Source organism: Pagrus pagrus, assembly GCF_965226575.1.
Source record: "Pagrus pagrus genome assembly, chromosome: 22".
NCBI lineage: Eukaryota > Metazoa > Chordata > Actinopteri > Spariformes > Sparidae > Pagrus > Pagrus pagrus.
The window spans coordinates 21,509,022-21,620,077 of NC_140204.1; the positions used below are offsets into that span (position 1 = coordinate 21,509,022).

At 42.1% G+C, this 111,056-nt stretch overlaps 6 protein-coding genes and 2 pseudogenes across 10 annotated transcripts; 6 read left to right on the forward strand and 2 right to left on the reverse strand.

Annotated features, from left to right (window-relative positions):
• Positions 1 to 7,044: 7,044 nt before the first annotated feature.
• On the forward strand, positions 7,045 to 38,522 carry LOC311251318 (THAP domain-containing protein 6-like; the record flags this gene model as incomplete). The annotated part of the gene is made up of 7 exons (XM_084343698.1): positions 7,045 to 7,073; positions 7,821 to 7,844; positions 7,993 to 8,071; positions 26,692 to 26,805; positions 27,048 to 27,149; positions 27,509 to 27,719; positions 38,467 to 38,522. 7 exons carry the CDS (start codon positions 7,045 to 7,047, stop codon positions 38,520 to 38,522), a joined length of 615 nt encoding a protein of 204 aa, XP_084199824.1.
• Positions 38,523 to 44,706: 6,184 nt separating this feature from the next.
• LOC311251348 (uncharacterized protein) lies at positions 44,707 to 46,354 on the forward strand. Its single transcript, XM_084343726.1, has 5 exons — positions 44,707 to 45,023; positions 45,173 to 45,271; positions 45,466 to 45,529; positions 45,722 to 45,825; positions 45,917 to 46,354. The coding sequence occupies exons 1-5, from the start codon at positions 44,931 to 44,933 to the stop codon at positions 46,217 to 46,219; spliced, it is 663 nt and encodes a 220-aa protein (XP_084199852.1). The 5' UTR covers positions 44,707 to 44,930; the 3' UTR covers positions 46,220 to 46,354.
• Positions 46,355 to 46,458: 104 nt separating this feature from the next.
• LOC311251319 (uncharacterized protein) lies at positions 46,459 to 58,419 on the forward strand. Its single transcript, XM_084343699.1, has 13 exons — positions 46,459 to 46,660; positions 46,785 to 46,852; positions 46,984 to 47,205; positions 47,338 to 47,376; positions 47,491 to 47,619; positions 47,713 to 47,790; positions 47,908 to 48,030; positions 48,122 to 48,199; positions 48,286 to 48,369; positions 48,571 to 48,708; positions 49,377 to 50,659; positions 51,206 to 57,066; positions 57,146 to 58,419. The coding sequence occupies exons 1-12, from the start codon at positions 46,657 to 46,659 to the stop codon at positions 56,493 to 56,495; spliced, it is 7,536 nt and encodes a 2,511-aa protein (XP_084199825.1). The 5' UTR covers positions 46,459 to 46,656; the 3' UTR covers positions 56,496 to 57,066; positions 57,146 to 58,419.
• Positions 58,420 to 71,588: 13,169 nt separating this feature from the next.
• LOC311251320 (cilia- and flagella-associated protein 20-like) lies at positions 71,589 to 78,642 on the reverse strand (annotated as a pseudogene). Its single transcript has 7 exons — positions 78,559 to 78,642; positions 78,351 to 78,429; positions 78,161 to 78,272; positions 77,878 to 78,064; positions 77,758 to 77,786; positions 71,946 to 72,052; positions 71,589 to 71,596 (listed from the first exon to the last, which is right to left on the reverse strand). The product of its transcript is annotated as a cilia- and flagella-associated protein 20-like (transcript).
• LOC311251454 (uncharacterized protein) lies at positions 72,887 to 77,049 on the forward strand. 3 transcript variants are annotated; one of them, XM_084343867.1, is made up of 8 exons: positions 72,891 to 72,902; positions 73,811 to 73,882; positions 74,376 to 74,638; positions 74,809 to 74,947; positions 75,048 to 75,184; positions 75,280 to 75,482; positions 75,903 to 76,446; positions 76,678 to 77,049. In XM_084343867.1, exons 3-8 carry the CDS (start codon positions 74,633 to 74,635, stop codon positions 76,846 to 76,848), a joined length of 1,200 nt encoding a protein of 399 aa, XP_084199993.1. In that variant the 5' UTR covers positions 72,891 to 72,902; positions 73,811 to 73,882; positions 74,376 to 74,632; the 3' UTR covers positions 76,849 to 77,049. The 3 variants fall into 3 exon arrangements, with proteins under 3 accessions (XP_084199992.1, XP_084199993.1, XP_084199991.1); XM_084343866.1 differs by having other exon boundaries at positions 72,887 to 72,902; positions 73,811 to 74,638; XM_084343865.1 differs by lacking the exon at positions 72,891 to 72,902 and having other exon boundaries at positions 73,489 to 74,638.
• A 6,964-nt stretch (positions 78,643 to 85,606) lies between the features above and the next one.
• LOC311251321 (cilia- and flagella-associated protein 20-like) lies at positions 85,607 to 87,862 on the reverse strand (annotated as a pseudogene). Its single transcript, XR_014624939.1, has 6 exons — positions 87,683 to 87,862; positions 86,781 to 86,849; positions 86,401 to 86,479; positions 86,210 to 86,321; positions 85,916 to 86,113; positions 85,607 to 85,828 (listed from the first exon to the last, which is right to left on the reverse strand). The product of XR_014624939.1 is annotated as a cilia- and flagella-associated protein 20-like (transcript).
• A 48-nt stretch (positions 87,863 to 87,910) lies between these two features.
• LOC311251322 (FRAS1-related extracellular matrix protein 1-like) lies at positions 87,911 to 92,047 on the forward strand (the record flags this gene model as incomplete). Its single annotated transcript, XM_084343700.1, has 8 exons — positions 87,911 to 87,958; positions 88,063 to 88,254; positions 88,353 to 88,425; positions 89,572 to 89,741; positions 90,614 to 90,661; positions 90,777 to 90,962; positions 91,164 to 91,295; positions 91,998 to 92,047. 8 exons carry the CDS (start codon positions 87,911 to 87,913, stop codon positions 92,001 to 92,003), a joined length of 855 nt encoding a protein of 284 aa, XP_084199826.1. The 3' UTR covers positions 92,004 to 92,047.
• A 2,156-nt stretch (positions 92,048 to 94,203) lies between these two features.
• Positions 94,204 to 100,835, forward strand: LOC311251323 (uncharacterized protein). The gene is made up of 5 exons (XM_084343701.1): positions 94,204 to 94,680; positions 97,802 to 98,096; positions 98,178 to 98,477; positions 98,567 to 98,644; positions 100,496 to 100,835. Exons 2-5 carry the CDS (start codon positions 97,891 to 97,893, stop codon positions 100,683 to 100,685), a joined length of 774 nt encoding a protein of 257 aa, XP_084199827.1. The 5' UTR covers positions 94,204 to 94,680; positions 97,802 to 97,890; the 3' UTR covers positions 100,686 to 100,835.
• Positions 100,836 to 111,056: the final 10,221 nt, after the last annotated feature.

Here is a 111,056-nt window from a genome sequence, read left to right on the forward strand (position 1 = left end):
AGCTGGTCTGCACAGGACTTGAGGAGCCTGGAGCTGATCCCGTCTGGACCCGTGGACTTCTTCACCTTCATCTTCCTCAGTTGATTCCTCACCTGGATAGTGGAGAGGGACAGATTGGAGCAGGGGGGCTGAGTGTCGGGTGGGGGAGGTGGGTGAATGTCAGGGGGGGCAGTGGAGGGTGTCTGCGACATGAAAGCAGTGGAGAGGGAGGTAGAGGTGAGAATGGGGCAGGAAACAGGGGGGGTGGAAGAGGTGGTGGGGGGCAGCAGAGATGAATGGGCCGGGGGAGGGGTGGGTGTCTGATCAAACCTATTGAAAAATAGGTTCAGGTCGTTCACCCACGTCTGATCCCCGGCAGCCTGGGAGTCTGGTTTCCTCAGTCCTGAGATGGTTTTAAGGCTTTTCCAGACTCCACTGATGTTACTCTGCTGCAGCTGGACCTCCATCTTCCTCCTGTAGCTGTTCTTCCCCTCTCGGATCTTCTTCCTCAGCTCCCTCTGCACAGCCTTCAGCTCCTCCTTGTTTCCTGACCTAAAGGCCCTCTTTTTCTCCTTAAGGAGAGCCTTAATGTCAGGATTAATCCAGGGTTTGCTATTTGAAAAACACCGTACAGTCCTGGTGGGTACAGTGTTTTCAACACAGAAGTTGATGTAGTCCGTTATGCATCCTGTTAAGCTGTCGATGTCCTCCCCATGAGAAACACACAGTTCTTCCCACACAGTCGAGTCAAAGCAGTCCCTCAGAGCCTCTTCAGACTCCTCAGTCCATGCTTTAACTGTGCGGGTCTCCACTGGTTGCCTGTTTACAAGGGGCTTGTACACAGGCAGGAGATGAACCAGGTTGTGGTCAGATCTTCCCAGGGGAGGGAGGGGGGATGAGTTGTATGCCTCCTTGCTGTTGGCATAAAATAAGTCCAGTGTTTTATTGTCTCTGGTGTGGCAGGTGACATACTGTGTGAATGTGGGCAGGGTGGAGGACAGAGAGGCATGATTGAAGTCTCCAGAGATGAGGAAGAGGGCCTGTGGGTGCTGTGTCTGCAGTGAGCTTGTGACTGAGTGGAGAGCGTCACAAGCTGCATCAGCGTTAGCAGAGGGGGGGATATACACTGCGATCATGATCACCTGTGTAAACTCCCTCGGGAGGTAGTACGGCCTCATGCTAACCGCTAAAAGTTCAATGTCTTTACTGCAGACCTGCTCTTTAACAGTGATGTGCCCAGAGTTACACCATCTGTCATTAACAAACACAGCCAGCCCTCCTCCTTTCCTCTTACCGCTCTCTGCCGTCCTGTCCGCCCGCCGCATTTGAAATCCGTCCAGGTTAGCGTCCGTGTCCGGGGTCTGCGCCGTTAGCCACGTCTCAGTAAACACCATGATGCTGCTCTCACGGTAGTCCCTCTGATGCCGGGTCAGCGCCGTTAGCTCGTCCATCTTGTTGGGGAGAGATCTTACATTCCCCATGATGACGGACGGGAGGATGGGTCGGTAGCGTCTCCTCCTGCTACGGCGAGCAGCTCCGGCACACCCCCTGCGTCTCCTCCTCTTCAACTCCCGCGGGACATCGGGCCGCTCGAGCGGCGGCACCGCAGCGCTACTGAGGGCCAACAGCTGATCCCTACTGTAAACAATAGGGCCGCGTACAGGCTCCCCGGGCACGGCGGAAAACAGCGAAAAAAGCAGAATTAAGACCAGAGCGATAAAAACAACTCTGGTCTCCATACTGCCCGGAGAAAGAGCTCCAAAGTCAAGTAAATAAAAAAAGTTAAAAAGTACTAAAAGTTATAAAAAAGAAGAAAAAGCTCAAAGGTGAGCGAGAGCTGCTGTAACAGGCTGCCACTCACGCGGCGCCCCTCCTCCTCCGCTAGAGAAGTGCCTACTTCTTACTGCTCTAGGGCAGGGGTTTTTCAACCAGTGGTCCCTAGCCAGTTTTCAGACCCCTCTAGCGACTCTTTTTCAAAGAAGCGACTAGCGACAAATCTAGCGACTTTTTCTGGTGTATTTGGAGACTTGTGGAGACTCTGACGTGAAAGCACGTCTCGTTTCAAAGGTATCAGAAACAGAATGGGCACCCAAAAGTTAGTAGGAAATGACACCTTAAGTGTTTTTCTACTGTGTTTGGTTCCAACGTGAGACATTTTTGAATGTTATTGGCGGCCATCTTGGATTTGACCTCTCCCGGGCCTCAGAGGTCAAATCTGACTTCCCTCCAGATCTGAAAATAAACCTCATGGTATAACCTAACTATGGTAGAAGTTTCATGTTTCTTTCAAAAAGTGCACAATTCCCCTTGATTCCGCTGCACTAGTAGGGCTTTGTAGTGGTAGGAGCCGGGCCTCTCTCTCTCTCTCTATCTCTATCCCTCCTCTCTCTGTCTCTCTCTCTCTCTCTCTCTCAATTCAATTCAATTTCAAATTCACTTTATTGGCATGAATGTTGCAAGAACTATGTTGCCAAAGCATCAAGAGTCAATGAAAAACAAAACAAATACAATTCACAGAATCAAATGTATACAAATTAAATAAAATTAAATTTAAAAAAAATATATATACATTTATACTGTATACCCTATGTGTGTGTGTGTATGTGTGTGTGTGTGTGTGGTTGGTTGGTTGGTTTACTTTATTAATCCCTTTGAAGGGAAATTGATTGTCACTCTGTACGTACAACATCCAACACACAATACTACAACATGACAAGCATTGCTAACTCAGGCAGTACAATAAGTGCAATGCAATCAACAACAATTTTCATTAAAAAACTTCACTGTACCAGGTACAAAAGACCTCCTGAATCTATCTGAGGAACATCTTGGCATCACCAGTCTGTTGCTAAAAGAACTCTTCAGTTCATGGAAAAAAACATAGAGTGGGTGGTCCTTATTGTGCAGAATGCACCAGAGTTTCCTACCCACCCTCTTCTCCATGACCACCTCTAAGAAGTCAGGAGGCAAACCAATGATAGAACCTGCCTTTTTTATCACTTTGTTAATCCTGTGTCTGTCCTCAGACTTCAACCCCCACCCCCAGCAGACAACAGCATAAAAAAGCACACTAGCTAAAATACTATGAAAAAACACATTCAAGAGTGGCCTACTAACATCAAGTGATCTTAGCTTCCTGAGGAAAAACAGCCTGGACTGGGCCTTTGTGAAAATAGCACGGGTGTTCTCTTTCCAGTCCAGCCTATTATCCACAAGGATGCCGAGGTATCTGTAGTGGGGGACAACCTTGATAGCCACATCCTTGATAACTAGCGGAGTGACTGGTGTCTTTTTCCTTCTAAAATCAATGACAAGTTCTTTTGTCTTGTTTAAGTTTAAAATAAGGTGGTTATCGTCACACCATTTGACGAAGCCAATTTGGCTTCTAGACAGAATATTATGTTCAGTGAGGTAAGTGATTAATCTCGAGTTGAGGATGCTACAGAAGAGTTTACTCAGGTTGCTGTTAACACAGATGCCCCTGTAATTGCTGGGGTTATACCTGTCTCCATTTTTAAATACAGGAGAGATGAGACCTTTATTCCAAACACTGGGGTAATATCCAGTGGCCAACACCAGGTTCAAGTGTTTTTGCACGGCAAGTTGGAGTTTTAATTTGCTGTGTTTCAGCATCTCTGAGTTAATGCTGTCTATACTGCAAGCTTTTCCATTTTTAAGGGTTTTGATTGTGTGCTGTATTTCTTTAATGGTGACGGGGTAGTCAAGGGCACTTTGGTTGTCCTTCACTGTCCTTTCTAGTTCTTTCAGTCCGTCTATTGTTAAAATTTGGTTATGATTCAGACCGTGACACTCTGGATTTTTATAGAGGTCATCAAAGTAATCTTTCCAGATTTTGCCATTTTGAATTGGGTTGGTCTCTGTACAAAAAAGCTGTCAGTGAAGCAGCTTATCTGCCAACGCGCATGCGCAAAACTTACTTGTTTGAATTGTTCAGCGGGAAACTGAAGTGGAACTCATACGCCCCGACCCCCCCTCCCGTCAAACGATCCAGTCTGACAGTGACATATTGCCTGTTCATTCATGAAAACCATCTCGAAACACTCTCTGTCAAACAAGGTGGGGAATGAGAAATCTGCGGCGCTACTAGCCTAGTTCGCTCATTTTAAAAACACACCGGCAGCAGCGCCTACTGATCTGAGACGTGTCACGTGAGTTACTGTAAATGCTGTGTGGAAAACCAGCTGTGGTCTGTGATTGAGGTGCAGACTGGTGAGTTTGGAGCTGACGAGAGGATCGCGCTGACCACTGTAGTAGTTAAAAACCATATTATATTTTTTATTAATAAATAAATACCCCCCTTACGGGCGCGCATGGTATTGACACTTCAGCATGACCACAGTAAAAGGTCACCGCTCGCCACTGATATATATATATATGTATATATATATATATATATATTGCACATAGATAGACATCTCTGTTGTTTTCTAGAATATTTGAGTGAATTTTAATCCAAATGTGATTTGTACCTTTTTTAACTGGTGAGATGTAATCTTTATATTCTCCCTGTACCATATGAGTAAACCACCTGAATCTCTGCCATTCTTAATGCGTTTGTGTTTTACAGAGGGTATAATAAGTTCTATATAATCGTTCGGACAGTTAGATTGATTTTGGTTTTGATTCCAAGTTTCATTCAATATTATTATCTACATTTCTAATATTTTTCAGAAAGTCATGGTTTGTTGATTTCAAACCAAAAACTGAAGAGCATATATCCTGAATGTTCCAGCTACCTATTGAAAAAGATGCTATTTTCTTTACCTTAACAGAATCGTGTACTACTTAATATCCGATTTACAAGCGTAAAACAAACGTAGTGTGATTAAAAATAAATAAATAAATAAATAAATAAAAAATAGAATAAAATAAAAAGTTAAGTATATGTCAAATGTTAAGTGATTATGAATTATTTAGTGTTGTTCTACTTTCTATTAGCTCAGTAATTTAGTATAGAGTAGTGTTGCAATGTCTCTTATCTGTTTTAGACTCAGTTCAGTGGGCGAGGTGTTGAGGCTGCTAGGCTGCAGCATCGTAGTTGTCTCTGAGCTGGAGACTGGATCTGAGTCTGGGCTGGCTGCTGCTGTTGCTGCTGCCAACTGGCATAGTGTGGTGCAGTTGGGTTGTGGTCCTGAGGGGGTGGGGCTGAGGTGTACAGCAGTGGGGTGGCGCTGGGTCCATGAAGAGGTGGATGAATCATCTTGGATCTTCTGCCTGGGAAGAGACGTTTCATACCGATGTACTTTCCATTGGAATCCTGTTTTGTGAAGCAGGTTCTGGTCTCCTTCCCTGGGACCCCTGGTCTGCGGTGCCCAGAGGGAAGAGGGGAGGAGACATTTGGGGGCGAGAGGCTGAAGATGTTGAAGATGTCTGTGTGGCAAATCTAGTCTCCTGGTGTAGGGGCTGCTGGATCTCCTGGTGCAGGGGCTGCTGGATCTCCTGATCCAGGGGCTGCTGGATCTCCTGGTCCAGGGGCTGCTGGGTCTCCTGGTGCAGGGGCTGCTGGATCTCCTGATCCGGGGGCTGCTGGGTCTCCTGATCCAGCCTTGTTGGGCTGGAGTGGTGGGTCAATGCTATCTCCTCTATTACTCCTTTGAGTGTTTCTGTCAGTGAACGGTTGTCTTCTTGCAGTTCTCGAACAGATTGCTGGAGTTCATCAATCGGGTGTCTCTGTTGTTGAACTGTGGAGTACATCTCCTACACTCCTAAATGGTTGTCGTCAGACCTCTGAAGGCTGCTCAGTGTCTTCTCTCTGAATTCTATGAACTCTCTCTCGAGTATTGAGATACCTTCCTTCAGGACCCTGAGATTGCTGGAGAGTTTGGGTGATTCAGATTATGGTGTAGGTGGATGTCTACTGGAGATGGGCGACCTGGTCTGGAGCTCTTGTGGAGGAGGAGGAGGAGGAGGAGGAGAAGGAGGAGAGATTTTTGATGCCGCCACAGTTTTCAGTGTTTGGAAGCTGTTCTCAAAGTTGTCTAAACTGTTCTCAGATCCCTGGATCATTGCTGTTCCATTGTGGTATATGTTCATAGTTAAAATGGGACTTGAGCGGTCTGCATCTTCATAGGCAGTAATCTGTAGGGGTGTGCATTGGCACTGCCCTCACAATTCGATTCGATTACGATTCACCAGGTAACGATTCGATTCAATTCGATTCTACGATGCATTGTGATGCATCAAAATTCTACTGCACACAACAAGGCAAACTTTTCATCAGTCATGAGGCAATACAAGCAGTCAGATATTGAACAACAGATTTTATTGGCTGCTATGTGTGTATTATCACTCTCCTGTATCTTTGACATAAATGTCATTAAATAAAATTGAATGGTACAGGGTATTGGATATGGCATTTTCAAACCTGAAAAAGAAAACATAAATCACTGCTTTCAGTGCTTTGAATGAGAAATGTTTCTCTTCTCTCTGCTTTAGAACCATTTGAAATTAAAAAGAGCAATAACAGCCAACTTTTTCCAGCAGTGACCATAGGTGTTTTTTTACACATAGTAAAATAGCAGCTCTAAGACAGGGCACTTCCTGAACTCCTGTGCAAACATTAATCAGTCACACTATTGTAACAACAACCACCCAGGCCCCCAGCAATAAAAATATTCAGTGCAACACAGAGTAACCACTTATTACTGTGAAACTTTTTTTCAAGTAGTAAAGTCAAGTGCAACTATTCTCAACAAAACAGCAGCTTAGCAGCTTTAAGACAATGACAGTTATATACCTGAGATGAGAATCCTATCTGGCAATCACATCAGGTGCATTCAACAAAATATCAAGATGTGAAAAACATTGTAATGTAAACCAAAAATAAAGTGTGTAGGCTTAGCCTACTACCAAATTTGTGCAAACAACTTCTTCCGTCTGAGTTCAACATCACCATCATCAACAATCCGTTTCAGAGTGAGGAAATATATAGTTTGACCCAAGCCTACATCATAACTTCTCACTGTTTAGCATTTGGGAATTTCAAGGTTCTTGTGTAAGAACACAAGCTGATCGACCAGAAAATAAATAGTGACATAATCGATTATGGCACGTTGCCGCATCGATGCTGAATCGTGCATGCCCCGCATTGCGATGCATCGCCGAATCGATTATTGTTGACACCACTAGTAATCTGTCTGCCTTTACTTATCCCATTCTTCTTAATGTGAGTAAACTGCTCACATATTACTGTGTGCCAATTTTCAGGATGGTGAGTGAAGAACAGTACTGTAGGTTGCATTTTACCTTGTGGTTGTTCTTCTTGCTGAAGTCTGCTACCAGTGTTTCTGGATTGGCACGTAGCACATTCATTTTGAAGTCTTTCTTCTGCTGTGCTGTAATGACTTTTGCGGGGTATTGTATTTCACAGCCAGTGATCTGTCCCGGTTGTCTCTGTGTTGCTACAGTTGATGTATCTGTAGATATGTTCATCAGTTGCTGCTGCTCAGCTGTTGCTTCACAGTGTTCCATTATCATGGTGGGTTTCAACCGACAACTTTTCTTCAGACCTTTGTTGATGTTGTTGCTAGCCAACTGTCAGATGCACAGTAGCAGTAGAGCAACTTCTTTTGGTAAAAAAAAAATGATGTAAAAATCATAGAAAAGTCTGGTTTTCTTCTTTAAGTGGTTGAGTGTGCCTTCCAACCATTTGATGTTTATAAATTTGGGTTGTAAATCAGATATTTCAAAGTGAAAACACGATAAAAGTTAAAAGTTTCAGGAGCTCATATCTTCCGCTTGCTCATCCCTCTCTCTCTCTCTCTCTCTCTCTCTCTCTCTCTCTCTTTTCAATTCAATAACCGGCATAGTATTGACACCAGATCGCGTGGGATTACCTTTCACAAGTAAGATTGAACAATAATTTTGGTTATTTTACCATTTATAACATTTTGTCATCGTCACTAACATCACTGACGTTTAACGTTATTACATCAGGAACTGGTACTCTCTCTCATTGTCTCTTGCTGTTTTGTTTTTCATCACATTTTGAAGGTTTCCCAGTGATACAGGCTTGAGGAGGCAATGGGAAGTTGCTATAAAACGGGAGGATTTTGTTGCAACCGAGTCATCTGTCTTGTCCCTACTTTACTTCTGAATTAAGCAGAGGTTGCAGAATTCAATCTGAATAATATGGACCACACATAGACATGTCTGTCTCTTGCTGAGTGCGAATTTAATGTAAACCAAACTCCTCTGCCCTACCCATAATACCTTTCCACATTCTTACAGGGCGTGTTACTCATGGACATGACATCCCCCCTTTTCTTAGAATTAAACTCTTCTTAGTTACAGAAAATATAACTCAGGATTATACTTCACATTATGCTTCACATTTCAGGAATTCTCTTTTTAACCTCCTTCTGAGCGGCCAGATTTGTAACATAACTTCACCACACAGGAACATGTACCTCGCTTATCAAAATCACTTTAGTATTTAGTACTAGTCAGAACTCATTACTTAGTGAATGTATTGCTTGCCTTTAAGAAACCATCAATCACAACAATTCTTCCAAATCATGAACTGTAATAATTTCTTCTATTGCTAGAAATCAAACACATTGTGTATACCCACAGGTTTTAACTCATGAACAATGTGACAATTCTCTTCTTTTCTTTAAATCATTTGAGAACATAGTCAGACAGTCTATTGGGTGTTCGCTTGACCCTTTGCGGCCTGGATGGCATGTTTGCTTCTGTCTGTGTGTCAATGTCATTTCTGGTTTGTGGACTCTGAGTGTCAGTGGTGTGTGTGTGTTCTTCTGTCGCCTCGCCGATTCCTGTGTCGTCCTCAGCTTCCTGTGTTTCCCCCTTGTCTGAGAATGTCCCTTGTTTCAGTCTCTTCCCTTCGTATTTCTTGACAAAAGTGGTGCTTCTTGCATATCGAGCTCCTGTTCGCGATTCCACTACGACCTTGCTTCCTGTCCTGTTGATGATCTTGTGTGGTGTTGCATTGAATGGGGTGGAGAATTTGTCAGTTTTGTCTTGTCTCAAGAGCACAGTGTCACCAACACTGACCTCTGATAGCTGTGCTCCTCTGCGGGTGTCTGCATACAACTTGCTCTTTGCCTTTTGCTCTGTGTCACGATCACACACTTCTTGATCAGTGTGCACTTCAATCAGTTCAGGCAGCTTTCCTCTTCAGCAGGGCTTTTACCTGTTGTTGGATGGATGATGCTCCTGTAGACCGTCACATACTTTCTCAGTTCTTTTTTCCAATCAAGTCCATCTGATTGAGCAATTCTGATCCTTTTCATAAGTGATGCGTTCTGACGCTCAACCTCTCCGTTGGCCTGAGCGTATTTTGGTGTGGTTTTGATGTGTGTGATGCCATTTTCCTCACAGAACAGTCTGAATTGTTCTGATCTGAACTGAGGACCATTGTCAGACTTGCACGTGACTGGCAATCCATGTCTGCTGAAGATTGACTCCAGACTGTCTATGAGCTTCTCTGCTGTGGTGGTGGTCATGACTAGAGTTCTCAACGGGTCGGGTCGGCCCGACAAACCCGACGGGACCCGGGTTTCGGGCCAGGTTCGGGTCGAAAATATAAGCAAGTGACTCAGGTCAGGTCGGACCTCAGGCTTAATTTTTTCCGCTCAGTGAAAAAAAAAAAAAAAAACATTTATTAATCATCGCTGCTGTTCACCGTAAAAAAAGTCTGGCTGCTGTTTGCAACGTGCATCATGGAGAGGGGCGGGGGCAGTTTGTATTGTTAAAAGGCGTGAACATTAAAGATTGATTTGAATTCCCATCTGGGTGGGGGGCGGCGGCGGGCCGCAGGCCAGGTTCGGGCAGATAATTCATGTTGATGTGTCAGGTTACATTGGGTCCGGGCTTTAAAAGCCACGGGCCGGGTCGGGTTGGGTTGTAATTTTCAGGCCCATTGAGAACTCTAGTCATAACATCATATTCATGATATCAGCTGAAATAATCTACTACCACTTAAATGGAGTGATTGGACGGGAGAGGTCCCAGTAGGTCAACTGCAACGTCCCGCCAGGGTCCATCAGGTAGCGGTGTGGGTCTCAGCGGTTCAGGTGGGTCAGGTCTAGCAACTATTTGGCATCCGTGACAGGCTTTGCAATGTCTCTCGGCTGCTCTATCCATGCCAGGCCAACACACTTTAGTCCTGAGATGTTGTTTTGTTCCCACTATACCCAAATGTCCCTCATGGGCTAGTGCAAGTGCTTGTGTTCGCAGGGCCTGGGGCAGCACTAAACGTGTGCCTCTTAGAACAAGATATCCTATTGTGCATAGCTCGTTTGCAATGACAGCATACTGTTTGCACTTCTCAAAATGTCCAGTTGCTATGGCTTTGCGTACCTCATGGAGCTCTTGGTCACTGGCAGATGCTTCCTCCACTTCTCGAGTGGTGAGTGCCTTTGGAGTTGCGTTCACTGCCACAAATCTCACATACTCATCAGCTTCGTGCCCATGTTCTGCCTGTTTCACCGTGTTTGGCAGGAGTCTTGATAGTGAGTCAGCAATGTTGTTCTTCCCTGCTATGTGTACTACCTTGAACTGGTACGGTTGCCGGCGAAGAACCCACCGCTCTATCCATGCACATGGTTTGGAGCCATATATTACTTCCAGTGGCTTATGGTCTGTGACTAGTAGGCATGGGCTGGTTACCGGTTTCAAGGTATACCACGGTATGAAAAAGTCAAGGTTTCAAAACCACTAAAATTTTCCGTCATACCGTTCCTGCGGTATGAGCGTTTTTTTTTTTTATGTGACGTCTCGTCAGAGAGAAAGTAGAGGTCCCTCACGCCACGTGCAGCTGCAGCGTAAAGTGCCCTCCCCCCACACACCTGCGGTTGCTGTGAGTGACAAACAGCATGATGGCTGAAGGAGGCGAGCACCCCGAACTTTTCCCCCATCTAAAAGGACCAAGTCGGCTGTATGGGAATACTTCGGTTACCGTAAAAAGCCAGACAGCCACGGCTCGGAGGAAGAAGGGCGCCGGTGCAAAACGTGCTCGCGGACAGTGGCAGCCCGAGGAGGCAATACATTGAATATGATAGCGCATCTACGGGAGCACCACCCGTCGCTGTATGCTAAATTCAAGGTAAAGTTAATGTTGTCTTGAAATGATCGAGGGTATTAGCGTCTGACATTAGTGAAATGAGCTTGTTACTGAGGCAGATGGTGGTTACTCTATCTTATCTTTTCTATATCTCTGATAGTAACTTTTTTTTTTTTTTGCTGAGGCAGATATGCTAACTAGCATGCTAAGATAGAGCCATCTTAGCTAGTTACCACATCTGCCTCAGTAAAAGCTATCCATAACTTTTTTTTCTTTCATCAATCTTTATTGCTAAGATGGATAACACCAGCTAGTTTCTCTAACATGAGGTGAAGAAGAGAAGCACATGTGTAATGTTTTTTCCTTTTTTTGTTTTTAAATACAGACATTGAAAATACACATTTTAGAGCTGTCATAATACCATGAAACCGTGAAACCGTATTATTTTTGCCTAAGGTTATCATACCGTCAGAACCTCATACCGGCCCATGCCTAGTGACTAGGTCAAACTGTCGCCCTTACAGGTATGGATGTAGTCTCTCGCAGGCCCACACCAGACCTAGCGCCTCTCTCTCTGTCTGAGAGTATCTCCGTTCACAATCAGTTAGGCTACGGCTCACATAGCACACAGGGACTTTAATTCCTTTCTGGTTTTGCACTAGGACAGCACCTAACCCCACAGGACTCGCATCCGCTATTACCTGGGTTGGTGCCTCTTTGTCAAAGTAAGCAAGGGTGGTTGCTTTAGCGAGTGCTGTTTTAAGAGCACTGAATGCTTGCTTTTGCTCCGGCCCTAAGTTGAAAAGCGTGTCTTTCCTTGTCAGGCGCCTCAGTAGCTCTGATAGAGTTGCAAACTGCGGGATAAATCTGCTGCCAATGCCCTTCTCCGATAGCAGAATGCCCATGAAAATCAATCTGTCCATGTTGAACTGGCATTTTTGTGGATTCAGTGTTAATCCAGTGTCTCTGAGTCTTTCCATGACTGCATGTAGTTGTCTGTTGTGCATCTCTTGGTCAGATGCATGAATGATCACATCATCAGATATGTTCTCCACTCCTTCAATACCAGCTAATGCGTTGGCTATCTCGTGCTGATATTGTTCGCTGGCAGAGGACACACCAAACAATAGTCTTTTGTACCTGTACACTCCGTTGTGCACAGCAAATGTGGTGCTGTCACGTTATTCAGGAGTCAGTTCAAGTTGGTGGTAGCCCCATTTTAAATCTTACTTGCTGAATATGGTTGAGCCGTTCATGCCTTGGAGTAGCTCATCCACTGTGAGAATCGGAAAGCGTTCCCTCACTATGGCCTCATTGGCCCGTCTCATATCCAGGTAAAGTCGGACATCATTTCCAGGTTTTGGGACAATCACAACCGGGTTCACCCACGGGGTGGGTCCGTTCACCGGCTCGATGATGTTCAATTCCACCAATTCTTTAATTCTGGACTCTACTGCCCCCCGAAGGTTGAATGGAATGCGCCTGAGTGGCTGGGCTACATGTTTCATCTCAGGGTTCATGTGTAGACTGACCTGTCTTGTTTTCAGTTTTCCGACTCCACTGAACACTTCAGGATACTGCTGCTTGAGCGTTTGCTTAATGTCCGTGATGGCAGCAATGTTGGCACCTATTTTCAGGACCCCCAGTCGCATTGCTGTCTCTTTTCCAAGCAGCGGTTCACCACTTCCTCTGATTACGATGAACTCAGCACGTTCAGTCTTTTTTCCTATAGACACCTCACATATGAATGCCCCCTTGACTGTTAATGGCTGACTAGAAGAATATGAGTAAAGTTTTCTCTCTGTCTTAGGGACATAGGAGTGGCACTTAATGCTTTCTGCTTTCAATTTTTCCCATGCATTTTCTCCCATAACATTTGCTTGTTGCACCAGAGTCAATCAGCATTTTTACACTTACTCCCCCAACACAGAAGTTAATGCCAGGTTCAGACAGGACGCCGAAGCGCTCCGAAGCGCCATGCTCGGAAATTCTCGCGCAAGCCACAGACCTTCTGTTCACACTAGACACGAATTTCTTTGCGCCGGTCGGCAAACGGCTCTGCTCGTCAGCTGTTCTGTAGTCACACTCGGAGTTGTTTTTTCACCATAGGAAAGTAAATAACCGCATAAAATCACAACGCCATGTTTTATGTCCACTTCATAGTAATGTATTGTATTGTATTGTATTTTATTTTCACGGTGTCATACACCAAAGAGGTGCCCAGCCCTCATGGGCTTACAAGACACACCATAAGAAATAAAGAACAATAAACAAAAGAACATCACCACATACATTAATCAGGGATCAACAGTCATCAGAAAGCAAAATCCACAATCAAACATAAAGCGCACCCATGCCCTGTTGGTAAGCATTCAACACATATTGAGCTAAATAAAACACTTTTTCACTAAACAGGTATGTTAGTCTACAGTCATCAGACACAGAAAACAAATCAGGACATTCCGCGGTCATTTTAAGAAAGAGCTTATGTCTACATTTATGGTAGAAAGGACAGTAAAACAAAAAATGCATTTCATTTTCCACCTCTCTCAGGTCACACAGGTGACACTTTCTATTCTCCTCTGGGATTGAATGGAAACGTCCCGTTTCAACTGCCAGAGGCAAGATACCACATCTCAACTGGGCACAGACAGACCTCTGCGCTCTGGTTAGGTTAAGGGTGACATAAGGCTCCGGTTGGTAAACAGACTTTATCAAGCTATACACTCTTAGTTTAGATTTGTGCAGAATTTCTTCTGCCCAATTTTGTTTATATTTTTCAAATAATATTATCTTAATTTGTCTAACATTACAAGATAGTTTATTTCTATATATATATTGAAGACCTGCTTCATCAAATATTTTAATAAGTTCCCTTGTCCAACAACAGTTTTTTGAAAGGTTCCACAAAAAAAATTGTTTGACAAGTCTGTTGTCGGGCATATTAATGAGTCTGTCCCATAGTCGCACCATGTCACCCTTAATCCGCACTTCGCATGGTTCCCATCCCATATCGCCACATACTGCGAGTTTGGGGGCCATTTTGTGTACGCCAAGAAAGCAACGCATAGCTCTGTTTTGAACTGTATTACATTTTGTTAAATTACAATAGCCCCAAATCCCTGCACTATAGTCTAAGACTGGACAGACACAAGAATTATACAACTGTGTATAAGTTTTATATCCAAGATCCCTACATAGCTTGACCTTGTTAAGGACAGCTCCCAGTGCTCTGCCTGCACAGTCTGATAGAACTTTTATTCCTTTTTCAAAGGTAAGATGGGCATCTAAAGTGAGTCCTAGGTATTTATAGTACTCGATATATGACAAGAGTATTGAGCCAAAACAAAACTTAAACTTAGTCTGCAGTTCACCCTTCTTCCTGAAGTGCATAATCTGAGTTTTATCTTCAGTTATCTTTAGTCTCCATTTATAGCACCAATCATGAACTATATTCAGCTGTCTTTGAAGGTCGTCTTCAGTCTCTGCCAGGAGGACTAAATCATCCGCATAGACAAGAGTGCCGACTGTAAAATCACCCAGTCTTACACCAAGCGCTGCTTGCTTAATTTCCATTATCAAATCATTAATATAAATCGCAAACAGCGTTGGCGACAGCACATCCCCCTGCTTAACACCTGACTTAGTTAAGAACCAGCCTGTTCTATGGTCATTGATCTGCACACATGCAACTGGTGTTTGGTAAATAGATTTCAAGGCGTTATAAAATTTGCCATCTATACCAGTTGTTAATAATTTGAAACTAAGAAGTTCATGATTAATGCAATCAAATGCTTTCTGAAAATCTATAAAACAAGTGAAAGTAGGTTTCCTCTCCTGTATTCTAGCTTGAACTATAGTAGACAGAGAAAATATATGGTCAATACAGGCTCTATTCTTTCGAAAACCGTTCTGTTCATCAGCCAGCAAATCAAATGTTTCCAGATAGCTATATAATCGTCTATTAAGAATACTGGAGTAGAGCTTGTAGACACAACTTAAAAGACTTATCCCTCTATAGTTCAAAGGAACTCTAGGATCTTTACTTGGGGATTTTGGAATTGGTTTAATGATGGATTTATACCATTCAGAAGGGACCACGCTATACTCAAAACAAATAGAAAAAAGATTACCCAGAATTGGAAATAAACAGGGTACTTTAAGTAAATCATTAGACAAATTATCAATACCTGTAGCTTTTCTTAGTTTCAGTGTGTCAATTGCCCTTTTAACTTCCTCTTGAGTAATACTAGCATTTAGGTAGGGATTAGAGGAGTAAGATTCTTGCTGCATATTGGTCTCCATAACATTTTTTTCCTCAATTCTCCTTGCAAAAAAACAGTTATCCCACTCTGATTGGCGGTTACTTCCAGAAAATAAAGAACAAAAGTCTTTTTCCCATTTTTTCAAAACACCATCAACAGAAAAAAGAGAGGATCCATTTTCCAACACCACTTCCATTGGGATGGGTTTAACTCTTTTCGGGCCCAAATTATTTATCAAGTTCCACAACAACTGAGGATTATTTGATTGCAAATGCTCTATTTTTAATGCCTGCCCCCTCTCATGTTTTCTTTTACAGGCTCTGTTTCCTGTCAAAATTCTGTTGTTTAACCTTAAATTCATTCCTTAATTGTTGCTTCCTCACGTCATTACTATCACACTTTAAAAATATTTTCTCGGCCCTCCTCATTTCCTTCCACATTTCTTTCAACTGTTCATTCCAGTAAGGTTTACGTCTCCTAACGAATCCACCTGACTTAATGGTGCATGGATTTCTGCAAACATTATTACCATTACAAATATATTCACAGAATTCACCGTACCATTTATCAACATCTTTTTTTTTTGTTTTTTGTTATCAAGATTTTATTTCATTACTCAAAAATTTTGAAAAAAACATAGTGAATAATACAGGGCACAAGGGAGTGTAATAGATAGACCATGGACAATACTCACAAACAGGACAATAAGGGGAAACATAATGTAAAAAGATGCTCTGATACCACACAGCAATAACAAATAAAACACAGACAAGACTCACATACACAAAAACGAAGACAACCACAGACAAAACAAACAGGACAGACAGGGCCTGTAGGGTTAGACAACCCTAGAATTTAGAGAGAAAAAAAGAAAAGATAAAAAAATAAATAGATAAATCAATAATAATTATCATAGAAGCTATGACGCGTTCATTTCCTGAATATGCTCGATGGCCTTAGACCAGGTCAGAAGGGAGTCGAATTTAGCACCATTGATTCTGGCGGTAGATCTTTCCAATAAACAAATATCAAAAAATAAATTAATCCAAAGAGATAGCGGGTTCAAACCAGTTTTTAATAATAGACTTTTTAGTTGCAGTTGAGGCTGCCATTAAGATTCGCTTCTCCTGAAAAGAGACATACACATTGGGGTTGTACCCCAGTAAGTAAAGAGCAGGACAGGTAGGAAGAGATTTACCGATAATTTTACTAACAATAGTGTTTACATATTCCCAAAAAGAATTGATCAAGGGACAGTGCCAGAACATATGAAGGTAATCCCCTTTTACTGAATTCGAACAGTTGGGGCAAGCATCATTATCTGTCAAATTCAATTTGAATCTGCGCTCAGGGGTAAAGTAAAATTTATGAATGAACTTGAAATGAATTAGCTGATGGGCTAAATTCTTTGATGATGAAAATAAATTAATCCATATTGTATGCCAGTCACAAACCAGATCAAGAGATTGTAAAAAAATTTCCCAGCCATATAGAACAGGAAGAAGTTTAAAACCAGTTGAAGCAAGCTTGGTATAGATCTGAGAAACTAGTTTGGACTTTGAGGAGAGCAGTGCTATTATTGGATGAAAGCCAGGAGAGACATCCCAAGGAACCCCGTAAGTTTTTAAGGCCGTATGGAGTTGAAGGTAAAAGAACCATGAGGAACCTGGGATGGAAAAATAATTTTTAAGGTCTTGAAAGGATCGGAGGCCTTGGTCATCAAAGATGTCACCTAATACCTTGATCCCCTGTTTAGACCACTTGTGACAAGTAAAGGGCATTGACCCGGTTAATAAAGCATTATTGTGCCAGATGGGAGAAGAGGAGTGAAATTTGCACGCAATAGATAAGTGCTTTTCAATGCAGTACCAGATGGATAATGTGTTAGATACGATAGAACCCATATGTGATTTAGCAGTTTTAAGTTTAACAAACGAAAAAGGTAAGTCCTGAATTCTGATTGGATATGTCAGAGCGTTTTCTATGGCACGCCAGGGTACTTCTGAAGTAGGATCCAACCAGACTTTGAGGGCTCTAAGTTGAAAAGACCAAAAGTAATGTTTAAAGTTTGGTAAAGCAAGACCGCCAAGTACTTTGGGAGGGGAAAGAGTAGAAAAACTTATCCTAGCTCGTTTCCCCTTCCAAATGAAGTTTCTACATAAAGACTCCAGGTCTTTAAAAAAGGTGGCTGGTGGAGGAAGAGGGAGCATGGAAAATAGAAAAGTAATTCTAGGCAGAATATTCATTTTTATGGTAGAGATACGGCCAAACAGGCCACACTTCAGGGAAGACCAGGTATCAAAGTCTCTCTTTACTTTTATTAAAGCAGAGTTAAAATTGTCTTTTATTATTTGAGAGATTGTTGGCCTTATAGTGATACCAAGATATGTAAAACCCTGAGGTTGTATAGATACTGGAAAATTTGGCAGATTGAGATTTGTGGGTGTGAGGTGGAGGGGCATAAGAATAGACTTTGACCAATTGATTTTATAGCCAGAAAAGGAGCCAAAAGTTTGGAAGAGGTTGAGAACGTTGGGTATGGTATCAGTTAGATACAAAAGAATGTCATCTGCATACAAAGAAATGTAATGAGATGTATTCATAATTTGGACAGGTGTGATGACATTATTTTGTCTCAATGCTAGGGCTAATGGTTCCAGTGAGAGAGCAAATAGAGCAGGAGATAGTGGGCAGCCCTGTCTGGTCCCTCTTGTCAAAAAGAAGTCGCAAGCACCAGGGTGACCAGTCTGGACATGTGCAGATGGGTCTGTGTATAGTGTTTGGACCATATGAATATATGAGGGGCCGAAGCCAAAGCGTTTCAACACTGCCAATAAAAAACTCCACTCCACACGGTCATAAACCTTCTCGGCATCTAATGACAAAATTGCTGAAGGATGTTTCTCAGAGGCTGTATCTATTACATGTAATAAACGACGAATATTATCTGAGGCCATCCGACCCTTCACAAAGCCAGTTTGGTCAGGATGGAGCAAAAAAGAAACAACAGAGTCTAACCTTCGTGATAAAACCTTGGCAAACAGTTTGAGGTCCGCATTCAAGATAGATAGGGGGCGGTAGCTAGAACATTCGGCTGGGTCCTTACCTTTTTTCAGCAGTAGCGAGATGAGTGCATTCTTTTGGTCTCTGTGGAAAGAGCCAACATCTAAAGAGAAATTAAACGAGTCAAAAACAATGGGGCCGATCAACTGCCACAAGGCTGAGAGTAATTCGGGAGGTATTCCATCTAAGCCTGGAGACTTTCCTTTTGGCATTGAGACCAGGGCATCTTCAACCTCTTTTAAAGTAATTGGGGCTTCTAATAGAGAGAAGTGTGAATCGGAGAGAATAGGAAAATTTAAAGAGTCTAAAAAAGACTCAATTTCTTGATGATCTTCTGGAGCTTCTGATGTATATAATTTAGAGTAGTAGCATGTAAAAACACGATTAATATCAGAGGGAAGTGTACACAATTCACCAGCGTCATTTTTAATACAATTAATAGAGGCTGTATGTTCTGATTGTTTTAGTTTCAATGCCAGGAGCTTGCTAGGCCTTTCAGAATATTCATAATATTTTTGTCTGGTTTTCAAATGAAGGAACTCAGCATGTGCAGTGGTAAGACATCTATATTCCGACCTAGCTGAAGTTAGGAGCCTTTGAGTGGCTTCTGTAAAGTTGATTTTCTGTTGGGCTTCAAGTGATGATATCTGTTTTTCAAGATTTTCGAGGGTCTCCCTGCGTTTTTTGCTCAGGTGGGACGAAAAAGAAGTACAAACCCCCCTGATATGGGATTTAGTTACTTCCCAGAGTATATGTGGGTTGACCGAAGATTGTCCATTGAAATGGAGAAACTCTTTTAAACTTTGGGTAATATAAATTAAAAAATCTTTATTTTGAAGAAGTGTAGTATTGAAACGCCATCTCTTACATCTGATAGGTTCTGAAAATTTTTTAAGAGAGAAACTAATTGGGGAATGGTCAGAAAGGAGCATAGGCAGTATAGTAACCTGGGCATTATATTTCAAAAGCACCGAAGGAATAAAAAAGAAATCAATATGGGAATAAGAAGAGTGGCGAGCAGAAAAATAGGTGTAATCCTTAGTGGAAGGGTTTAACTGACGCCATGCATCAATGATGTTTAGTTCTTTTAGGAAAGCTGTAATGTATGAGGATGCTGGTTTCCGAAAGGATGAGTCATGTTTGGTGGTGTCTAATACCGGATCAATTATCAAATTAAAATCTCCAGCCAGAATCAAAATGGAGTCAGAAAAATTCAACAATGTTGACTTTATGCTGTTAAAGAAATTGGTATTGAAAGTATTTGGAGCATAGATAGAGGCTAAACAGAACTTAGAACCTTTTAAAGTAACAACCGCATAGCAAAATCTACCATCATTGTCAGAGCCCACAGTCCTCAGAGTGAGCTCTAATCTCCTTCTGACCACAATCAAGGTACCTTTGGTTTTATTTGAAGCTGAAGAGGAAGAAAGTACTTTGAAATTTTTATTCTGAAATCTATTAACATCAGAGGATTTTAGATGAGTCTCCTGTATGAAGGCAATATCCACATTTTTTCGTTTTAAATAAATCCAAACACTTGATCCTTTTAACTGGTGAGTTTAAGCCACGAGCATTCAGCGTCAAAAAATTAAGGGAGGTCATCTTTGATAATGCCAAAAGGGGTTGCAATGCTATGATTAGTAACACAGGCCATGTGTCTGAATAGACAATACTGAAAAGGGAGAACGAGACATAAGATGACAACGACAATGACAACCACAACAACCACAACGACAACAACAGCAACAAAAACAACATCAACAACAATGACCACACTGATGGCAGCAACAAAAACAGATGCTGAGAAAATAACAAAAAAAGGCAGCCCATGTGCCCATGTATATGTCACTACATGACAAATTACATAGAAAACATAAAAGAGCCAGTATGCCAGGGGAGAAGCCAATAGCACCCCTGTAAAAGGACTGGCAAAAGGAAACATAGTGAGGGACCTCGAGTAACTGACACAAGGTGGGAAAGCTCGGTCCAAGCTCGCATTATATATGCATAAGTGTTCCCAAAGAATAACCAAGGCAATAAGAAAAGATTTCAAGCAGAAATGTTACATTACAAAGGAAAAGGAAAATCAGGAAAATAGAATTTAAAAAATGAGAAGGAAAAATTCAGAACATCTATCGTCTGTCCTTTAGTGAAACAGAAAACCTCGAATAGGAGGGTTAAGTAGCCAAATATAAAGCAATACTTCATAAACATGATTTAAATAATAAAAATTCCAGAAGGCTGACCATATTACCATTTTTTTTTTTTTTTAAGTTTTAAGTTTTAAGTTCTTACCCCCAACCCCCCCACCCTCCCCACATTGAGATAAGCACCACTCCTCCCCGCCTTACTTGAGAAGAAGAAAAAAAAAAATAAAAAAAAATAAATAAATAAATAAAAATGGTGGCCACTAGGCCTTGGAATAAGAAGAATAAGGAAAATTTACAGATACTATCTGTTCCCAAAAAAAGAGGAAAAAAATAAATAAATAAATAAAAAAAAAAGGGGAGAAGGGGGAAAGCAAATTAATAGTGATAGATAATAATAATAATAATAATAATAAATAAGTAAATAAAAGAAATAAAATAAAATAAAAATATAATACATAATATGTATCTCATTTTTTCCCCTTCTTTTTAAGGAATGGGGAGAGAGAGAGAGAGAGAGAAAGAAAGAGAGAGGGGGGAAGAAGAGAAGGAGAGAGGGAAAGAGAGAATGTCAGTGTACGTGTGCGCGTGAATTTGTGTTGTGTAGTGTGTGTGTGTGTGTGTGTGTGTGTGTGTGTGTGTGTGTGTGTATTCCGTTTGGCAGAGATCCTGACAGAGAGTCAGGATGCGCTATTTAATTATCCTCCAGAAACTTTTGCGCTTCCTCAGGGATGTCGAACATGTAATCCTCGTTATTCAGAGTGACTTTAAGTCTGGCGGGGTACAGCAGGAAGTTTTTGATGCCCTTCTTGCGCAGTCCTTTCATGACCTCGGAGAAGGCCTGTCTGTGGTTAGAGGTGTAGGGAGAGTAATCCGCAAACAGGAGCAGCTTGTGACCCCCGTGGGAGAGCGAAGATCCTGCCTCTCGATATGCGTCCAGAATGGCCTTTCTGTCGGGATATCGGAGCAGCCTGAAGATCACAGGTCTGGGGCCGCCCCTGTCTTTAGCCGACTTGGAATAAACTCTGTGTGCGCGTTCGATTTCCATGGGACCCCTCGAAGCCAGCTTAGGGAGCCAAATAGGGAGTTTGCGCTGAATGAAACCAAGACAGTCATCTCCCTCCTCTCCCTCAGGTAAGAAGGCAAGCCTCAGATTGGATCTGCGGTTGTAATCCTCCTGTGCCGCTAGTTGACCCTCCAGAGTTTTTATTTTTTTGTCGTTTAGGTTGCTCTGTTCGCGCTGAGTGCGCACTTCTGTCTGGATAATGTCAGTTCTGTCTGATAACAACTTAAGAGAGCCAGAGAGAGTAATAAAATCATTTTCCATCCGAGACACAGTAGTTTTGAGGCTGTTAATGTCTGATTGGATCTGAGTGACAGTCAGCTGCGTGATTCTCACATCGGAACGGACTGAGTTTGTAGCGTCTTTTAAATCAGTGATCCCACTCCCTAGAGCAATCAGGTGCTCCAATATTGTTGCGCTTTCTTCAGCGTTTTGCTTACCAGGAGCAGCGTTCGGTGGATGAATGAGTCGGGTGAAGTTTGGCGTTTCAGCAACAGCTGTGTCAGACTCGTGCATCAAGCCGCCGGCGTTGTCAACCTCAGACAGTTTATATTTTTTATCATCCTGAGATGATGTTGGAGAAGGTGTAGCGGGATCCATCTTCTGGTTATGTCTCTTGGTATTAGGTGTTCCAAACGGCATTTAAACAGAGATGAGTAACACCGTTAAATAGTTAAATATAGATTTCAAGCGAGCGAGCTATCCACTTAAGCAGCCATCCAGCTCAGTGACCCGGAAGTGAGTAAGTAAGTAATCAACATCTTTTTGACATTGAACTTGAGTAAGCTTATCTAAGAATTCAGCAAACATAGCTTGACACTCACTAGTGGAAAGAACATGAGGAGAGACTGTTCTAACATTTTTCTGAGGGTAATGACTGGGTTGAACATTATCTAGCCCCGAATAATCAACAGCAGAGCCCCCTCCTGCTTGAAAACTTAGGACTAACAGTGAGTGATCAGGTACTTTGCATCTGTCACCAAGCATGTTGAGACAACTGACACTCCCATTCTCAATTAACTCAATAGGACTGTAAATGTTTAGCTCCGTGCAAGTGCTTAAACACTCATGAGGAGTGATTATATAATCAACAACAGCCCTCCCTTTTATAGATATTGAGGTAAAGTTATCTTTACCAGGTATCTGTCCGTTTAAAATACAGCATTTGGAGTCCTTCAGAAATTCTATCAACATATCAGCTGTAGCTCAGGAGGTAGAGCGGGTCATCTAGTAATCGGAAGGTCACTGGTTCGAATCCTGGCTCCCCCCAGTTACATGTCGAAGTATCCTTGAGCAAGATACTGAACCCCAAATTGCTCCTGATGAGCAGCTGGCGCCTTGCATGGCTGCCTCCGGCATCAGTGTATGAATGTGTGTGTGAATGGGTGAATGTGGCATGTGTTGTAAAGCGCTTTGAGCTGTCCGAGAGGACTGAAAAAGCGCTATATAAATGCAGACCATTTACCATTTACCATTTACCATATCACCCTGTTTATTTACAGCATTATCCAAACTGACTCTGGATGGGACAGGCATATCAATCTCACTAATAAAGTCTTCCAAATGCCCTATTCGACTGTTCAAATCCCCACAGACATACACAGCATCAGTGTCTACCAGATTATACATCTGGACCAACAGGTGATTATACAGTCCATGTGCATCAGCCCATACTGAACCCTCTGGAGGAAAATAACAAGAAAAGATTATAAAACAGTACTTTGACACCAGATGTTTAACCTGTAAACCAATTATACCATCTATTGATTTATCCATTACACTAACGTTGTAAGAACTGAAGACATCATTTTTAACCAAAATACCCACAACCCCCGACCCTTTAGGGGCTTTAATGTGAGTTTTCCTGTTATAACCAAACCAAGTATATCCATCTATATTAATCACATTTAGTCCGGTTAAGTGCGTTTCGTTAAGGGAAATAAAGTCCGGCTTAAAGTTCAGTAGCATCAGGAGTCTGGGTTTATAGTTCATATCCGTCCAGCCATTTATGTTCCAGTGCACAAGGACGAATTGGTCATAACTTACGGGCTGAGGGGATGATCCTCAATTATCAGCCCTCCGTTTCTCCTCCACGCTTCAGTTGTCATCCACACCTGCAGCTGCAGGGCGTCTTCTCACTCTCCCGTTCCCGGTGATGTAAAACTGTCGGCCGGAGGGTATTTCATCCAATAAAGTTCTGAAGTTCAGTTCCACCAGTCTTTCGGAGTGAGCCTTGGCTGATCGAATGAAAACTCTCCTGAATGTGTCAATACTTTTCAGCCTCTGTTTCTTGCGCAGCACATCCACTTTATCCTGCACACCGGGCCGTCCTCCTCTTTCTCTCAGCCTTTCGACTGCCACCACGCCGCGGGGGCTCTCCCACTCCAGCCCCTGGGTGAGCAGCTCCTTCACAACAGCCATAACGTTTTCCCCTTCCACAAACTGTACACCCGAGATGATCACCGAAACATCAGGGTCAAAGCGAGTGTTCGCTTTGTCTTTCGCCCCATCAAACTTGGCTTCCAGCTGTTCAATTCTCGCCACTACATGGCCGAGCTCCAGATCCAAATTGTTTTGAATTTCTTTGGTTTTCAGAGCAAGTTCGGCTTTCAGACAGTCTCTGTTTTCTGTAATCAGCTTTTCCATCGATTTACGCAGACTGTCCATCTTGGAGTTTAATTGTTTCTCAAACATGTCTTTCATCCCGTCCATTTTATTGTTCAGCGTCTTCAGCTCCTGCAGCACAGTGTCTGACAATCCAGAGTCACCTGCGGCGGCGTCTTTCTTATCTTTCTGCCTCGTAACTGGCCCGTCATTCGACATTTTGGGCACACTTGTTTTCCACACTTTTCCACACTTTCAATGTGCAACTTCACTTGTTTTTACTTACGAAGCGCGGCTCATTTAGTTATAATCATCAAATAGTTAGGACGCCGAAAAGCCACAGGCCACCACCATAGTTAGGTCGGGGAGTAATGAGTAGTTTTCTGTCAATCGGGGTGTTTAATTATCGAAAATAGTTTTATTTTGAAATGTGTTTCATTCTGAAAACCACAGGATTTCTCGTTGTTGCTTTGTTTGACTTCCTGCCCGGCTTGACACATTCGGCCGCGGCACGCGAAAAAATTAGACCAGACGCCAAAACGATTGCTGCACGGCGCGCGCCGGCAGCGGAGCAAAGCGCCACGGCGCTTGCTATGTGAACGACATCATCGGTTAACATGGGCGCCGAAATGAAAATGACTCCGCTACTCGGCGCTTCGCAGCCGATCGGGGCGCTTCCGCGTCCTGTCTGAACCTGGCGTAAGTCTCTCTGGCATGTGGTTATCATCAATAGCAAATGCAAAGTCCCCACTTTCATGTTTATCAACATTATTTACGTTTTGTTTCGGTTTGCCACCTTTAGTGCGGCATATTTTTGCAAAGTGATCTTTTCCCTGCGTATTTTCTTCCCTGGCACATTTGTCCTCATGCGGGGCATTTTGGATCACGGCCAATGTGATCAGTATTCCCACATCTGTAGCACTTAACATCATTTTTATTGTCTCTGTTCGGTCTACCTTTTGTATTCCCGTTTCCACGGTTTCCCTTTTTTCCTTTCAGTGCAATCCGGCTAACAGTGGTTGCGTCCGAAATTCCATACTATACACTACATACTCAATATGTGTACTATCGTTCAACATACTTTTAAGTGAATAACAGTAGTATGCATCTTTTCCGACGCACTACTTAGCGTGGAAGTGACGCACTTCTCTTCCTCTTGCCAGTTGGATTGGAGATGCGTAACCGTGGTAACCCGTGCCAACCTCATCTCTACCGGCAATTTGCAATAATACTCTTTCAATACATCTTATAATAAAAACCTAATAATACATCCTTGATTTGCATCCAATAAATAGCCATACAATAATAAATGTGAACCGCAGGCAAACTCGTTCTGTAACTCGCAGGCATCTTCGTCGCCAGATAATCATTACATTTCTGGAAAAGGTAATAATGCAATAATATAATATAATGTTAATATAATGCAGTTCAGTACAACAACATCACTAACTATGACCTCAATTAGATGTTACACCAGAGCTGCATTGGTCGCTGTCCGCCATTGTCTGTTGTGTTGTTGTTGTCGTCACCGCTGCATTGCATTGTGGGATATTTATGCCGGGGTAATGTCCAGTGCTTGCTTACTGTAATATTTACCGGAAATAGTATGCACCTCACGTACTATTGGGTTCATACTAAGGTTTTGGACATACTAAAAAATCTCACATACTGTTTTAGCATACTCAATTGCATGTTAGTATGGAATTTCGGACGCAGCCAGTGTCTGTGGAGGGTTTAGCCAACGCGCATGACGTCATGTCCGCCAGTGGCTCATCGATGCTCTCACAACGGGCAGCTATTTCCAGTGTAGACGCTAGCGTCAATCCGCGACCCTCTTCTAAAAGTTTTCTTCTTACATATTCTGACATTCCTTTGCTTAATATTGCATCCCTTATCTTGTCTTGTCTCTCACAGCTTGTCTCAGGCGTGTAGCAAACTGCTGCACTGTCTCCCCTGGCTTCTGGTGCAATTTTTGAAATGCGTGCCTTGCCAGCGTTGTGTTGACCTGGGGTACCAAGTATGCATTCAAAGCCTCCACTGCCTTGTTGTAGTCCGTTGCCTCACCAGTGTCACGTAGAGTTGAGAAAATGTCCTGTGCGTCTGGTCCAGCTAGATGAAGTAGCAGTGCACGTCCCCTTTGCTTTGTAGCAGCAGGTGAATCATCGGTTATGATGAGCACTTTCCCGTCAGCAGACAGCTCGAACGACGTGAGCCATCGCCCCCATCGTGAGCCTAGCGTAGCTGGCTCGGTGTAGCATGCAAAGTTTTGAATCCCGGATTTCTCCATGCTAGCTAACTAAACTTGTTGTTTCTAACTAGCTAATGAAAATCAAACCTCGTCGCCAATGTCTTGTCTCTACTTTACTTCTGAATAAAGCAGAGGTTGCAGAATTCAATCTGAATAATATGGACCACACGTAGACATGTCTGTGCGAATTTAATGTAAACTAAACTCCTCCGCCCTACCCATAATACCTTTCCACATTCTTACAGGGCGTGTTACTCATGGACATGACATCGTCAAAGCTCTGTAGTGAGCACTTCAAGCCTGATGATTTTGACAGGACGGGTCAGATTGTCAGGCTTAGAGATGGTGCGACCCCATCTGTCTTCAACTTCCCATCTCATCTTCTCAGAGTAGGTGTATTTTTACTCTACATGCTAACAGAGATGTCTATGAATCATATGTAAAACAAAAGTTAATATCACACTTTGCTAAACATGTTTTTTTTTTTTTTTTTTACCGTTAGTTCTTTCTGCATGTTTAGGAATTAGTGATGTATTGTGTATTACAATACACTGTGGGATACTAAAACCTTTTCAAGTGTTTTTGATGAAGTTGTTTAAAAAAGTATTACGTTTCTTATACAGTATTTTAGTCTGTAGTGACAAGGAACACAAAAACCTCAAGGAAAGCTGAAGAGAGCCTACCAGTGGATCTTTCTCAGCATTTCCCTGAAAGTGAACCTCAGCCCAATGATGTGAGTATTTATGGGCTATTTGATATGTCTCATACAGCTGTGAGCATCATGGCTCTGGTCATATCAAAATCTCTCCCTTGCTTTCTGCAACTCTTCTCAGACATACTCGCATACCACACTATTTATATGTTATAAATAAATAAATAAATACATACGTGAACCCCCTCTCACTGACACTCTCTCTCTCACACACACACACACACCCTTTCTCTGTTTCTCATACTCATGGTGCTGGCAGTGATATTACTGGTATGAAATTAAGAATGTGTGCCTGCACATATGTAGTGCCATGCACCAAACACCTGTGAGTGGTATGATATAAACATCACTGAAAATATTTTCATCCTTCTTTCTACTAGGACCACTCCTATGCATTGCCCAATTCTCCTACTCGTCTAAAGGCCAGACTCGGTGAAGCTTTGGCAAGAATGGAGAGTCTAGAGCGGGAGAAGCAAAATGCAAAGGCCCGAGAACGGAGAGCAAAGAAAACCGTAAAGAGTCTTCGGGAAGATCAGAAGAAACAGACCCTTATAAATGAGGATTTGAAAGAAAGGCTGGACTTCCACTCAGGTAAAAATAAATTGATAACACAACCTTGAATGTTATGTTGTTTATACTCTTTGTCAGACTTTATAAAGGTATTATTTCATGGAAACGTACTAACTAGTTTGTATTAACTTCGAACAATCTTAGAAAAAAAAAAGAAAAGTGCCCAAAATAGGGATCCAATGGTTAAAGCACTTAAATAGCTTTTTATTTTATTTTTGTAAAGGTGCATGCAATCAGTTGATGCCAAGCCTGGGCTCAACACAATGATGATGGACATGTTGCTGAGAAGACGTGAAGAAGACCCTGCTTTGTCACCCATTTCGTTCGGGCAGAGATTGGTTCAGAGGATGTGTTCTTACTCAGGGAGCACATTGCAGAAACCCAATTTGGAATTGGAATGCCTTGGATTCCTCAAACCTCTAAAACAGAGACTCTTAGTTTGTGTTGTAGCCTTGATGAACAGAAACTGTGACAAAGACTCACAGTCACTATGGTCTAGACTAGTGTGGTGAAATCAATGTGTGTGTGTGTGTGTGTGTGTGTGTGTGTGTGTGTGTGTGTGAGAGAGAGAGCCAAGATGGCCAACGCAATCTCTTGGAGGATGACGTCACGGATTGATCGAAAATATGTGTGTATGTGTACGTGTGGGTTATATCATATTAAATTATATTATATTGTGTAATAGTCTCGTATTTTAACTGCTCTACTTTTTTATGTTTTAAATTCAAATTAGTTTACGTTCCACTTCCACTATTTATGTAGTATTTCAGCTAAAAAGAAAGGATTGTATCATTTTATTCGTTGGGCATATGGCAGTAAAAAAACATTTAACAATATTGTTGTCACTTTACCTTACCTTCCCCATAATTTTAATTTTAAGTCTAGCCTTAACCCTACAACAATCACCATGTTCAGATATTGTTGAAAGAAAGAATATAACATTTGTGCCATTAATGTGAACACATGGCTTGCAGACATTTCTGCACTCTGAACAATTCTTGGACGGATCAGTTATTGTGTAAAGAGGAGTTATTGCATGTGAATGTAGTGCAGGTGGCTTGACAAGGACTGAGTCACTGCATATGCCCTCATCCCACCCACCATCAATTAGAACTTGTTTACTCTGCAGGGCTATCTGTCCGTGGTCCGGGCCCGCATGTTTGGATAGTCTCTAATGGGGCTGTGGGTCCTCATATAAACTCACTAGTAAAAGAAAGGAACTCTGTGTCTTTATGAGACAAACACAGTCTTTTTATTGGTTCAAGCTGATGGACTCGAGGTGCTTGCAATAAATACACATGCTGAAAGCCATTGCTCCACTTCCTCTTTCCTCCAAAGAGGTTTTTACTTGAAAGAAACTAAGGATTTGTTCATCACGATGACAGCCTGGTGTAACCATCTGTCTCATGGCTGTAGATGGACACACACTTACACACAAGGACACGGTCATATATACAACAGTAACATCCTGAATGTGTGTCAGCGTGTGTATACAATATGTTCAGATTTGGTTTGTGTGAGAGTGGGCTTGCATGTAAAAGAGACATGTCATTTGAAGAGGTCCAGCTGTTGCACACAGAGTGCCAGAGAACATGAGGCACCGGGTCGAGCCAGCTGAGCGCTGCACGCACATCACTGCAGCCGCTCAGCTCCACGTGGGAAAAATGCAGCACCTACAGGACAGGAATGTGCTGCAAACACCTAATTACACTGTGCAAGGACAGCTTTTAATCATATTCTTTGTGTTGATATATATTTAGAAATGTTACGGGCACACTTTCTTAGACTATGGAGGACTGAAGGAGTGTTTTGCACGTCACAATGTGAGAGCTGAGTCAAATATGCACATGAAGCAAATATCTGACACTGCTGGACCAGCTGACAAGTCTGCATTTATTTAGTGTATTGGAGTATTCCAATGTAGCTTGTAAATTCATCACAAATTGTCATCTACTGGGTTTTATGCACATGGATACTAATTTTAATTAGTGTATTTATGAACAGCGTAGCAGTTGAAGGAAGGTGGATGGGCTGGATGGTGTCCAGGACTGCAAAACCAGAATCCTGTCTGTGGTTAGGTTTTAAGCACTTTGATTAAGGTTTAGGGAAAGACATTTTCAGTTTGTGTAACAGTCAAAATAATGTAATCTTTTTGTTACTTTTTGTAAGTTAGGGAAAAACTGTGATTTCAGCAACTTTATTTAGTCATCAGGATTTGTGTACACAGGTCCAGTTTTCTCTTTTAAATTTGTGTGGACTGTCTCAAAATAAATGGACAATTTCTGCCCATGTACACGTCATACTGTAGATCCCCTATTCTCAAACTGTGGTGGGAGTAGAACTGGTGGTATGCAAACTCCCCTTAGAGGAATCCCACATATTTTTTTTTTTATTAAAAGATGAGTTAATTTAAAAGCATACAGTGTAATACTATCAATTTCTAAACATCATTTGAAATAACTTCTTATTCTGCTAATTCTTTAATACTTTTTTACAGTCTGCTAAGTAGTCACGTTCATACACGTTGCTTTTGTCATCCATGATTAGTTACAAGTTAACCTCATACTGTGATGGCAAGACAGCAAGCAGAGGTAAAAATTAACTGTTCAGAAGCACTACAAACATGGTTCCACTGACTGGTGAAACTGAAGCACCAAGCATCTATGCCAGTGGCTACTGAAACAGCGTATTTTCTTTTCACAAGCTGATAATGGTGCTACTTGGAAAGTCTAGTATTTTCTGAGTTGGTACACGGTGTAAAAAAACCTGAGAAAACACCGCTGTAGATAACATTTCTTCATTATTTCACAAACTGTTCTGATAACGAGTTGAATATTATGAGAGGCACTTCTTGTCACTCAAAACAAGTACCCTCCTCCTTTACAGATTGTTTGATTTCATCACTAATAGCTCTCTGAGTGTCCTCTTATGATGTGTTCAGTGTAAACGCGAGACCATTTGTGTTTATTTGTGTAAAAGTTTATTCGCCCCAATCACCCTAATTACTTTACTGTACATTAGCTGTAAGCTCGCGAGCAACAGCATGCACCAAGGGGTGTGTCTGTGCTTGAATTCAGTTGAGCCTTTCAGTAAACTCAGTACTCACCAGTGCTCTCTCTTCTTTTTCCAATTTCCTCTGTACCCTCACAAAGTAAAGTACATTTCCCCTCCAGCTCCAGTCAGCAGTCAACATTACAGAACATAAACACCCAACAATGGAGGTCACCTTCACTGATCACTGCCAAACAGGAGTGTTTGTGTGAAAAAATTTGCTTTGCTCTCTGTCTTAATACACCGTTAGTATCCAGCCGTCCCTGGTGTGATGTGCACTGTACATTGTACAATTTCACATAATGCTCACATAAACTTAATCTCTTTCATAGATGCAACTGCTGAGATGGCAAATGACCAAATTTTTTAAAAACAAATAATTACTTATCCTTTACTGTATTACACTGCTATGTTTGCTTTTCTTGTTTCATTGTATTTGATAGCAGAAATTAGAGATTAACCATAGCTATAATCATATAAATGGAAATCTATGCATTGTCCTATGTAATCAAATCCACATATTTGCAATTGGATGGATTTAGTTATGATTATCATTTCATTTGCTAATGACTCTTTGTACATATATTGTACATATATATGTATCATAAATATGTCCCTGATGGACTAATTAATGGGCAGAGTCATGGAGTCGTTTAGGGAGTTGTCATATTCCAGACATCATCAGCTTGTTATCTGTCTGCGTGGCTATCATTGACATTGCCAGTTGGGACTAGAAATGTTCATTCCCCTGGAGAGCACTTCAAACGTGGCGTGCCGCGGTCAATGCAAACAGATAAATCCACTTAAAAATCACCCCGATCGTTAATTACTCATTTACCAAAATAGATTTTCATAGCTGTGGTTAGGGAGCAACCAGCAGCCTATCAGAGGTTTACAACTGACTGGCCTATCAGCCTTTTTCTAAAGTTTGATGAAAGGCCGATGTCTGTCTCCTAAATTCCTCACTTCTCCAACGGGGCTGAATAGCTAGACTTGAGGTTTATCCCTGAATAACAAAATACTCAACAAATCATTTATAAGCACAGCCAGAGGAGCATATATTACTTTCATGAAGCCAGACAGATAGAGGGGCTATTCTTTAAGCTGGCTTGATGCCAGTAGCCACAGTCTCTGTTATGAAGAATGGCTCTGGTGTTGATGTCTTTCTATATAAAACCATAGAGCTGTTAGTTTAGACCAGCAGAGACTTGTTGAAGTGACACCAGTTGGGTTTCACATCGGGACTGGAGTCAGTGATGCAACACTTGGCTCCAGAAGCTGTAGGCTGACCACAGACCAGCCAAGTGATCACAGTTTACATGACTTTCTCAATTTATTAGACTACAGTTTGTACGTTTATAAATATATTGGCTGTATTTGTGGCTAAATATTACAATCCAAGCATGTGTCAAAGCAGATCTATAGAAATAACATTAACTGTGAGATAGTGCTGCCAAAGTATACAAGCACCTGTCACATTCTGTCTCCCTGTACCTCCTCCCCAGACACATACGTTTCTCTATGGCCTCTCACTGCAATTCCCCCCTCATCCACCAGATGCCCTCAGACCAGGGCCGTAGCCACCATTGAGGAATGCAACTTAGTGGTAAGAGGCTGCATCAATCATTTGATATCATTCAGTTATCATTTGTTGCAGCAAGAAAGGCAGAGGATGATCAGGCAAAGAGGAGGAAAGGTGAGAATTGTAATAAGCTAAGAGAGTGAGAAAAATAGTGAACGAGCCTACAGATACAACAGATGGCCAATAGGGATGCTAAACTGTAACCTACTGTAAATGTAGCCTAGGCTGGAAAATGAAAGGACATGCAATGAATCAGAATGTTATAAGGCCATGTTCAGTCACACTATGAATTATCCATCAATAATATTATTTGGATGTTTGGATGGATAAGTAATAATGTGACTAAACATGGCATTAAAATATTAGGTCAAATCATAGTTATCATGACTCAGTAGTATACTTAGACTTTTCATTTTAAAAATTCAACAGAGGATGAGACAGGAGAGAGATGAAGAGGCTGAAGGGACAGAGACAGGAGGAGGAGAGAGAGAGAGCAGGAGAAGGAACCAGTGAGATGCATGTGGAGTCAGGTCCAGGAGATGCAAGCCCATTATCAGCCCATGACCCAGCTACCAGCTCTCTCTCTCTCTGTCTCTCTCTCTTTCTCTCTCTCTCTCACTCAATCACCATAGCCTATACCAAACACTTAATGTATACAGTTACAGATCATCTTAGTTGTAGTTTTTTGTGAGGCAGCAACACCACACACACACACACACACACACACACACACACTCAAATACTTCAGTTATAGTTTTATATATATTTATCTTACGATTACAGCAACACACTCATACAAAGACACACACTAAACAGTTTTGCCTAAAATAAATGTTTCATCAGCAACATGGTACTAACCATGTTGCTAACCAAGGAAATCTGTTTTTAAGACAAATGAGAGCTCCTTTCCTCTGCAGCGTCACGTGAAGCAACGTCCGGCCCTGATGATGGCCGTCAGCTGGCTTCAACATCTGTTGAGACGCTGGATGAATTTGTGCCAAAAATGCCATTATATATGTATATACTGTATATATATATATATATATATATATACAGTACAGACCAAAAGTTTGGACACACCTTCTCATTCAAAGAGTTTTCTTTATTTTCATGACTATGAAAATTGTAGATTCACACTGAAGGCATCAAAACTATGAATTAACACATGTGGAATTATATACTTAACAAAAAAGTGTGAAACAACTGGAAATATGTCTTATATTCTAGGTTCTTCAAAGTAGCCACCTTTTGCTTTGATTACTGCTTCGCACACTCTTGGCATTCTCTTGATGAGCTTCAAGAGGTAGTCACCTGAAATGGTCTTCCAACAGTCTTGAAGGAGTTCCCAGAGATGCTTAGCACTTGTTGGCCCTTTTGCCTTCACTCTGCGGTCCATCTCACCCCAAACCATCTCGATTGGGTTCAGGTCCGGTGACTGTGGAGGCCAGGTCATCTGGCGCAGCACCCCATCACTCTCCTTCTTGGTCAAATAGCCCTTACACAGCCTGGAGGTGTGTTTGGGGTCATTGTCCTGTTGAAAAATAAATGATGGTCCAACTAAACGCAAACCGGATGGAATAGCATGCCGCTGCAAGATGCTGTGGTAGCCACGCTGGTTCAGTATGCCTTCAATTTTGAATAAATCCCCAACAGTGTCACCAGCAAAGCACCCCCACATCATCACACCTCCTCCTCCATGCTTCACGGTGGGAACCAGGCATGTAGAGTCCATCCGTTCACCTTTTCTGCGTCGCACAAAGACACGGTGGTTGAAACCAAAGATCTCAAATTTGGACTCATCAGACCAAAGCACAGATTTCCACTGGTCTAATGTCCATTCCTTGTGTTCTTTAGCCCAAACAAGTCTCTTCTGCTTGTTGCCTGTCCTTAGCAGTGGTTTCCTAGCAGCTATTCTACCATGAAGGCCTGATTCACACAGTCTCCTCTTAACAGTTGTTCTAGCGATGTGTCTGCTGCTAGAACTCTGTGTGGCATTGACCTGGTCTCTAATCTGAGCTGCTGTTAACCTGCGATTTCTGAGGCTGGTGACTCGGATGAACTTATCCTCCACAGCAGCGGTGACTCTTGGTCTTCCTTTCCTGGGGCGGTCCTCATGTGAGCCAGTTTCTTTGTAGCGCTTGATGGTTTTTGCGACTGCACTTGGGGACACTTTCAAAGTTTTCCCAATTTTTCGGACTGACTGACCTTCATTTCTTAAAGTAATGATGGCCACTCGTTTTTCTTTACTTAGCTGCTTTTTTCTTGCCATAATACAAATTCTAACAGTCTATTCAGTAGGACTATCAGCTGTGTATCCACCTGACTTCTGCACAACACAACTGATGGTCCCAACCCCATTTTGGGGGCAAGAAATCCCACTTATTAAACCTGACAGGGCACACCTGTGAAGTGAAAACCATTTCAGGTGACTACCTCTTGAAGCTCATCAAGAGAATGCAGAGTGTGTGCAAAGCAGTAATCAGAGCAAAAGGTGGCTACTTTGAAGAAACTAGAATATAAGGCGTATTTTCAGTTGTTTTACACTTTTTTGTTAAGTACATATTTCCACATGTGTTAATTCATAGTTTTGATGCCTTCAGTGTGAATCTACAATGTCAATAGTCATGAAAAGAAAGGAAACTCATTGAATGAGAAGGTGTGTCCAAACTTTTGGTCTGTACTGTATATATGTATATATATATATATATATTCATGATAAACACAGAACTAATAATTGTCGACAGATTTAAATAATCAATAAACTGATGTGCTGCGTGCGTAATCGCGCACAGCTGTGTTAACGGAGAGACGCACTTGTATCGTTTCTTGGCTCTAGAAGTGTCATGTTTTCCTCATTAATGACATGTATTATTTCACCCACCAGCTGCCCATCTGATATTAATCACAATGCTTAGTTTTTATGACCTGGACCGCCCAACACAGATTTCCGGCAGTGTCCATGGATGAACCTGTGTCCCCCACATCACTACCATGGTAAAAGCAAACGTGTCTGCAGTTTATAATCAGTTCAGACATTTACATGATTAAAGTTACAGGGAATATAGTTTAGGCATACATTTGGAAATTGGAATACGATTAACTTGATTCACAGATGGCTTAAAAATAAAGATATTATTTATTTAGCAGTTATCCTCATGACTCTGAAAGGCTGATGCTGGAGGAACTCTAACAGCTGGATCCCCTGCTGTTGTGATGTCTGGTTTTGTGGTTTGAGTTCAGTTCCTTTTTCATTCTCTCATTGGACATGTTGGGATGTGATGCTCCTGCTGATATCCTGAGTATTCATTTTCGTGCAAACAAAGCTTCTGTTATACACATAACATACATTTCTTCTGGGTTTTTTGTGAACCGACTTGTGTACCTGCCTGACTACTTATCTTCACATAAGCTTTCTTTAATAAATCATGAGAGCCATCCTGCTGCTTCACCTGTCTTCTGCATTTGGGTTCTAACCCCTGCTGCTAAACACACCAGCCCTGACAGAGTGAACTGGCCAGCCATGGACCCATGCAGCAGAGATTTACTTCCCTGTGTTTCAGCTTCTCACCCGTCCTCAAGATTCTGATGGTGAGTCTATTGTCAGGTTTTTATGATCCATCCATGAGGAGGATCCAGCCCCGGCCACAAAGATGGACATTTTTACTGGGGTGGCCGAGATGGGACACAAAGCTAGTGTGGGGTGGCCATGGCATAGTGAGGTTTAATACCACATACGCAGCTGACCGCTGTTTAAATCCCGGCTGGACGTCCTTTGCTGCGTGTCACATCCCCTCTCTCTCCCATGATTTCCTGTCTCGTAACTGTCAAATAAAGGTGTCTATGCTGGTAAAAATATCTTTTTAAAAAGTCATTTTTTAAATTCCATTTAGGTAATTTAGGTAGCAAAATTCAACTGCTCTTAACTCATCCTATAGAATAACATTAATCAGTCATCAGCTCATCATCTGTGTCACCTGTATTGTTACCTGTGTTTGCTTTATTAACTGAGGCGCCATCTTGTGGTTACATAAAAACAGAGCAACCCAGGCAACAGAACACACCAAAAACTTCAAATCAAAGCTTAATACTTAAAGACAGACCTTATTAAAAAGTTTATCTGTAAGCAAAAGATAAACTAGCTTGTAAGGAAAAAACAGAAATATGTGTTGTTCTTTACATGCTTAGTTTATGTTATTATTTAGCTTAGATATCATTTGTTGGAGATACTGGAATTTAATTTTTTTGGTTTGTTCTTTGCCAGGTGTTTTTTATTTAACCACAAGATGGCGCCTAAATTAGTAAAGCACACAGGTAACAATACAGGTGACACAGATGATGGCCTGATGACTGAATAATGTCATTCTATAGGATGCCTTGTGATGTATGAAAATGTGCAAAAAGTGGTTTTCAACCCAGACAGTGTCCATGTCCAGACATCAATAGGCTGGAGGTTCTGCTACACACACACACATGTATATATATATATATATATATATATATACATACATATATACAAAATATAATTTTTTACACCCACACAATCATACATACATACGTGTGTATATCCCTGGGGGGAAATGTAAATCAATCAGTTAGTCAATTCACTTTGAAGTAACAAACGTCAAGCAGGATCATTGTCTGTATCTACAAAGGTTTATTTTTACATAACTACCGACATCTTCGATCACTTAATAACAATATTATAATAATATAATAACAATATTATATAATAATAACACAATTAACACGTATTGCATCTCAGGCATTTGTGGCATTTGAATGAAATTTGCTCTGCCTCTGCCTATTTAACGTCTAAAACATGTGAACTGTGAAGATGAGCTGATCAATAAAAAACAAAAAGTGCTTTATCTCCAAGAGAAAAAAGTCTTTAAACAGCCCTTAAATCACAGAGCACATAAATTAATCACAGCTTGTTCTTGTGTTATAGCTACTTAAATCTAGACTGTCACACTATATTTCACACACTGGTTGGTCAAAAATATAACATTAGCTCTATTGAACACACACATCTGCAAAAAACACCCTCAGCCTTCAGTCCAGAAAACAGCATTTCATATTTCATCAAAATAACAATAATAAAAAACAAAACGCTAACATTAAATGCTTAACTTGGTTTGCAGGCTGCTTACAAACTAGTTCGTCTTCTAGCTGCTACTTAGTGCTAGATAAAGTTTTCCTACACATTCAGAGGGAACTACGACATAACTAAACATTAAATTACCATACCTCTCAATCGACAGATTTCAGTGTTTTTATCCATCAGTTGACGTTGTCACTGTGACATCCTCCTGTTTCATTAACGACCGGACCAGCAGCAGCAGCAGCAGATGCAGCGTGCCGTGCTCATCTCTCATGGCTCACCTATCAGACCTGCATGGCCAAACGTCCGCTGAGCAGAAATCAGCTCTCACAGTACGACCATTACTGTGTTAGTTAAAAATGTAAAACTGGCCCTAAATCAGCTGATCAGCTGTCAACATTGATTCACAGCATTTCTCTTTTTTCTTGTGTTGACAAACTTGACCAACCACCTATCAGATCTGGGGTGGCCAATGAGTTTTCAGGGGTGGCCACCCCTCAGATTCGCCATTGCAAATCACAGTGAAGTGTTGCTGGGGGTCCATGAACGATGAGATGGTGGCTAGCTGGAGTGTGGGATGGAGATGAGGAGGAAGAGGGCCAGGCGGGGGCTTGGCAGAGCTTACAATGGATGAGATCAGGTTGGCGGGCTTGACAAGATGGGCAGGCGTGAGGTTAATCCTGGAGACCGAGAGAACAGAAGCAAGTGTTACTGACTGGCTAAAATACTGTAGCTTCGGAGCTAGAAGCCTGGCATGGTAACAAACCTTTAGTGGTCCTAAAACCTGGCGATGAAGTGCGGCCAGAGCAGAGTGGGGAACCAAGAAGGAAGCCACCCCCACACCACATACACGCACTGAAGACAAGGAGAAAGCACAATGACTGTGGCTGTAACATCCAGCCTATAGCTGTTGAGTGTTACAGAAAACTTAAACATTTAAATAGTTTCACATTATAACTATCTATGATAATTATAAATATTCAAAATGTGCCTAATTTTGAACTGTGACGTTTAACTTGCATGTTTTGTTTCAGCTCAAGATGACTGCATGGCGACATCTCCAATTTCACCTCTAGTCAATGCCTTGTGAAAGTCAGTGAAAAAAGTTACATACATGTAGTTGTCATGCAGATGAGGTGCAAAAGGTGCTTGCAACTTTCCAAAGTATGCAGCTGTATTTACATACCCAGCGCAGATCCAGTCCAGATTTTTACAGGGCAGAGTAGCTGTGTTCTCTCCTTCTTACTTACATGTATTTCTAATTTGTGAAAAACAGTGAGTGTTGCTAAAGCCATCCCTATTTGTCACAACTGATGAGAAAATACCATGACAGTTTGAATATACCTCTTTAAACGGAAACGTGACAGACAGCAGGATCTTGAAACGTCTTGTCTCTGTTGGTTTAACCAGTGCCGGCCCTGACCAATTTGGTGCCCTAGGCCAGATTATGGCTGGCGCCCCCTCGCATCGCAGTCAATTTCACAATCAATTTTCATACACTCACACAGAAACTACATGTATGTATTCAAGATTTTATTTCTTTTAAGTCAAAAATATCACACCAAATAAAAACTGAAGAAAGAAACAAGTGATAAATTAAAAATACAATATAAATAAGGTATTGCACAAACATATTACAGAATATTCTATTTACATACAAAATAAAAACAGTCTGTATTTTTTGGGAGGAAACCTTTTGCAGCAGAAGCAGTGCAAGCTATCATTAGTGTGAATGCTGACACAGCATTCACACTATTGTTCTTCCGGAATTTATTAGTGGGCTGTGCTCGCAAGCCCACTAGAGACACCTCTATAGCAAAGCTATAGAGGTGTCTCTAGTGGGCTGTGCTCGCAAGCCCACTATTGTTATTCACCGCGCCTCTTTTTATTATTATTCACCCTCCCGGTTTAACATTGTTTTCCCCTTTGGGCTTCGGCGGTTAACTTGCCCCGCAGCTTTGAGCGCACACAAACAAAAAATATATCAAAACGTGCGGCTCGATCGGACGATTATTGCTATCATTCAGATTTCCAGAATATTAATTTTTCGCGTCGTAAGACGCGAAAAACTGCGAAAAATTTCCCATAAGAATGAATGGGACGAGGAAAAAAAAAATCGCAAAACTCAAACATATCCTGCTCTGGCGTACGTTGACCTAGAAACACCATTCAAACTTTAAAACATTGGCACTAGTCTTGTCTAACTGAGTTGTATTTGAACTTTTTTCGTACGATGTTTTGTTTTTGACCTCTGACCCTTTAACGACAGTGAGTGATTTTGGAAAAATTCAGGATTTATAATGGGTGTGTATTGCGGAATGTTCGTGCAGAGCCAACTGCCAGAGTGGGGGGAGAGTCAGAAAAACTCTCACAACTTTTCTCTTTCTCTGACGACCCCAGCCACAAATTACACAGTAGAAGAGTGATTTTTTCACCAAGTTGTAGCCACACTTGTCCTCTTTCTCCCAATGTGTCCACTTTATTGGTAGGATTTACGGTTTTTGATTTATCTGCCTCCAACCGACAAGAGTAGCTCTCAACTGCTCCATTTACTCCAATGTTAATCAGGAGGAGGATTTTCCAGGATTTTCCAAACTGCCCCTGTTTTTAACTCGCTCCTATGACCACATTTCAGAAGCTAGGACCACAAAAAATAATGGCTGTGTTCTTTAAGGCCTCCCTGGCTTGATGGTGAAGAAATTTTTCCGATATCATGTTTGGTTTTGAAGATATAGCACTAGTTTGAGGTCATAAATGTGAGGCAGAAGTCACTCTCAAATCAGCTGTCCCAGGTGGTTGCTAGGGCTTAACGACAACCATCACCGCGGCAACCAAGCTCAACAGGGCCAGCAGAGACACACACACACACACACAGAGACAGACAGACAGACACAGACACGCACATACACACAGACAGACATACAGATAGACAGACACACAGACACACACATGCACACGTACACATAGACAGATGACAGACAGACAAACAGACACACACAGACACACACACACAGACAGACAGACAGACACACACCTCGCGTCGTAAGACGCGAAAAACTTCCCATAATTTACACACACACACACACACACACACACACACACACACACACACACACACACACACACACAGACAGACACACACATCGCGTCGCAAGACGTGAAAAACTGTGAAAAACTTCCCATAATTTACACACACACACACACACACACACACAGAGAGACACAGACAGACACAAACACACACACACACACACACACACACACACACACACACACACACACACACACAGAGAGACAGATTGACAGACAGACACACACACACCCACACAGACAGACAGACAGACACACACATAGACACACACATCGCGTCGTAAGACGCGAAAAACTGTGAAAAACTTCCCATAATTTACACACACACACACACACGGAGACACACAGACACACACACAGAGAGAGACAGACAGACAGACACACACACACACACACACACACACACACACACAGACACACACAGAGAGACAGACAGACAGACACACACACACAGACAGACAGACAGATAGAGAGACACACACATGCACACACACAGAGAGACTGATAGACAGACAGACAGACACACACACACGCACACACACACACACGCACACACACACGCACACACACACACACACACACACACACAGACACACACAGAGACACACAGACACACACACAGTATATTTCCCAACATTTCAACTATATTTAATGATTATCTTTTCATTCATTCAAACCAGGAAATCCATTCCTGGGATGCCCTCTTGACCCAGTGCAGGTGGTGGGAGAGAGCAGGATGATGGTCAAGCTGTCATCGCTGCTGGTGAAGGAGTCCCACCCCCTGCAGGTCACTATCACCACACTGGTCAGATTCTTCAGCGACAGACTGATACACCCCAAGTGTGTGAAGGAGAGGTATCGCAGGTCCTTCCTTCCTGCTGCTGTCAGTCTACAATCAGCACTGCTCCCAGTAGACCTCACATGTACACTGTGCAATACAAAACTCTACACATATCCACACACTTTTTGGTTTGCACTAGTTGGACAATTTTTAATACTCATATTTGTTATTTATTGTTTGTAAATACAAAATAGCAAACTGTTCATACTTACACTGTTCATATTATAAATACTATGTTATATTGTAAATACTAAGTTCATATTGTAAATACTATGTATATATGAGTTGATTCTATTTCTTATCTTCTTATTATATTGTTTATTTTTTTACTTTGTATTATTGTTTAGTGTGACACTGTCCTTTGGCTGCTGTGACTAAGAAATTTCCCCATTTGCTGGGCAAATAAAGGAATTCTGATTCTGATTCAAATATTTAAATGTTTCCAATCATCAATATATTGAGATTTATTGAATTTCTCAGTCTGATTCAGAGTATTTGACTCATTCTCACTGTAATATCTCTTCATACTCCATCAGCTGATATAATATACATTGTTTTATGTTCTGTATTTAATGATATATAATATAATAATTCAATATTAATCAATCAATATTACTATTAAATAAGTTTTCTAATTAACATTGATGTTTTTTTAATGTATTACATTCATAAAAATAAATATTAATCATGAACTGTAGCAGAGTCTGGAGTCTGTCTCAAGTGCTCAGATATCAGCCATCTCATTTGACAAATCACCTCGGATACAGATGACAGATAACACAGGAGGACTCTGTGACTAAGACATTTCCCCATTTGCTGGACAAATAAAGGAATTCTGATTCTGATTCAAATATTTAAATGTTTCCAATCATCAATATATTGAGATTTATTGAATTTCTCAGTCTGATTCAGAGTATTTGACTCATTCTCACTGTAATATCTCTTCATACTCCATCAGCTGATATAATATACATTGTTTTATGTTCTGTATTTAATGATATATAATATAATAATTCAATATTAATCAATCAATATTACTATTAATTAAGTTTTCTAATTAACATTGATGTTTTTTTAATGTATAACATTCATAAAAATAAATATTAATCATGAACTGCAGCAGAGTCTGGAGTCTGTCTCAAGTGCACAGATATCAGCCATCTCATTTGACAAATCACCTCGGATACAGATGACAGATAACACGGGAGGACTCTGATTGGACAGTTGTGTGGCGTGATTTTGGCCTTGATATAACCCTGGTCCGGCTCCGCTCGTCCCCTTTGACCTACTTGTAGGTAAGTACCAGTCATGTTTGACATGAGCACACTGAAATCGTTCATAAAAGTGGATTTTATTGAAGACTTTAGACATTACTATCTCTCCTATGATCACGATAACTCATGATTTCGGAAAAATGAATGTAATTGTTTATGGTCTGTCTGTTTCATCAATATTAATCCGCTGTTGGCCCGGAGCTACTGGGCTCCGACTAGCCAAGCTAACGTGCGGTCTGTTATAACAATAACGCTAGCGGAGCGCTATCTTCGAGCGGCCGAGCTCTCGGCTAGTCGGAGCCCAGTAGCTCCGGGCCAACAGCGGTTAGCAAAGCCACAGGGGTCCATAAGTACAGAATGTGTCTGTGTAGCTAACAGTAATGGGCCTCCGTCAGTCTGTTTCAACACAACACTATTAAGACGAGCTAACGGCGCTACTAGGCTCTGGTGCATAAACCAGTAGGCCGCAGTCGAAGCCAACCGCGGTGACTTTGCTTTTTCTATGGTGAAACGCTAACCGGAGCGAAAAGCTAACTGTGTGAATGTGTCTGTGTAGCTAACAGTAATGGGCCTCCGTCAGTCTGTTTCAATACAACACTATGAAGACGAGCTAACTGCGCTACTAGGCTCTGGTACATAAACCAGTAGGCCGCAGTCGAAGCCAACAGCGGTGATTTGCTTTTTCTATGAAGAAAAGCTAACTGTGTGAATGTGTCTGTGTAGCTAACAGTAATGGGCCTCCGTCAGTCTGTTTCAATACAACACTATGAAGACGAGCTAACTGCGCTACTAGGCTCTGGTACATAAACCAGTAGGCCGCAGTCGAAGCCAACAGCGGTGATTTGCTTTTTCTATGAAGAAAAGCTAACCGGAGCGAAAAGCTAACTGTGCTAACATCCGTACATGTTCAACGAAAGGGAGCTTATTGAAGCTATACATTACTGTCTCGTGATTTTGGTTAGACTGATGTTTATGGCCGACCTGTTTCTATATAAGAACACTGAGCTAAAAGCTAAAACATAAGGCCGAGCTAGATGCTAACAGCGTGAACTATGGCCTTTGGTCTCTGGTGGCGCGAGCGGCCGATCTCTGTCGGTGTGAACTGTACTGTCTCATGCATAGACCCTTAACACAGGTCAGATTTTTTAATAGATGTTACTCATAACATCTGTACATGTTTAACAAAAGTGAGCTTATTGAAGCTAGACATTACTGTCTCGTGATTTTGGTTAGACTGATGTTTATGGCCGACTTGTTTCTATATAAGAACACTGAGCAAAAAGCTAAAACATAAGGCCGAGCTAGATGCTAAGGGCGTGAACTCTGGCCTTTGTTCTCTGGTGGCGCGAACGGCCATCTTCTCTTCCGGTGTGAACTGGACTGTCATGCATAGATCATTAGCACAGGTCAGATTTTTAATATGAGATATTACACATGATTTTGGGATTTTAAAAAAAGGGTTTTATTTAGGTATTCTGTTTTTATACAAGAACATTAATACAAGCTGAAAGCTGTAGTTATTTATTTATTTATTTATTTTAATCTATCTACTTGTTTAGTTTGACTAGTATTTAATACTCCCTTCTGTCCACCAAAAAACACATTTCTCTTTTTCTGTTTGATTGACTGTGATGAAATGTGATGAAATGTTTTTTGATTTAGTTAGAAAAGTATCATACTTAAATGTATTATACACTTTTACAACCTGCCTTGATTAAATGGAATAGGAAGCATTTTCATACGTGACTATTTTTGCTTTTGGGAATAAATGTGCATTCAGATGTTGATAAAATCTTGTACAGTTGATGAAGTTAATGTTGTTTTTACTTGTGTAGTATATTCATTGTCTCATAGTAATTCTTTGTTTTGAGAATACTGTGTAGTATAAAATCATTTATATCATTGATAGTTATTATAATATAGAATTATTTAAAAAAATACTGTGCCCAAAAACACACATTATGACAAGTACAGATGTACGTGTGTCTGTTGTGCTATTAGCTTGTTGCTAATACTGACTCGTAACATTTGAGAGAGACTTATCTTTTTATTGCACTTTCTCTTTTAGATTAAAGGGTTCCTGTGCTGCAGCTGAGAGTGACCATCCACTGAGATTAATCGCCCTCAACCGTCAGAGCAGAGCATCAACCTTGAGCATCACCACATCACCCACACACCCACAATCACCACATTCATTTTGCATACAAGATATTATATAACGTTGTCTTCTATTACATATTCTAACATTTGAGAAGCATTTCTCGTGTTTTCTTTGTTTTTGACTTTCAGCAGGATGCCCAGGAAGTCGAGGCGGTCTGCGGCGCTGAAGCAGCGCTGGACTAGGCTCAACCTGGAGGAGCCGAGTTCTCCCCCTCCCCCCCCGAAGGTACTTACACAGTAGATAAGCTTCTGTGTCGCAGTGACAACTGTCTGCATGAAAATGGCTGTAGAAATGTTACACCTATTGCTTTGTCCTTTTTTAATGCTGAGTTCTGTGTGTCTGCCATATCTTTGATGTTAATGTTTCTTCTTCAGACGGTGTCCCCTCCGGCCGGAGAGGAGCCTTCTAGAGGGTCAAGGACCAAGCGGACCAGGGAGACCCACCCCCTCTGCTCCCGCGCTCCAGTTGGCAACGTATGCTCTCTCTCACTCACACACACAAACACACACACACACGTGCAAAGACATTGTCTGAGGTTAAATGTGTTTGTAATGTTTGTATTGCTTTAAATGTTTTATTATATTTTGTTTTAACTTGTTTGTCTTTATCTTGTGCTTGTTGTTGTTATGATTTATTATTTTATGTTTATTTTTTTATCTGTCATCAGGTGGTTGGCTCTTCACCCCCAGCCAAGCCCTTCTGGAGCCCCGGTCGTGCCGAGGTTCGTGCACGTAAGTATCCACCTGTTTTATCCCTAAATGAACAATAAATTAATGAATCATCAATATTACACTTTTTAAACTGGTTTTCATGTACTTTTTTTACTGGTATAAACAAGTGATTGTTGATGTTTCCTGGTAGGCTTTCCTTCATTAGTTTTACACTTTTTAAAAAAAAAATCTGTTTTGTCGTTTACTAAACAGGCCGCGGCACTGGTTACCGCCATCGGGTGCGGAGGTGGCCAACTTCCAAGCTCACTGGACGGAGCCACAAGTTGGTCATCCCACTGGAGTCTCCTGACAAGAAGGTGCTATTATTGTCCAGTTTATGAAGGAAGTAATTGATCTAGTGAGGGATTAATGATTTTCATGCTAAAGAAATTGTTTTTGTTGTTGCAGTTTGTTCTGATTGTCGGGGACTCCCATCTCCGGGCCATCGTGGACGGCTTCGTCGTCATGCCAGAAGGGAAGTACTCTTTTGGTTTCATGTCGACCCCTGGGGCCCATGCCGCTCAGCTGCGGACTGAGGTCGTTCATGCTGTTGTCCCTCGGACCCCTGATGCTGTCTGTGTTCTTGCCCCTAGTAACAACCTGACAGCGAGCAGGACCGTGGACGAGGCAGCCGCGGACTACGCCCAACTCCTCGCTGCTGTGAGGGACCGCTGGCCGGAGGTAAGCATTTATGCATTTTTTTTGGCATAGACACCTTTTTTTTTTTATTTAGACAAACTGCATTTTGAAATGGGAAAGAGAGGGGGGGTGACATGCAGCAAAGGGATTTGAACCAGAGTCTGCTGCGTATGTGGCATGAGCTCTAACCACTCGACTACCTCCGCGCCCATGGTAAGCTTTTATTTCATATCCCCCTTGTCCTGCATTCTTAGTAGTTTAACAACAATAGAAGTAGATTGACTACTCCAATAAGACTAATTGTATGAGCTTTTAAATAATAATGTGTACTTAATGTGGTGTGTGTGTGTGTGTGTGTGTGTGTGTGATTTTTGAATGAAACTGTCAATTGGTGTTTTCTAAAATTTTGTTCTCTACAGGTCTTCGTGCTGGACTTTCCCCCCCGCCTGACCGAGGATGAGGAGCACCAGCGGGCCCTCCGCCAAGAGTTCCACCGCGTGGCAGCTCGTATGGGTATGTAAAACGATACCTTGTCAAGAAAAAGAAATGTACTTAAAAATGTCTGTGATGAACATAGTCATGATGCTACATGTGTGGATGTTGTAATGACTCTCTTTTTTTCTTTTTTACATTTTAGGTGTGAGGTACTTCTCTGCCGAGGAGTACTTCCCCCGTACGCGCCTGGAGCTGTGGAGCAGAGACGGCGTAAGTAGAATATCTGTGATAGAAAAAGTCTAATTGTCTATAATTTCTTGTGTGTTAATATGAAACAGTCAACACGAGCTACGTTTTTTAGAGTTGAACTTTGTCTGTAAATGGATTTGTCATGTCTGCAGGTTCACCTGAGCGACCGTGAGGGGATGGGCATCCTCGCCGAGCTGCTGTGGACCTCCACGGAGCAGTTCCTGGAGACACCACCTCCTCCTCCTCCCCCGGTGTCTCCTACCCCTTCACAGCCGCTTAGGAAGGTTTCTCCTAAGCTGGTTGTGAAGGGCGAGGTACGTGCCCCTCTGTCTCCTGACCCCTTCCAATGGAAGGTCGTTGGTCAGAGCCCCAAGGTTAGTACGCTTTTTTATTATAACTATATTATCATTTGTGTTTACTTGTGTTTATGTACATTATGGTGAACAGGTTCACAGTCGTCACTTAAAAAGCACCTATTTAATCAAATATGTGTTGTGCTTTCCCAGTCGCAGGTTCCCGGTCAGGCCAGCGCGGCTCAGCAGCAGGTGACTAATTTTTCTCTTTTTTTCACAACAACTTAACTGGTTAGTATTTAAACTTTGTGTATTTGACCAGACAAATATTCATATGTCTTTTTTTTTTCTTTTTGTCTTTCACAGGAGAAGGAGTCCTTCCTCCCACTGAACCCAATTTGGTTCAGTAGCACGTCCCTTCGTGCTATGGAGCAAGTGTCTCCTTCTCGGCTGTCTGACGTGGCGGACGTCCCGTCTCCTCCAGCGCGCAAGAAGGTAAATGATCTGACATATTCTTCTCAGCTGTATTATAAAGTTTCTCCTGGTTCCCTACAGTTACTGGTGCTATGTTTTTATTTAACGGTGCAGGTGGCCTCCCCAGCGGCAGCCAGGCGTCGTAGGACCACGGAGAGACGCCCCCCTCGCAGCCAGTCTCCTGTGAACAACGTACGCTACACAACTGACACACAGTCGGTGTTTACACTTGAAACGGTGTCTTCGTGGAGACATAACTACATTGTCCACTGTCTGAATTTTAATATATTTGTTCTCATGTGTCAACAGCTGGTTGGATCCCCTCCAGCCAGGCTGTCCCGGAGACTGGAGGACGACGCCCCCTCCAGCCCGGTTCCTCGGTCCAGGACCACGGATGGACCACCCCCCCGCACCCAAACTTCAGTGACCAACGTATGTTACTCTGACACAACAGACACAATCTCACACAGAACATACACTGAGATGTGTGAAGTTCAACATGTTTGTTCTCATGTGTCAATAGCTGGTTGGATCCCCTCCAGTCAGGTTGTCCTGTAGTTTGGGTGATCCGGTGACCCCCTGCTCTTCACCGGCTGCCAAGGTAAATATTATTCCTATTGAATAAAGTTCATAATGTCATTAAAGTCTTCATTTTACTGAATTATTGTTGTTGTTGTTTGTTCTCAGGTGGCCAGGATGAAGACCCCTTCACCGGCTGGACCGTCAGAGACCCTTAAAGCTGCGGCCCGTCCCTCTCCTCGCCCAGCGAAGGTATTTACTCGGCAACTGACACACACGTTTACTGTAAAATCAGCTGTAACTACATTACACTGGTTCATTTAACATCTCTGACACCATTATCTTTCTCTGCAGTTGACAAATGTCAGTGAGTATTTGAAATGGATTTGGAAAACTTGCTGCCTTGTGTTGCCTCATGTCTAAATATTAACTGGTGTTTGTGACTTGTCACAGACCGTCCCGTCACCCTCATCGACCTGCTGGCCCTGGATCATTGATGACGGACTCTCCACCGCCCATTCCCCTTCCAAAGAGGTAAGGACATTTACATTCGGGTTTATCGTGGGCTCAAAGTGTTTGTTTGAGCGTAAAGTGTGGTTTTCTTTCAACTGAAATGCCAAAAAACTATTAAGGAAACGAAGGAGAGAATTAATTAATATATTTATACAATTATTGTTAACAATAATTAATGTAATAATAAAATTACGCACAAAATAACTGAACTAGTTTGACACGATTTTATCAATTGTTTAAAGATGAACACTAGTAACAGAACAGAGGTTTTCTCAAAATTATTATCTTGGTCAGTTAACATCTTGAAGTGTCAATGTGGTGAGTTTAAAATTTCAGTCATGTTTTTTAACCCTTTTTTAATGGTAAAAAACCCAACCCAAAACCAACCTTTTTGTGCCATTACTCCCATGTAAGCGATATGTTTTAATACACTGCCATAGTAGTATAAATTTAAATATTTATCAATGTTTTCATGTGTAATAGGTGTGGCACTATATATAGATGGATAGATAAATAGTTTATTCAATTTATCCGGAGAATTTGGTGGAAATGATAATGGATAGTTATTAGTTTTATCAAAGCTGCAGAAGGTAAAATGATTTTAGTAACATTTCCTTAAACTGTCACTATGCTATGACTAGTATATGAAACGGTTAATTACTACAAATATTAATGTTAACTAGGCTTATGATTATGCTAGTAAGTAATCCTTTATGATAATGATTATAATTTATCTTATATTTCAGGTACCGGTTATTGCGACTATTAGGGCTAGTCATAGTCAGAGTGACATGAGGTACAGGAAGTTTTCCAGGAACCACCAGTGTACCTGCATGTCCCTGACTTTTCTGGCTTATCAAAACGAGGGCTGTCAGTTCAACACTGCTGCCCTCGATAGAGTGCTGGCAAAGGGAGATTCGCTTTACGTAGGTGTAAAACGACAGCTGATCCGCAAAAAAACATTCCACAGTGACCATCTCACTGTGGAAGAACTGCCAAAAGAAGTCCTGACTGACACAAAAGTGTGTAATGTCCACATGCCTGAAATCAGGTGTGGACTTTTGAAAGTTAGTGAAGGCCAGGCTTGGTATCTGCCCCTAGCCACACAGTTACAGTGTCTGTCAGGTGAAGTTAATCTGGCTTTGATCATAGTTAGTCCGGAGTGCATTGCAGTTTTCCGTGACCAATCAGGCAGGTATGGTGTGTTTGATTCGCACTCAAGAAACGCGGTAGGCTTACCTTACCCCCACGGAACTGCAATTATGAGGACCTTCTCTAAAATCAGTGACTTGGCTGACCACCTGCACAAACTCTTTGCAAATCGCAGACCTTCTGCCAGTTACGAGTTTGTGCCGGTGTCTTTCGAAGCCATTGGTTCCAGAGAACGCCCTCAGGCATCTCCTGCGGACAATGTATCCAGGACAGCTCTCCCACCAGCAGCAGAGCGTGTCCGTAAGACGGCTCCTGCACGACCAGCAGCAGAGCGTGTCCGTAAGACGGCTCCTGCACGACCAGCAGCAGAGCGTGTCCGTAAGACGGCTCCTGCACGACCAGCAGCAGAGCCTGTCCTCAAGACGGCGCCTGCACGACCAGCAGCAGAGCCTGTCCTCAAGACGGCGCCTGCACGACCAGCAGCAGAGCCTGTCCTCAAGACGGCGCCTGCACGACCAGCAGCTCCTCCACCACCAGCGAAACAAAATTTCGCGAAGTTGCCAAAAGAACAGCGACGAAAGGCTATGCGGAAAGCCAAAAAACGCATATTACTGTCTGAAGAAAAAAGGAAGTACAACAGCAAACTCGAAGGACAAAGAAGAAGATATGCTGAAGACGTTCTCGCTCAGAAACGGCGATCCTTCCAATCTTACCGTGCAAACGCAGAAGTTCAAGCCAAGAGGAAGGAAGACATCATCAGAAGATACAGGGAAGATGCTACTTTCAGGAGACGACAGAAGACGTGCATCACAAAGAAATACAAAGAAGATGCCACGTTCCACGCCAGACAGAAGAAGTCCATGACTGACAGATACAGGTCAGATACAGCGTTTCGGAGCAGACACAAATTTGGCATGTCTCAGAGATACAACACAGATCAAAGCTATAGCCACAGGCAAAAGCAAAATTTCCATATTCGATATCACAATGATCCGGAATTTCGACGTCGTTGTAATCAACGTTGCGAGCAGCATAGAAAAACCAAATTTGCCACAAATGCTGCCTTTAATATATTTTACAAGATGCAGAGAGCGCTTAAAATTAAGAGAAAATACAGGAAAAATTTGCACCACCGCCCCCAGCCCCTGATTGATCCGGTGATGGCAGTAGCCATAGCTGTCTTTCGTGAGTCCATTAGCCATGGACCCACATACATTTGTACTGTGTGTCACAGAGCAATGTTTCCTAATCAGGTCAAACACTGCAAAAGACAAAAATATAGTGAGCACGCAAAAGTGGCGGCAGCATGCTTGACGAGAAAGTATGTTCACTTTTGCGACCGCGAGTGCTCGACCCCTTGCTCTGTGCCACAAGAGAGACTGCATGAGTGGATATGCGACACCTGTGACGGCCACCTTGGCAGAGGACGCATACCACCCATGGCAGTCGCAAACAATTTAGAGTTGGCGCCCATCCCCACAGAATTGGCTACACTTAATATGCTTGAGAGGCAGCTGATTTCAAAAATCCTTCCCTTTGCCAAAATTGTTGCTCTGCCAAAAGGCCAACAGAGAGCAGTCCACGGAGCTGTTGTGTGCGTTCCAGCAGAGGTGCAATCGATCGTCAACAGTCTCCCAAGGCCCAGAGCAGAAGCGCAGCTGCTTCAAGTCAAATTGAAAAGGCATATTAAATACAAAGGTTACCAGCACTTCTACACCGTTAATATGAAGAATGTGCTAGCTGCCCTTGTAAAATTGAGAGAAACGCATTCAGAATATAAAAACGTGTTTATCGACGAGACTGCCACTTTTGACTGTCTGCTCGAAGAAGAGGAGTCCCGACAAGAAGAGGAGCCCAGCATCCCAGAGGAAGATAGGGATGTCGATTTGGAGGACTTTTTTAACAGTCAGAATGAACCGGGACAGTTCAAGGCAGCTGAAGAAGAAGGAGAGGAGGAGCTGAGACTGCAGCCCAGCTCAGAAGAGAAGCTCAGACCGGAAGAGGAGCCGAGCATCCCAGAGGACGATAGGGATGTAGATTTGGATGATTTTTTTCATAGCCAAAATGAACCGGGACAGTTGGAGGAGCTGAGACCAGAGCCCATCGGAGAAGAGTATCCCAGCATCCCAGAGGACGATATGGATGTAGATTTAGAGGAGTTCTTCAAAAGCGAAAATGAACCGGGACAGTCAGAAGCCGCTGAGGAAGAAGAGGAGGAGCTGAGACCAGGCCTCTCCCTGGACACTTGCATGCAGCCCCCCGACATTGCACAGGAAATCCTTTCATATGGCGACGGCGTATTTAGTGTTGCCCCCGCGCAAGGCAACACACCGGTTGGTTTTTTCAGCGTACCCAAGTTAGAGGCCATGGCTTTTCCTGTGCAATTTCCGACAGGAGAGAACACGTTAGACGAAGATAGAAGCGTCTCCCTGTCCCCGAGCCTTTACTTTAATTGTAGGCTCTTTGCTGCAGATACGCGTTTTGCAAGTGACCAGAGTTATCTTTTCTTTGCGCAGTTTGTTACGGAGACTCACCTCGCGACCAATAGCATGTCTATACAAATGCGCAAAGGAAAGTCCAAAACCAGAGACGGCCGTAGGATCAACAACGTCATGCTCCAGGATAAGGACGAGGTAGAGCGGCTCATTATGAACCAAGACGCGACTAGGTTCATGCAACCTCTTAGAGGCACTCCAGCCTATTGGAACAAAACCCTCAAAGACGTGCACGCGATGGTTCGTCAAATTGGAAAACCGACATTTTTTGCGACGTTCTCTGCTGCGGAGATGAGATGGCCTGAGTTCATAGAGGCCATCAAAGCTCAGCAGGGTGAACAACAACAACCGTTTTCAGATTTGGATTGGAAAACAAAATGCGACATTCTGAGAAGTAACCCCGTCACAGTAATGCGCATGTTTGAAAAGAGAGTCGAAGCTCTCATGACAAACCTCATCCTCTCTCCCGCACAACCGCTCGGGGAAGTAGATGATTATTTTTATCGCGTCGAGTTCCAAGCCAGGGGAAGCCCGCACATCCACATGCTAATTTGGATAAAAGATTCACCTAAATTCGAAGACGCCTCCGATAGAGAAATCAGGGAATTTATAGATCGTTACATTAGTTGCAAAATGCCCGACCCTGACGCAGATCCGGAACTCCACAAAACAGTGTCAGAGGTTCAGGTGCACAGCAGGAAACATTCAAAGTCCTGTAAGAAGGGTAATGTAGCCTGCAGGTTCGGCTTTCCAAAACTACCAATGGATAAAACGTTCATCACCAGGCCCCCCACTATTAATTGCCACCAAAAAGAAGATCAAGACGATGCAGACTTCGAAGCGCAAATAGCGGAGCAGAAAAAGGCCCTCGCCGACGAGCAAAAATTGGCTAAACAAACGCTCCAACCACTTAGAGATCTGCTTATGGATCCGGGCGCTTCGTTCAGCAGTTTGACAGACTTGCTTTGCCGGTGCAACTTGACTCACGAAGAATACGTCAACGCCGCAGAGTGCCTGGCAAACAGTCACGTCGTGATGCTGAGGCGCCATCCAAATGATTGTTGGGTTAATGCCTACAATCCCGATTTGCTTAGGGCGTGGAACGCAAATATGGACATCCAGTACGTCATAGACGATTATAGCTGCATCATGTACATGATGTCGTACGTAACAAAACCGGAACACGAGATGACGGAATTCCTTAAGAACGTCATCAAAGACGTCAAGCAATCCGACGTTAACGAGCGCGACGAAATGAAACAAATTATGCAGGCCTACTCTAAACACAGAGAGGTCAGCGCTCAAGAGGCCGTAGCCCGTACTTGCAGCCTACGCCTCAAGAAGTGCTCCCGATCGGTGGCCTTCATTCGGACCGACGAGGACGGCGTTAGAATGAGTCACCCCATGGGTAGACTGGAGAAAATGGACCCGGAATCGGAGGACGTATGGATGTCGGGGTTGCCTGAGAAATACATCAACAGACCTCGCGATCGAGAGTTTGAAGGCATGTGCCTGGCCGAGTTTGTGTCGGAGTACAGGGTACTCTACGGCCATCAAAAGGAAAGCCCGAACGCCATTTCATTGTTAAACGATCAGGGATATATCCAAAAGAGAACCGTGGGAAAACCGGCGATCATTAGATTCACGCGCTTCTCTGAGGAAAAAAATCCAGAAAAGTTTTACAGACGACTGCTGAAACTTTATCTGCCACATCGATCCGACGCCGATCTGACAGATAACGCGTACCCCACTTACGAACAGTTTTACAAGTGTGGCGAGAAGTGGGGTATGACAGTAGAGCAAATTGTGGGGCGCAACAAAAAACGCTACGAGGGCCAGGGAAAAAGCATGGACGCTGCGTTTGAACAGCTTGAGGTGTGCGGTCCTCTCGTGAATGCGTGGAACTCTTTTGCGCCCGAAGTCGAAGTAGACAGGCTGGAGTGCATGGCGGAACTTGAACCTCGCGATCAGGACGAAAACGGCGAAGACGTCCCGGAATTTGGCACTAGAAAGGATAAGGGGAGCTCTATGCCTAGAATAGATGCTCCAGAGTTGAGTCCAGACTTTGTTAGGAAAATGTACCAAAGTCTGAACGAAACTCAGGCTTCCGTTTTCTACAGAGTTCGACAGTGGTGCTTTGACCTAGTCTGGGGCCACAATCCAGAACCGTTTTATTACTTCCTATCGGGAGGGGCTGGATGTGGCAAATCGCATGTGATCAAGTGCATTCACCACGAGGCAACGAGAGTTCTGCGTGAGCTCCCGAGATTTCGGGACGACGCAGACATGTCCCAACCGGCAGTGCTGCTGACCGCATTCACGGGTACAGCGGCATTTAACATATCAGGCAACACGTTGCACTCGATTCTCAAATTGCCGAGGTCCTTGAAGCCACCTTATCAAGGTCTTGGAAATGCACTGGACGAGGTCAGAGCAACGCTGGCGAACGCTGAGATTCTCATCATCGACGAGATATCCATGGTCTCTAAAGAGCTATTTGCCTACGTGCATTGGCGATTTCAGCAGATCAGGGGTAATCGGAAGCCGTTCGGAGGCATGTCTGTCCTGGCCGTAGGTGACTTTTATCAACTGCCGCCCCTTGGTAAAGCCAAGCCGCTGTGTGTGTACGAGGAGACCGAGTTTGATCTCTGGAAGGATCACTTCAAAATGGTCACCCTGACAGAGATCATGCGACAGAAAGACGATCGAGCTTTTGCTGAACTCTTGAACCGTCTCAGGGTGAAGCAAAAGCAAGATCCTTTGTTAGATGAAGACAGGCTCTTGCTTACACAGGCGGTGGCTGATAGTCAGCATTGCACGGCACAGGGTCTACACATCTACGCCACAAACAAAGAAGTAGACCGTCACAACGCCGACATCGTAAACGCCTCCTACGAGAACGCGACTGCCATTGCAGCTCGTGATTTTCGAAAAGACCCCAGAACTGGCTGCATGACGTTTGTGTCTGGGCAAATTAAAGGACACAGGCGAGACTTGCCCGACAACATAATGGCTGCTCAAGGAGTACGCGTTATGTTGATCCGAAATTTAGATGTGGAGGACGGCCTCGTGAACGGTACATTTGGAACCATTTCGAACATTGTATTCGAAGAACCACAAGGCGTGAAGATGATTGGACTCCTGCTGGACAATCCTACAGCAGGACAGAGATTCCGCAAAAAAATGTTAGGTCCCTCAGATAACTCGGTGTACATAGAAAGATCTGAGGAGCACCTAAGTAATAGAAAGGGGGTTGTTCGTCGCCAGTTCCCCCTCAAATTAGCTTTCGCGTGTACGACCCACAAAGTTCAAGGAATGACCATGCCGGCGGCGGTTGTGTGTCTGAAGCGCGTTTTTGAGCCTGGTATGGCATACGTCGCGCTCAGCCGCACAACCTCGCTGCAAGGTCTCACCATCCTTGACTTTAATGAGAAAAAAATTTACGCTGACCCCAAGATCAAGACAGCTCTGGAAAGCATGCCTCAAGCATCTTTCCAAAGCTGTCGACCATTGTTGACGCTGTACAAATCTGTAAAACAAACTCCAAAGGTTTTGACAATTGTCCACCACAACACGCAGGGTCTGCCATGTCACATGGTGGACCTGAAATCGCATCACGAGCTCCGACAAGCAGATGTGCTTTGCCTAACAGAGACACACTTGTCGGGCTCCTCTGTCGCTGAAATTTTTCATTTGGAGGGGCACGCCATGTTCACACGTAGCAGACAGCTGTCTTACAACAGCTGTGTGAACATGGCCAAAAAAGAGGGAGGTGGAGTTGCAATGTACTGTAGAGACACTGTTCAAGCAGAGCCTCGCAGGTACATGCAAAACGTCACTGATTTGGAGTTTGTTGTCGTCAAAATTGAGGCTCCAGTCAAAGCGCTAATAGCGACTGTGTACAAACCGCCAAGTTTTCAACTGGGAATCTTTCTCCAAAACTTGAAAAACCTCTTGGACTCATTGGACATGTCAAATCAACATCCCATCATTGTTTGTGGCGATTTTAATGAGGACCTCCTTTCAAAAGGGAAAAAAAGTATCAAAGATTTGTTTCAGTCCAGAGGTTACACTCAATTAGTAACAAATTCGACAACCGAAAAGAACACACTGATTGACCACATTTATATTTCACATCCCGATAAATGTCTTCAATCAGGTGTTCTCCAAACGTATTACAGTTACCACAGTCCAGTTTATTGTGTTTTGACTGACTAATAGCCTCTCCAGCTGTTCTGTCCAAGACCTGTTGTGCCACGTTTTACGGTGTAAAAATCTGTCTGTGCTCACCAGTGATTTATTGAGCTAATTATCATTGTTAAATCATGCTGTAATTTAGTCTTGTTCAGTCTTTCTTTTGTCTCATGTAATTGTTTTTCATATGTATGTTGTTACAGTGGCATGTCTTGGCTGGAAATAGTTAATCTTATTGTGTAAATGTATTTATATCTATTTATATATTTGTGTATTTATTCGTTTTAGAATGGGGTCAGCAAATTCTTCTCATGAGGTCACAAAAGTTATCATGTAATTATGTATTTTTAATCATGCATTTATCATGTAATGTAATTGTATTTTTAATCATGCATCATGTAATGTAATTTTATTTTTAATCATGCATGTATCATGTAATTGTGTTTTTATTGTATTTTCTTTTACTGTATTTTCTTTTTTTCTTTTTTTTTCTTTTTCTGCTGGGTTGTTGTCACTATTCATCGTTGCAGGGAGGAAGCCGAACATCCACCTGAGATGCAGACCAAGCTGCATGTCAAACCAGGTCCATCACAAGGTAAGCGTGTCTTTTTTTTTTTGAGTGATTCACTTGCATTGAGTGATTTAACTCAATGATGATGTCATTGTCTTTCTAGGATGATCCAGTGAGAAAGACCCCCAGAGGACTTCAGCAGATCTCTCTCCAGCGACGACAACAACCCAGGAGAAAATAAGGGAAGTAAGATTTAGTTTTATTCTCATCTTTCACTTCAGTCTTTGAAATTTGTAACCAATTTATGTCTTTTAAATCTGACAACATTTATACAGACAGCAGGAAGAAGACCTTCAGAAGACTGCAGCACCAATAAGGGAAGTAAGATTTCGTTAAATTCTCAACTTTCACTTCACTCTTTTGAAATCTGTAAGTAATTTGTCTTTTAAATCTGACATTTACAGACAGCAGGAAGAAGACCTCCAGAGGACTACAGCAACAATAAGGGAAGTAAAATTTCGTTAAATTCTCAACTTTCACTTCAGTCTTTGAAACCTGTAACCAATTTGTGTTTTAAATCTGACATTTACAGACAGCAGGAAGAAGACCGCCAGAGGACTGCAGCAACAATAAGGGAAGTAAAATTTCGTTAAATTCTCAACTTTCACTTCAGTCTTTGAAACCTGTAACCAATTTGTCTTTGAAATCTGACATTTACAGACAGCAGGAAGAAGACCTCCAGAGGACTGCAGCAACAATAAGGGAAGTAAAATTTCGTTAAATTCTCAACTTTCACTTCAGTCTTTGAAATCTGTAACCAATTTGTGTTTTAAATCTGACATTTACAGACAGCAGGAAGAAGACCGCCAGAGGACTGCAGCAACAATAAGGGAAGTAAAATTTCATTAAATTCTCAACTTTCACTTCAGTCTTTGAAATCTGTAACTAATTTATGTCTTTTAAATCTGGCAACATTTATACAGACGGTGGGAAGAAGACCTCCAGAGGACTGCAGCAACAATAAAGGAAGTAAGAGTTTTTCAACTTTGACTTTTTTTCACTCCAGGAAGAAAGCCGCCTGCTTTTTATTTATTTTTTTTTTTTTTTAAGAAAAATAAACGTTATCTCTGTTACAAAATGATGGTGTATGCCTGTTGAATTATTAATTATGTTCCATGTTTAGCTTTAGTTTGTAACAAACACCATAGATGAAGATGCTGAGAATGAATGGTAGGTGGTGAAATGAATACATTGTAGCATTGCATTGTAGTGTAGTATAGTATCATAGCATTGTCAATCCTCATTTCTCATTGACAATGAAAAAAATGAAACCGTTTTTCAAAAATCGACATCTCTGGCATAGTTTGACCTAGACACACTATTCAAACTTAAAAGGTAGATCTAAAAGTTCTCAACGTACGTGGGGTGCGAATTTGCACAGAGCACAGCCCACTCTCGCGATTTCCCAACGGGAAATTGTCTAGTTAGTGTGAATGCTGACACAGCATTCACACTATTGTTCTTCTGGAATTTATTAAAGTTATTATAATTATTATTATTCCTGATTCCGTACGTTTTTTGGCTCGTTTCTCCTCCTACAAATTTTGAGCTACACAAACCATTCAACTATCAAAATGTGCAGCTCGTTAAGGACATGATGGCGTGTATTTTTCTTTTCTCTATATTTTATACTTTTGGAAATATTCAGCTTTTTCTGCAAAATTCTCCCCATTCATCCTTATGGGGAATTTCTCAAATTTCGCTCTGCTACTACTTCAGCATACTTTCAGCTATAGAAACCGTTCAACTATCAAAATGTTCAGCTATTTATGCTCTTTCAGCCTTGTGCTTTTCAGCTTTTTAGCTTTTCAACTTTTTCAAATATTCAGCTTTTTCAAAACTAAAACCAAATTTTTTTCCCATTCATCCTTATGGGGATTTTTTCAAATTTCATTCTGCTACTACTTCAGCATACGTTCAGCTATAGAAACCGTTCAACTATCAAAATGTTCAGCTTTTTAAGCTCTTTCAGCCTTGTACTTTTCAGCTTTTTAGCTTTTCAACTTTTTCAAATATTCAGCTTTTTCAAAAAAAAATTTAATATGGAAGCAAATGGGAAAATCTTCAAATCCTCTTCAAAACTCATCCACTTTCAACCTCTTCTTCTCCCTCATACTTTGAGCTAGAGACACCATTCCAACTTTAAAATAGTCACAAGACCTTGAACTATTGAACTTGTTTTTCAAAATTTTAAAATCTTTTATGGTTTTGAAATTATCACAGTTTTAGTTTGAAGGATTTTTAGCTCGTCTTCTGGGTTTATAATGGGTGTGTATTGCGTGAGCTAGAGTGGGTGACATCATCGCTAGAGTGGAGAGCAGCTGCAAAAACTTTAGAAAAAACTCTCTTCAGCTTGATTTGGGTCCCACAGCTTTTACTTCACATAGACAATATATACATAGAAATGTAGGAAATCTTGTTGGCTTTCATATGATGGTCTTATTTCAGATGTGCGACTTAAACTTTTGGCTGTAGAAGCCCTCGAGTGACAAGAACTCCAGCAACTCCGCCATAAGCCGCAGTGTTAACTTTGAGCCTAAATTTCTGGAGTGGAGCAGACGGTACCGGTTTTGTCTCTCGCTCTTGTGCCCTCATTTTTCACTCTACTGAAATGAAAAATACATCACATGGTTCAGCAATGTCTCCTGTTACTCACTGTATACATATTTTGGCCATAACCATTACACTTTTTTCTAAACCTGCAGGTGTTTGGGAGGTGTTTTCCCATTCATTCTTATGGGGACATTTTCAACTTTGGTTCTGCTACTGCTCCAGCATATGTGCAGCTACAGAAACTGGCTGTCAAACTGTTCAGCTTTTCAACCTTTTCATCCTTTTCAAATATTCAGCTTTCTGCCTTTTCAGCTTTTTCAAGTATTCAGCTTCATGTTCAGCTAGAGAAACTGTTCAGCTATCAAACTGTTCAGCTTTTCTGCCTTTTCAGCTTTTGAAAAAATCAGCTTTTCCTGCAAATTCTTGACTATTCATTCTCATAGTTTTATGCATGTTTTGTGGATTAGGCAAGTGTTTTCCAGCACATTCAGCAGATTTTGCAAAATCACTTCAGCAATCAGCATTCACACTGTATTTTCGCAGGAAATACAATTTTTCTAGTTAAAGTTATTATTATTATTCCTGATTCCGTACGTTTTTTGGCTCGCTACTTCTCCTACAAATTTTGAGCTATAGAAACCATTCAACTATCAAAATGTGCAGCTCGTTAAGGACATGATGGCGTGTATTTTTCTTTTCTCTATCTTTTATACTTTTGGAAATATTCAGCTTTTTCTGCAAAATTTTCCCCATTCATCCTTATGGGGATTTTTTCAAATTTCATTCTGCTACTACTTCAGCATACGTTCAGCTATAGAAACCGTTCGACTATCAAAATGTTCAGCTATTTATGCTCTTTCAGCCTTGTACTTTTCAGATTTTTAGCTTTTCAACTTTTTCAAATATTCAGCTTTTTCAAAACTAAAACCAAAATTTTTTCCCATTCATCCTTATGGGGATTTTCTCACATTTCATTCTGCTACTGCTTCAGCATATGTTCAGCTATAGAAACCGTTCAACTATCAAAATGTTCAGCTTTTTAAGCTCTTTCAGCCTTGTACTTTTCAGCTTTTTAACTTTTCAACCTTTTCAAATATTCAGCTTTTTCAAAAAAAAATTTAATATGGAAGCAAATGGGAAAATCTTCAAATCCTCCTCAAAACTCATCCACTTTGAACCTCTTCTGCTCCCTCATACTTTGAGCTAGAGACACCATTCCAACTTTCTTCAAGTCACAAAGCCTTGATCTATGTAACCTGTATTTCAAAATTTTAAAATCTTTTATGGTTTTGAAATTATCACAGTTTTAGTTTGAAGGATTTTTAGCTCGTCTTCTGGGTTTATAATGGGTGTGTATTGCGTGAGCTAGAGTGGGTGACATCATCGCTAGAGTGGAGAGCAGCTGCAAAAACTTTAGAAAAAACTCTCTTCAGCTTGATTTGGGTCCCACAGCTTTTACTTCACATAGACAATATATACATAGAAATGTAGGAAATCTTGTTGGCTTTCATATGATGGTCTTATTTCAGATGTGCGACTTAAACTTTTGGCTGTAGAAGCCCTCGAGTGACAAGAACTCCAGCAACTCCGCCATAAGCCGCAGTGTTAACTTTGAGCCTAAATTTCTGGAGTGGAGCAGACGGTACCGGTTTTGTCTCTCGCTCTTGTGCCCTCATTTTTCACTCTACTGAAATAAAAAATACATCACATGGTTCAGCAATGTCTCCTGTTACTCACTGTATACATATTTTGGCCATAACCATTACACTTTTTTCTAAACCTGCAGGTGTTTGGGAGGTGTTTTCCCATTCATTCTTATGGGGACATTTTCAAATTTCATTCTGCTACTGCTCCAGCATATGTGCAGCTACAGAAACTGTTTGTCTGTCAAACTGTTCAGCTTTTTAAGCTCTTTCAACCTATTACTTTCAGCTTTTCAACCTTTTCATCCTTTTCAAATATTCAGCTTTATGTTCAGCCATAGAAACCATTCAACTATCAAAATCTTAAGCTTTTTAAGCTCTTTAAACCTTGTACTTTTCAGCTTTTCAACTTTTTAAGCTCTCAAATATTCAGTTTTCTGCCTCTACAGCTTTTTCAAGTATTCAGCTTCATGTTCAGCTATAGAAACCGTTCAACTATCAAACTGTTCAGCTTTTTAAGCTCTTTCAACCTGTTACTTTTCAGCCTTTCTTCCTTTTCAGCTTTTGAAAAAATCAGCTTTTTCTGCAAATTCTTGATCATTCTCATAGTTTTATGCATTTTTTTATGCATTAGGCAAGTGTTTTCCAGCACATTCAGCAGATTTTGCAAAATCACTTCAGCCGTCAGCATTCACACTGTATTTTCGCAGGAAATGCAATTTTTCTAGTTCTTTTTTGAGTACATCAGCCAGCTTCTTTTGATTTTTTCCCCACTGACTAAGACTCTGGTGTCCATCTTTCTCCCATCTTTGTTTTTGGGAAATGTGTAACTGTTTTTTATTTGAAATGGTCCTCTGTGAACTAACTCCTTTCTTACTTTGTCAGTTAGAAGAGATGGCCAGTCAGCAGGTCTATTGGTGCAGCCTTTAGTCCTGATGCTGTGTCACTGTGTTGTGCTGAGGTAGAGGACAGGAGCACCTGATGCTGTGTCACTGGGGGTGGTGGTGAAATATTTTAAAAGTGCATCTGAAGTATATGTGACCACAGGATGTTACTGTACATTTTAATAAAAAACAGATGCTTGGTGTGTGCTACACATAAGACTGATATAGACTAATAATGAAAATACGATGAGATTCATTCATTCAGTAAAGTGCAGTGAAATGTATATATATATATATATATAATATGGGAAATGAATGAATGAATAAATGAATGATATGGGAAAGCTAAGGTATGGACTATTAACAGTTATACACTTTAACTGCACTTTAACACTGATGTAAACTTTAACAAACATAAACTGTGACACAATAAACCAAAGGCTTACAGCTGCCCTATAACTTATAAAGGGGATGGAAAACTAAGAGCATTATAACTGACATACAAGCAGGAAAACACAGCCAACAGGTGAAAATAACACCTGAACAGGCCTGAGGTTAACTTTCCAAATGTCCCTGATGAATTTAAGGTGGCGTAACATTAACTTACGTCGACTCTTACGTCAAAATGTTTCTGTTGCGTTTCAACATGTTGTAGCCTTCCAAGTGGAGACTTTCTGAAACAAAGGATCCTCGTGGGTGACTTTCTGTTAGACATAAGATGTCGGCAAGATGCAGTTCATGGTGACTTTGATATCAGCGATATGGGCTGGCAGTCCTTCTGGGTTATGATGGATGATGGTTAAAGTGTCTGGCCTGTTTAATGTTGCTGTAACATGAAGCAGAGGCATGACATGTTCTAATGAAGCTTCCATCATTTCAGAGAGCTACGTTAACTTCGGGATTGGCATGTATCTTTTGTTCATCCATATCCAGAATGTGTAGTCCGCTGAGAGAGGTTACTCTACTGTCAGCTACACAGGCCATGCCGTGTTCAAAGATGCACTTTAGTGACACTGCTGCTGCAGAAGTTGTCGTTCCTTGAACCTTGTGGATTGTGCATGCACACGCAAGCTTGATGGAAAACTGTCTTCGCACCACTCCCTTTTGCCTCAGATTCTCCTCCTCTCTGTCGATGTACACAATGTTATCAGCTGTACTGTTTGACACGCTGTCATTGACAAGTTCAATACCGAGTCTCGTGACATGTGGATCTCTTTCATTGGTCACTATTTTTGCAACTTTTCCAAAAGTGCCATTGCACAGACCTCTTTGCACATTAATGTTTCTGGTAGGGCCGGGACTTTAACGCGTTAATTAAGATTAATTAATTGCACAAAAATGAACGCGTTAAAAAAATTAACGCATTTTAATCGCACTTATTTTTGCACCGCGGAACGTTTCTCACTGGATGAGTTTCAGGCGTACCGATTATACTGGAGCACAATATCAACATAAGCAAGACAGCACCGCTGTCCAGTCGTCAGATCATGTCTGTGACTGGACACATGAGAGCAGCTAGGGATGGCGCTCTGATCCGCCCTGGCAACATATAGCAACATAAGCAAGTTAGCTGGACTTTCAACGCGTTACACCAAACACAGCACCGCTGTCCAGCTCCTCTCTCAGGCCGGCCTTGAAAGTGAAAGTGAAAGTTAAAACTTTACCAAGCAATCCTTGTTGCTGCTGAATCCCTAGTCTGTTGGTCTTGGTTAAAGGATAACTACCGTTTTTTACAACCTGGACCTTATTTCTGGCAAAATATATGGTCATTTACTCACCCAGATAACTTTGGTGTCATTCGGCGTCGTTCGGACGAAATTAGATCCAGTGTAGCGGCGATATATCCATATAATGGGAGAGACGGGGCAGCGACACACAGCCTCTATATAACGCATTATCTGCCACGAAACTAGTTAATTTCATCAATATTTTGTTATGAAATGCTAGCGCTATTAGCCTCTGAGTCCGGGCCCGTCTATTGTCAACATCCGGGGTCTGTAGGCTGACCTACTACCTCTGACCTGGAAGATGTCGTCTCTGAGCTGCACGCGCACCCGCGACAGCGCGGCTTGTTTACCTGTAGCTGCTACTGCTAGTTTGACCCCGGATGTTGATAACGGACGAGCCCGGACTCAGAGGGGAATAGCGCTAGCATTTCATAACAAAATATTGATGAAATTAACTAGTTTCGTGGCAGATAATGCGTTATATAGAGGCTGTGTGTCGCTGCCCCGTCTCTCCCATTATATGGATATATCGCCGCTACACTGGATCTAATTTCGTCCGAACGACGCCGAATGACACCAAAGTTATCTGGGTGAGTAAATGATCATATATTTTGCCAGAAATAAGGTCCAGGTTGTAAAAAACGGTAGTTATCCTTTAAGTACCACCTTGAAAAAAACAACAACAATGTTTTCTTGCTTAAGCTTGTGTATTCAGTCATTATTCATTGGTATACTAAAACCCATATGAAAAAAAGTGCTTCTCACTGTTCTCAGGTCAAATATTTATATGCGATTAAAAATTAATTAATTTCGATTAATTAATTACAAAGCCTCTAATTAATTAGATTAATTTTTTTAATCGAGTCCCGGCCCTAGTTTCTGGTAAGCATGACACGAGCACCTATCGCAACTTTTATTGAGTCAGGTGAAACTCGGCTAACATTGCAGAGTTGTGTGCATCGACCTGTTTATTTGTAGCATAAGCATGCTTTACAGTGATATATAGAGTATATCAAAGTATATTTAACTATCATCTTTTCATTCATTCAAACCAGAATCTCCATCTAAATATTTAAATGTTCCCAATCACTGATGCATTGACATTTATTTAACTTTTCAGTCCCATTCAGAGTATTTGATTCATTCTCACTGTAACATCTCTTCATACTCCATCAGCTGCTTTTTGATAATAACTAGAAAAATTGCATTTCCTGTGAAAATACAGTGTGAATGCTGACGGCTGAAGTGATTTCGGAAATCTGCTGAATGTACTGGAAAACACTTGCTGGAAATGCATAAAACTATAAGAATGAATGGTCAAGAATTTGCAGAAAAAGCTGAAAAGTAATAGGCTGAATGGGCTAAAAAAGCTGAATATGTTGATAGTAGAACAGTTTCTCTAGCTGAACATGAAGCTGAATATGTTGATAGTTGAACAGTTTCTCTAGCTGAACATGAAGCCGAATATGTTGACAGTTGAACAGTTTCTCTAGCTGAACATGAAGCTGAACACATTTGAAAATGCTGAAAAGGCAGAAAGCTGAATATTTGAAAAAGCTGAAAAGGTTGAAAAGCTGACAGTAATAGGCTGAAAGAGCTTAAAAAGCTGAACAGTTTGACAGCCAAACAGTTTCTGTAGCTGCACATATGCTGGAGCAGTAGCAGAACCAAAGCTGAAAATGTCCTAATAAGAATGAATGGGAAAACACCTCACAAACTCCTGCAGGTCTAGAAAAAAGTGTAATGATTATGGCCAAAATATGTATACAGTGAGTAACAGGAGACATTGTTGAACGCTGTGATGTGTTTTTTATTTCTGTAGAGTGAAAAATGAGGGAGCTAGAGCGAGAGACAAAACCGGTACCGTCTGCTCCACTCCAGAGATTTAGGCTCAAAGTTAACACTGCGGCTTATGGGGGAGTTGCTGGAGTGCTTGTCGCTCGAGGGCTTCTACAGCCAAAAGTAGAAGTCCTACATCTGAGATAAGACCATCATCTGAAAGCCAACAAGATTTCCTACATTTCTATGTATATATTGTCTATGTGAAGCAAAAGCTGTGGGACCCAAATCAAGCTGAAGAGAGTTTTTTCTAAAGTTTTTGCAGCTGCTCTCCACTCTAGCGATGATGTCACCCACTCTAGCTCACGCAATACACACCCATTATAAACCCAGAAGAGGAGCTAAAACTCCTTCAAACTAAAACTGTGATAATTTCAAAACCGTAAAAGATTTTCCCCATAAGGATGAATGGGGAAAATGTTGCAGAAAAGGCTGAATATTTCCAAAAGTAAAATAGATGGAAAAGCCAAAAATAACAAGCCATCATGTCCTTAATGAGCTGAACATTTTGATAGTTGAATGGTTTCTGTAGCTCAAAATTTGTAGGAGAAGAGGCAAACTGAAACACGTACAGAAGAATAATACATTCCAGAAGGTCAATAGTGTGAATGCTGTTAGAGAAAGGCAAGAAGCTGACGCCAAATGTGCATTGCTGGCTGTGAACTTTGAATAATGTCCAGAATATCTAAAAACTGTGAAAAAATGTTGGGTTTGTTGAAAAGCTAAGGCCAAACTGAATTGGTGCCCCCTCCCCGAGTGCCCCTCCCCTGTCCCAAAGCACTCACAGGAGGCCCAGTCCTCGCGCGCATCCTGGCTTACAAGGCCATATATGAGACCATCAACTGTGGGGAGAAACCCTTACAGATAACCAGGGTGTGTGCCACACGTTGGCTCTCCACTGAACCCGCGGTTTCACGCATTTTGGACCAGTGGGAGGAGCTTAGGCTGCATTTCGCAGTCACCAGGTCCAGTGAACACTGCTGCATGGCTGAGGTTTTATACTCCATGTACAGTGATCCTCAAAACAGATTGTATCTGACTTTTCTGAAGTCAGTGCTGGGTGAGGTTCAGTTGGCCATCAAGGCTTTTGAGGGAGTGCAGGTAGATCCTCGTAAGCTACTTGACAGCTTGGTTAGCCTGATCAAGTCTGTGAGCAGCAGGGTGCTGAATCCAATGGCAAAGGTTGATGTACTCAAAGGGCCAATAGATGGATACCTCAGTCCCAAACCATACCTTGGTTACCTTTTTGAGTCAGAAAAGTGGATGCGTTTGCCTGCCTCCGGATATTTATCCTCTCAGTTTAATGGGACTTGCGGCTAGATTCCACCAGATACGTGTCCGGTCCGGCTCCGCTCCGTCACGGCAGCGGAGCTGATAGGTTTCACTCCAGTCTATGTATTTATTTCCACTGGCTCCGCTGCATTGCGTATTTCAGCTTTTCAAAATAAAAATTGCAATAGAGGTGAATAGGAAAATCTTCAAATCCTCTTCAAACCCAGCTGACTTTCAACCTCCTTTCCTCCTTCATAGTTTGACCTACAGACATCATTCGTCACATACGTTGGGGAACAGCTTCACTACAGTTCTGCTCCGTGCTCCCTCGTCTGTCAACCCCCACCGGCTGCGTTTTGAGTGCAGCACGTCGCAGCACTGCCGGACAGCTGGAGTTGCGAGACCGAGGAGTTCCCACGATAATTACAGAAACACGCGCGACTGCAGCTATACGTATGTGTGATAAACACAACAACAAGTGTTCCCGACCCAAGGATTAGAAGAAGTGCTGTGTTTTATTATGAAAATCAGTTGATGTCATGTTGTTGTTTCGGTGTCTGCAACGCAGACTTACCTTATTTTGTGTTCTGTGATTATTTTGTTGTCCTCATAATATACGCAGCGAATAAAAGCAACAAGACAGCTGAAAAGTACAAAGCTGAAAGAGCTTAAAGAGCTGAACATTTTGATAGTTGAACAGTTTCTCTAGCTGAACGTATGCTGAAGAAGTAGCAGAACGAAATCTGAAAAATTCCCCATAAGAATGAACGGGAAAGATTTTGCTGAAAAAGCTGAATATTTCCAGAAGTATAATAGATAGAAACGCCACAGCAGTAATGTCCTTAAAAAGCTGAACATTTTGATAGTTGAATGGTTTCTTTAGCTCATAATTTGTAGGAGGAGAAGCGAGCCGAAAAATGTACGAAAGAAGAATAACAGTGTGAATGCTTGGAGCACTAAGAAAGAATTCTGTGCGTAGAAAATCTTATGTTGTGAATGCCTCCTGCATTCACAACCAGTGAGAAGCATTTTTCAGGAGGCGAATGAAATGACCGGTTTCATGCTTTAATATGCTTTCCAAATATATGTTGACAGTTGACTAAAAACGTTAAATCGGAGCCGTTGCAGGTTTTTTTCTTTTAATATATGTCCTCTTTTCTTTCCCCATGCCTGACCACATTTTAGGCATAACGCTGTTGTTAAATCATAACACCAGTTCTCAAAAAGACTGACGACCCTTACTGAAATTTATACGTGCCTGCTGGGAAAGATATGCTTACTCTCAACACGTACAAACATTTTATGCTAATCATTTATAACACTTACTGCCCTTACGTCAAACTCTTGTCCAAATGTAACCCTATAGCAGTAAGACCTTTTTCAAGTGTTCATTTTTAAATCAGTTGTTGTTAATGAGAGCCATATGTAAATCTTATCACATTATTGGTATTTCAGCGCACAGATGGCAGCTTTATACATCCATTAATCCGACCTGACTTTTATCAACACGTCACCCAGTTTAAAACCTGTGTTGCAGTAGTCTTTTGTTTTATAAAGAGTGAACATCTGAGGATTATTGCTGAAGCAGCAGATGTAGCAACATTGCCTTGAGTACCATATTTGCAACTCCTGTATCTCAATGCCAAAATGCACATTTGTGCAGTGGAAAGACTTGACCACTAAAAGATTAAAAGTACTCAAGTCAGTCTGTGACAGAAAATGCTGGCAGAGACATTTAATGCTAATTTGAACTCATACTTAAATGGTGCAATTCATTCTTTCTTGTTTTCATTTGCGTGACTCTCCAGTGTGTCAATGTGTTCACGCAGTTCAGTCGTTTACATTTTATTAGACCTGGCTTTGTTTTGCTTTTCTGATATTGCGAGAAGGAAAATATGAAGTCACAGTGTTTCTGCTTAAGACAGGGGTATCAAAACTCTTCCCAGCTCGTTTTTCATGTTATCTTGTTCTCCTGAAACCCTTGCACTTGCTGCATTTGGAAAATGAGTTGAAGATGCAGCTTTATGTCATTTAAGTTCATTTTGTTCGTGGATGATTGTTTGATGCAACATTCAGTGAAATGAATGTATTGCTGATCTGTTCATACTGTATGCAGAAATCCAAAGTGAATCAAAGATTATATGTTTTGGGAATGCAAATCATTTTCATAGCCTTTCACTTGAGATTATTTGTGTTGTTTGATAAAGATTATTTATATTTGCTGAATGGTCATGTTTTCATGGTATTTTTTTTTAAAAAACACTTCAAAAGTTCCCAGATCCCAAAGTGCCATCTTTTGTCCAACCAGCAGTCCAAAACTCAAAAACATTTACTATCAGAGATGAAGAAAATCAGCAAATCCTCACATTTAACCTCCTGAGATCCGAGCTTTTGTCTGGTGTGCATTTTTTATTTCTCTTTGCTATTTGGGATAAGTAGGACCTAATAAGTATAATAACTAAACTTTGTTTTTGTACAGGAAGTAGTTTTTGCAAAAAATGATGTCCTCGTATGAGGACATCATTTTTTACAAAAAAAATAAAACTACAAAAATAAAACTACAAAGTACTGTGTAAACGGTTTATTTAAAGCCCTAAACATGGCTAAACAAAACAACAGTGCAAATAATGCCAAATATTACCAAATATTATGTGTTCTTTGTTTTTTGGTAACAGTCCAAAAAACAGTAGAATTCATTTTAATGCCTGAACACATCTTCAAAAAAACAGAATAAATAGCTTTTTTCTAACTAGCCTCTATCTTTCCAGAAAGCAGTCTGTCTGCCTGTCTAGAACAGCCCTACTGGCCATTATGAAATGCTGCAAAGTAGGGCTGGGCGATATGGCCTCAAATCAATATCACGATATATTGAGCAACTCACCTCGATAACGATAAATGAACGATAAGTAAAAATCCCCCCCCCCCCCCGACGCCAAAACAAAAAAAAAAAGGTACTGTTATGAACAAGAATGTCAATAAAACACTGAAAAAACTATTGCAAATGACACTGCCATGAGACAACTTTAAACTCTTTTAAACAAATACGTTAAATAATGCAATGTGCAAAATTTCAATAAAAACTGAAGGAGCAGCAGACTTGGTATCCTGACCTGTTTACTCAGACTAGTGTTGTAGATGTGAATCTGACTCATGGCTGCATGTGATCACTCTACTCTACACACTAGTGTTTACTCCAGGTTCTGCTAAGAAACACTAGCATGTTTACCATTTCAGGCTTCAGGCAGGATCTGAGGCATGTAACAATGTTTCCTCCAGAACTGAAAAAGACACTTCTAAGATTCACCGCATTGAGAACATCGTTTGTGTACACAAAGTTTGCTAAAAAGAAGGTTTTTGAACAACTCACGTTAGCTTAGCCGTCCTGCCGACGCATCTCGACTGGCAGGACGGCTAAGCTAACGCGAGTGTTCAAAAACCTTCTTTTTAGCAAACTTTGTGTACACAAACGATGTTCTCAATGCTCGTGTCCATGTGTAGAGACCCTGGCAAAGTTTCATGTTGTGTCGAGTCTCCTTAGTGTTTTAAAAATAGTGATTTTGATACTACAGAAAAGTTGCCCGTGCACCTCCATTGTAAATGAGTTTGATCTGGAAACGAAACTACAGTGAATCTTAAAAGTGGCTTTTTCATCGTAATTATGCTTTTCCACAAAGGTTTGACTCGTTTTCATTCACAAAATAAGCCGAGGTTGCATTTTGGCAACAGTTACACATGAACATACCGGTAGCCTACCTACACACACAGCCAAACAAGACAAAAACAACTTTTTTTTTTTTTTTTTGGTTATCGTCGTAAATTTCGGTATCGGTAAATTTTCGGTTTATCACCCAGGCCTACTGCAAAGCAGTTGCCTCCACTTTGCAAGCAGAGGTGCACATTGCATGTCATGCATCGCACACGGGATTTCCCAGTGCAAGCCTAACCCTAACCCTAACCCTGTAATGATAACATGACAAAATAAACTCCAAATCAAAATCTATACCAGAGACAGATGGCTAAAATATGATGTAGGCTAAGCTAGCTAGTACTCTAGCTAGCTTGCTAGATAGTTATCTTGCTAGCTTGCTAGCTAGTTATCTAGCTAGCTTGCTACCTACATTATTCTAAGGTTAAAATGAAAGGTTAAAGGTGTAAAGTGTTTACACCGGTAAAATAACTATTTACAACTGTAAACTCATCTAAATATTACCAAGTTTAGCTAACCACATGGTACAATCAATAAGGTAACATAGTCCCAATGTCCTCAAACGAGTACTTGACATTTACTGATGTTCTACTTTGCTACTATTACTAAAATTTGCTAAATTTTAATGTCATATGAAGCTAGAGACATTAATGTACATAAATACACTGGTTTCATTCATAAAATTTGGATATAAATATAACGTTGGTCTTTTTTCTTTCGGGAGCTGCTGTAGAAGACTTTCGCTGATATTCCCGCCATTTTGTTTTCGCTGAAATTGGTGTATGGTGTGATATCACCACAAGATGGCGCGGGCGGTGTCCCTAAATGTGGCTAATAGGTCAAAGTTTTAAAAAATGGAGTATCATGGTGCTAAGAGGCAAAAATATAATGTCCTCATATGAGGACCCAGGGTCTCAGGAGGTTAAGATGCTGGAACCAGACAATGTTTGACAATTTTAACTTGAACATGACTGAAATTATAAATAGATTTCTGCTTTTGATCGACTGCTCGTTACAAGATACTTGACTGATGTCAGTGCAACATCCTGTGCACTCTGAAGCAAACACAGGACAACGAATAATTTTATTTTTTTATTAGCACAATTAAAAACTTAACAGGAATGTGCAGAACTAAACCAACCAGTCCAATATTGCTTCAGAACATGAAACGGTCAGAAAATTCAGAACACATTCGTGTACGGCTTTTTTTTTTTTCTTTCAGACAGGGGGTAAGACAAGTTATATGTGGTGTTATAAGTAAATGCAGCAATGTGTGTGCGTGGATGTGTGTGTTTCATCTTGGCTTTCTGGCTCTGGACAGGCAGGCGGAGTGTAGACTCTACTGGGAGCTCATCCTCGGAGTACAGTCTGTCTGAGAAATACAGGCTGTGTCCAAATTCAGGGGCTGCATCCTTCAAAGGGCACATTTGAAGGCCAATTACGTCACAATGCTGCACGAAGGTTGTCCCAATTTGAAGGCTCCTTCAAATGCACTCCACAAATGCAGCCGTCTTTTCCCTCTTTTCGGAGGACGCACCGCTACTATCATTCGCGCCCTCCCATATCGCAAGATTCTTTGCGCGCCGCAGCTCAAATCCAAAAAAGAAAAGGTAAAGCAAGAAAAATGGCGACATCAAGTGACGCTGACTTGACATTTGAATGTAAGTATTGGGTTTATACTCGGTTTTTACTCATTTGAACATCCAACGCCAGATATGTTAAACTTCAGGGGACTTGGAAAACCTCCAAATTTTAACTTTCAGTTAAAATAGGTGACGCTGGTAATGCATTAGCATACGGCATAAATTAGCGTTATGCCGTTGGAAGTAAAAGCCTTCACTTTCGAAATGCTAGACCATAAAAAACATTCAGTCAACTCTCTTTCACGGTCCTGGGCGGCAGAAATCGTCATGGATGCAAACAGCACGCCGAAAAGCGAAACTTGCTTTTTTCATGGCCAAATAGGTCACTTGTGTGAATCGTTCAGATCCGAAGAGTTTTTTTTTTTTTGGGGGGGGGGGTTGAGTGAACTGCGCTGAGCAAAACCAATGAAGTACAACTGGGGGGGGAACAAAAAAAACTGTCAGCCAGTCCCGAGGGCACACCAGTGTGCTGCTGATCTATGATTGGCCATTTACCGCATCAATCGAGTCACGCGAAGACGCCGCTGAAAGTTGTGATGATTGAAGACGGAGTGGAGACGGATTCGGAGCTGAGAGACTTGGAAACATCTAAGGTAAGTTAATATTAGCTAAAAACATTAGCTTTTTTCGTTGGCTGGCTATGCTTTGGGCATATTTAGCTTGGTTATGAACTGTCTTTTAGTCAATGAACGTTAGCCTTATAAGCCTGTAAGGGCATAGCCCTCGTGTATTATGATATATTTTGAGCTAACATTACATGTTGTTAGCTAGCTATAGTAAAGTGGAACTAATATGCAAGTCTGGTCGCTTTTCTTCTGTTTTGGTAGTGCTCCTCTCCTCCATGTGCATTTGTTTACAACAAAGCCGGCTAAAAATCAATACATGGAGCGGTTGATAACGTTATATAACATATACGAAGTTACACATGTGTATTTGTGTAGTCTTAACCGTCATAAACAAAAGTTTGCCGGTTAAGGCGCGCGTTTGTGTCGCGGTGCGCGGAGAGGAGAGCTGGGACACCGGGGCGGCGACCGAGTAACATTCGTCTCCGTCCACATAGCGCTCTTTCTCCGTTATTGGCGTTCACACACACACACACACACACACACAGAAGCGAGCAGTGCGCGGTAAAAGCTAAACTCATACGGTCCAATCGCGCCGCCGCCCTCCATCCGCCGCTGTCGGACGATCCGACCACTCGCCACAGTGTCCTTACAAACCTGTGGGGAAACACTGTACACTGATGTTTCAAGGTTGGTTTTCAGCCATGAGACGCTAGGTGGAAGGCAGAGAGCTTCCATTCTCACTCGTAACAACTCTTAAATCATGTAGTTAACTATCACAATTATCACAAGTAGTGTGGAGCTTTTTAATTAAGGTAAAAATGTAGCATAGCCACGGGAGAAATCCTGCTTAGTTCCTCTTTACCTAGCTATAACTTTCATCATGCTGCTGTTAAACATTATTTTAGCTAACTTGATCAACTCTGCATTGATTTCAGAATGAGGGAGTTTGAGGAGAAGGATGCCCTGATAGTCCGTAAACTGGACACGGGTTGTAAGAGCAGTTGAAGGTGGGCTTGGTTAAAGGTGGAAACTTCAATTGAGGTGAAGCAAGTGAAACATACATTTCCATTGTCAGATGTTTTCACAAAAATTGATAAAAGGGGATGCGCTAAGTGCAAACTATGCGCCAAAGAAATAAATTATGCAAGCAGGGGTGTGCATGCTATTGGCACATTGCCAGACGGGGGTACACACACAGAGATTCATTAATATCATAACAACACAAAGTGTAGCCCAGCTCCTCAGAAGAGACGAGGACTCAGCATTGGCATCAACAAACGCAGCAGAGAAAATCAGGGAGAGTGCTATGCCTAAACTACCAGTAGCTATGTGTGAACGCATATCCAATGCAGAGGTGGGTGTACATGTTTGTGTGTGTGGAGTAGGGTGTATTTATAGAGTAGGGGGCAGTGCAGGGTGTATTTGTAGAGTAGGGTGAGTTTTGTGCTGCTGTCAACAAAGTCATCATATGAATAATTATATACACTATCTTTTATCTAGGCAATGGTCCTTGGTGTTCTGGCAGAACATTCCCTGCCTCTCACAATGGCACCTGTCTTGGTGGATCTATCTCAACAACTGGCTGCAGACAAGCCTGCACTAAGCCAGATGAAACTCTCACGAACTGCTGCCTCCTACAAAATGTTGCATGGACTGGGCCACACATTCTCTGAACGAACATTTCCAACTTAAGGAGATATCCTTTTTCTCTCAACATTGATGAGAGCACATGCAGCAGCAACAAAAAAGTGCTTGCCATGCTTGTTAGTTACTATAATGAAGAATGCAACAATGTTCAAATTTTTCTCATCGTCTTTCAGATCGTAGACCATGGCTTTAATACCCCGGTCAAACTCTGGCTAGAACAAGTAGTTGATTTGAACATTCAATATAGTATAGTAGTGCAAATAAATAAATCCATTTTCAATTCCAGGTCCTATTCTTTGGTTTCCTGGCTAAGGCAGACCAAGCTCTGTACCAGGAACCACTGCAGCAGCTCTACAGGGACCACAATGTGAGTGAGAAGGCACAGCAAAGAATTGGACTTGTGCACCAAGACCTCAGCCAGAAAGGTATGTTGTAACTGGGGGGTTTTGTACATGGTTGAAAGTGTACATTTTAAGCCTGGATAGCAGATTTATACATTATATAATCTGTCTTTTTTCTTGGAAGGTATGACAGACATGGGGAAGGAGAGGAAGAGCCGAGTGGTGAAGAAGATCTGGTTTGAGAGCAAGAAAGTGGATCTCTACCTCAGTGTGTACCTCGGCGTACTTCCAATACTCAAGGAGTATGTGATGGTGTTCCAGGTGAGTGTTTTTCTATAGATAAGGCAAGTCAGCTTTTCTCCAAGGCAACATAGACATAAGATTACTGAAACTTGCATTTTTTGTGTGCATTTAAGGGAAGTCAAACTCTGGTCCACAAGCTACACGACAAGCAGCTTGAAGTGTTTGTCAACTTCCTGGCTTGCTTCATCAAACCCGAGCATCTGAAGATGTCACCCACTGCAATGCTGGAATTGGACTTGGCCAACCGGACCCTGTATTCCCAGATCTATGTTGGGAAAGTGGCAGAAAACCTGGTAGCAGCCGTCCAAAACACCCGGTGAGTATGTGAAATGGTGTGTGTAATGAATTCATTTTAAGAAGTCTGTATTTGGTGTTAATGTAAGTGATCTGTCTCTGAAATTGTTATGATATTTATGAAGTGTTTGAATGAAGATTTCCTTGAGATTTCCTTGAGAAGGTGACCAAAGCCTATGTCGCTTGTGGCCAGTACATGCAGGTGAGGACTGGGAGTTGGTCTGTCTGTTGCCTCTTGCAGACACTGGTGCATTTGATCACTGTGAACTAGCCTGAGATACATACCTGTATCTGATCACTATGCATGTTTTGATGAAGGCTAAGCTTGAAACATAAACATATTGACAGCCCAAAAAAGGTGAATTTTCCTTCTTTTCTTTTTCAATGGTGAGTTCTACCATACATCTGTTTGCTGTGGTTTTTTTTTTTTTTGTACATGCAGGCGAAGTTGTAAGACTCTCCAAGCCTTGTCCTCCATCGATCCTGTGGTGAGGGGTCATTCGGAGGCAGGGGCCCAACTGAGGAAGCTGGCTGACATCATGAAACACCTGGTTCCTCAGGAGAGTGACATCACCCAGGAAATCATCCGCTACAACATCGATGCAACACTGGCCCAGTACCAAGAGGGAGACAACATGGTCATGTGGTGGGCCCATGTCATGAGCACAGGGAAATATCCAGCCCTAAGTGAGGTTATCAAAGGTGCAGTGTCAATCTTCCATGGGCCCATGGTGGAATCATCCTTTAACCTTATGGGTGACATCATTACCCCTAAAAGCTCAAATATGAACATCTCCACATTCAATGCCATCCAGACAGCAAAGTACTATATGAAGTCTAGGGGGATGACAGCTACCATGATGTTCAAGAGAGAAGATGAGAAGTTTGGACCTGTTGACAGAAAACTGTGCCGGAACATGAGGGCTGCTGGAGGAAGGGATAAAGCACAGAGAGCAGAGAGGCTGATGGAGAAAAGAAGGAGACAGGTGAAGTAGACACTGAACCTACACACACACACACACACACACACTCAGTAAACTGTGTACTCGGTTCACAAATACCACATACAATGATCACTATTAATAACATCTTTTGTTATTATGCCTTATTTTGTTACTTGATGTTATGTTGCTACCTTGTTCTTAGACAAGACTATGCTTGTATAGCCTAGTCATGTCAATATCATGTCATATCATCATGTAATATTTGAATTCCAGGTGGAGTATGGCTGCAAGAAAACTTGTGCAAGTGCACAAGAAAGCAAGAGGACCGCACAGGAAGAGGAGAAGGAAGCACGGCAGAGACATGCAGCTAAGCAAAGAAATGCTGCTAGACGTAAGGCCCTAGAAGTGCTCCAAGGGAAGGCAAAGAAGGCAAAGAAGCACTGATGGATACTGCATCAAGCAAAGGAATGCTGCTAGAAAGAAAAAGAAAAAATTAACTGAGACACAATTGGCACATGATACATGACACATTGTTAATAAAAAAAATCACAAAAAATAAATGAACAAATGTAAATATCTGTGCACCCTGGCAGAGGGAGTTGTGGCACATGTTACTAGCAATTTTTCCCCACTGTGAGTTCACTGTTAAATGGAAAGCCCTAGATTTTTTTTGTACATATTTTTATGAAATGATTAAACACAATTTATTACTTAACCTGTGTATGTCTCTTATTGATTTGGTAGGCCTCTTAGGTGTCTAAGAATATAAGTTTTTATTGTTTAATATATCTACCATGCTGATCAAAGTAAAAGAGAGATCCACCAATTACTGGTACATTTTGAAAAGTGCAATGAATGATCCTGCAATGTTTCCTGTATACAAGGTAGATGTTGCACCCTTGTGGCACTTTTCCATGGCCAACATAATTGGAGGCAGGCCTGTAGGCCTATTTGCTTATTGAATCCAGGGGAAATGTTGGCCAGTAAGACCTCATTAGGCAGACCTCTGTCTCTTATTGAGCAGCCCCCTGATGTCTTAGAATATAAGATATATGTATCTTGTCAGCACTGCTTCCCTGGTATCTGTAGGTCTGAGGCTATAAATGCACACCCTGACTGTCGATAAGCCCCCCCCCCCAAACTCTCTCTCTTTTTTGAGCTTTTCCTGTTTGCATCCCTGAATCGTGACGTAAGGGCGGGAACATCTGGTGATGCAACCAGGAAATACTCCGAAGGCTAGACAGTCCCATTTAACAACGGTTGATGCGGAAGGTCTGGCCGAAGGATTCGCTTCGGAGGCCGCAGAGGCCGGGTCCTTCGAAGGATGCAGCCCCTGAATTTGTACACAGCTACACTCTCCTTATTCGACAGTTGGCGTGGATCTGAGAGGAAAACAGCAGGTCAGACATTAGCAACTGAAAGAGAATACAGTCAGAGTTGTAGCTGGTTTCTAATCTGTCTCTGTGCACTGACCTGTACACGCAGCATCTCAGCGTATTTGGTTCCATAGGCCCTCTTTGTGAAGTCCAACAGGTCGAACTGAAGCTGGTTCCAGCCGTCGTCCAGCTTCAGTGGCTTGGTGCAGAGCAATGGATCCACTCGCGTCGTGCTTCATCGTACTCAACCGAAACCGCTGGTGAACATTTGTATCATCTAACACCTGAAAGTTTAAAGATGGGAGAATATGTCCACTTCACTTGTTTATACCACCAAAACATGGAACAGGTCGGCATCTGTGAGAGTGAATATACCCTACCTCGACTTCAAAGGTGAAATCCTTCTTCATGTTCTTGACGATCATCCCAAGAATGGGAAGCTTGATGCCCAGTGTCTTCTTGGGGTCTGCAGGACATGTTAAGTAGGTGGTACTAAGAGAAGAGAAGAGATGAGGGTGCTTTAATGAGTTGCCCTGAGTTGAAGAATCAGTTAAACAGACACAAACTCACCAGACGTTTGCCCCCTCAAGCTCCACACCTGGGAGCGGATGTCATCGTCTGTGACCCTCTGGATGTGACCATGCCTCGCCTGTGTACACACAGAAAATTATGTATATAAAGGCTGCGCAGTCAATGGAAATATAGTTAGTTAGCTTTAGCACGACCAGCTATGGAAACTTGATAAGCTTCACAGCATCCACTCTGAATCGCTGCTTACCTTTTCATCCCATATCTGGAGCGGTTTGCTGCGGATGCTGCAGAAAATGGATAAGAATCCGCTATGAAATGTGTTTTTAAACATCTTTTCTGAGTTTGGTTCGTCCACCATCACTTTACACGTCTGTTCAGTACAATGTGTAGGTTAGCAACAGATTTAGTTTGTAAACACTGTTTACTAACTGTAGCCTTCCTGTGCTAGGAAATATAATTCGGAAACACTCCATAAACTTTCATTGTTATGCAGATGATACACAGTTATACCTATCAATAAAGCCAAATGAAACTAATCAGCTTATTAAACTCCATGCATGTCTCAAGGACATTAAGACCTGGATGACCTGCAATTTTCTGCTGTTAAACTCAGATAAAACCGAAGTTATAGTACTTGGTCCTAAACACCTTAGAGATGCATTATCTAATGATATAGCGAGTTTGGATGGCATTAACTTGGCCTCCAGCACCACCGTCAGGAATCTGGGAGTTATCTTTGATCAAGATATGTCCTTCAACTCCCACATAAAACAAATTTCAAGGTCTGCATTTTTTCATCTACGTAACATTGCAAAAATCAGGCCCATCCTGTCTCAAAAAGACGCAGAAAAGCTAGTCCATGCATTTGTTACTTCCAGACTGGACTATTGTAATTCTCTATTATCAGGCTGCCCTAACAAGTCTCTAAAGAGTCTCCAGCTGGTCCAGAATGCTGCAGCACGTGTACTGACAGGAACTAAGAAAAGAGATCATATTACTCCTGTACTGGCCTCTCTGCACTGGCTCCCTGTAAAATCAAGAATAGAGTTTAAAATCCTTCTCCTCACTTACAAAGCTGTTAATGGTCAGGCACCATCATATCTCCAGGAGCTCATATTACCCTATCACCCAACTAGAGCATTACGCTCCCAGAACGCAGGATTACTTGTAGTTCCTAAAGTCTCCAAAAGTAGAATGGGAGCCAGAGCCTTCAGTTATCAAGCTCCTCTTCTGTGGAACCATCTTCCTGTTTTGGTCCGGGAGGCGGACACCCTCTCTACCTTTAAGAGTAGACTTAAGACCTTCCTCTTCGATAGAGCTTATAGTTAGGGCTGGTCCAGGACAGGCCCAGGCCTGTCCTGGACGAGCTCTTAGTTATGCTGCTATAGGCCTAGTCCGGGGGACAATGACACACTGAGCTTCTCTCTCCTCCCCTCTCCTCTCCTCTCCATCTGTATACATTATGCCTGTATACATGCCCCATCTCTGCATGTCACTGACTTGCTTCTTCCCCGGAGTCCTTGTGCTTTCTAGTCCTACAGGCTCCCTTGGATCCTGGCCGTGCCCGGGTCGTGGATCGTGGATGCGCCCACTGCTATGGCCCTGCCTGATCGTGGATGCGCCCACTGCTATGGCCCTGCCTGATCGTGGATGCACCTACTGCTATGGCCCTGCCTGATCGTGGATGCACCTACTGCCATGACCCTGCCTGACACCCACCACTACTGTCGCTAATATTAGTCACATCTCTGTTACATACGTTCCACTACTATTATCGTACTGCATTGCTACATACCATCCTTGCCATTGATCATTACTACTGTTATCACTAGTAATCACATTTCCATGTGCATTTCATCATTATTGCTGTAATACATCTTTGTGTACTTTCACTCCTGTCAACCATCGCTTATAATTGAATACATTGTGATCTCGTTGATCTGCTCTGTACATGCGACATCTATTGCACGTCTGTCCGTCCTGGGAGAGGGATCCCTCCTCTGTGGCTCTCCCTGAGGTTTCTTCCGCATTTTTTCCCTGTTAAAAGGGCTTTTTTTGGGGCAAGTTTTTCCTCACTCGAATCGAGGGTCGAAGGACAGAGGGTGTCGTCTCTGTACAGATTGTAAAGCCCTCTGAGGCAAACTGTGATTTGTGAATTTGGGCTATACAAATAAAATTTGATTTGATTTGATTTGATTTGATTTGCTACCGTGGGTTACCTCAGTGACTTCAAGCACACAGTTCTTTTTTGGTTTTACACCATTTATTGCTCTCACACAATGTTCACAGTCTCTGGGACACCGAATGCGGCTCGTGCGTCTCGGCCACCAACACTTCCTGCAGAGACCGTCCTGTTCTCCCGTCTGTCTCCCAGGCCTCTCCTCACTGACCTCCAGCACACTACTGCATAAGAAAGGAGACGGTAATTACTAACTCGGTGCCAGCTCTGTCAATAACTCACCTGGCGCTGCTCTCCTGAGCCCTCCCCACCTCTCTCGCAGCCGCACCTCGACCACGCCCACCTCTACATACCTCCACCGCCCAACTTAGGCCGGGGAGCCATCCGGCCGAACCGACTCCACCCACCACACGCCTCCTCCCCATGGGAGCGAGAGAGGAAATCGGCCACGGCCATCTGCGCCCCTGGTTTATGCACTACCCTGAATTTAAATGGCTGCAAAGCCAGGTACCAACGGGTGATACGGCCGTTGGTATCCAACTGCATCTTGGCGACATCCTACATCCGACAGTTCATGGTGACTTTGATATCAGCGATATGGGCTGGCAGTCCTTCTGTGTTATGATGGATGATGGTTAAAGTGTCTGGTCTGTTTAATGTTGCTGTAACATGAAGCAGAGGCATGACATGTTCTAATGAAGCTTCCATCATTTCAGAGAGCTACGTTAACTTCGGGATTGGCATGTATTTTTTGTTCATCCATATCCAGAATGTGTAGTCCGCTGAGAGAGGTTACTCTACTGACAGCTACACAGGCCATGCCGTGTTCAAAGATGCACTTTAGTGACACTGCTGCTGCAGAAGTTGTCGTTCCTTGAACCTTGTGGATTGTGCATGCACACGCAAGCTTGATGGAAAACTGTCTTCGCACCACTCCCTTCTGCCTCAGATTCTCCTCCTCTCTGTCGATGTACACAATGTTATCAGCTGTACAGTTTGACACACTGTCATTGACAAGTTCAATACCAAGTCACGTGACATGTGGATCTCTTTCATTGGTCACTATTTTTGCAACTTTTCCAAAAGTGCCATTGCACAGACCTCTTTGCACATTAATGTTTCTGGTAAGCTTGACAAGAGCACCTATCGCAACTTTTACTGAGTCAGGTAACTCTTTGTTGGTTCCTTCGAAAGGGGTGGCTTTTCTCGCCATTCTTCCAGTTCGGGGATCTTTTTTATAATCGTCTGCATCTATTGTTATGATGTCAGTGTGAAACTCGGCTAACATTGCAGAGTTGTGTGCATCGACCTGTTTATTTGTAGCATAAGCATGCTTTACAGTGATATATAGAGTATATCAAAGTATATTTAACTATTATCTTTTCAATCATTCAAGCCAGAATCTCCATCTAAATATTTAAATGTTCCCAATCACTGACACATTGACATTTATTTAACTTTTCAGTCCCATTCAGAGTATTTGATTCATTCTCACTGTAACATCTCTTCATACTCCATCAGCTGCTTTTTGATAATAACTAGAAAAATTGCATTTCCTGCAAAAATACAGTGTGAATGCTGACGGCTGAAGTGATTTCAGAAATCTGCTGAATGTACTGGAAAACACTTGCTGGAAATGCATAAAACTATAAGAATGAATGGTCAAGAATTTGCAGAAAAAGCTGAAAAGTAATAGGCTGAAAGGGCTAAAAAAGCTGAATATGTTGATAGTTGAACAGTTTCTCTAGCTGAACATGAAGCTGAATATGTTGACAGTTGAACAGTTTCTCTAGCTGTACATGAAGCTGAATATGTTGACAGTTGAACAGTTTCTCTAGCTGAACATGAAGCTGAATATGTTGACAGTTGAACAGTTTCTCTAGCTGAACATGAAGCTGAATATTTGAAAAAGCTGAAAAGGCAGAAAGCCTTTCCTCCTTCATAGTTTGACCTACAGACCAGTGTTGCCAACTTAGCGACTTTGTCGTTATATTTAGCGAGTTTTCAGACCCCTTTAGCGACTCTTTTTCAAAAAGGCGACTAGCAACAAATCTAGCGACTTTTTCTGCTGTTATTGGAGACTTTTGGAGACTGTGGCGTGAAAGCACATATCGTTCTTACTCTTCTCAACGAGCAGCGGGTGCTGCCGGGGGCCCCTCCCCCGTCCCAAAGCACTCACAGGCGGCCCAGTCCTCGCGCGCAGCAGTCCTCCCAGCTGCAGTCAGAGCAGGAGATGTTCACCCCTCCGCGTCCAGACTGCAGATGAATCGCGCATGCGCGAAGCCGCCGCTGGCTGGGGCTGATCCGCCCAGGGCGGGCTGACTTAAGGGCGGGATGTAAATGTAAAATGTTGTTTGTCTAAAATAAATCACTGCACTCTGCATTTGACTCACACAGCCTCACTCAGTCACTCTCTCACCTCGTCCACTATGTGTGTGTCAAACACAAGGCAACTCAAGGGGGCTCAAAATAAAATTCTGCTTAGGGCCCCAATTTGGCCAGGGGCCCAATGACACCATCCCCCGTGGTGTGGAGTACTTGGTAAGAGCGACATATAACTGGTTTTCAGTCTCTAAAGCGCAGGGAGGCTTACAAGGCCATATATGAGACCATCAACTGTGGGGAGAAGCCCTTACAGATAACCAGGGTGTGTGCCACACGTTGGCTCTCCATTGAACCAGCGGTTTCACGCATTTTGGACCAGTGGGAGGAGCTTAGGCTGCATTTCGCAGTCACCAGGTCCAGTGAACACTGCTGCATGGCTGAGGTTTTATACTCCATGTACAGTGATCCTCAAAACAGATTGTATCTGACTTTTTTGAAGTCAGTGCTGGGTGAGGTTCAGTTGGCCATCAAGGCTTTTGAAGGAGTGCAGGTAGATCCTCGTAAGCTACTTAACAGCTTGGTTAGCCTGATCAAGTCTGTGAGCAGCAGGGTGCTGAATCCAATGGCAAAGGTTGATGTACTCAAAGGGCCAATAGATGGATACCTCAGTCCCAAACCATACCTTGGTTACCTTTTTGAGTCAGAAAAGTGGATGCGTTTGCGTGCCTCCAGATATTTATCCTCTTAGTTTAATGGGACTTACGGCTAGATTCCACCAGATACGTGTCCGGTCCGGCTCCGCTCCGTCACGGCAGCGGAGCTGATAGGTTTCACTCCAGTCTATGTATTTATTTCCACTGGCTCCGCTGCATTGCGCATTTCAGCTTTTCAAAATGAAAATTGCAATAGAGGTGAATAGGAAAATCTTCAAATCCTCTTCAAACCCAGCTGACTTTCAACCTCCTTTCCTCCTTTCCTCCTCAGACATCATTCGTCACGTACGCTGGGGAACAGCTTCACTACAGTTTTGCTCAGTGCTCCCTCGTCTGTCAACCCCCACCGGCTGCGTTTTGAGTGCAGCACGTCGCAGCACTGCCGGACAGCTGGAGTTGCAAGTAATTACAGAAACACGCGCGACTGCAGCTATACGTATGTGTGATAAACACAACAAGTGTTCCCGACCCAAGGATTAGAAGAAGTGCTGTGTTTTATTATGAAAATCAGTCGATGTCCTGTTGTTGTTTCGGTGTCTGACTTCCTGTCTGCTCTGTGCTGAACTCGGCTGAATTGTTGTGCTGTGCCCCGGCATTCGGCAGAAATAGAAGCCCTGCATATCTGCTCTGTTGCAGCTCTGGACTGCCGGAGCTGCAACAGAGCAGATAAGCAACGCAGCTTACCTTATTTTGTGTTCTGTGATTATTTTGTTATCCTCATAATATACGCAGCGAATAAAAGCAACAAGACAGCTGAAAAGTACAAAGCTGAAAGAGCTTAAAGAGCTGAACATTTTGATAGTTGAACAGTTTCTCTAGCTGAACGTATGCTGAAGAAGTAGCAGAACGAGATCTGAAAAATTCCTCATAAGAATGAACGGGAAAGATTTTGCTGAAAAAGCTGAATATTTCCAAAAGTATAATAGATAGAAACGCCAAAGCAGTAATGTCCTTATAAAGCTGAACATTTTGATAGTTGAATGGTTTCTTTAGCTCATAATTTGTAGGAGGAGAAGCGAGCCAAAAAACGTACAGAAGAAGAATAAGAGTGTGAATGCTTGGAGCACTAAGAGAGAATTCCGTGTGTAGAAGAACTTATGTTGTGAACGCCTCCTGCATTCACAACCAGGGCCGACTGGGAAACTTTTTCAGGCCAGGAGTCAGTCATGTAACCAGGCCACCCTGGCCTCGCCCACACACGCACGTTCACACCCACACCTACATGCAAGGGCACGCGTGCACACATGCACGCATGCACACACGCACACACACATTCACATTTAGTGAAATGAATGTATTGCTGACCTGTTCATACTGTATACAGAAATCCAAAGGGAATCAGAGATTATATGTTTTGGGAATGCAAATCATTTTCATAGCCTTTCACTTGAGATTATTTGTGTTGTTTGATAAAGATTATTTATATTTGATGAATGGACTCGTCTGTTTTTCTTTGTATTTTTAAACACCAGCACTGGGCCTTTATTCTAGTAGTAGGTATCTGGATTATTGTGAATTTCCTGATTATTTGGCTCGTATTGATACTGTCGTCTTTAAAATACAGCATGCTTTGAAATTAAGGACAAAAAAGCTTTATTGTGCACAAAATCTTACACATCAAAACTCCTCATCAGGTCCCGGGAGGTTGAGAATAGAGCATGACATTTTTCGGGAATTCCCGCGGGTCACGTGATTCCCGTGGGATTCCCGCGGGATGGGAGTCAAAGTTTTATTAATCCCGTGATTGGGACGGGATGGGAATAAAAATCAACGGGAGCGGGCAGGAGCGGGAACGCCATTAATAGATGATGATTTTCAGCCGTGTTAAACAACCAAAAGGACAGACACGTCCATTTTTGTAGTCATCTTTCAGTGAGCCAAAACTATTTTGACTTGCGTTAGAACTACACATCCAACAGTGCTTTGACTTCCGGCCGGGCCGGCCACTAAAAAACGGAGTGGGATTGGAGCGGGATGGGAGTGGGAGTAATTTTGAGTGGGAGCGGGATGGGAGCGGGAGTCATTCTACAGCAGTGGGATGGGATGGGATTTTTTCTCTGGGCTCTAGTTGAGAACATCTACTGCTGCAAGAGACAAACACAAAAACAGACAGGGGGGTAAGACAAGTTATATGTGCTGTTATAAGTAAATGCAGTGATGTGTGTGCATGGATGTGTGTGTTTCACCTTGGCTTTCTGCTTCTGGACAGGCAGGCGCAGTTTAAACTCTGCTGGGAGCTCGTCCTCAGAGTAGAGTCTGTCTGAGAAATACACTCTCCTTAGTCGACAGTTAGCGTGGATCTGAGAGGAAAACGGCAGGTCAGACATTAGCAACTGAAAGAGAATACAGAGTTGTAGCTGGTTTCTAATCTGTCTCTGTGCACTGACCTGTACACGCAGTGTCTCAGCGTATTTGGTTCCATAGGCCCTCTTTGTGAAGTTCAACAGGTCGAACTGAAGCTGGTTCCAGCCGTCGTCCAGCTTCAGTGGCTTGGTGCAGAGCAACGGATCCACAACGGATCCACTCGCGTCGTGCTTCGTCGTACTCAACCGAAACCGCCGGTGAACATTTGTATCATCTAACACCTGAAAGTTTAAAGATGGGAGAATATGTCCACTTTATTTGTTTATACCACCAAAACATGGAACAAGTCGGCATCTGTGAGAGTGAATATACCCTACCTCGACTTCAAAGGTGAAATCCTTCTTCACGTTCTTGACGATCATCCCAAGAATGGGAAGCTTGATGCCCAGTGTCTTCTTGGGGTCTGCAGGACATGTTAAGTAGGTGGTACTACAGAGAAGAGAAGAGATGAGGGTGCTTTAATGAGTTGCCCTGAGCTGAAGAATCAGTTAAACAGACACAAACTCACCAGACGTTTGCCCCCTCGAGCTCCACACCTGGGAGCGGATGTCATCGTCTGTGACCCTCTGGATGTGACCATGCCTCGCCTGTGTACACACAGAAAATTATGTATATAAAGGCTGCGCAGTCAATGGAAATATAGTTAGTTAGCTTTAGCACGACATAGCTTTCATGTTTGGGCTGGGATACATAACAGCAAGTCAGCAACAGACAGCAAAATTCAACAACACTAGTGCTCAATAGAATAATGCTGTAGTGCCAAGACAGCTATTATTACAAATGAGAGCCATTTATGTCAAATGACAGTGCCTGGTGGTGTTCATATCTGCAACAACATGTCTGCAACTTGTTGCATGTTGTTGCTCTACTGTACAAATGATTCTGTACCTTCTGCCAACTGCTCTGCACTGTCTTCTCCTGAAGCACCAGCAGGACTGATGTCATCACCATCACCACCTTTGAAGAGCAAACATATGCTTACAGTGTTTTTCCATACACTATAGTTCATACAGTAAGATAGTGTAGCCTATGTCTCACTTGATTTGCCCTTGTATTCATATCCATAATAACGGAATGATTATATCCCATTTGTTGCACAAATAAATAATTTCAAAAGCAGTAAATAAAAATAAAAAAAGTGGCTTGTAAATCAGTGATTTTAAAATCCCAATCCTTATTTTAATTTCAAGGCCAGGGCCTAGTGGCCTAGGCTACATATTTACACTGTGTAAAAGTGTATAGCCTCAAGGACCCTTGGGGGTCCCTGGACCTCATACTGACAAGAACCAGTGCTTTTTTTTTTAGATAACTTACTTGCAGATAGGCATGGGCATGTATGAGATTCTGATGGTATGATAACCTTAGGCAAAAATTTCACGGTTTCACGGTATTATGATCACAGCACTAAAATGTGTATTCTGAATGTCTGTATTTAAAAACAAAAAAAGGAAAAAAACATTACACATGTGCTTCTCTTCACCTCACCTTAGAGAAACTAGCTGGTGTTATCCATCTTAGCAATAAAGATTGATGAAAGAAAAAAAGTTATGGATAATTTTTTTTTTTACTGAGGCAGATATGGTAACTAGCATGCTAAGATGGCTCTATCTTAGCATGCTAGTTAGCATATCTGCCTCAGTAAAAAAAAAAAAAAAAAAAAAAAAAAAAAGTTACTATCAGAGATATAGAAAAGATAAGATATGGTAACCACCACCTGCCTCAGTAACAAGCTCATTTCACTAATGTCAGACGCTAATGCGCGACTTCATTACACATGACATTAACTTTACCTTGCATTTAGCATACAGCGACGGGTGGTGCTCCCGTAGATGCGCTATCATATTCAATGTATTGCCTCTTCGGGCTGCCACTGTTCGCAAGCACGTTTTTCACGGGCGACCTTCTTCCTCCGAGCCGTGGCCGTCTGGCTTTTTACGGTAGCCGAAGTATTGCCATACAGCCGACTTGGTCCTTTTAGACGGGGGGAAAGTTCGGGGGGCTCGCCTCCTTCAGCCATCATGCTGTTTGTCACTCACAGCAACCGCAGGTGCTCGGGGGGAGGGCAGGTGCTCCTCACATGCTACTGGCCTGAGTGGCCTCTGATTGGCCTGGCCTGCCTCTCTATCTTGGAAAAAAAAGTCAGATATCCGCGACGCTGGCTGACCGGCAGCCTGTTAAAAATAAAAGACAGAGAGAGACGCAGGCCAGCAGGCCAATCACAGGCCGGCGCTTCGGGAATACTCCCGGTTCTCCCTATGGCCAGTCCGGGCCTGAGTACTCTGTGTGTGAGGAGCAGGGGTCTGTCTCACTGGACATCATCAGGAGAGGAAACCTGGCAGAGTCTTCATACATCACTGTGAAGGTTGGTACTCAAACCAGTTCCCTCGTCAGTCACCTGATACTTGGCCTCTTCCTTGCAGATTATAGGACCTGTTTCTGCCTCATGTTTCTGTACCACAGGTAAAAGAGGTGACCGCGACTGCTGGAAAAGATTTCTTCATAAGCCCTTCTTCCCTCATTCAGTTTGATCCAGGTATGTGTCATTAATGTAAAAAGCGTGTATTGTGCTGTTAAATGTGGGGCTTTGCTGCTTTTCTCGGTCAGTTATGACAGTGAATAATGAGTTCTGAGGTTTGGACTGAAGAAGACGTCACTTTGGGCTCTATAAATTATTGATGAACATTTTTTACAATTTGTTGAAGAAGACATATTCTGCTCATTTTATGTTTTGTTAGTGCTAGAGCAGGTTTCTTGAATTTGGGTCCTTTTTGTCTAATTGTGATCGATACCATATATAAATCAATACCACATGTCATGTTCTTGGGTGGACAGGGTGAGGATGGTGACACCTGTGTTTTTGTGAAGGTGTTATGACTACAGTGTACAGAAAACCCACTGACTCAGACCAGTATCTTCATTTTGACTCTGACATTACAACATAAAGGAACAGCGGTGAGGCAGGGGAGTAAATACAGGGACAACAGGTCCGATGGGCGCCACCAAGTCCCACTGTGAGACTTCCTTACATGGCTGGACTGTGTCAACATCTAGTGAGACGTCTTCAGTTCACAAGGAGTCACCACAAACCGTCCAAAACCTCCTCTGCCGGTACACCCGGGAGACAGGAGACTAAACGAACAGCAGAATCAGACATCAGCTGTCTGTGAATAGCAGACTAAAGCCACTCCCAGCATCCACTGGGGAGAGGTCAAAGGTCATTGATCAGGAGTCAGTAAACATCCAAAGAAAGATCAAGGAGGACATTGATCCAGGCAGGGTTACCACCTCCATATACAACCACATGCTTTCATATAGTCACACTTCCACAGTCAGGTCATGTGAGAAGAACCAAACGTCATCTGCTGATGAAGGCCACACCATGTGGCTAAAAGCTTTTGTCCCGTCTGACCAGTGACCGAACTTTATGTTGTGCAATGCTATATCACAGAAGTATGCCTCCGAGACAAGGCAGAGTGTAAACATGTTTGTGTGTGTGTGTGTGTGTGTGCAGGAGTGTCAAAGAATTACTGTACAGTATGTGATGTACAATCCTGCCATAGCATAGAAATTTAAAAACAGTAATGTTTTTTATCACAAGATGGCGCCAGTTATTGGGATTAAAAACCCAGTGAGTTGATATTTGCCAAAAGAAATGACTGTTAAAACACATCCACCACAGGAGGGTGCCAGCTGAGCCACGACCGGGAGCCTCCTGTTCTTGGAGGAAAAGAGATCCGGTCGGAGACGTACCCCCAGCACGGATCCATCCAACTAGAGAAACTGCCCCTCGGCACAGATTCAGTCCGTGGAGACAGCGTCTCCAGGCCTGTCCCAAAGAAGAAACTCAAAGTGAGGGGTAACCCAAAGTCTGTGAGTACCTGTTCTTGAAGATCAGCACTGGATTGGACTCCACTCACATATCCCCTTCATCACAGCTTTGTTTCTGATTCATGGGCCAAAACAAAATATATAAATGCAGACATAATTATGTAAATAAATGCTAAAATAAATGACTGAATAAATAATTTCATAATTTAATGCTTGATAATATATTCTTATAAAATAAAATGCCTAAATGAATATTTAATAAATACATTTATTTTAATATATTATTCCTTTATTCACACATTTATTTTTATCGATTTATTGATTTTATTTATTGATTGATATATATTTTAGTTTACACATAGCTTGACTTGTTGCTCACCTGACGCCACCAGATGACTGGACTCCCACACAACCATTTGGGAAGTCATTGGACACTGTTTGGTAAACAAACTTTCCATCTTCTGTTTTTCACATTTGCATAAAGAAATGAATAACTATATTGTGTTATTCACTTGTACATAAATTAATTTACAGATGAATAACGTAATATACAAATGTGTAAACATATAGATATAAACATAGGCCTATAAATAAAGAATAAATACACAAATAAATGTAACATTTATGTATGAATTGTCTCATTTAATTAGTAATATATATATATATATATATATATGTGTATATATATGTATATATATATATATATATATATATATATATATATATTGTGACAAGTGCAAATTACATAATTATCAATTTGTTCATTTGCTTAATCATTTTATTATATAATTTTATGAGTATCTATTTATGTTTTTTTTTATTTTAACTTCTGCCCTTAAAACCCTCCACACAGATTAAAATGATCTCTGATCTGGTGCTGTTTCATTTTTCAGATTGCACCTTCATCAGTTTTTCACAACGGGACAGACATCGTTTACACGGTACACAGCAGCAGCAGTGGATACTAACGTTACCTTTTTAAAAATGATAATAATAATAATACATTTAACTTATAAGTCCAAAACGTCTTCAATTATGTGGTTTCCTTCATTCCAGTATCACGGGATCATGCAGATGCAGGTAGAAGACGACACCTCGCCATCGAGGAAGGGCAGAAAGGCAAACATCCGTGTGGTGAGCAGGGGAGCACAGCAGCAGGCGTCAGCAGGACTCACTGGGTCCAAGTCGGATCATCAAAGGAAGATCTCAAAACCTCGAAAAAGTTCACAGTCTAAAGGACATGTGAGTGTGTTATTGGTCCTATAGAGTCAGTACAGAGTAATTCTCTTTTGCCATGATCTTCAGTTCTGTGATCAGCCACGAGCACTTCTTTAAGAGAAGTTCCAAACTTTCTGTTCCTTATTAGTTATTGATTTATGGGTCATTATTGTGGATAAATAGAATGCATTCCAGTTAAAGCAACACCAAATGAATTCTCCATAGGCCACAGCTGACAACACCATGCCCAAGCCCTGTGTGCCAGAACTGATCGGCCTCCTGCATTTCAACCAGACCACCAATCAGCTCTTTCACTGCAACGGTGTGTCCTGGAAACCCTGGGCACCAACTGATCAGGTACTCCACCTGCTACTAGCATGCACTAGTTTCTTTGCATCTCTGGGGAACAGAAAATGTCTGACCTCGGCAATACCGTCATCTTCAAATGAATCAGTGATGTGATGTAAATAAGTACATTTACTCAAGAGTATTACTCAAGTTCAATTTTGAGGTTTTGGACTTCCGTTTTTTGCCATTTGATACTTCCACTCCGATACATCCTACTCTTCCCTCCAAAAGATATATTATTGATTTTAGTTGAAAGGTACTTTGCAGATTCCATGTTGCATAACAGCCAAAGTAGTGCATTTTTAAATACTTACTTATATACTTAATACTTTTCAGCAAACAGATAAAAAAAAAACACTGATTAGGATAATAACATTCATAAATGAATGTTGGAAATGTAGTTTTTCAACAGAGTAAAGGGCCGCAGATCACCAGGAGTGATAAAAATCAATACTGTCCTTATGAATGATTACACTGTTACACCCTCAGTACAGAGCACAAGGTGACATGGAGCACAGCTAACAGGGCCTGCAGGGAGAGGTGAGGTTAACATGGAGCTGCGTGTTCGAAGAGAAACTGAGACAGACTTAATGGACACACATGCTTCTGATTAGTTGTCTGTCATGTATAAGAACTATATCATCAGAATGATATGCACTGTGAATGATTCTTTTGATTACATAGCTTTCCCTCTTGTCGTCTTGATTTCAGATATAAAGGCACGCTTGCAAGCGTTCTCTCTAAAGTAGACATGGACTGGCTGTGGGACTTTAGTGGAAGAAAATCATTTTGGATAGGTATTTATCTGGATCATTTGTTGCAACATCTTTCAGCTTCATTTTTTATTATTATTTTTATTTTCTTTCAGAAATAACATGTCCAGTGTGGATGGGATGATGCACGTGTGTTCTCACTTTTTAAAGTCAAGGGGAGGAGAAAAAGGAACAACAAACAAACATTAAAGTGAAACAACAATATTAAACAACTGGGACAAACAGAAACATTTGAAAAATGCTCAACCTATCCCGACCCCGGCTGTGGCTACCAGCTGATGGCAGAACACACTAATCTGCTGGATTTGTTCACATAAAGCCTTGTTAAACATGTAGCTCAACCAAAAGTAACTTTGTCCAAGCAAATGACTTGCAGATGTCTGCATACGTCAGAGTTCTCCTGATGTCTGGGAGTGTACAGTGTGAACAGGAGGGGGCTGAGCACACAGCCCTGCGGGGCTCCGGTGTGGAGCACTGAAGCACAGAAGCTTAACATTTCAAAAATAGCCCACCTCACTTATGAAACCTGATCCTCTTTATAAGGTCAGTGTGATATGATAGGTGACATGAACCACTTGCTGCTACTGCTGCTGTTAATGTAACATTTGAAAAACTCCACCTGCACCCCAACATCCACCTGTAGACTCTGAGAAGTCATCGTCACTCCCCAATCCCTGCTGTGCCCAGGTCAGTGTCTCCTTGTGGGGAATGACACAGTCAGAGCCTAGATGATAAATATCAACTCTGTACATATTCTGCATATGTACATCCACATTCAATCCATCCCACATGAGCTGACTGACTGTCTTGTCAGTATTAACAGTATCTATGATGCTTGTTGGATTGAATTATTAGGGAGTGACCCACGTCAATGCTCATTAGTTGTGTTATGTTTATACTGCTTTAACTCACAGTTGGCTTTTGGATCATGTGAATGAATAAGCAGTAATGAGTAAAAGTACTTAATTTAGTTATTTGTCAACATGAGAATTTATAATATTCAACACTGTAACGCACTGTAGTGGGACTGTGTGTGAGCATGTTTCACACCCTGTCAAAGCACCTTCAAGTCCCCACCCACCTTGCTAGGGCCCTGTTTATCGATTTTACTTCTGCTTTTAACAGCATGCAGATTCACATCCTGCTGCAGAGATTTATCGATATAGGAGTAAACGGTGGTATTATCCACCTTGTTAGGGACTTACTCTCTGACCGCCCTCAACAGGTTCTGGTCAATAATACTCAGTCTGATATCATTGTGCTTAATACTGGTGCCCCGCAGGGGACTATTTTATCCCCATTACTTTTCTCCATATACACAAACGAATTCCAATTAGATCTGGAAAAGTTTTGTTTGTTTAAGTATGCGGATGATATGGCCCTGGTTGCCTTATTAAAGAAGGGGGACATAGTTGGAGAGGAAGTATATAAAGCACATGTGTCATCTCTTCAGAAGTGGTGCGATGAAAGCTTCTTAGAGATCAATGTAACAAAAACACAGGAACTTGTCTTTCATGAAAAGGACCCTGTGCAGCCCCTTATAATTAAGGGACAAATTGTAGAGGTAGTAAACAAGTTCAAATATTTAGGTACATATACTGTATTGATTGCAACCTAAATTTCAGTGAAAACACTGACTATATTTTTAGAACCTGTAATCAATGTCTCCACCTACTACGCAAGCTCAACTCCTTTAGAGTGAGCAAGCATATTATGGAAACAGTTTATAAGAACCTGATAGAGGGCATCTTAACTTTTAACATGGCAATGTGGTACGGTAATCTAAACATAAAAGGAAGAAGCAAGCTGCAGAGAATAGTAAACCTAGCCTCAAAAATTATAGGGAAGAGACAGAAACAATTAAGTTGTATGTATGAGGAAGTGCTTAGGAAAAAAGCTGTCAAAATAGCAAACGATCCCTCTCATCCACTCAAGTTTGAAGTTTGAACTTCTTCCCTCTGGTAGACAATACAAAGTACCAAGGGCAAATCGTAATATTTTTAAAAATTCCTTCATCCCTCATGCCATTGGGGCATTGAACACCATGTCCCGTTGATGCGTTTCTAATGTTACTGCCACTGTTGTCCTGCTTTTTGCCCTGAAGATGTTTGTGTGTAAGTGTTGTTGTGGTTGTCGTCCTGCTTGTTGTTGTTTTTTTATGAGACCAAGCACAAATTTCCACATTGTGGACAATAAATGAAACTAACTAGCTAACTAACTATTGTGCATATTCCTAAATTAATTTGTGTTTAATCAGATTACCCCGGCCTAACTGACACACAGTATTCTACCAGAGGCATACTGTTCGGCTCATTCAGTTTATATAATATAATATGCCATGTTCTGTCATTGGGCACACATCTTGTTTAAAGTTGACATTACTTCATTGGGTATAAGCCTGTGGTGTTGTTGCTGTCCCCGTTTGGATAAATTCAGCTCTATCAATGTTGTTCAGATCTGGGGCGAGTGGGTCTTGGGAACCACAAGGTTCAGCGCCAATGTGATTATCCCCATCATGTGATCTACAGCCGGGGTATGAAAGAGAGCCTTTTATATGAGCTGTAAGCACTTCTCAGAGGTTTGCATGCACTGAAAAGACACACCGGATCCTCCTCAGCTCGGTAAGTCTAACTAAAACTGAACAGATATGTCCCTGATGTGTGTATGCTGCAGATTTATATTGTAGTGCTTCACAACGTTATGGTTTTGTTTCTGCTGTAAATGATCCAAAAAATGTTCTTTGCATGACTCATGAGAGCAGCTCTTGGAACGTCAGTCAGGAGGTCCTTTAGGTTTTGAGATTTACACACTGATGATTCACCACCAGTGTTCAAATAAACTTGCCTTGCCTTGGAGTACTTTGCTGGTCGATAACATGTTAAGTGCATTAGCAGCTACTCACTTGCATTACGGTACCTGCAGACATGGGGCTACGGGCAAGGCATGGGCTAAACAGTGTTCAGAATGCTTTTAACTATAAAGAGCAGCGCTATCTTAACCTCAATGATAATGTCTCTCAGTGTGTAATCCATGATAAGATGCAGAATAAAGAGGGCTGTCAGGGACCTAACACATCGTGTGACTGCAGAGTTCATCATTATTTTCTGTTTCTGTATTTTTTTCCCTTTTTTTCTTATATTGCTGAGCATTAGTGTTAGATAGCATATAGACACCATAGTATGAGGTAAGAGTTACTCTGATGTCCCTGAGAAATATGATGTGTACTCCTGTTGATGTCCAGGTTATCATTAAATGTACCAGTCTCAAACTGAATGTAAGCTGTTGGTGTTTGTTTTTATCTCAACTTATAATAGTTCAAAGTCCCGGGGTGAGAGGAGGGGTATTCAGTTGGTTGCAATCTGCAACCTCACAGTTAGATGCCATTAAATCCTACACACTGAACCTTTAATCCTTTTGAGAAATGAGCTTTCTGAGAGGAAGATGAGACGATTGATATTGATCTCATGTCTGTTTGAGTCAGGATATGATTAGCCTCATTTAGCATAAAAAACACAAATAGAGACGCAGACTAAAGCTCACTATCGACCACGTCATCTAACAGGGCGGCCAGCTGACACACACTGATTGAGCGTCACACAGTCTGAACTTTTGACAGTGGAAAACACACGTCAGTGAGTGTAAGGACAGTACATCTCTACTGACATGATAAAAGCGAGGAAGATGAGATTTGTGTTGTAACAAATCAATAAGAAACAACTTAATGAAACAACTTGGCATTAACTTCCCTGGCACAGGGTCAGACAGACAGACAGACAGACAGACATGATGCTGTAACAGTGCTTCACACGCTGGTATTGATCCTAACTCTTATTTATCCGACAGAACTTTTGTCAGTTCTTTTGTTAGTTAGTAGCTTCATTTAGCTGCCAAGGTGTCAGGAGAAGCATCAGTATGATCAGTCCAGGCTGCTTTTCTACTTTAATGAAATCTAGTTTGCTGTTTTTTGGACACAATGGTCCTGCAGGATCCACTGTCTTTGATTACTGTGTTTTTCTCCTTCATTTACTTTTCATACAGTGTTTGTAGATGTAGCTACTTGCCAACCCTCCAGATTCTTCTGAAAATCCCATTTCTCCACCCAGTCCTCCTGACTCCACATTACTGCAACAAAATACCTCCATAAATTCACTAGAATGAAAGAAATGAAATGTTTTCTGGGGGAAGATCAGATATCCTGATTAGGTTTGCTCTCCCAATTTGGTTTTAGATGTTTGGAGGCTGGCCAGTTACACCCGTTCATCACTGACCATGATTATTGACTCGGCTTTTCATCTATAAAAGCTTCGAACAGATAACAAAGCCACAGTCTGTGCTCACTGATCATGTGTGGAAACCTGCACTGCAGCCAGAGATGCTACAGAGGAGCTCCTGTTGTTAGTGAAGAACTAGCTACAAGACGTCAGCTAACTCCACACATTAGACACACACATTCCTTTTAGACACGTTCAACAAATGAACTGTGAGCTTTAGAGGTGTTGGTAGCTGTATTTTTGCAAGCTGTTTGCCTATGCTTCCAGTCTTTATGCTAAGCTAGGCTAATCACTTCCTTAATCCAGCTCTGTAGAGACACGTTTCTTACATCAGTGTTCGACAGAAGGTTTTCGCTTTATTTAGGAACAGCCACATGTTTCTGGTGTCACTTCATGTAGGCTTTATGTCAATGTGATGTGTAGCCTGAATGATCTTTAATGTCCACGTGCAGCTGGAAGAAGAGAGCATTTGGCCACTAAACTAGTGTTTTGATTACTAGCCTGGAGAATGAGCCACGACAACAGCAATACTGAAGAGGTGTTCATTATGTTGCGTTCACCCATACATTGTGGTAACATGGACAATATTTCTTCAATCTGACTGACATCAGCATGATTAGAGATGAGGCTGTTACATAAAGTCATCCAGTAAGATGCCCTGAAACATTTCATCAGAATATCCCTTTATTGTTATGTACAAAGTGCTTCCAGCAGCTGTGAAGCGCCAGAAGAATGAGAAGAAGAAGGTTGTTGACCTTTACACTCCAAACTACTTTTGTCATTTTGACTTTATACCTTCAGACTATGAAGCCTTCGCCCTCTGAGAACTGGATTTGGCCCCAGTAGCCTCGCAACCCCCCGAAAGAGGGGATAAAGCAGCAACACCCTGCGACCCTAATAGGGATCAAGCGGACAAGAAAATGAGATGAGATGAGATCTTCAGACTATTCCAGCGGTTGTTGATTGGGTAGATGTTTCAGAGGATTGCGGCTGTGTTCATCTTTTCAAACAAGTATAAAAAAAAACATGATGTTGTGAGCCTTCTGACTGTTCATCAATCCTTCAGTCATTTAAGATCTCCATCTAAAATGTTGTATGAGCCACAGGCCGGTTCTGTTTTACTACCTCCATGTTTCTGACCCTCCCTGAAGGAAGTCTCCTTATGTTACCCCATGGAAGGCCAATATGAGCAGAAAAAAATATATTCATTCCATAGACATGGAAAATATTCATGCACTCAGCACCATCTCAATCAGACGCCATCAGTCTCTTTCCACTGAGCTGGTTACTGGAAGCATTTTTATTCTGATTGGATGTTTATTCTGATTATTACTGGAATATTTGGGCCCATGTAAATGCAGCTAACATTGGTGAGTGTAGCCCCTGTACGCCTGTAGAATAAACTGTGCCATGTGTCAGTTGTAATCAGCCTATAGTGTCTCTCTTTACCATTTATTTTTTTGTGGTTTAGGTTTGATCATGACATAATCATCTGACGTCTCTCCTGATCTCCATCTCTACAAGTGGGTTTGAAGAGGTCACAGTGCAGAGGGATCTGTCATGGATCATCTTACCTCAGGCCAACACAGTCAGCCCAGCCACGCCTCGAGCTTTCAGTGGCTTTCTTTTGCTTACCAGGGCCTGACGGAGATCCCTTATGACACCATCCTAACACAGACAGACACCCTGGAGGTGCTGGACCTCAGCTTCAATCTGCTGGATGAGTATCCTTCTCTTAAGAACCTAAACTTCACAGTCAATAAGAAGCACTAACTTAATGTGTCCCTCCAGGGCCTCACAAACCGAGTCAGTGCATAGATTAGCTGCACATATGTCATTTAATGCAGCACCTTGTCAATCACACACATGTTCATACATTTACACAGTGTATTGATGCTCATGTGGTCAGTGACAAACGTGAGCAGGTTGAGTTGGCTGTGTTCTCCTTCATTCAATCCCTATTGGAACCCGGCTCTGCTGGGTCAGCTGGAGAAGCTGAGCACTCTGATCCTGGACTGTAACAACTACACCTCTCACATCAAGTTCCCCTACATGCCCAGCGTCACCACCCTGTGCGTCAACAAGAACAAGATCAACAACCTGCCCGTGTTTGTGGAAGAACTCCGACGAAAGTTCCCAAATATAAAGTGAGTCTGTGGAGGAACTGCAGAGTCAGCATATGACCGTGATCATCATCCCTCCCTGTTTTATTCTTCCATATTCCTTTCGCATACAGGATCCTCAGTATGATGAACAATGAGGCAGCACCTAGCTATTTCAACGGAGGAAGTCTGACCCAGTACAAAGACTACAGGTGAGAATCCTGCAGACATCTTCTCACCCCCTCCCAGTGTTTCCCTGTGGTAGGCCTGTTACCCTGTTCCTGCAGCAACATGGCTACAGCTAACAGCTTGGCTGCTGTCTGAAGCAACCAACAACTGTAAGAATCTTAACATGACCCAGAAACTCTGATCTCAGTGCTGTGAAAAGGCAGTTAGTTGTTGATGAAGGTTCTCAGTCATCCAGGTCATGGTACAGCCAGTTGTATTAGTAAGTAGGCAGCTTGTGTTATTATTGTGCCTTTTACTCCACTACATTTACATTTGTAAAGATGAAGTGTTCCTTTATGTTCTTCAGCTAAATAAACTCTTTAAAACCCTGTTGGATCAGCTGAAAATGCATCGTCACAAAGCTGAAAACAGATATGTGGTTCTCACAGGAGAGCCACACTGACACATGATGCTCTTTATAGAATATGTTGCTGTAGATTAAACCAGCCAACAGCATGTAAAGGACTTAAATGAGCTCCACCTTAAACATCTACAGCAGTAAAATGCAACATACACATTAATGCAGCAGTAATATTAATCCACAAACATCAGTTTTCTGAGCACTTTTACTTTTCATACATCAAGTAAATTCTGCTGATGATACTTTCAGACCAGGACTTTTACTTGTAGTGGAGTATTTTCACAGTATACTATCAGTACTTTTACGTTCACAAAGGAACAAATTACTTCTTCCATCGCTGAGTTTCTGAGTTATGAACATACAAATGTTGTTAGACAACAAAATCAGCTGACATGTTGTTCATTTCAAATGTCCAACTTCCATTAAAAGCAGACCACCAGCAGCAGTGATGGCCTTTCACACGCTGACATTTTGACTTGCTGCAGCAGCCCCACCTGGTTCATTAGTGCAGGAACATGGTACCAAAACGTGGAAAATGGGTTTTGGACTGCTGATGTCTGAGGAAAGACACGTCTAATAAAAATGAATTTATGAAAATCAGTTTATTTCAGTGAAAGGAAGCCAAACAATAAGGCACCAATCATAGCACAATACAACACTGTTATATACATGAAAATAGGGGGACAGAATATTGTGAAGAGAATTCATACATTCAATAATAGTCCACACATTTCACATCTGATTAATCCAAATGTAGCAGGTAACACTATATAATAACCATTATTAATAAATGGTAGGTTTATAGTTAATTAAACATCGCTTTAAAGTTTAACAATCAATGACATGCTTTATGAATATGAATTAAACAAGTGTTTATTATAAAGTTACAACTAATGTTTATAAACCTTTACAATAGTTTAACAAATGGTTTATAAAGCGTTTCATTGTTTGTTAAGTTGAACAGTTGAGTTCAGTAGTATCCACTCAGCTGAGGAGCCTGTGACGATCGGGCCTTTCACTTCAGAACATATGGTGCAGAGTAAACAAAACTGATGGATCTGCCTTCATGTTTACATTCACAACACGTGAAAGGTTTTGAGATCCATCAGCCCAGTGAACAAAGCCACAGCAGGTGCTTCAGGGTTGCTCACACATAAACAGCATAATACTGTTATCAGTCGTCAGTATGCACTCAGTAATGTGAGCTGTGTCTGTTTTAAAACTTGTGTAATGTGATTTGATGGTGCTTTCATGTAAGATCCCAATGCGTTGTGGAAATGTGTACAGCCATGTTATGTTCTGGAGCTGCAGTCAGCAGGAGCAGTGGCTCATTGCTCACACTGCTAATAGCAGGCTGACATTTCAGATTGAACATGCACATAACACACTCTGCCTTTCAGATTCTGTACCAAACTGAATATATACTTTATGTTTTGTCAACACCATGTGTTTCCATTACCTTTTGTCTTCTCAGACAGTACGTCATCAGTCAGATCCCAGGCCTTGAGATCCTGGATGACACTGAGGTCCTGGAGAAGGAGAGAGCCCAGGCTAGAAAAACCTACCGGCTGCAGCAGAGCAGCCACAGCAGCAGGACGAGGAGGGACGCGCCAAAGAAACACACACACCTGCAGAAAAAGTCAAATACTGTCAGAAGACAATAGGATATGCTGCTTATGAACCCTTCATTTCAAGTCTCCCCTTTAATGTTTATTTCAACATATATTTAAAACTACAGGATGTTTCACAGAGTTTCATATTCAGATCCATGTTTTATATAGCTGCATTAGCAATTAAAGAAATGAAATACTCTACATGTCTTATGTGTCATTTTCTACACCTCACCCAGAATTCAACTTGACACGCTCGTTCCACTCAAGTGGAACCTGGCTGTAGCCGCATGCATCATTCTGTAATTCTCTAGTGCTGCCAACAGAGGGAACTAAAGCCAAACAGAAAGCTCCAGTGGGAACTATGGTGATCTCCCAGAGAGAGTTGATTCTACAGACATGAGTTTACTGGTGTCAGTTACCCAGATATCCAGCTAATACATGAATACAAAAAAGTATGAAGGAGATTCTTGAGACTACTACGACTACTGAGACTGCTGAGACTACTGCAACTAATGAGACTGCTGAGACTACTGAGACTACTGCAACTACTGAGACTACTGAGACTGCTGAGACTACTGAGACTACTGCAACTACTGAGACTACTGAGACTGCTGAGACTACTGAGACTACTGCAACTACTGAGACTACTGCGACTACTGAGACTAGTGAAACTACTGAGACTCCTGCGACTGCTGGGACTGCTGAGACTGCTGAGACTACTAAGACTACTGAGACTACTGAGACTGCTGAGGCTACCTCGACTACTGAGACTACTGCAACTACTGAGACTACTGAATCTACTGAGACTACTGCAACTACTGAGACTACTGAATCTACTGAGACTACTGCAACTACTGAGACTACTGCGACTACTGAGACTGCTGAGACTACTAAGACTACTGAGACTGCTGAGACTACAGTGACTACTGACACTACTACAATTACTGTGACTACTACCACTACTGAGAGTACTGAGACTACTGTGATTGCCGAGACTGCCATGACTATTAACACTACTGAGACTGCTGAGACTACTGGGACCACTGAGACGACTAAGACTACTGCAAGTACTGCGACTACTAGCTAGCTTCCCCTAAGACCCATCATGAGCCTGGCCACCGATAAGGGATCAGGCCATGTGTCGATTCATACTCTGTGATGTTGAACAACCAATGGGCAAAAGCGGACTCAGTAACCCCCTGGTATGCATCATGAGGCAGAAATGTATAAAGAAATGTAAAAAGAAATACAGAAATGAATTGTTTCTGGAAATAAATAGTGGATAAATACAGCAGCCACAGCAGTAATAACAGCTTTACTCATTGAGATATGACTATTAATAATCAAAGTATAATAATAATGATGAGTAGAAGTCTAGCATCCATGGGAACTTGTGAGACGAGAGAGCACAGAGACTCCGGGGAAGAAGCCAAGACGGTAACATGTATTAATGAGACATTAATAAATACATAAGAGAGAGGAGCTCAGTGCATCATGGGAAATCCCCCGGTAGTCTAAGCCTATGGCAGCATAGCTAAGAGCCTGTGCAGGCCCTAACTACAGGCTTTATCAAAAAGGAAGTTCTTAAACAGAGAGAGGTTGTCTGCCTCCTGAACTGAACCTGGAAGATTTTTCCACAGGAGAGGAGCTTGATGGCTGACGGTTCTCCCTCCCATTCTTCTTTTGGAGACTCTAGGAACCACAAGTAACTCTGCATCCCGAGAACAGACATTAGCAGCAGAGTCATGAGAAGGCAGACTTTGAGACATGTAGTCCCACTAATGCCCCCATCTGCACCCAGCTGGATTCCCTGCTTGTGTTTTAAAACTGTGGTGTGTTTCAAGGAATCAGTAGTGAGAAGGAAGCAGAGGCTGAGATTTGTGGTGGTTCATGTTTGTGTCCTGTTCCCGTCTTAGTGCTATCGTGTTTTCTCTCCTTTTGTTTGGCATTCTCCGACTTTCCTTTGTCTCAAAGGTTGAGGCTTAGTGCTGTGCTGAATTAGGTTGAAGGAGAACAAAATGTTCCCCCGAGCGCCCCCCTTACCTCATCACACTGTGACGGCGAAAGCAAAGTCTTGACTGCACGTCAATTAACACTTAGTTTCAGGTCTAAAAGCAGTTTTAAAGCAGTTTTCACGTTGACAGAAGTCAAATTCTGATTCTGGTGAAGAAATGATCTGCATTTAGTTATTTTCAATTCAAGAGTAGTTCATTTTAATGATTAACGGCGCTGGAAGCAGCATTTGTATGTTTTCATTGTAAAATGTTAACTTCCACTAAGTTCCTCCAGATTACCTACAGTAAAACATAACATATTCAATATGTGTTAGAAGTTACTGAAATCACATTATTATGTTATTATTAATAGGATATAATGCAAAAAGATGAATGAATAAAATACAGTGCATTAGGAAAAGCATAAATAAATACCCACTGAATTTACCTCATTACTCAGTAGAGCGCATACCTCCGCAATTTCAAATAACACAGAATTAAATCGGCCAGATCCAGATTATTATTTGGATCTGCATCACACTGTACTCACTCACACATACCATCTCACAATGGTGAAGAAAGTGAGAAAACGTGTCAGGATCCGTCCTTTTATCTGGATCCACACCATCTTATCTATTTGCGAGCTGGTGCATCACCACATGCTCGAACAGTGTCCTCAGATCAGGAGAGGTCTGCTTGCCTCCGCCATCCACTGCCAGTCTGATGAGACAGTGACCTTGCTGCATGTTTATGCATTCAGAGTCATTTCATTAATATCTGAGGAGGACATATGTAACTCTGCAGCTGCTACACTGTGCAACCACAACTCCAAACATATGTGGGTACAAAGTAGTGCAGCTCATTACCAGATCAATAGATTTATGGTCTAAGTAACAACATTTTCTGAGTTATTAGCAGTTTAGTGACATTACATTACTCTCTTTAAAGTGTCAGTGTTACAGTTTACATGTGCTCCTTGTACTGTACTTGTTGAAGACACATTAAAATCCATAATGCAGCTCAGCTATTTCATGCCTTTACCATTTCAGTTTGCCACATGCTGACTTCCTGTAGATCATGTGAACACACTAACAGGACTGCAAGTATTCGCTTCCCCAGCAGAGAGCAGCTGTGGCTCTGCTGTCGACATTAGCAGTATCTTCAGGTGGTGTAACTATAAAACAATGGCAGGTGAGATACAACAGGTCTATCTTTCTTGTGAAATGTTTGCTATTTCCACATTGTTTCCCACGTGCCTGCCTCTGACCACATGTTTTGTGCTGTTCCTCTACTTTCTGTACTTTTGTGCTGCATCAGTGGCTCAAATCTGTGTTGCTCTCTCCAGCCTTATCTCAGTTCCTTCTTCTGCCTGTGCTCGACTCCTTACTCTGGTGCTCGATGTGTTTTCCCTTCCTCTGTCTGCAGATGCCTGTCTGTCTCTATGCATGTCTCTTCCTAGCTAACTGTAGCTGCTGTTAGCTAGTTAGCAAGTATTTCTTGTCTTATGGACTAACATTAATTAATGGGGGGTTTACCTATTAATCCATTCCTTTAGAGAGTTGCTGACTTGTATTTACACACAGACATAATATATCAAATGCACATGACAATAACATAACATTTGCAATATCTTGTAGAATCTTAAGTTGAAAATGTTGTACACATTGCAGGAAACAGCACAGGTGTGTGTGTGTGTGTGTGTGTGTGTGTGTGTGTGTGTGTGTGTGTGTGCCAGCCGGGCCTCATGTTTCATGTAAGCGAATCAAAGTCTGCTGCGAAACATTTGTCTTTACAGGAAGAGACGTTGCACAGAGACAGACAGGCAGAGAGAGAGGAAGGGAAAACACGTCGAGCACAAGCAGAGGAAGGAACTGAGATTAGGCTGGAGAGAGCAACACAGATATAAACCATTGATGCAGCACAAAAGTACAGAAAGTAGAGGAACAGCACACAGCGTGTGGTCAGAGGCAGGCATGTGGGAAACAATGTGGAAACAGCAAACATTTCACAAGAAAGATAGACCTGTTGTTTCTCACCTGCCATTGTTTTATAGTTACACCACCTGAAGATGCTGCTAATGTCGACAGCAGAGCCACAGCTGCTCTCTGCTGGGGAAGTGAAGTGAACACTTGCAGTCCTGTTAGTGTGTTCACATGATCTACAGGGTTAACCCTAACCAAAACTGAAATGGCATGAAGGCATGAAATAGCTGAGGTGGTGATGCTGCCCCCTGTTTGTTTGGAGTATTAAGTCACCTGGTGGCCATTTCTTTACATCCCCTATGACAGTATATGCAATTGTATATGGCGGTATCATAGATATCATATGTATCCTGATATAGTACATTTTACAGGAAGTCAATTGAGAAGCTGACAACTGCAATCGAACACGTTTGTATGAAACAGGTTTGATATTTATTGGGGCGGCCCCGATGAGTATGGAGCAGTTCGGGAGGTCGGCCCAGATTTCTCCTCCGATTGTCAGGAGGGGCAGATCAGGGTCAAATCATCCTGATGTGTGAACCTGACCTAACTCTGGATTACTAACACGCCGTTAACAAGCGCAGCTTTTCAGCACCACTGTTTGTAAATACAGAGTTGCTAGCATGCCCGCAGATGCTCAGTCCTGAGTGACTGAATGGACCAGCAGCGGGTCTAAAAGCTACAGGCGACTCCCACTGAGGAGGTGGAGTAAGACTCAAAGCTACTACCTGGTAACAGCCTCCTCCATTTTGCTCTTTATTGTTGAGATTTGTTGTCAAAGTTTGCAAAAGTTGAACTACAGATGAAAAATTGTGTGTGTTTATTACACCGACTCAGGTCAGTCCACTGACTGTTCCCACTGTGTCTACTGCTGGTGGACCAGGCCTTTAAACAAGCTATATTTAACAATGCATCTTATTCTCTCTATCTCTGCCTTATATCGCTAACACAAAGCAGAGCTTTTCTCAGCAGTTTCCAGAGTGGATATATCTTGTAGGGAAATGTAATGACATACATCTGTGCTCTCAAGATCAGTCAGTGTGTGGAAGCAGAGCTCTAGTGCCTCCAAACACAATATGGAGAACAAGTGTTTATCGTACTGCATTGCTACATACCATCCTTACCATTGATCACTACCACTGTTATCACTAGTAATCACATTTCCATGTGCATTTAATCATTATTGCTGTAATACATCTTTGTGTACTTTCACTCCTGTCAACCATCGCTTATAATTGAATACATTGTGATCTCGTTGATCTGCTCTGTACATGCGACATCTATTGCACGTCTGTCCGTCCTGGGAGAGGGATCCCTCCTCTGTGGCTCTCCCTGAGGTTTCTTCCGCATTTTTTTTTTTCCCTGTTAAAAGGGCCTTTTTTTTTTTTTTTTTTTTTTTTGGGGCAAGTTTTTCCTCACTCGAATCGAGGGTCGAAGGACAGAGGGTGTCGTCTCTGTACAGATTGTAAAGCCCTCTGAGGCAAACTGTGATTTGTGAATTTGGGCTATACAAATAAAATTTGATTTGATTTGATTTGAAGTGTGGACATCTGTCCTACAGGACTGTATCCATCATATCATGTAGTCATGTGACTCACAAACAAGCAGTGTTGGTGGTCAGTGAAGTGACCGCACTGTTTCTGTCAGAATGTAATCGTCACACATCAGACAGCTGACGAGAGGAGCATCAGAGTTAAAGTTTAGCACAGCACCTCCACATGCTGCAGGAGCCTGAGCCTGACCTGCTCAGCGACGCAATCGGTCGAAGGGTGTCATGTACACTATACTGTAGGTGCTTGTTTGTTATATGTGAGTTTGTGTGTGTCAAGTGTATTGTCTGCTGTTGAATGGTAGGAAGGAAAGCAGACTTTCCCTTCCTCCAATAGACAGCCATCGCATCTGTTTTATGATCCCCGCTGAGTGCGTGTGTGTGTGTGTGTGTGTGTGCTTTCTTGTGTAATTACTATTGGTTCAGCACTCTTCAGGTAATAAATACAGCAAACAGTTCTGTTAAGGTTGCTGACACACTGAGACCGTTCATACTCGATTGACGTGTGTGTATCTGTGACTGCCGAGGCACTTTGTCATTCAAAGCATTTTGGGAGATGCGCATCGTTTACAGCTTTTTTCAAGAGTGAGCTGAACAGAGAGGGTCAACATCAGTCTCATGTATGTGTGTTCAAGGTACAGTTCACCCAAAAATTGAACCTTCAGTCATTCCCTCCTCCCCCCATGCTGATGGAAAGTTAGGTGAAGTTTCGTAGTCCACACGTTATTATAAGAATAGAGCTGGAGTCAGGATGTAGTTAGTTTAGCTTGATATAAAGAGTGGGAGCAGGGGGAATTGTAAAAGCTAATTATAGCTTGACAAGTAAAGTAGATCAGAGTCATACAGTCAGTGAACTCACTCAGGGATGATAGTTCCAACATTATCCACAGTATCTGTATCCAACGTTAGCCGTTATAAACTTCTGGTCATTAGCAGCAAAACTGAGTACTATGGTGCCTGCACAGAGACTAGAACCAACACCTGTGCTAACAGACAGAGGAACATAAAGGGCTTGGTGGATTGATTCACCAATAAATTGTTGCAGCCACGTCCTACACCTTCCTGTTTTTACTGTCTGAACAAACAGGCTGTTGATCAGTGAGCTACAGAGGGGATTGTCAGTGTGTTTTTGAACTTTGGACAGAGCCAGGCTAGCTTTTTTCCCCTGCATCCAGTCTTTATGCTAAGCTACGCCAGCTATATCTTGATTGGAGCTTCGCAGGCGACTGAACACGGAGACATGAGATCGATGCCTGTCTACTCAGGGAGGAAAGCAGATTACTTCCAACAATGTTGAACTGTTACTTCAGCGTTCTGTTCGTTGTGTCTTCTTCTTACCTTTTTATTATATTGTTTAATTTTTACTATTATTATTGTTTATTGTTATATTGAACTGTCCTTTGACGCACAAATTTCCCCATTTATGGGACTAATAAAGGAATTTCTGATTTCTGATTCTGATTCACGTGAGACTCTTCAGTTAGTTAAACTGCATCATCATTGCATTGGTTACTTTCATCTTACAATAGGCTGAACACTTGCTGATTTAGAAAGACGACTAACCTCATTACTAGAACAATGGACTTGAGTGGATCAAACGTTGTGTCCTCGTCAGTCTCTGAGGGTTCCAGCCTTCTTTTGTGAGAATGATCTGAGATGTGAGAGCAACCATTGACCACTTCCACTGCATCGACGGAGGAGACAGCAGGCTGCCACAGTTTATATTCTGTCTGATCCCACCTGTAGTGTCTTTGAAATAAACATACAGAACAGAAGACATATTGCTACAAAAGGAGAGGAACCTTTGACTCATGCTAACAAATCTGTTAACAACCCTTCAGCCTCTCTCTCCTCTTTGTCTTATTCTTTTTATTAGCAGAGAGCAATGATGGCAACATTACCATCAGCAGGCCGCCCACATTCAGCTGCTACGGCTCTCATTGGCTAAAGAGAGAAACAAACATAACTGTAGGTAAGTAGTGTCAATTATTAAATAGCTCCAATGACTGTGGGCTGCTGTCCGGTTAATGTGCTCTTTACAAGCTGCTGCCGGTACTCAGATCAATTTCAGGAGAAGTTCACCATTAATGCTGGGGCTGGTGTGATTGTGGAGACAGCAGGAGCACGTTAACAAGCTGAAGTTTGAAAGTATCCAGCCAAAAAGATTCAACCTCCGCCATTAAGGGACTTCCTCCAGAGACACTCCATGTGTGCTGCAGTTGGTTTGTTATGTTAAACACGTTCTCTTAACATTAAAGTCTAATAAACCCTTAAATAAACAACTTTGTTAAATGTTTATTAGAGGCCTGCGACAGCCACCAGCACAGGATTTATTTGATTTATTGACAGCCATCAGGATGTTAAGATGTATTCTACAAATACAACAAAAATGCTTCTAAACTAAATGACCATCCCTCACTTTAATCTTTGTATGTTTATCATATCAATATTTTAGGCTATCACCTGAATAGCATCAGATGTATTTGTAGCTTGTGGAAAATAAGCTGTAAAAGCTGTATGTGTATCTGTATGATACATTTTAAGTCAACGTTTCATATCTTCTGGGGTCCATCTAATATTCAGGCTGTAGCTGCAGGTTTTTCAACACTGATTGATGAATGTTGTTTCCATCTCAGCTGACAAAAGCTGATTACATGTCAAATGTATTTCTTTTTCACTTCAATAAAAAATATGAACCTAATTAGTTTAGGGATGCACGACATATATTGGGGCGATGGATTATCGACCCGATAACAGGAATTCTGTAGTATTATTTATGGATCGGATGATGAAATTATCGCCGATAAATAGTCAGATAAAAAGAGCGTGCGTATGTCAAGCTCATGACATCACACTGCTGTGCCTGTGTAGAGCCGCGTAGTGTTTAGAGCTCATGTAGCCCTCGCTTTAAAGCTCGCTATAAACAAGGCTGTACTGAGCCAAGGAAGTATATCTGACTGTGTTTCGATCGGCAGCAAGGTGGCAGGCCAAGTGTGAATTGCCTGTGTCAGTGTTTTATCTGCAGACTAAGCAACAACAGGCTCGCCTTTCAGTTCTATAACAGCCTTTATTTTTGTATTCAGGGATGTACTTTTATTTTTGGTGCAATTACATGTGCTTTACATCAACATGTCTGATTTGAGATATTGTCAGTGCATTTAATTTATTTTGAATGTATATGCAGAACAGTTGATAAGCCAGAGTACAGAGAAACCTTCCTCACTCAGAATGAATGAGTTTGGGTCAGAACTGTTCTTTGTCTTTGTTCTGTTAACAGTAGTGATGTCAGAGCTATGGAATATTAAATCATTCATCTTTGCTCACTACATGAGACTTTTTACCTTCAGGGGTGCATATAATACAGGCTATGAACTTTTAAAATACAAAAATGTGAAATTATTATCAGTATCAGCCATGAGAAGCAGGTAATTATCAGTTATCGGTATCGGCTGAAAAAAAAATCCATATCGTGCATCCCTAAATTATATTCAACAATCAAACAAGCAAACAATCAAAATGCTACTGACACAGGTCTTTATGTTGTAGTAACAGATGTACAATATATGGCTTTCTTAGACCAAGGAGTGAAGTCAGCAGCAGTTAGTGGGCCCTACTCCAACACGACGTCTGTCACGAAGCTATAAACATGAATATAAAGTCACAGTATGATTAAGACAAAAGTGTCATTTTGTATTGATGGCAAAAGACAGGCTCTGATGAGTGACAGGCCACAGAGGTCAGCAGGTAAGTGCTGCTGCAGCGTCCGTCTGTTCAGCCCACACCGAGTCAGGATTCAAAAGGTGTCCAGCCTTGAAAAGATGTGGGCAGTCGACCAACTCAGAGCCTGTTTGCATCCACACATTTGTTAAAATGGAAGCATGCTCCATTAGTCAGACAAGAGAAAGATGTCACAGATGCTTCAGAAACACTTTCCATATAAAAGCAGAATGTTGTGCAGCTTCTCCTTCAGTGTGTCCACATCTCTTCCATCCCAGTTTAAGTACTGGTGAGAAGAAATGTGCAAATCTGTATTTTGAATCTAAATAGAAGTGAAGAACTGTTTACCATGTTATAAACTCAATGACTCATCCGTTACTGTTCGGACATGTTCCTGCAGGACTGCAGTTCTTAGTACTTTGGACTGATTCATCACTCTTGTTACTTTGCTCTTTGTTACATTTTAATCATTTCATTCCATACTGATCCTTCTTTTTTCCATGTTTCATTGCCTCCCAGGCATCCCCGCTGGCTTTATCTTCCACCTCATGTACAAGCTGAGTGTCCAGCAGCCTGTAGTGGTCACTACAGTGGAGTCCAGCCTGATCAGCACACACCATTCTCCCAGGATTCACCACACAACCTTTAGGGAGAGAAAGGCAGCTGCCCAGGACTTTGGGCTCTGTGCAGACATCTCACTTCACTGATGTCACTGATGCTCTGTAGATGCTGTAGAGCCTTTCTGTCTCCACGCCACTTTGTGATGTTTTTCCATCATAAGTTTCCTTTAGAAGTAGAGCCTCTGCAAAACAAGACCAGTCAAGTGAGTGACTTGCTGCATATTTGTTGCGGCTGTGATGAATCTCTGTCTTGTTTACACATGCAGACTGCTCCTGCATTTCTTTCTGCACTTCAAAATGAAGCACAGGCTTTGTGCAATCATGTTAGAAGTTGAAAGCACTGATCACAAAACCAGCACTGTAGCATGTACAGATGGGGGAGGGACATGCTACTGTGCACTCCACTGTCATTGGTTGTATAAGCTCATGAGCTAACAGTTTGGGTCGGGTGTAGAGAGTGTATAATGTGTAATAATGTTTAGTTTTGCTTGCGAGAGAGAACATACAGGCTGGGTGTCTGAAAGGTCCACTATGCGTACACCCAGCCTGTCCGCTCTGCC

Coding starts and splice junctions, on each gene's coding strand:
- LOC311251348 (XM_084343726.1), top strand. CDS start 44,931: ATGCCCAGGAAGTCGAGGCGGTCTGCGGCGCTGAAGCAGCGCTGGACT. Junction 45,272..45,465: donor CCCGCGCTCCAGTTGGCAAC/GTATGCTCTCTC, acceptor ATCTGTCATCAG/GTGGTTGGCTCTTCACCCCC. Junction 45,530..45,721: donor TCGTGCCGAGGTTCGTGCAC/GTAAGTATCCAC, acceptor TTTACTAAACAG/GCCGCGGCACTGGTTACCGC.
- LOC311251319 (XM_084343699.1), top strand. Junction 46,853..46,983: donor AGCTGTGGAGCAGAGACGGC/GTAAGTAGAATA, acceptor TCATGTCTGCAG/GTTCACCTGAGCGACCGTGA. Junction 50,660..51,205: donor TCCATGACTGACAGATACAG/GTCAGATACAGC, acceptor CCACCTTGGCAG/AGGACGCATACCACCCATGG.
- LOC311251454 (XM_084343866.1), top strand. Junction 74,948..75,047: donor CCAAGACCTCAGCCAGAAAG/GTATGTTGTAAC, acceptor TTTTCTTGGAAG/GTATGACAGACATGGGGAAG. Junction 75,185..75,279: donor AGTATGTGATGGTGTTCCAG/GTGAGTGTTTTT, acceptor TGTGCATTTAAG/GGAAGTCAAACTCTGGTCCA.
- LOC311251323 (XM_084343701.1), top strand. CDS start 97,891: ATGGATCATCTTACCTCAGGCCAACACAGTCAGCCCAGCCACGCCTCG. Junction 98,478..98,566: donor CGAAAGTTCCCAAATATAAA/GTGAGTCTGTGG, acceptor TTTCGCATACAG/GATCCTCAGTATGATGAACA. Junction 98,645..100,495: donor ACCCAGTACAAAGACTACAG/GTGAGAATCCTG, acceptor TTGTCTTCTCAG/ACAGTACGTCATCAGTCAGA.